Raw genomic sequence first — 130,761 nt, 5'->3', positions numbered from 1 at the left:
AGTCCAGTCATTGTGTATATCCCCTGCCTTCAATGGGGTTTCATTTTATCAAGTAAATTACGGTAGACTTCGACTGCGAACGGCAACGGCTTCTGCGTCCTCTGGCACAAGCGCTGCGCCGTCGTGTTTACGGAATCTCTATTGCTTCTTTTCTTAAAGCAAAAGTTGTAAATACCAGACATACGGTAGCTCCGTAGTCACGGACTAGTGCGGGCCTATCGATAATACAATAAAAAAACTGAAAGAAACCAAGTATGCGTCGTTCAGACTACGCTTAATGAATCCGTTGATTGCTCTGGAATGCACAGAACGCTAAAAGAGATAGCCCAATAGTATTGTCGTTTCAATGAGTGGGTACATACTTGAGAACATCTAAAAACGGTGCAGAAACGCGAAGGATCAAAACACGAAGACATATGTGTTGCACCACGTGTCTTTCCGCTTCCACGCTTTGCAATCTTTGCAAAAAAAGGAAGCAAAAAAAGAACAATAAAACTGATTTTATTACACGCAAAAAAATTTCAATATAACGAAGGGAGACAAAAGAGCGTGGTCCAGCGTGCAAAAATTAATTTTTTTGCGCTACGATGTGCAGCACACGGAGGAAACAGAATATTGCCACGTAGCCAAGAACGACGCAAAGCTTTTCTGAACGAAGTTTATTAGAGCGACCTTCTGCTCTACAAAAGACTAGAATGCAACACAAACGTCGAAGAAGCAGTCCGCAGTGTGATGTTCACAGATGAACGCCGATAAAATGAGTTGCGGGGCGTTATGCATGCTTTACTCTCGGAACGTTACTAATTTCAGATCCATTGAAATAGCATCGACAACATTGTCGAAGAAACAAAAAAATCAAGTTAGCGACAAGGTGACACCCTTTCCATATCAAACAATATTGCCTGACGGGACATACGACGAAAAGAGCAAACGGGCCCTCCCGTTGAAACACCAGATAAGAAAACCGGAATCGGCCACGCGCGGTTACAAAACAAACAAAACGAACCTTAAGGGATAATTCGCGGAAATATCAAAAGTAAAAGCACAAGGACGTCCCAAAGCTTTTTTTACATGCGAGCCTGAGCGCAAGGTAATACAAGTTTGCAAACAGGTAATGAAGCACCGCTGCTACCTGAGTGACATGGCAAAAATCTGGCTTTAAGTTAGACTTGTACAATTCTATGTCCAGGATGCTCGCAAAAGGGTACATTGCTTTTTTCATTCTCACACACAGTGCATTCCCACCAGTGTTGCGGAATGGGCATCCCCATTCCATTCCAATTCCATTCCGGGGAATTACAAGTTGTCTAAATTCCATTCCTTTCAATTCCTCGGAATGCCAGAACATCGCCCATTCCCACTCCGGGAATTGCCGGGCAGTTCAATTCCATTCCTCTAATTCCTCAACGTTTTGTCGGGTGATTATCAAGTTACCAATGAACCCACCATTAACTGATGTTATTACACGCGTTAAGAACTGCTAAAATACGCAAAACACGTAACCAAGGTCGAGGGATAGTGGCTTTGTGGAATATCTCGTTCAGTGCAATCACCCTATTAATTCCCACTGGGGCAGTTCTCCAGGTAGTTATAGTATTTGACGAGTTGTGATGCTTTAATATTGTTTAAGTGGGAATGTGTTAATGCTAACGTGATAACATGTTCTATTTTTGGGCTGACAAAAGTATGGTTGAAGAAGACATTATATTCCTTAAGCAGTTAACACGCGTATGGAGCGGTCGTGAGCATGGTTAGAACCATAATTTTGTTAACGAGGAACAGAATCTCCGGATATGGTGGTATCAGATGGAAGAGTTACCGCTCGAGCACCTTGTCCTGCCTTTGAACCAAATACGGATCACGGGCCACACAGGTCGTCAGCACTCGCGCATGTCAAGCGCGCCTCAAAGCACGGATAGGTTCAGAACATCCTGTTTTTGCGTTTGCGCAGGTATGCAATGTTGCCCTTGCCGAAAAGCTTAGTTACGTGCGTCAGGTATTATCCACTGCGCACGAGCAAAAATTCAGGCAGTGCTTAGAGTATGCACAACCTTTGTATGGGTGTCTCGATGAGAACCAATGCGCAGGGGGAATTCTTTTTTCTCTCGTTAGTGTATACTGGGATAGTGCATTGGTTCATATACTAATCTGCGTTTTGTTTTTGTTTTTCTTTTAGAAATTGGGAGATTGTTCACATTTTAGCACCACGCAACCTTTGGCTCTAGCTAACTGAAGAAGGACTTAGAGAATGCGTTGCGGCCTTCGACTCAGCAATACTGAGTCCAAGGCCTGCGTAACTAATTGTATAACTGAGGCCTGTATGACTAATTTGAGGAGTTGCATGCAGTGGAGTAGCAATGAAGGTTCCCCCACGTGTCCTCTGGTCTGGGCAATCAACCGAAAGAAAAGATGTAAAGAAAAATTATAACGATAATAATAGAAGGACACGTTCGGTAGCCGGTCAGTCTAGTGTTGTGGAAATCCCTACGCCAGAAAAAAGTGCGTAGGTGTCCTCGTTGATATATTGTAGGGTTTAACGCGCCGACGCAACGCAGGCAATGAGGCGCGCCGTAGTGGAGGGCTCCAGATTAATTTTGACCACCTTAGGCCGAAATCTCGTAAACACGGGTGTTTTTGCTTTTGGCCTCCATCCGGAAAGCTGCCGCCGCGCCGCGGCTGGGAATCGAACCGCGACCTCGTGCTCAGCAGCGCAATTAGGTCTCCTCGTGAATTTTATATGCTGCAATAGAGGTCTTAAGGTGCCGTGAAAGGTTGAAAAAAAGTTTATTTTGTTTTCGTTCATCAAAATTACGTAACAAAATGGTGTGAGCCAGATGGGCGCTTCGCCGTTGAGTTCTGAAAACACGAAGTGTAAATGACGGCTGCTTCAACGATCAGTTCTAAAAACAAAAAAAAGTAAACTAATACAGTTGCCTTCTGCCTGTGTGTTGCGCTGGACAAAGGAGCTGCTTAAAAGAGGTGTTTGAGAGCCGGTTTCGCTACGCTGTCTGTCACTAAAAGAGATGCCGCGGAAAACACGCGTTCCACGTCAGCTGACGTCACATTTACAACGGAAACTGCCCTTGCGAGTCGGGAAAGCAAGTGAAAGTGGCTAGCGTTCGCTTTCCGTTAGGTCGGAACCGTTTAGAACAAAGCTTGCAGTGTGCAGCTTGCAGGCGCAGGCGTGAGCGCAGTCCTTATCACATGGGCTCTCCTGTTGCGGGTGGATTCGCGAACCAATATTTTAGGCCTTCGTAGACGCTGTTTCCGGCAAAGGCGTCCGAGTGTCTAGACAGGAGGGCCAGTATTGCAAATTGTCCTAGGGGAGGAGGGGGGAGTGCGAAGGGAGATGGGGCGTAAGCTGATATGCGGAATTTCACAGTGAACACAAGCACCGCACCAGCGTCCTGATGACGGCGAGGTCACTGACGGTTCCGGACGCAAAAAACAAAAGTGACGCGTGGGGAGACAGCTCGCAGCCGGGGCGAAGGCGCCGCCAAGGTAAAAAATCACAAGGCGAAGTTAGTGGGAGAGATAGGAGAAGATGCCACCGCGGTAGTTCCCCATGACGGATACCAACGGCTTAGAGCCGCGTTTATTAGGCGGAGAATCGCGACAAACTTCGTAGCAGCGCTGTATTTAAAGACATAATTGTAGTAGAATCACTGCTTATAAATATACCGTGCTTGTAATCAGCCAATCGATTTTAACAGTACTGAGTTATTGTTAAATTCAAGGCTCCGGCTTACTAATGTTTGAACTTGGGCTGGTGGGATCTTTTGCGTATTTTTGCATTTTTGACAAAAAACAGCGCGTAGAAGGAAAAGTGCGCTTTATTTAGGGAAAAATACACGTAATTCCATTCCCATTCCATTCATTCAAGTATTGCCGTCATTCCATTCCCATTCGATTCCGGGGTCGCGAAAATGCAGAATAATTCCGGATTCATTCCAATTCCGGACTGGTAACCCCGCAACACTGATTCCCACACACTGTCACGCACTTGTAATCGAAGCTGAAATCTCCCGTTTCTTGCCTTGGATGGGCGCGCCTCCATTTCTCACGCAGCTCGCTGTCGCTTGGTAAACAGAACAAGGAAACATTTTCTGTTGTATCGTTGTTCAAGGAAGGACATCCCGGGACGCAACACGTGTTCGGCATCGTTGTTGCACTACTTAAGTCGCTTCACAACAGCGCGAGGAGCACGTTACATTTTTTCCCCGCACAAAACAAACACAACTCGCCGCGTCTCCGCCGTTCGAGCCAGCACAACGCCGCCCGAGGAGTGACCTCAATGAGATGGTGGCGCCACCGCGCGGCGGCCAAACGCAGCATATGAAGCTTTCCCATTGAGTTATGGAGCAGTTTCGTGACCAGTAAAGCATTGAAGGACTCTGCATATAGTCATACCACGATAAACGACAAAGCATCTTCTTCTTACAAGTTTTACATAAGGGCACTGACTCAAGGGTTGTTTAAGCATTTTTTTTACCAGTGAATTCCCTTCACAGCTAACTACTCTACATTAAGTTCGCCTTGATGACATCCTTTCGAGGACTCTCCTAGTATCACTCGTATGAAAACTGGAAATTTATTGCACCCAAAAATGTGATAAACAAACATAATAAAGTTGTGGTTTGCCTCTGCTGGTTATTCCTAGTAATCCCACAGAACCGTAACCTCATAGGTAACACGAATGTTCGGAACACGGTACCCCTTCGTTGCATGAACATACTAATGCTGGCAAGCGAAACCTTAATAACACCAAACTCATGGAGTATTCTCTTGATAACCCTTTCCTCTGAGCTGACAGCAACAGTGAAGCCTTTTCTGACAGTCATGACCCTGCCAACCAGAAATCTTGATCGAAAGGGTTCCCAGTTTCTCGGGCCGCCACCTTAGCTGTTTCCATAACACACGTTGTCATTATTTTTTAGAGACCGTGGAAACATTCCGATTCGCTGTCATTCTCAGCTTTGAAGTTGCCTTTAGGCTTGACAAACACACCGAAAAAAAAAAAAAAAGTTTTGAGCCGATTTTGTACTTTGTGAAGTTGGATGACCAGCGAAGCTTTTTAGCACATGACATAGGTGACCCAGAATTTAGGTGAAAGGTAATTTTAATAAAATGTGCTATAATAAAATTACTGTACGTAATAAAATGAGCAAATTGTATTTCTCTTGAGCTTCCCAGGTCATTCCCAGGGAAGACACATACAATTACAGCCGCTTTCTGCTATATAAGCATGATTGGCAGCGGCCTCGGCAGCCGGTAGCGGCAGGTGCGACGCAAACACAGGTTAGTTCGTTCATAAGCAAGCAGCGGGCGTCTATTCATGAAGCGGCGAAAAGGCTTAACTTGTCACCAAAGGGGCTGTTTGACATGTTCGCTAATTTGCGTGTGTTTTAAAAGGAGAGTCCATATACAACGAACCACTGATATAAGACCACTTTTCGCGGCACTTTCGAGTTTGTTATAAATGGGTTTGTCTGTATAGCAAATTATCAGCTATAGCGAACTATAATACAAGCTTTGGCTAGTCGCACTTCATTTGAGCACTCATTCTTTGTATGGCCAAGCCGAAAGCACGGGAGTCGCGCGCGATATCGGCCATAACAAAGAAATGTTTGGTTCGCATAAGGCTCAAAACTCGAAAGCTAGAAAAAAAAAGAAAAAAAAAAAGAAAGTAACACAACTGTTTTTCACATCCCATCTTTCTTCAAAATAATAAGAGGGCAGGTCTGACTTGCTAAATGAAATTTGTTTCGATGTAATTTCACGTTCTCATGTTCGGGCTTATTTAGTTTGAAATGCCACAAGGAGACAGGTAAGGATTACCTCAATCGTATGTAGTGGCTTCAAAGCCTAGCATAATGAATTTTTGCATCTACAATTTTTGTGCGAGCTAGGTTGCCGATTTGTTAAAGTTGATTTTTACCCCTACTGTTAAAACGAGTATCGGATATAACGAATTCATTTACTGCTCCGATACTACGTTATAACTATGTTTGACTGCAGTGCTGCCGTTATGACGTGCTCGTAACAAGTGGTGAGGTCCTCTGATTCTAAAAGGTTTGCACAACTCAGTGACGCGTAATTATATGTAACAATTCTATAAATCATTTATAGCAAGGAACGCACTGACGATCAACTATGAAGAAACGCAGAGCAAACAAAGCCCTGACTGTGACTCTCGGCAACGCTGGCTCACTGCTGCTGCTATGATACTTGTTGGTGCCTCCTCCGACGGCGGAGTTTTCAAACTGACCTAATCTAAAAACGTTGGGTGTGCTCTAGCGTTGAAAAATAAAACCACCCGTTCTACATGGTGCGAATTTCCCTGCAAATCCGCTTTTGCAGCGCCCCTCGTGTGGCAAAACGACATATTTTTGGTGCTGCCGAGGCTACTTTCTTGACGTGAACGAGGACAAGAAAATGAGTGTGAAGGATTCCAAATTTCAAGTTTTGGAGTTTACTGTGCCGAAGCTACACCAGGGCCATGACCCGGCCCGAAAAGCACCGTAGTGAAAGGCTTCAGATTAGTTTTGACCACGTGGGGATCTTTAAAGAGCGCCTAAATCTCGACACACAGGCATTTTTTGTTGTTGTTGGCTTTTCTTGTGGTGGGGATCGAACCCGCGATCTTAGGCTAAGCAGCACAAGCCTTTTATCACAGCCTTTCAAAGGGTTCCAGCCTTTCTCCGGTGTTGTTTAACGTGCTTCGAACTTGAATTCCTAGTGGTGTTTGCTTCTTTGCGTGACAGCATCCCCTACTGTGGAGGAAAGTTTGACATCCACCTCAATGCAGCCGTACGGCTACAAAGGAAAGCTGTACAGCTTTCTCAGAAACTTCGAAGTTGAAGGAAAACCATCCTGGATCAGGACGAATTTTTCTTCAGCTCCCGAGTTTCTGAGAAAGCTGTACAGCTTTCCTTTGTATCCGTATGGCTGCATTAAGGTGGATGTCAAACTTTCCTTTGGAGAAACTTACTCCACCTAGGGGATTTCCCCTAAATCTGGTCGATTATTACCGTTCCCTACTGTTTGGATATGCTGGAGACGATTGTAGCGTAGCCTGCTGGCGTGGCTGGACAGCAGGCAGTCATCAATGCGTAATATTCAGTTCAAATAGCACCAAGACAATGGATGAAAAGGGGTGCACAGATGCACGCTGTACCCTTTCTGTTCGTGTGTACACCCCCCCCCCCACACACACATTTTTTTTTTTTTGCCCGTCGTTTTGGCGTTGTTTGAATAGAACGAACTGTACCAACTTGTCACAACTGAGTTTTTTTTTTCGACGAAGCTGTTAGCCTCTCGTTGGTCAGAAACTTTAGTGTCGATGTAAGCAAAATACCCACGCAGGACCCAGCAGTTCTCGCCCAAGACGCCGAGCGCATGCATCAGGCTAGAGGACTCAGCAAAGCCCAGCGCAATGGTTTTGGTGAAATCAGGCATACAGCAAAGGTTCAGTATTCGTTAAAAAATTCAGAAAACAAGCATCGAAACCGCATGCTGGATGATAAAGTGCCTGTGAACAACGGGATCACCCCCCCCCCCAACCACCCCATGTGGGTTGACGCCATTCGAGGGTGAGCGCATGCACTAGGCTTTGCCGCCAGAGAAGCCAAGGGCAAGCGATAAGCCCACCGAGACGACGACAAACATCCCCTTCTCCACCAGCATTTTGCAGTGGTTTACAACTTCACTGGACATCCACTTTCGCAAGGAGGGATGGTGCCCAACTTTTTTTTTTACTACCAACATGTTTTTCAACGTTCTCAGACTTTCTGATATGCTTCTAACATTATCAACTCTGCTTTATCTACGCTGTCGCCCCGAGAAAATCAGAACTTTTGGGTATGCAATACAGCCATATGGCGGCAGCAGCATCATGCCAGCTGCTCCCGCAAGAACAAAAATGGTTTGTTTAGAAAACTTCTAGGAATCGAGTAGCTTTTAAATTTTTATAAAATAAAAAATAATATAAAAAATGTGCATTTTATAATATACTACACTAAAAAACTACTATTAATATGACGTTAGTGGGGCTCTTCGATTTACAGTCTCGGACTCACCGCGGACTCCCCGAGAAGCAGTCCGGCATTCGATTTTCCCATGTATCCCTATGGCTTTGGGGAATCCTCGGACTACCCGCGGACTATCCGCGGTGAGTCCGAGACTGTAAATCGAAGAGCCCCACTATGACGTTTTCATGACGTCACGCGGGGCAGGAGATACTGCAAGGGGGCTGTCTCTCGTGCCCCGCACGAGGTACAAGATGCTGCCGTTTTGGCTTTATCCTCAGCTTTTGTCAATTTGGGATGTGGTTTTCTTGTTTCTTCTTTTCTCTATTAAACGCCGCTTTCCGCCAATTTCTCTTCTGCTTGTCACAACCGTTGATATTTATTTTACCAAAAGTAATTTTAAAACTACTTTTATTTTCATTCTTTCATCATTTTTAGTGACCCCCTTAGGTTTACCTGAGTAAATATCAATCTCGTGTGGTAAGTGCAACTGATGCTTTAAAAGGTGCTGACAGGGATTTTCTCCCCTGCGTCGAACTAGTTATTGTCTAGGGATTGCATCTATCCTCCGTTGTCTTTCTCTTGCATGCATTCAATCATGCACGCAATCGGTCCTGCAAAAATCTTGTCACCATCAATTTGTGGAAGTTTCCTACAATAAAGGTATGGGGCGGCACTTTAGCCCACGGCTGGTCATCCAGGGACTAAATAAATAAAATTGGCAAAACATAATGAGGAAGCAGTAGAGTGTTCAGGAAAGAAAAATTCACCGTAATCCCTTATGCGAACCAGTTATCTCATGGCTTAATGAATGTAGCGGGCCAGCATGGCTTCTTTTTCAGCCCTACATAAGCTTGCACCCGTCTGCCTCGCCATTGAGAAGAAAGCTTACGGAGACCACTGACACGTCAGCGGAGTGCGTGCCAGCACCACGTTTCGTCTGTTAGTGCAGGCTGGGGTGTTTTTTCTTTTATTGCATGCCTTTACTATGTGGATTTGTGTACAGGGACCGGACTCGTCAGTGCCTTAATACATGCCTGGGTGAACAAACAACCTCAGGAGTGACACACATGTACATTTTTCCACCCACTGTGGTGCATATGGGTTGGTCCCGTGCTTCGATCAGTGACCTGGAGGTAATTTTAAACGTAAAAATAAGTAAGCTTAATTATGTGTGAGATAGTGGAAGCATATCACATCTCAGAGAACCGTCTTTGTGTCAGCCAGGTCTTAATCAGGTTAGGCAGAGAGTGATTTATTTGGTTTCTGTAAGCAGCCGATCGGTACAGCACACCTGGTCTCGTAGAACACTGGTATAAAATACGATAAAAAAGCACAGGGAAGAAATACAATAAAAAAAGGAGCACTCATTCACCGAGGGATCCAGAAGGCGATGCTATGAGAGAATGGAAAACAAGAGTACATGGAGCAGTAAACTGCAACATGTCAGCAAAAGATGTCATTTGCAACAAACATGGAATTGTACCTTTGCTGTAGACACGTCTTTCAACAATGTAAATGAATGTCAGAATAGAGGGTGTACAAACACTTCGAGGCTTTCCCAAATGGGACTCGGAATTCTGTGATAGGTTGAGATAGGGACGTTAACTTTCCAGTTACTGCCATATAATTACCTCTGCACGAATGCAACATTTTTTTCTCATTTATTTGCTTGCTGTTATATGCAAAGAACTGTACTCTGTGTGAATTGCCATTCTTCATGTTTCTGCAGTATATATGTTATTCCAGTGTAATAAATTTTCAGTTGTTAGCCCACATCTTGGATACCCATATTTCTACGTCTGGCGCCTCGGTGCTGTTTGAACAGAATTAATGAAGGCGATAGCAAAAGAGCTCATGAAAAAAAGTGGAGGAAGGTGCAACGAAAGCTTGAGGATAAAGGCAAGAAACGTACAGTTGTTGGTACCTTCCTTCTTGCTCGTTTTATCCAGGAGCTAAAAACTTAACCAAGACCATAACTATGGTTGTGAGGTGAGAACGCACTGCTGAGGGAGGCTAGGAGGGCTCGCTGTTATGGTAACACAGAGTTTGAAAGCAGCCCAGTACACCATTAACGAACTGTTGGTGGCACGCTGGCACATGAATGCCATAGCATCGCAATTGCCTGGCGGGGAGGCGTACAGGAAATCTTTGGCTCAATAGGGTGTTTTATGAGGTTACTCAGCAGTCCGTTCCAATTTTTGTTGTGGTTTCCATTAGATTTTGGTTGATTTGAAGCCATATATCATAGCACTAAAAGTATCTCAACAGCTGCGTGAAAATTTGCATGACGAAGATGTGTAATCGTCAACCTTTTTTTTTGTTTATTCTTGCCCCGCAGAAATTAGTGTTTCTCAGCTTCTGATTTCTGTGCATGGAGGAGACTGGCCTTTATTGGGACTTGTGCTGTAAAACGGCTGCACATGTATAAGGTAACTGCGTAAAATATAGCGTGACTGATGTGCCGCAACTTCTACACATAGTGAACCACTTTACGCAAGGGATGAACCACAAGCTAGATAGAGGGAGGCATTCAAATTGATTTTTCAGACCATACAATTCCCCTCAGATGAATAAAACGCTTCCTGGCTGGCCAGAAGCCTGCTCCAAGAAATTGCGCATGTTTTCTCTGTTGTTACTATTCTATGTCCATAACTATTAATCCTAGCTGACGCCAGACACCCATGCATCAATTCTTTGTGCAGCTGCAAACGCTGAAGCGCAGACTCTTGGCAAAGTCTGTATTTAAAGCAGGCACACTGGAACAACACTGTACACAAACAGCACAATGTTTCAGCAGGAAAGCGAAATGTTTACTGCGTTGGTCGATGCCTGCTGCTGCAAGAAAAACCATCTGACAGGGGCACCTGAAGGCGGTCATATCATGGCACCTCCGTTAACATCAATAGTGCTTCCATTCACGTAAGAGCTGCGAGGTCCGCAGAGAAAAGCTACGACGTGAGCGACCTCGTCGGGGCGTGCGGCGCGGCGCATGGCCGACTTGGCCGCGTCGCGCGCCTTGTCCTGGGCGCTGTTGGTGGCCGTCATGGGCGTGTCCGTGTAGCTGGGCAGCACGCAGTTGCACCGGATGCCCTGCTGCGCCAGCTCAAGAGCCAGCGACTTGGTGAAGGCCACAGTGGCCGCCTTCGATGCTGCGTACGCGCTGTACTGGGGCGACCCGCTGTGCGCCCAGTTGCTGGCGATGGTCACCAGCGCGCCGTCTGCAACAAACGCCGCCTGCATAGCCTTCACGGCGCCTCGGCAGAACAGGAATGTACCCTGCACAGCAAACACTTCTGCTATGCTCACGTCCCCTAAGGAGAACACCACTTGTTCAGGTCTGCGCGCAGCATGCAGATGAAGTCTTCCTGCACTCCATTTACATATACTTGGAATGATACAACTAGTAAGCTGCATCTTGCCTGCTTTGCTTAACAAACCTGAACCAAAACTACTTAAAAAATCGTTTGTCATCAGACCAGACAATGGAAATCACTGCACCTCCTGCATGAACCGCTTACATATAGGAATTAGAGAAAACTGCAAAGCATAACATATAAGATTAAACATTTATTGGCTAGTTTTCTTCTATTTATATATTGAAAAGCAATAGCAAGTCAGCACTCTGGTTTGTCTTGCCTCCTTGCTAGTTAACAATGTCATTTAGCTAACTTAGGCTTAAGCATTTGTCATGATTTTTTTCCTTTCTTGGGAGGGAGGGGTCTAGTATAGTTTTGACACGCTTTTAAAAAAGTTTTTATGAAAACTCATTTCACAACTGACTCTGTTAAATGTAATCTTTCTTGTTTGTTCGGCACCAGTGCTGTTTCTTTTGTAGATTTCTGGCCACTGTGTGTCTGTAGCTGTCTCCTGGCGATGGTGCCTCGTCATGCTGTGCATTAGTCAACCCTACCGCCTTCGCCCTTCTAAAAAAATAAATTTCTTTTTTTTCTTCTTCAAGTCTCCACTAGTGGGCCCGTTGCTGTCATTTGCTCGGAAAAAGATCTGCTGGCTGTAGAGTATGTGCCAACATGGCAAGCTGGGCGAGTTGGTGCGTGCTCACACTAGAAGGAAACCAGCTAGGCACAGAAGCAGAGGACAGAGGTAAGCCAAACGCGGGGCTGCAGGGTTGGTTACGTATCAAAAGCTGCACAGTTGCAATGCGTAATGCAGGTGACTCATAAGCAAAACATGTACCATTGTTGTAAAGCTCCCATGCAGCGCACCTTAAAGTTGACGCCCATGATTTCGTCGAAGAACTCTTCTGACATATCAACCAGGGCGGCTGGTTTGAGAATGCCTGCACAGCTGACTGCCACGCTAAGTGGCAGTGGACACGTTCGTTGGATAGCCGTGAAGAAATCCGCCACACTCGCTCCGCTCGAGACGTCCACATGGAGCGCTTCGTGAGGGCACCCCACTGCTGCAAGTGACGGGCATGGTTGATGCCAAAGCCCCCACAAACACTTCCTGCACTTTCACCATGTGCTACCAACATCTTCACGAGAGTCGCTAAAACACAAATCGCGTCATCCACAGTGTTCCATGTCCTGACAGATTTAGCTTCCGTTAGATATTTTTGAGCTCTGTCCATTACATGTCTTAAAGTGAAGCGTTTTACCTCTACCCCCCAAGGGTTTTGTCGCGACCATTGGTGTCAACGGAAAACTCTCGCGAAAAAATTTAAAAAGTTACTGGCACTGCCAGGAATCGAACCTGGAATGAATAGAGAAGCATAGCGAGAGCCTGTTGTCTTACCTATGGACCTACGAGCCCACGTGGAGACAGGGCAGACAGACGGTGAACTTACCCAGCACGTCTGCGGGTTTGCCCCTTACATTCTCGCTGAATGCCACAAGATAGCGTCACGCGACCTCTCGCGCCGCTGTTCACTCTGCCCACGGCTCATGTCGCAGCCATGTGCGCGCCTTGCGTATACACTCGAAGTTATAAAAATTAAAGGACGCTCACATGAACGCATGGCGTCTCACGTCTCCTCCGCCTCTGCTGCCAAACTCGTCGCCTCCGTCGGCAGCGGCAGAGACAGAGAAGCGAGTTCATCTAACACCGGGTTTAAGCTTCCTTTAATTTTATAAAAAATAGTTTCCACTCATGTGTTCCACAAATACAACTCAACCAACTACCATTCATAAATAATGCATTGATTTAACCTTAGCAAAGAATGTCTCTTTGATGTAATAAAGGGTGTGGTTAAGTGCATTTCACTTGTCTCTGGTTTCACTCTTAGCAGAGCCACGTGTGTGAATTCAAGTGACATCGCGTGGGTAATCGTTGTGGGTGTCGTTTACAGCTTCCCTTTCCAATCACCTTCACAGGCTGAATTGGCATGCATTTTTTTTTTTGTAAAGAAGTATCCACAACACAAGTGCTACAGCTCTGGTATTTGCTTGGAAGCTCAAAAATAGTTGAAAAATAGGCTGACTGCACAGTGCCAGTTTAAATATACTATACACACAACACTGCCATATCCAGAATTTTATTGCAATATACGTCCTTTCCCAGGCGAAAAGTTTAACCATTTTTTTTATAGGCTTGTCAGCCAGATGCAAAGAGAGAAGTTCAATCCGTCTTGGCTATTATTACACCATCACAACGGTGGGTGCCGTAAATGTGGTTATCGGCTCTTCTGGAGTGCCCTTTCTCGACTCATGAAGGACCATGTTACAGACCTGTTTACTGCTGCTGTTATAAAGCAAAGCTTATGGCTAAGGTTCCTTGCATTTTTCCCAAGTGCAAGCGACCTTGCGGCAAAGCCAACTTTATTGCAAATTTTCAGCAGAAATCAGCTGTCTATTGTTTTATTAACCCCCCCCCCAAATATGACATTTACTTGACCGCTAAGACGACTTTGCTATTTCTCAGTTTCATTTACACTTGTAACTATAGTTATATTAGTGCACAATGAAGTTGTAAATGTTTTAAGCTCTTGTTTTACTGAAACAAAAATTATATGACAACTGGCCACTAAGACTTTAGGTTTCGTTTACTTGCCATAATAAGGAGTTCGTACCTTTGGTCGAAAGTTTTGTGCCACATGCTATTTTTTTGTTTATTTTTAATCTAGAAGTCCCCTCGGACATTACACTCATTACAATTTAGGCTTCGTATCTGTGTACTAGTCACTATAACTAATAGCATCTTCGATAAACCGCACCGGTGCGCCTTTTCATCCTCGATAAACCGCACTGGTGTGCACCATCTGCCCTCGATAAACCGGGGCACACCGTCGTGGGGCAGTTTTTGATTGCACCAAGAGAGTCGATGGGGCGATGTGGTGCAATCCCAAGATACATCGCAAATGACACCAGGAAAGCGGCTTCCTCCACCGTAGGCTGCAGCGACGACACATCGACGCGCTCGTGTAAAGGTGGAAGGAGCTGTATATTGTTGCTGACAAGGATGACTTGCTTGCGAATTCATCAGGCAACGATGCGACAGGCTTCGAACAGGCGGTAACAATGGCCAGAGATTGTAAATGAAGACACGAACTTCATGTACTGCAAAAATGGTTGCATGCATTGCCAGCCAATTGGGGATTGGCATTCGATTCATTCGATTATTAATCATGAACAGTCACTGGAGTGCCTAGACCTAGATACTATTTCAAACACACGCACCTCGATAATGCCAAATACACTGGAATCACCTAGGGAACCCATATGCGCGGAAGTATAGAGTCATAGCCACAGGAGGCTATTATTAGAATCTTCGATAAACCGCACTGGTGCACACTGGGGTGCACCAGTGCGCCTTTTCATTCTCGATAAACCCCACCTGTGTGCACTCTTTGTCCTCAATAAACCTGTCCTCGATTTCGGCTGGCCCGTCGTGCACTGAGATAGTCGACGGAGTGCCGGGGTGCAATCCCGAGATTCATCGTGAACGGCGCTGGCGAAGTGGCTTCTTCCGCCATCCGCTGCAGCAACGGTGCATGGACGCAGTCGTGTGAAAGCGAAAATGGCTGTAAATTGTTGCGGACAAGGGTGAGTTGCTTGCGTATTCATCAGACAGCGATGCAACGGGCTCAGAACAGGCGTTAATAACAGCCAGAGATTGCTGATGAGCACAGAAACATTATGTGCTGCCGCGTATGAATTTCGCTTACTGCAAACAAGGCTGCATGGCCAGCCAGTAAGGAGTAAATATTGGAGCTTTGCATTCGTTTTGGTTGTATGAGGTACCACACGGCACAGTCACTGGAGTGCCTCGACTATGAAGGGCCTACATATTTTGCCGTAGCTGAGCGAAAGGCCGTGACTGCAGGCACTCGTGCGCGCTGTTACGGTTCTCAGAAGACGAGAAGGAGCTTCTAGGTGGCTGTTTAGTAGGAGTATGTCTTCGCACATTTGCAAGGGATATAGGTTGTGTGGTGGATTTTAATAAATATAAGCTTTTAGCAGCACTGTGTCATATTGAGCCGCTTTATCGGAACTTGTCCATGTTTCATAAGTTTATCTTATAGCCCGAGCGATGGCGCTAGTGTAGAACTGCTCAAGACTTGGAGGAGCCTCCCGTACACCCAGAGTGGTGTTGGGCGGGCACGAACAGGGACAGCAGTAGCCGAAAAGGCGGAGGCGTCAGAGTCCTGAGGAGGCGATCTCTGCTCTGGCAACGTGACATGAGAAACCGCACCGGACATGTGGATAACCAGAGACCTGCTTGGTGTGCCTACAGCTATAGGCGCAGTGTAGTTATCAGCACACAAAGCACGCAGGGAAGCGAACAGCCACTTGGTTGACTGCCTATGTGGGGACGCATGGCAAATGACAAGGAGCTCCTTATAGTAGGTGACTTCAAAGGCCACCTCTCCGAGTTGGATGGGTATACAGACACAAATGGCAATCATCTCAGAAGTCTTGCCGAACGCCTGGATGTCCAAATTGCCAACCTGGGCCCATGCTGTCATGGCCAGTACATATGGTGCGCCCGCGGCAGTACTTCATGCATTGACTATGGCTTAGTTTCCCCCCGTCTCGCTGAGCTATTGAAATGCTTGGATATTGACAAGGAGGGCAAACATAGCTTGGGAAGTGACCACAACCGCCTATGCATGGACTTCAGCCAGGCTCAGTGCAAAGTAGAACAGCCGGGGCTCCCCAAGCATGGCAAGTTCCTCCCAAACAGGTCGGTTGATCTTGTAGCCAGGGAGTTTGAGCAGTGGAGAGCGGCGCAAGGCAGAGTCATATGAGGAATATATGTCAGTGCTCAGTGGGATCATGCAACGACACATGGTACATGGCCGGGAAGCATGAAGAAGAAACGGATGGCGGCAGAGAAGTTGCAGAGGCGCTGCGTGCGAGACGCATGGCAAACCAATCACTCGACGAGCACTCAAAACCGGGGAGGCAGAGTCCCCTGAAATTACCTGGAAGCTCTACCTACAGTGCAAGCGGACAATGCAGGTGATGGCACAGGCTAAACTGACTGAAGCGAGCAGGGGCCAAATGCAGAGCCTCTGGGAAGACGGCAAATCAACTGCACAGAGTTTCTGGTGTTATGTCCGGTCCTTGGACAGGCAGACCATTCCTCGGTGCAGATAACAGATGCAACAGGCCAGCCTGTCGCTGACCTCAAGGAATGTGTAACCCACCACCTTGAGGAGCTGTACCAGTTTAATGCAGCGGAGCATCTACGTACGACAGTGCAACCAGAACTGGTTAAGTGAGAAGAAAACAGCGGGGAAGTAAAATGGGAGTTTGCGCTGTGGACCATTGATCGTGTAATAGCGCGCATCCGCAAACAGCGTCTGGACAGGACGGCATCTTGGCGAGCCTCGTGAAAAGTCTCGGTCCCAACTCGAGGGAACAGCTCGCCAATCTCTTCACGGGTATCCTCTCCGTAAAAGGGATACCCAGAGACTGGTGCCACGGCAGAGTGTCCCTCATTCTTAAGAACGGAGGGAAAGCAGATAAGGTCAGAGACTACCGATCCATAACAGCTACAAGCGTCCTCCATAGGGTCTTCATACAGGCGTAGAAGGGATGGATTGAAGGCTGGGCAGAATCTGAGCGTCACCTCACAGAGCTACAGCATGGTTTCAGACGAGGCCGGCGCCTAGAATACGGCATCTTTGTCATCACCCAGTGTGCAGAAATAGCGAGAAAGGAAGACCGGCCCCTGGTTTGCCGTCACTGGATGTGGAGAAGGCTTATGATAGTGTGCCTCACTCTGACCTCTTCAAATGCCTAGCGGTGCTGGGTCTCCCCGCGAAACTGCTGTGCACGGTACAACATTTATACTCAGATTCGGCACAATAGAAACTGGGAGGATCAGGGTGAATAGAGGACTGCGTCAAGGTTTCCCTCTGTCATTGCTTCTGTACCTACTGTACGCGTCGGGCGTTGAGAGAGCCCTCCTGCAATCTGGCCTGGGCTTTGGTCAGAGATACACAACAAGCGGTATCGATAATAACCGCCGGATCCCAGGCCTGGCATACGCAGACGACCTGCTGTTGACCGCAGAGACTCCTCGTGACCAGCAGATGAAAGGGCTCGGCATTCGATTCGATTCCCAGAAAACCACAGTTGTCCAGTTGGCTGGGAAGATGGCAGAAGGCATGATACTAATATTGGAGGAGGAGGTCCTGTTATGCAGTGGAGTGGACTTGTTCGGCCTTCATGAAGATAGAGTAGGGAAAACTTCTTAGAGCCCAATGCATATTGCGACGCAGGTGCCTATGGGGGTGTAACTGCTTTGTAATGACCAGGGACTTGTGGAAGCTGGTCCATGTGCCTGCTCTGACATTTGCAAACGCAGTGGTGGGCCTGTCGGCGAGAGGCCACGATGTACTTGAGAGGAGACAGCGAGAAGTCCGCCGAATGGCCGTCGGATGCCACGGTAGGGTAGCTAACGAAGCCGTCCAAGGTGACTTAGGGTGGTCCAGTTTTACTGCTCGCGAGGACTCAAGCAAGCTGGCTTTCTACAACCACCTGCTAAATATGCACCGGGAAAGATGGGCGAGGAGAGTCTTTGATTACTTGTCAGCAACCTGTCTTTGCACGCAGTGGACTCTGCAGGTATACCACCTGGAGAAAAAGTTTGGCCTCACACAAGACCCCATTTGGGTGCATTCAGTCGGAGCATACGCCCAGGCAGAACAACAAAGAGTCCGAGAAATGGAAGACACAGCATAGCAGCAAGAACTGACCGATAAAGAGTCTCTGTCTTTCTACCGCCAACACAAGAACTCCATCAAAGTGGTCTGCCTGTACGATAACAGCGTCGAGAGCACCCTGGTCTTCGAAACTAGAGCAAGGGCGCTGCGCACTCTGACACGGCAACAGGTGTTCGATGCGACAGTGACATGTGCGTTCTGCCGCGCTTGTGGGAACTCCAATGAAACAATCGGACATCTGGTGCTTCAGTGTGGCGCGATTGGAGAGCCTGTGCCTAAGACAGCACTGGCAGTAGCACTGGGCTTCGAGGACTCGGAGGTTGAAGTGCAAACTGCGGCAGTATCCCGAACTAAGCGACGCTCTGAACAGTGGAGGGTAGCATACAGCACTGCAAAGCAGGCGGCCACTGGCAGCATCAGTGAGAGATCAAGGAAGACGTGTCTGTGACAATGTGGGGGTGGCGTTGAGGGCGCAATATGCCGGCCCCTCTTCCTGGAACACAGCTGTGTAGTTTCCCTCTGTGTAGTTGTGAATTTTAGTTTGTTTTGTTTTGTTTTGCCAGGCCGTCACTGTAACGGCCAGCCGTTTCAAAGGGAAAGGCAACACTGCATCATCATCATCATCATCGTGTTTTTTTAACTCGATCGACGCCCCGTGCGGCGTGCCGGTGCGCACCGTCGTAGGGCACTGTACCTGTTCTGTGACTGTACACCGCACCGGTTTTTGGGGCAACCCCGGTGCGTGATTATCGAGGATAGAGTCCGCTCTAGCGGAGGTGCACGACATGCATGCAAGCCGCTGACCCTCGGTCACCGCGGCCCGATTCGGCTCGGCTGTCACCCCGATTCTCACATTGAGTATCCGACCAGCAACTGGCTTACCTGGAAGTGCAGCAGCTGTATTTTTCGCACCATCCAGATTGATATCGCCTACCACCACAGTCGCACCTTCTTCCGCTAACGCGAAACATATCGCCTTCCCAATGCCACTAGCACCTCCCGTGACTGCTGCTAAACGGCCGGAAAGGGACATCCCAAAGTGCACCGTTGGCTGCTAGTGGACTGAGTAAACGCGTAAACGTGCGGAGGCAGCAACTGCAATTAAGGCAAGGCGCCGAAAAGATTTAGGCAGATTTAGGCGTCAATAAGGGTGCTTCTTCGACTTGGCTGGCACGCTGGCTTGGCCTTGGCTTGCGCGCTTGCGTCTTGTTTTATAACTGTAACCAAATTTAGTTCCGTATTTCCCCGCCGCGCCCATGAAGAAAAGGCGGCCTGCTGCTACTCTCGCCACCGAGGCGTTGCGGTTGCGAGTTGCTCTAGGGGAGTGAGCGTCGTCTGCTAGCGGGGAGCGTTCCGCTCCGAATTTCGGGGTCTCACCACTCCTGGCTGCGTACTGCACAAGAAATATAAGTATTCTCGGAAGTTTCTCATCATTTTGTTGCGGCCGTTCCAGTGCGAGATTTATTTGATACGGGCATCAGGATTTGAAACGGGCAGCAGTGGCTGTCAAGTCTGCCCACAAATTCGCTTGCCATGCCAGTCGCGCAAATTTATTGCATCACGAATGATATTTCCTCACAGCCGTGCGCAACAATTGCTTTTTTTTTTATGATGGGCATCCAGTAGCTCAGTTTCTAAGCCTAAGTAGCTGCATGCATGGCTCCCCGCGTTGAGTTCAGTGACTGCACAACTTGGAATCATCGAGTGCTAGGTTGTGTTCTGCCATGCGAAATTCTCCACGCTCATTGTTTATTTTGAAGGAATATTCGACATGGGCTTGCTTAATATATGGGTGTCGCGATGCACACGGAGTACATATGGTGTGGCACAGCGCAAATGACAAGACACGAAAGAATTAAGGCACGAAAGCAATCCACACCATGAACTTGTACCAACTTGCCCAACTAGCCACTTTACTGCACTCAGAGTGATGTGCGCACACAAGGCGAAAAAAAGCATAGAGTTTCATACTAATATTAGTGGGAAACTCTATGGAAAAAATCTAGCCCGTGGGTTCAAACCTTACCTTAAAATCCGTGCAGTTACTTGTATAATGTTTCCAAAATGGGAAAAAGAAAACCTTTAGTGTGCAGTCAGTCTTCAAAATGGGAAAAAGAGGAACTTTATTAACCCTAGCTAGTGTTCACAAACTATACATTGCCTTGGTGAAGCTTTTGCATGCACTGCAGCATGGAGGAAAGAATTAATACTCAGGAGAGGCCCCTAGCATCCCAACGCATTGCAAAAAGGCAAAGGCTGCTGCACCCCGGGGATCCTTTGAAATTCGTGATGACCTCAACATACTTTCTGAAAGAAAGAGGCCGTAAAATGAAAGTTCGGACCTGAAGCAGAAAGGAAAGCTTGAATACAATTATAGATGTCCCTTTTTGCATACCCCGAAATTTAGGCCTCCTGCGCTGCCCAGGGGGCGCTGCGCAAGCGGCTTCCGGGCAGTACTTCCGGGTAGTACAAAGCTGCGCGGGTCCCATAGGATCCCGTGTTGACAGAAGCAAAATGAGCTCGATGCTTCCGATTATTTTGCGACGCGTCCGATCTATTTCAGCGATCACCTTGGCATTAGGGGAAAAAGCTTTGCAGCGCTAAACACGTTTCCAGCGCCGACGAAAGTGCCGGGACCGTGACGGCGTCTGCTACGCCTTCTCAAAGGCACTGTCATGCTGTATCCCTCGTTTTAATCGCATTGTACAGTCCTCATTGAGCTGCCAATTTGGCTTCCTGGCCCCGCAGGTTCACCGATCGATGGTCGTACGAAGTGAAATTTCTAGTTTAAACTAATACTCTAGGTGACAAAGACTTCTCAAAAACAGCCGCTCAAAAAAGAAGAGTGACGCAATCGGCGATGATCGCGCTTTAAAAAGCCAGCGAGTCCGGCGGACCGCAGGCTCGCCTGCTGCGGTGCGCTGCTCTTTTGCGTACCTGCACACTATGCGTGCACTTTCATTAAACAGTGCTCGTTTGCGTCGCGCCGTTACGAATACATGGTGCAGCGTTAGCTTGCCGTTTTGTTGCGTGTCTCAGTGACAAAATGCCGCGACCGTCAGAAGCGTGAAATCTGTTTTGCGATTCCGAAATTAGTGGCCGTAAAACAAAGTGGGCGGGTGAACTAAGAGGCCGCTCGCTTTCCTTGTTTGCTCTCACTTTACTTAATTACCCTCTTGCAGCATACATTCCCAGTTCGCACTTAATAGCCTAGAATGAGGGTCAGCAACGGCCGAGTTCCATGCAGCCGACACGGCGGAGGGCTGGACCAACGTTTATGGCTGGACGGCAAATCGGGGGGGAGGAGGAGGGGGGGGGGGGCTTTGAATGCAAAATTCAGCGAATTTATAATAACATTTGACAATAATCTGGCGAAGTGTGAGGATGGGGGGGGGGGCAATTCTTGTCTCGCTGTCTAACTCCATTTGAAGTCAAAACTGGCGTGTCGGCGTTCACATTCGACGACCCCTAGAAAACCAACACAGTCAGTGATGATCGTATATAAATATTCTTGGCCTCGCACCGTGTATGCGGCTGTGTTATGTGATGTTATAGAAGTACACATCTCTGCAGGCAGCGGGTGTGTGATTTTGTGCGTGTTTTGCGAATAGCGCTTAATTTGTTTATTTAATTGGCGCTATTGCCCCACCTATTCGCTAGTATACATGTACCCTGCCGTTCGTAAATCGTGCGGCGTAAAACTTCGCGCAAGAATCATTTAGTTAGCGAAAATACGAAACAAAATTTCCACTCGTTTCAAAGGCGGTGCTAGGCCAGCAGTGTCAGCTGAGTCGGCTGCGCAATTCTTGCGTTCGCTTAAGCTATCAATGCATGCTCCCGATGAAGCAACCATACCTCAGGATGTAAGATGAGCAGCGTTCCGTGTTTATGCTACTCGTGAACTTTCCTTTGTCGACCGCACGCCAGAAGAAAAAACTGTAGCTGTCGTCAAACAGTTAAACCATCCGACCTGGCGATACTGTCCCACGCTCCCAGCTCGCTCAAAAGAAAGCCGAAAAATCGGCTTCTTTTAGCAGATATTATTTTGTTTAGCCTCTGCAGCTACTTTAAGGGCTATTTCATACAGTATGCAGTCATTTAAACCCGCCACAAAGCGCCACAACCAACTTTCACTCTGGCTTGTAATTGAAAACACATGGAGGGCGGCGAGGGTCGTCTGCTTTTGTCATGGAGGAAAGCCCTTCGCCAGACAGTTTCGGGCCTTTTCCTCCTACCTCCCCCCCCCCCCCCCCCCCCCCCCCCCCCCTCAAAGCCTCATCGCATCGCATAGGAGGGAGCGTCACGTGACAATCGTGAAGCCTAGTCATAAAAAATAAAAAGGAAAGACTGATGGGAGGTGTTCTATTCACGTGACAGGCAAGCGGTAGTTCTTTGCGCCTCATGTGGCCCTGCGCCGACGCGTATTCCGGTTTCGGCGATGCATCACCCACGAAAGGGAGAAAAGGAGGAGTGCGAGAGGGAAAGGCGAAGGGTTGCGGGCTGTTCTGCCGGCGCACACACTCCCCGCTCTTGGCCCGGCGGACGGCCGGCAGTGAATACTGAAGCGTACGCCCTTTTCGCTTGCGCCAACCGGCAAGTGTTTCAATTGCGCGTTGGATTTCGCCTTCTGGGACGGCTGCGCTGTGATTCAACCACACTCCTAGATCTGGATATTTTAACGAAGTTAAAAGTGCTTCGATCAACTGTGTCTGTGTTGGATTTCGCGTCCGCTTGTGATACCCACCGCTGTGCATTTCGAAGTGCTTCAACCGGGTCGTTTGATTAAGTTTTACGCTGCAACAGTGTTCTAGGTAATATTACCTAAATACTTTGTAATCCGTGCTGTTTTGCAATCGCAGTGTCGCATTCGCAAATCGTCGCGTGAACGGTTGCTACGCAAGCGTGCATCCACAGTTCACCCTGTGATCGGCCGCCGCTGTGAAAGTCAACCTTTATTATGAATGAATTCCTGGAGTGTGACAAATAGAAATTTAGCCTAATGCCCCATAAAGTTGGGCCTAAGTCACGCTGGGAATACGCGATAAGTACAATCACTTGTAGCCCACCTTGAACATGTTGGTACTCAGACTTTCTGACGATTGCTTTCAACCTTGTCACGATGGTTGCACTTTGTGCCCTGCTGCTTTTTATGCGATCGCACAAACAACCGGGTTGCTTGTTTTGTTTTTTTCTTTATCGTATCTAGCGCTCCGCCCAGACGAAACGGCAGTTGGCACTAAAGTTTTGCCCAGGCAGAATTAGAACTGTAAAATACTCCTGCTCTGATCTTCGCCTCTTAGATTTAGACACGCAGGACTACCTTTGCACCGGCTCCTCTTCGCGATCGTGTGTTCACGGGTCTTTTTCTTTTTTCCTTGCAAGCCCCAATAGCACCCACATTTATTTGCGAGTTGGACTATGAAGCCTCTACTGATGACTTACGTTTGTCCACACACACTGACCAAAACAAGCTACAAGGGGCTTTGGTATCCAGTATTCTTACGCTGGAGCATGCTTCAAGGCATGTGATCACAAAAGCACTTAAGTTTACAGCAAATACAGGTTCTCAAATTGACTGAAAAACTGAAACATAACATTAAGCCTTATAAATATTTACCTAGTATGTGTGCTAGTTCTGCATCAATTGCTAAAAAAAAAAAAACCCGCAACACATGCTAATGAACTGATCATGAAAAAGTGACGTAGTGAATAGTAAATCTGTCTGCTGAAAACAATTTTTTAATAAAACTACAGATCTGAATATAGGTTACATGTTGCAATGTATGGGCATATGAAACAGCAGAAACCAAGTCCCAAAACTCGAAAATTCTTTATTAAATGCTTTATAACCTCAAATATACATACAACATTTTACGTGCCCATCACGGTTTAGGCCAGGAACATCTTGGCTCAAAACTTTCCACAATTTCTCAGTCAGCACCTGCAACACCAAAAGAAACAAATAAACGCTTCCTTTTACAACCACACCGCAAACGTCAAGTGAATCTAAATTCACAATTGATGGTGTATTTTGTCCCACATATGGCTACATTAATATGTACACAAAAGTTAGTTTAGCCTGCTTTTGAACTATTCTAACTGCTTATTCTGAATTTTTTTTCTACGTGACACCAGAGATACTTTGCTGATGCAGTCTTGTGTCTAAAACCTGCTTTAGTCCCTTCACACCAAACGGTATTTTTTACTTTTTTGAGAATTTGTACAAGGCCAAATAATGGCTTACACTAGTAGGATTAAAGTTCTGAGCTAGACTGCTTTGATATCTGATCTCGTTAACAAACTGCACTGCCTTTCCCAGTAGCTAAGCAGGTGCTTACAGTGTATCCGACAGAACAGCTGTCACGCAATGGCCATCAGGACAACTGGGTCGGTTTATCAGTCAGGAATTATATGAGGGGGCACTAGGCTGAGCCCCGCTCATCGCACCACTGCTGCAAAAACAAAGTTGAAAAAGATTCTATTTCGGGGGTTGTAGGTGCCGAGGCCACTCTTGGGCTATGAAGCGTGACACAGTGCTAGGTTCGATTCACGTTAATCCTGACATTTGGCTATCTTAACTCGCACTGAAATCTCCACACACGGGCGTTTTCGATTATTTTTGCCTTCACTAAAAAAAAAAAGGCAAAGAAAACAGTCCTTGGGCTCAGCTGCACAATGCTTTAGGAACTGCGGCTGCTGCTCAGGCACAAGTTGGAGCCATTACTTGACTAGGCACAAATCCTCAAGAGTTGAAAACTGATTTCAGCGCAAAGCGGCAAAACAGCACTTTATTAAAAACAAGAGAAGTGGGAAAGACCTTATAACAACACTCGATAAAGAACGACCGCTTTGAATAAACACAGTGTCACTTTGTAAATCGTCAATGCCTGGATAGCATATCCTCCATGCACAAGTATACTTAGTTGCTCCTTTATACCAACAACGATGGCCAGAAGAAGTCAGGCTGCTGCCTTGCACGCCTTGTACTTGCTGCTTCGCCTTAATATTACCATAAGTTAGGAGCCATGTACCTTAAATACCCATCTGTTTGATGCTTTGAACGTGCCATGTAGGTGTTGCCGTGCAGTAATGCTCATTGGACGACCAGAACGAATGCAAATTAAATGACTCGCGAGCGAAAAATGACGTTACCCAAGTTGATCAGTTCGCTACTCTGGCACCGCTTTACCATTGAGCCAATGCTGTGGACTTGTTTGTAAACAACCTGTAATTTCTCCGCGCCACATAACATCATTGATAGTGGTTGCGGACTGAAGTAGCATAGAAAACCGGGCTAGTTGGTGCAGATTCATCTTCGCAGCGCACAAATAACGGGACAAAAAGGAGGATAACACTGGACAACCACTGACGGTCAAAACCGAATTTTTATTGAAGAGACAAATATAAAGCCATCGAAGGTATAAAAAAAAGATAAAAACATGACACATGAACCCACTATAAGCAACTGTACAGACAAACGCTCTCAAGTACTGCTCTCTTCAAGATACGCCAATTCTGCATCTAAAAGTGCTAAAGACGAGCGCTAACACACGAGTCAGACATTTTTCGAATTTTATGTGCTTCCACTATACTTCCCTCACCTTTTGTTCATCGTGCGAGAACAATACCGTTGTATCATGAAGGTAAAGCGTACAACCACAATCTTTGCAATGGGTGGGAAGAGGGCCAGAAGGCACTCAGTGAACTAGCCAACATCAAAGCGACCACAATTGAAAGGAATGCAATAAACCACATTTAATCTACAAGGAACAAACTGTTTCTCATGTTTCACACCACAGCTGTTTGCTCGGCCCTTATTACTAATATTCTTTTCGATGGCGGGACAGCTGCAGTTTAACTTAATTTTGACTGAAAACACCACTTTGATGTTATATCTGCTCCCCACTACTTTCAAGCGGTGAGATACATCGTGCAGGTACGAGATTACAACTATCTTTTCCTTCACAACATCACAAGCAGGAGACAAGTTTTCTTCACCAAATCCAACAACTGAAGATGGGCCGACCCAAAGACTTCGTCACCGTAGCCAGCATTTTTGGGTTCAACAAACTGTTTACCAAAGCTAGACTCAATTAGGTGAAAACAAGACTGAAAACAAAACCAGATGGCTGACCTGAGGCAGTTGACAACAATCCCATATTTTACAATCCTAGAACATGCTGATGAAGAGTTCAGTAAAGGCTTCTTCTTGAAGATCGTGGGCTATAGAGCCAACATACATGATTCTGCTCGAATTTTAACAACAGGTCCAAAAACTGGATTGTTCTTTGGTTTAGCGCCTTGGACATAAAGGTCAGCCTAAATGCGTGACGTTTGAATGCTTTTAAAATGTCCACCATTTTTCTTGTACGGTCATAGTTTCCACAAAGTACTAGGTAATCGTCAACATACCCGAAAGTTTTAATTGCCAAACCCTCCAAGTCACGTTCCAATACACGGTCAACATGAGCCAAGAAATTTCACTAACAAGGTGAGGAACTTTAGAACGTCTACAGATTCCAGATCTCTGCACATAGACACTGTCACACCATCCTACAATAGTTGATGCTAAGTAGAAACGCAGAAGCTCCAAAAAGGATTCCCCGGAAATCCCGCAACTTTGCATAAACTTAACCTCGCCGTTCTAGACGGTGACACATTCTTTCACAGAGACCAAAACTTGTTCATGCGGAAGGGAGTAGAAAAGGATTTCAGCGTCAATGCTGAAAGCAGAGCACCAGCCTGGATTACTGCGCGCACAGTAACCTCATTTGCGCGCTGTGAAGATGAAGAGGCTTGCGCAGCGTGCCCTATCCTGGTCCTCTTGCATTGCAACATTTGCTACCTCAAACACGGAGCTGCGCAGTGGACGCCAGGTCGGCACAGAAATTTTGGCACTCGATGGAGCCCTCTGGCCGACTATGCCACTTATGGTCGTCTCCCATCCCTGCGACCGCAGCACCTTCTGCGGCACTGACGTTGATGACTGGATAAGCACCTACGAGAGTGCGAGCGCTCATAACAGATGGGATGCAACCTTGGGGCTGGCCAACGTAATATTTTACCTAAAGGACCCAGCCAGACTATTGTTAGTTTGAGACACACGAAGCAGACCTGACAAGCTGGGAAACCTGCAAATTGACATTACGTGAGCTGTTCGGAAAGCTTGTTGGCCACCAACTAGCCGCGAAGGAACTTTCTTCCCATGCCAAAACCTCGATGGAGTCATCCGTCGCCTATATTCAGGATGGTGTTGCTCTGTGTCACGAGATAGATGCCGACACGTCAGAAACTGGCAAAGTAGGCCATGTGCAGAAAGGAATTGCTGATGGCGCTTTCAACCTGCTTGTTTATAAGGACTGCACCAGCACAGACGACATCATTACAGAGTGCAGACCGTTTAAACATCTTGAAAAGGGCCTCGCATTCTCTGGAAAATGTTTCTTTGGTTATCAACGTAACTAGTTGATGCATTTCTTTTTGTCATTCCCCCCCACTGTAATGCCAAAAGGCGCTGTGGGTACCAAATAAAGAAAGAAAGAAACAAGCGAAAGCTCACTGTATTGCCCCACAGTTCACTCGACTGCCTAACACGGCTCCCACATCCTATTACGAGTATACCACTCCACTGGAATGTGCCCTTCTTTGTTCGACAACTTAATTAAAATAGTACGGCGTGAGCTGGAGGCTACGGCTACGGCTGCCCTACTAGCCCCGACCCGTGAATGAACGTCACCTTCTATCTCCCTAATCCATGCGATATACAGCAAGAGCTCGCAAGCCACACCATTCCACGCATTTGCTCTGTAGTTCACCCGAAAAACGCTTTCACTGTTCCTCGTGTCTTAACTGGTCCCCACCAATATGCCCCACGCCATTTTCAGACACAAAATTCCGAAGAGTGGAGTACTCCTGAAAACAAGCCAATATGCTTCCACTGCTGTCACAGTGGGCATGTAGCCCGCTACAGCTTTCGACATTGCCAGGCTAAGCCTTCGCGTCATCAGACGACTAATCAATGCAGCTCAAGGAGGTAATACTGCACCTGTGACCTGGACGACAGATCTTGTATTAACCAAGGAGTCTAAGCCCAATTTACTAGATGTTACTGTTGATGGTGTTGCAGCCCAGGCTCTCACTGACACAAATGCTCACATCTCTGTAATCAGTTTAACCCTTCGCTGGCATCTTCGCAAAGTTCTGACGCCACCCATGCAAACATTTGTTCGAGTTGCCAATGAGAGCACACCTTCAATTGCCGGAATGCGTACCGCCTGAATATGGATTGCCGACCACGATAGTGTCGTTCTCTTCACCGTCCTTGAAAAATGCCCCCATGACATTATCTTCGGCGTCGATTTTTTCTCGAACCGCTCTCATGGACTGTTCTGCGGGACTTCTCTCTTTTGAATTTCCTCCTGCCAAAAATGCTCAAAAGCACCGTTCTCGTTCCACAGATTATGTCCATTTGCTGTCAAATGCTGTAACATACATGCCCCTTTGATCAAGCCCACCTGTTTCTCACAGTTATTTCTCACCAGATTGTTCGACAAGCCGAGCGGAAGCTACTACAAGCACGTATCCTTGAGTGCCGCCAGAAGCTACGAGCTTTGGAGAAGCAAACCTTCTTTGCACGCCGGCAACTTGAGAATCTTATTCCTGAGGACTTCCCAGATGTGCAGCTGCACGCAAACTTCACAGCTAGCATGGGAGAAGGCCGTCATAAAACGTCGCAAGAGAGGAAACTGCAAGCGCTCCACCCGGACGTGCCACAATGCACCCAAGAGGTCATCAACGTATCTCCGTACACACCGAACGAAGAGGAGGCTAAGGTTCTGTCCTGTGGTTTGAATTTTAACACGGAAGCACCCCCGGAGCCAGGAAAGGTGATTTGTGCGGTCGAACGCACGGTCGGTCAGCTTCCGTCTGAAGTACGGCAAGAAGCCAGCACCCGTGCTATTGGTGTGCTCTCTGGTTTGCGAAGACATTGTGCAAGACTGCATTTATTGGTAGCGGAGAGGAAAGCCATCAGGAGCCTGCGGAATAACAGCAGTATCGCAATCCTTCCTGCTGACAAAGGCAATGCCACGGTCTTGCTAGATAGCAGTGACTACCACAAGAAGATGTTGGCCCTTCTCGAAGACCAGCAGACATACGCTCCTCTAGCCCGTGACCCAACTAGCAGGTTACAGTCCAAGCTTCAAGAACTGCTAACCAGGCTTTTCTTCAAGCTAGTCCCTCCGCACCACAAGGGCCTCTACTACAGGTTACTGTGCACGAACGGTTCAGCCCCGGCAATCTACGGTCTGCCTAAAATCCACAAGCCTGCCGTTCCTCTTCGGCCTATCATCGACTTCTCGAGGTCACCGCTCTACCGACTATCAGGCTACCTTCACCAAGTGTTGAGCCCTCTAGCCGGTAAGACGCCCACGCATGTTGGAAACTCGTCCTCTTTTGTTTCGAAGCTGAAGGACGTAACTCTCACTGAAGACGACGTCATGGTTTCGTTCGACGTCAAGTCTCTTTTCACTAGTGTCCCAGTGGATCTGGCAGTAGCCATGTGCGAAGAAGCACTAAACGCGGACATTAGTCTTCCCGATCGCACTCCCTTTGACGTCCCCGAGCTCTGTGAGTTGCTTATGTTTTGTCTGAGCAACACCTATTTTTCTTACGGGGGAAGCCCTTATCAGCAGACCCATGGCACGGCGATGGGTGCGTCCATATCAGTTACTACGGCCAATCTAGTTATGGAGGCTTTAGAGGGGAAGGTAGTGGCAACCTTCACACCGGCACCGAGGTTTTTTTGCCGCTATGTCGACGACTCTTTTTGTATTTTAAAAAAGATGATGTCCCATGTCCTCTGGACAGCCTCAACGCCCAGAATGTGCATATACAGTTCACCGTGGAGTTCGAGCAAGGCAACATGCTTCCCTTTTTTGGATGTTCTTGTTCGCCGCAATGCGGGCGCTCTCTCCTTCTCAGTGTACAGGAAGCCCACACACATGGGTCGTTACCTCAGCTTTGAATCTTGCCACCCTCGCGGCCACAAGACATCCGTTGTGTCGTCCTTGATAAAGCGCACCGTATGCATCTGCTCAGATGACAGTGCACTGAAACGTGAATTAGGAACGATCCGCCGCGAACTAATCGCCAATGGCTACCCTAAGCGACTCATTTGCCAAACCAAGAATAAGATACTACAGCCAAGAATGGCCAACAACAGGACATTACGAGCACGCGCAGCCATCCCCTACATCCCAGGAATAGGCGAAGCATTGTCGCACGTCTTTTCAAAATACGACATGCGCATTGCCCATGTACCGACCAGCGAGCTCCGCGACGACTGAAAGAGCACCAACGTGATGTAAGAAATCATAATCACATGACGAATGCCATTGCCATTGCGGAGCACGCACACAAACATTCCCACAAGATTGACTGGGAGAACACCGCAATTTTAGCTAAGGAAAAGAACACATCATCTTGGCGTCTGCTAGAGTCACTGTTTATCCAATCAACGCCAGCCACAATGAACCGGACGGATGGGACTTTGCCTCCCATCTACGCATGCTCTCTACGTCATGTGCTGCCTATATAATTGACGACGACGGCTTCTCTTACGTAGTGAACAAGGAACCCGTATGTGGTTCCGAAACGTCAATATATTTTTGTTCTTGGTCAGTGTTCGCTTTTCTTTTGCAAGTTATTATATGGTCTTCCCTATTACAGACGCGCTGCTTCTGTGAAACGTCACTCTGCCACACATCATCATTACTGTGGTAGAGAACCAAACCTGCCTTCCCTTTCAGTTTTTCAACTTCAGTTTCACACCTCAAGTCCTCCCCAAGGGGATTTCGCTTGCAATGCTGTGCCCTTTCTGCCATGAATGCTAGCACCCCTGCAGATTTACCTCCTGCAGTGCAGCCGTCCCATCAAGCACCATCAATCAAGGCAGTGGCTGCTTCAGACCTCCCACCGGATCATACCGCCGATCTCCCTCGTCTTCTGGATTCCTGCAAGGACATCTTCGACTTAGACAACCATCCACCAACCCAAACTTCTGCAGTCACCCATCATATCAACACCAACGATGCTTCACTAGTGTATAGGTGGCCCTATTGCGTATCACTTGCTGAACAACTCGTCATCCAAAAGGTAAAAAAAAAAAAAATTGCTCAGTAAGGATACAGTCGAACCATCTTCCAGTCTGTGGGTGTCTCCAGTCGTGTTGGTCAGAGAAAAAGATGGGACGTAGTGCTTCTAGATGGATTATGCAAACTTAACTATTATGAAGGAAGGCCTTATACAGTGGGATCTCCTTGATACAATTCTGCATAATACGTTTTTCTTTTCATTCCAAGCCAAAATCCCTTAGAAATAATGCATTTTCGTGCATTTGATACGATCACATTTTTGCTAAAAATTGGATGGCACGACCACGAAAGTGAACCTTGACCATTTTTAGAAACCTTACATTTATTGTTCGGTATACTAGCTCAAACCCCATGTCAACAACCCATGACCTGCATGGCAGCGCCGGTTCTGCGACAAAAACACTGCTGCCGGCGTGGGCGCTCTGTTCAATGAGGATGATATGTGAGGCGAGGCACTGTGCCATCTAGTGAAACATATCATAATCACAGAGTTTCTCAGTTTGATCATAATCGAGGAAGAAGGTTCCAATGCTCTTGGCAGGCGGCAACTTCCCTCCCCACCTTCTCGCCATGCTCTGTGCTTCCCACTCCGTTCTTTGTTCTTTTTCTGCGCTGTTCCTGTGTTCGGTGGTGTTGCTTATGAGGCTATTTTTGTTCTTGTTCTATTTGACTAATCTTGTTCTCCTTAGGCTGCCTTGTTGCTGTGCGGGGTGTGCTCCCAGGCTTGTGGCAATGTCGAGGAAACGGAAGGCACTCAGTATAAAAAGAAAAAGTGGAAATTGTACAGAAATTGGAAGAAAACCCGAAGAGGAAATGCGTGGATTTGGCACACAAGCTCGGTTTGCCAGTGTCAGCGCTCAACACTATTCCCGGTCAGCAAGAGGAACTTCAAAAGAATCTGCAAGTTTCCGGCCCTGATGCGAAACAAGCACAGGGTGCGAAGCATGACCAAATGGAAGACATCCTGCTCACATGGTGGGAGGAAGTTAGAGCGGCAGGATGAACGCCGATAGGTCAGTACTACGCGAAAAAGTTGACAACACTGCGCTCTCCTTGGGCATTGAGGACTCCAAAGCGTCTGGTGGCTGGCTTCACTAATTCAAGGCACAACGTGAAGTGTCATACAGAACAGCATCCGCCCAAGTGAAAAATACCAGCAGCTTTTTTTTTTATTTTTACATTTCCGGAGAATTTTCTCCCAGACTTCGAAAAGAAAGTGCAGCACAAATTTACCAGCTACTCCACTGTTGCTCAATAAAATTGAGTTGCTGACGGAGAATGCAGATTTTTCTCCTTTTTTTTAACAAACTCTTTGGCTAATACGATTTTCACATAATGCTTTTAATTTCCCGGTTCCCCTGAAAAACGTATCAACGAGATTTCACTGTACATGATACAGACAAGATGTGGCTGGCAACTTGTAAAGGGAGGTAACTTCGTGCAACCAAAGCCTGATTAGTCATGCTAATTCCTCCTATATTTCAATATGGTCTAACAACAGCTACACCACTTCGGCAGAGCCAGTGGGGAACATTTCAACACTACTGTCACTGTGTACTGCAGAACGAACATCTATCCCGTATTTAAAAACCCTGCATACGAAGCGGCATCGCGCAAAGTTGTTCTATGACCACTGAATGTCCTCGCTGAATGTCAAGGAAGCGTCCTCACCGACGCGCTTTGGCGTCGTCTATCAGCGGATTCGTATGTATACAAGCTTTTACAGCAAGAACGGTAAATATATTACTACGCCCTTCAAGCATATGTCGGCAAAATGCGATTACTTCGCCGCGTTCGCACTATTGATCCGCACAGTAGAGAACACAGTCGTAGCATACTAGCAGGAATGAACGCATCGTACGGCTTCTTCCGCGTTTCGTCACCCCGTGACTACAGTTTACATCAACACCAATTTATAACGCACGCCCTTAAAGAGCTTACACTCTAAAAAGCGCTACAACCTTTCTGGTAACCTTGAGTGAATGTAGAAGCGTAGCCACCGCGCACATCACGTCGTAGCTAGCGCCGACTTCAATGCGAACGCGGTCGTCGACGCGGCTACGTGAACGTAACGCTGACAGCCTCAAGGAAAGTGTATTTGGGGGCTCTAGAACAACGTATTTAAATTTAGCCCATGTTTGCGAATAACAAATGATTCCTTGAGTGCTTTACTTACATTGTCATTCAGAATGTGCCTAGCCAGTTATGTCCAACATACGGAGAGCGCACGGCGTTTGCAGTACACGGACAGGTATATAATTACCCGTCCCTCTTGATACCAGCCCTTAAAAAATATCTTACCTTTCGTTTATGACGCAAAATGATGCCGAGGAGAAAGCAGCAGGTTTCGTTATCTACAAAAAATCGATGCTGGCTTGCGCTTTGAAACTCGTACACAACAGGCAAGTGGCTTCGGCTTGACGTGGCTTGGCCAGTGTTGCTTTTGCCTTGTGCAAACTTATTTCAACTAACAAACTCTGTCACACAACCGGCTAAATACAGCCGCTCGTGATCTGTTATTTGCGGAGGTAACAGAGTATAAAAGTTGTGTAACAGAGGAGTTTAGTTGATTTAATTTTGCGGAAGGCAAAAGCAACACTGGCCAAGCCACGTCAAGCCGAAGCCACTTGCCTGTTGTGTACGAGTTTCAAAGCGCAAGCCAGCATCGATTTCTTGTAGATAACGAAACCTGCTGCTTCCTCCTCTGCATCTTTTTGCGTCATAAACGAAAGGTAAGATATTTTTTAAGGGCTGGTATCAAGAGGGACGGGTAATTATATACCTGTTCGTGTACTGCAAACGCCGTGCGCTCTCCGTATGTTGGACATAACTGGCTAGGCACATTCTGAATGACAATGTAAGTAAAGCACTCAAGGAATCATTTGTTATTCGCAAACATGGGCTAAATTTAAATACGTTGTTCTAGAGCCCCCAAATACACTTTCCTTGAGGCTGTCAGCGGTACGTTCACGTAGCCGCGTCGACGACCGCGTTCGCATTGAAGTCGGCTCTAGCTACGACGTGATGTGCGCGGTGGCTACGCTTTTACATTCACTCAAGGTTACCAGAAAGGTTGTAGCGCTTTTTAGAGTGTAAGCTCTTTAAGGGCGTGCGTTATAAATTGGTGTTGATGTAAACTGTAGTCACGGGGTGACGAAACGCGGAAGAAGCCGTACGATGCGTTCATTCCTGCTAGTATGCTACGACTGTGTTCTCTACTGTGCGGATCAATAGTGCGAACGCGGCGAAGTAATCGCATTTTGCCGACTTGTGCTTGAAGGGCGTAGTAATATATTTACCGTTCTTGCTGTAAAAGCTTGTATACATACGAATCCGCTCATAGACGACGCCAAAGCGCGTCGGTGAGGACGCTTCCTTGACATTCAGCGAGGACATTCAGTGGCCATAGAACAACTTTGCGCGATGCCGCTTCGTATGCAGGGTTTTTAAATGCGGGATGGATGTTCGTTCTGCAGTACACAGTGACAGTAGTGTTGAAATGTTCCCCACTGGCTCTGCCGAAGTGGTGTAGCTGTTGTTAGACCATATTGAAATATAGGAGGAATTAGCATGACTAATCAGGCTTTGGTTGCACGAAGTTACCAACCTTTACAAGTTGCCAGCCACATCTTGTCTGTATCATGTACAGTGAAATCTCGTTGAAACGTTTTTCAGGGGAACCGGGAAATAAAAAGCATTATGTGAAAATCGTATTATCCAAAGAGTTTGTTAAAAAAAAAGAGAAAAAATCTGCATTCTCCGTCAGCAACTCAATTTTATTGAGCAACAGTGGAGTAGCGGGTAAATTTGTGCTGCACTTTCTTTTCGAAGTCTGGGAGAAAATTCTCTGGAAATGTAAAAATAAAAAAAAAAGCTGCTGGTATTTTTCACTTGGGCGGATGCTGTTCTGTATGACACTTCACGTTGTGCCTTGAATTGGTGAAGCCAGCCACCAGACGCTTTGGAGTCCTCAATGCCCAAGGAGAGCGCAGTGTTGTCAACTTTCTCGCGTAGTACTGACCTATCGGCGTTCATCCTGCCGCTCTAACTTCCTCCCACCATGTGAGCAGGATGTCTTCCATATGGTCATGCTTCGCACCTTGTGCTTGTTTCGCATCAGGGCGGGAAACTTGCAGATTCTTTTGAAGTTCCTCTTGCTGACAAGGAATAGTGTTGAGCGTTGACACTGGCAAACCGAGCTTGTGTGCCAAATCCACGCATTTCCTCTTCGGGTCTTCTTCTAATTTCTGTGCAATTTCCACTTTTTCTTTTTATACTGAGTGCCTTCCGTTTCCTCGACATTGCCACAAGCCTGGCAGCACACCCCGCACAGCAACAAGGCAGCCTAAGGAGAACAAGACTAGTCAAATAGAACAAGAACAAAAATAGCCTCATAAGCAACACCACTGAACACAGGAACAGCGCAGAAAGAGAACAAAGAACGGAGCGGCAAGCACAGAGCATGGCGAGAAGGTGGGGAGGGAAGTCGCCGCCTGCCAAGAGCATTGGAACCTTCTTCCTCGATTGTGATCAAACTGAGAAACTCTGTGATTATGATATGTTTCACTAGATGGCACAGTGCCTCGCCTCACATATCATCCTCATTTAACAGAGCGCGCACGCCGGCAGCAGTGTTTTCGTCGCAGAACCGGTGCTGCCATGCAGGTCATGGGTTGTTGACATGGGGTTTGAGCTAGTATACCGAAGAATAAATGTAAGGTTTCTAAAAATGGTCAAGGTTCACTTTCGTGGTCGTGCCATCCAATTTTTAGCAAAAATGTGATCGTATCAAATGCACGAAAATGCATTATTTCTAAGGGATTTTGGCTTGGAATGAAAAGAAAAACGTATTATGCAGAATTTTATCAATGAAATCCCACTGTATAAGGCCTTCCTTCATAATAATTAAGTTTGCATAATCCATCTAGAAGCACTACGTCCCATCTTTTTCTCTGACCAACACGACTGAAGACACCCACAGACTGGAAGATGGTTCGACTGTATCCTTACTGAGCATTTTTTTTTTACCTTTTGGATGACGAGTCGTTCAGCAAGTGATACGCAATAGGGCCACCTGTACACTAGTGAAGCATTGTTGGTGTTGATATGATGGGTGACTGCAGAAGTTTGGGTTGGTGGATGGTTGTCTAAGTCGAAGATGTCCTTGCAGGAATCCAGAAGATGAGGGAGATCGGCGGTATGATCCGGTGGGAGGTCTGAAGCAGCCACTGCCTTCATTGATGGTGCTTGATGGGACGCCTGCACTGCAGGAGGTAAATGTGCAGGGGTGCTAGCATTCATGGCAGAAAGGGCACAGCATTGCAAGCGAAATCCCCTTGGGAAGGACTTGAGGTGTGAAACTGAAGTTGAAAAACTGAAAGGGAAGGCAGGTTTGGTTCTCTACCACAGTAATGATGATGTGTGGCAGAGTGACGTTTCACAGAAGCAGTGTGTCTGTAATAGGGCAGACCATATAATAAGTTTCGGAACCACATACGGGTCCCTTGTTCACTACGTAAGACAAGCCGTCGTCGTCAATTATATAGGCAGCACATGACGTAGAGAGCATGCGTAGATAGGAGGCAAAGTCCCATCCGTCCGGTTCATTGCGACTGGCGTTGATTGGATAAAAAGTGACTCTAGCAGACGCCAAGATGATGTGTTCTTTTCCTTAGCTAAAATTGCGGTGTTCTCCCAGTCAATCTTGTGGGAATGTTTGTGCGCGTGCTCCGCAATGGCAATGGCATTCGTCATGTGATTATGATTTCTTACATCACGTTGGTGCTCTTTCAGTCGTCGCGGAGCTCGCTGGTCGGTACATGGGCAATGCGCATGTCGTATTTTGAAAAGACGTGCGACAATGCTTCGCTTATTCCTGGGATGTAGGGGATGGCTGCGCGTGCTCGTAATGTCCTGTTGTTGGCCATTCTTGGCTGTAGTACCTTATTCTTGGTTCGGCAATTAAGTCGCTTAGGATAGCCATTGGCGGTTAGTTCGCGGCGAATCGTTCCTAATTCACGTTTCAGTGCACTGTCATCTGAGCAGATGCGTACGGCGCGCTTTATCAAGGACGACACAACGGATGTCTTGTGGCCGAGAGGGTGGCAAGATTCATAACTGGGGTAACGACCCGTGTGTGTGGGCTTCCTGTACACTGAGAAGGAGAGAGCGCCCGCATTGCGGCGAACAAGAACATCCAAAAAAGGGAAGCATGTTGTCTTGCTCGAACTCCACGGTGAACTGTATATGCACATTCTGGGCGTTGAGGCTGTCCAGAAGACATGGGACATCTTGCTTTTTTAAAATACAAACACAGTCGTCAACGTAGCGGCAGAAAAACCTCGGTGTGAAGGTTGCCAATACGTTCCCCTCTAAAGCCTCCATAACTAGATTGGCCGTAGTAACTGATATGGACGCACCCATCGCCGTGCCATGGGTCTGCTGATAAGGGCTTCCCCCGTAAGAAAAATAGGTGTTGCTCAGACAAAACATAAGCAACTCACAGAGCTCGGGGACGTCAAAGGGAGTGCGATCGGGAAGACTAATGTCCGCGTTTAGTGCTTCTTCGCACATGGCTACTGCCAGATCCACTGGGACACTAGTGAAAAGAGACTTGACGTCGAACGAAACCATGACGTCGTCTTCAGTGAGAGTTACGTCCTTCAGCTTCGAAACAAAAGAGGACGAGTTTCCAACATGCGTGGGCATCTTACCGGCTAGAGGGCTCAACACTTGGTGAAGGTAGCCTGATAGTCGGTAGAGCGGTGACCTCGAGAAGTCGATGATAGGCCGTAGAGGAACGGCAGGCTTGTGGATTTTAGGCAGACCGTAGATTGCCGTGGCTGAACCGTTCGTGCACAGTAACCTGTAGTAGAGGCCCTTGTGGTGGGGAGGGACTAGCTTGAAAAGCCTGGTTAGCAGTTCTTGAAGCTTGGACTGTAACCTGCTAGTTGGGTCACGGGCTAGAGGAGCGTATGTCTGCTGGTCTTCGAGAAGGGCCAACATCTTCTTGTGGTAGTCACTGCTATCTAGCAAGACCGTGGCATTGCCTTTGTCAGCAGGAAGGATTGCGATACTGCTGTTATTCCGCAGGCTCCTGATGGCTTGCCTCTCCGCTACCAATAAATGCAGTCTTGCACGCCGTACTTCAGAGGGAAGCTGGCCGACCGCGCGTTCGACCGCACAAATCACCTTTCCTGGCTCCGGGGGTGCTTCCGTGTTAAAATTCACACCACGGGACAAAACCTTAGCCTCCTCTTCGTCCGGTGTGTACGGAGATAGGTTGATGACCTCTTGGGTGCATTGTGGCACATCTGGCTGGAGTGCTTGCAGTTTCCTCTCTTGCGACGTTCTATGACGACCTTCTCCCATGCGTGCAGCTGCACATCTGGGAAGTCCTCAGGAATAAGATTCTCAAATTGCCGGCGTGCAAAGAAGGTTTGCTTCTCCAAAGCTCGTAGCTTCTGGCGGCACTCAAGGATACGTGCTTGTAGTAGCTTCCGCTCGGCTTGTCGAACAATCTGGTGAGAAATAACTGTGAGAAACGGGTGGGCTTGATCAAAGGGGCATGTATGTTACAGCATTTGACAGCAAATGGACATAATCTGTGGAACGAGAACGGTGCTTTTGAGCATTTTTGGCAGAAGGAAATTCAAAAGAGAGAAGTCCCGCAGAACAGTCACTGAGAGCGGTTCGAGAAAAAATCGACGCCGAGGATAATGTCATGGGGGCATTTTTCAAGGACGGTGAAGAGAGCAACACTATCGTGGTCGGCAATCCATATTCAGGCGGTACGCATTCCGGCAATTGAAGGTGCGCTCTTAATGGCAACTCGAACAAATGTTTGCATGGGTGGCGTCAGAACTATGCGAAGATGCCAGCGAAGGGTTAAGCTGATTACAGAGATGTGAGCATTTGTGTCAGTGAGAGCCTGGGCTGCAACACCATCAACAGTAACGTCTAGTAAACTGGGCTTGGACTCCTTGGTTAATAGAGGATCTGTCGTCCAGGTCACAGGTGCAGTATTACCTCCTTGAGCTGCATTGATTAGTCGTCTGATGAGGCGAAGGCTTAGCCTGGCAATGTCGAAAGCTGTAGCGGGCCACATGCCCACTGTGACACCAGTGGAAGCATATTGGCATGTTTTCAGGAGTACTCCACTCTTCGGAATTTTGTGTCTGAAAATGGCGTGGGGCATATTGGTGGGGACCAGTTAAGACACGAGGAACAGTGAAAGCGTTTTTCGGGTGAGCTACAGAGCAAATGCGTGGAATGGTGTGGCTTGCGAGCTCTTGCTGTATATCGCATGGATTAGGGAGATAGAAGGTGACGTTCATTCACGGGTCGGGGCTAGTAGGGCAGCCGTAGCCTCCAGCTCACGGCGTACTATTTTCATTAAGTCGTCGAACAAAGAAGGGCACATTCAAGTGGAGTGGTATACTCGTAATAGGATGTGGGACCCGCGTTAGGCAGTCGAGTGAACTGTGGGGCAATACAGTGAGCTTTCGCTTGTTTCTTTCTTACTTTATTTGGTACCCACAGCGCCTGTTGGCATTACAGTGGGGGGGAATGACAAAAAGAAATGCATGAACTAGTTACGTTGATAACCAAAGAAACATTTTCCAGAGAATGCAAGGCCCTTTTCAAGATGTTTAAACGGTCTGCACTCTGTAATGATGTCGTCTGTGCTGGTGCAGTCCTTATAAACGAGCAGGTTGAAGCGCCATCAGCAATTCCTTTCTGCACATGGCCTACTTTGCCAGTTTCTGACGTGTCGGCATCTATCTTGTGACACAGAGCAACACCATCCTGAATATAGGCGACGGATGACTCCATCGAGGTTTTGGCATGGAAAGAAAGTTCCTTCGCGGCTAGTTGGTGGCCAACAAGCTTTCCGAACAGCTCACGTAATGTCAATTTGCAGGTTTCCCAGCTTGTTAGGTCTGCTTCGTGTCTCTCAAACCAACAATAGTTTGGCTGGGTCCTTTAGGTAAAATATTACGTTGGCCAGCCCCAAGGTTGCATCCCATCTGTTATGAGCGCTCGCACTCTCGTAGGTGCTTATCCAGTCATCAACGTCAGTGCCGCAGAAGGTGCTGCGGTCGCAGGGATGGGAGACGACCATAGGTGGAATAGTCGGCCAGAGGGCTCCATCGAGTGCCAAAATTTCTGTGCCGACCTGGCGTCCACTGCGCAGCTCCGTGTTTGAGGTAGCAGATGTTGCAATGCAAGAGGACCAGGATAGGGCACGCTGCGCAAGCCTCTTCATCTTCACAGCACACAAATGAGGTTACTGTGCGTGCAGTAATCCAGGCTGGTGCTCTGCTTTCAGCATTGACGCTGGAAACCTTTTCTACTCCCTTCCGCATGAACAAGTTTTGGTCTCTGTGAAAGAGTGTATCACCGTCTACAACGGCGAGGTTAAGTTTATGCAAAGTTGCGGGATTTCTGTGGAATCCTTTTTGGAGCTTCTGCGTTTCTACTTAGCATCAACTATTGTAGGATGGTGTGACAGTGTCTTTGTGCAGAGATCTGTAATCTGTAGACGTTCTAAAGTTCCTCACCTTGTTAGTGACATTTTCTTGGCTCATGCTGACCGTGTATTGGAACGTGACTTGGAGGGTTTGGCAATTAGAATTTTCATGTATGTTGACGATTACCTAGTACTTTGTGGAAACTATGATCCTACAAGAAAAATGGTAGACATTTTAAAAGCATTCAAACGTCACGCATTTAGGCTGACCTTTATGTCCAAGGCGCTGAACGAAAGAACAATCCAGTTTTTGAACCTGTTGTTAAAATTCAAAGAGAATCATGTATGTTGGCTCTATAGTCGCGATCGAAGAAGCCTTTACTGAACTCTTCATCAGCACGCTCTAGGATTGCAAAATATGGGATTGTTGTCAACTGCCTCAGGTCAGCCATCTGGTTTTGTTTTCAGTCTTGTTTTCACCTAATTGAGTCTAGCTTTGGTGAACAGTTAGTTGGACCCAAAAATGCTGGCTACGGTGACGGAGTCATTGGGTCGGCCCATCTTCAGTTGTTGGATTTGGTGAAGAAAACTTGTCTCCTGCTTGTGATGTTGTGAAGGAAAAGATAGTTGTAATCTCGTACCTGCACGATGTATCTCACCGCTTGAAAGTAGTGGGGAGCAGATATAACATCAATGTGGTGTTTTCAGCCAAAATTAAGTTAAATTGCAGCTGTCCCGCCATCGAAAAGAATGTTAGTTATAAGGGCCGAGCAAACAGCTGTGGTGTGAAACATGAGAAACAGTTTGTTCCTTGTAGATTAAATGTGGTTTATTGCATTCCTTTCAATTGTGGTCGCTTTGATGTTGGCTAGTTCACTGAGTGCCTTCTGGCCCTCTTCCCACCCATTGCAAAGATTGTGGTTGTACGCTTTACCTTCATGATACAACGGTATTGTTCTCGCACGATGAACAAAAGGTGAGGGAAGTATAGTGGAAGCACATAAAATTCGAAAAATGTCTGACTCGTGTGTTAGTGCTCGTCTTTAGCACTTTTAGATGCAGAATTGGCGTATCTTGAAGAGAGCAGTACTTGAGAGCGTTTGTCTGTACAGTTGCTTATAGTGGGTTCATGTGTCATGTTTTTATCTTTTTTTTTATACCTTCGATGGCTTTATATTTGTCTCTTCAATAAAAATTCGGTTTTGACCGTCAGTGGTTGTCCAGTGTTATCCTCCTTTTTGTCCCGTTATTTGTGCGCTGCGACGATGAATCTACACCAACTACCCCGTTTTCTACGCTACTTCAGTCCGCAACCACTATCAATGATGTTACGGTTGTTTACAATTTACAATGTTGTTACAAATTATCAATGATGTTACGGTTGTTTACAAAATTACAGGTTGTTTATAAATAAGTCCACAGCATTGGCTCAATGGTAAAGCGGTGCCAGAGTAGCGAACTGATCAACTTGGGTAACGTCATTTTTCGCTCGCGAGTCATTTAATTTGCATTCGTTCTCGTCGTCCAATGAGTATTACTGCACGGCAACACCTACATGGCACGTTCAAAGCATCAAACAGATGGGTGTTTCAGATACTTGGCTCCTAACTTATGGTAATATTAAGGCGAAGCAGCAAGTGCAAGGCGTGCAAGGCAGCAGGCTGACTTCTTCTGGCCATCGTTGTCGGTCTAAAGGAGCAACTAAGTATACTTGTGCATGGAGGATATGCTATCCAGGCATTGACGATTTACAAAGTGACACTGTGTTTATTCAAACACGTCGTTCTTTAGCGCGTGTTGTTATAAGGTCTTTCCCACTTCTCTTGTTTTTAATAAAGTGCTGTTTTGCCGCGTTGCGCTGAAATCAGTTTTCAACTCTTGAGGATTTGTGCCTAGTCAAGTAATGGCTCCAACTTGTGCCTGAGCAGCAGCCGCAGTTCCTAAAGCATTGTGCAGCTGAGCCCAAGGACTGTTTTCTTTGCCTTTTTTTTTTTAGTGAAGGCAAAAATAATCGAAAACGCCCGTGTGTGGAGATTTCAGTGCGAGTTAAGATAGCCAAATGTCAGGATTAACGTGAATCGAACCTAGCACTGTGTCACGCTTCATAGCCCAAGAGTGGCCTCGGCACCTACAACCCCCGAAATAGAATCTTTTTCAACTTTGTTTTTGCAGCAGTGGTGCGATGAGCGGGGCTCAGCCTAGTGCCCCCTCATATAATTCCTGACTGATAAACCGACCCAGTTGTCCTGATGGCCATTGCGTGACAGCTGTTCTGTCGGATACACTGCAAGCACCTGCTTAGCTATTGGGAAAGGCAGTGCAGTTTGTTAACGAGATCAGATATCAAAGCAGTCTAGCTCAGAACTTTAATCCTACTAGTGTAAGCCATTATTTGGCCTTGTACAAATTCTCAAAAAAGTCAAAAATACCGTTTGGTGTGAAGGGACTAAAGCAGGTTTTAGACACAAGACTGCATCAGCAAAGGATCTCTGGTGTCACGTAGAAAAAAAATTCAGAATAAGCAGTTAGAATAGTTCAAAAGCAGGCTAAACTAACTTTTGTGTACATATTAATGTAGCCATATATGGGACAAAATACACCATCAATTGTGAATTTAGATTCACTTGACGTTTGCGGTGTGGTTGTAAAAGGAAGCGTTTATTTGTTTCTTTTGGTGTTGCAGGTGCTGACTGAGAAATTGTGGAAAGTTTTGAGCCAAGATGTTCCTGGCCTAAACTGTGATGGGCACGTAAAATGTTGTATGTATATTTGAGGATATAAAGCATTTAATAAAGAATTTTCGAGCTTTCCGACTTGGTTTCTGCTGTTTCATATGCCCATACATTGCAACATGTAAATCTATATTCAAATCTGTAGTTTTATTAAAAAATTGTTTTCAGCAAACAGATTTACTATTCACTACGCCATCATGATCAGTTCATTAGCATGTGTTGCGGGTTTTTTTGTTTTTTTTTTAGCAATTGATGCAGAACTAGCACACATACTAGGTAAATATTTATAAGGCTTAATGTTATGTTTCAGTTTTTCAGTCAATTTGAGAACCTGTATTTGCTGTAAACTTAAGTGCTTTTGTGATCACATGCCTTGAAGCATGCTCCAGCGTAAGAATACTGGATAGCAAAGCCCCTTGTAGCTTGTTTTGGTCAGTGTGTGTGGACAAACGTAAGTCATCAGTAGAGGCTTCATAGTCCAACTCGCAAATAAATGTGGGTGCTAGCACCATTGGGGCTTGCAAGGAAAAAAGAAAAAGACCCGTGAACACACGATCGCGAAGAGGAGCCGGTGCAAAGGTAGTCCTGCGTGTCTAAATCTAACAGGCGAAGATCAGAGCAGGAGTATTTTAGTTTTAATTCTGTCTGGGCAAAACTTTAGTGCCAACTGCCGTTTCGTATGGGCGGAGCGCTAGATACGATGAAGAAAAAAACAAAACAAGCAACCCGGTTGTTTGTGCGATCGCATAAAAAGCAGCAGGGCACAACGTGCAACCATCGTGATAAGGTTGAAAGCAATCGTCAGAAAATCTGAGTACCAACATGTTCAAGGTGGGCTACAAGTGGTTATACTTATCGCGTATTCCCAGCGTGACTTAGGCCCAACTTTATGGGGCATTAGGCTAAATTTCTATTTGTCACACTCCAGGAATTCATTCATAATTAAGGTTGACTTTCACAGCGGCGGCCGATCACAGGGTGAACTGTGGATGCACGCTTGCGTAGCAACCGTTCACGCGACGATTAGCGAACGCTACACTGCGATTGCAAAACAGCACGGATTACAAAGTATTTAGGTAATATTACCTAGAACACTGTTGCAGCGTAAAACTTAATCAAACGACCCGGTTGAAGCACTTCGAAATGCACAGCGGTGGGTATCACAAGCGGACGCGAAATCCAACACAGACACAGTTGAAGCACTTTTAACTTCGTTAAAATATACAGATCTAGGAGTGTGGTTGAATAACAGCGCAGCCGTCCCAGAAGGCGAAATCCAACGCGCGAATGAAACACTTGCCACTTCACATGGAGGAAAGAAATGGGTATTCACTGCCGGCCGGCCGGCGGGCGAAGAGCGGGGAGTGTGTGCGCTGGCAGAACAGCCCCGCAACCCTTCGCCTTTCCCTCTCGCACTCCTCCTTTTCTCCCTTTCGTGGGTGATGCATCGCCGAAACCGGAATACGCTGCGCCGACGCTGCGTGCGTGCGTCTATCCGTTTGGTTGCCGGGCCGACCGCGTATTCGAGTTTCGGCGACGAGTCGTTGCGCGCAGCTCTGCCTGCAACCCGAAACGCGCAGCGGCCTCATCGCGCGGGCAAAGTGGTCAGACGGGAGAGGCAGAAAACATCTTTGTTTACTGAGCTTTCGGACCCGTCGAAGTTCACGCCGCAGTCGGAGAGTTTCGTGCCGCCGCCGCGTGCAGAAGTGGAGATGATCTTTTCAACTTTGCCGTTCAGGCAAAGTTTAAAATAAGATCAACCATTTCAACCCTTTCTTTAACCATTTATTGCCAAGGCGCAGTCAGTCCACAATTCAGCAATTAAGGTCCCTCCCAGGCGTAATCTAGGTTCGTTTTTTTTTCTTTTTTTTTTCATATACGCATCGCACCGATCGAGCGGTTCTCAGCGAAAAAACAGCCGGCGTACTGCTTGCGACGCGAGGTGGTCACACCCAACATAAGGCATCTGAACCCTTTGTTTTCCAGTGCACTGAAGTAACGTACCACCACGCCGGAGCACCGAAAAGGCGAACGTATGCAAAAGCGCTAGCAAAAGCAAAAGCAAGTACATGTCTAGCTGCCGAGAAGCGGCGACAGGCGAGAAAAAAATGTTCGATTTTTTCCGGAACCTGGCAGCCCTGTTCTAAACAGATAGAAATTTGGCCTTGGAATCCTGCAGCGCAGCTCGGCGAAGGTCACGAATTCACATTGCCGCACGAATTCACATTGCCGCGAACTACAAATATGCATAGTCCACCCGAACTTTAAATGTTGTAATCTTCAAAGGATATGAGCTAGTGCATCTGAACGAGTACGTAGCATCTAAATGCATGCCAATATCGTCTTAATCTTAGATGAAAAAAGAGCCAAATTAGGTAGTATGCCGAATTGAACAGGAGCTGTGACAGTGGGATTAGCTAAATGGTCCGCTAGCTCGTTGCCCCTGATGTCCGTATAGCCAGGGACCCAAGCCAAACGTACCTCGATCCTTCACGTGCATGCCTTAGAACAAAAAAAAATTCCCGCGCCTTCCCGCGAGGGGAACACGAGTAAATGCAGAGCATTGGGGGTCGTTAACGCCGCGTAAAGTCGCGTTAGGGTGGGTAGTTGGGTCGTAGTTGCGTTGGTGTTGGTTTGGGGTAGAGAGAGGAGAGTAAAGTCGCGTTAGGGTGGCGTCAACCAAGGAAGGAAGGAGCAACGCAGTGACTGAAGCGCGAGCGACCGCTAGCCGCTTTATATTTGCAGCGCGCGCAGTAGAGGGAGAGCAGTACTGGGGGGAGAGCGCGCATGCGCAAGCAGCGCGCGCCTTTCCACGCCCCACCGCGCTGCTATCACGCACCTATTACGCGGAGACCGCCACGGAGCGAACGGGCTGACTACGACGCATGGGCGCGCCAGCTGCTGTTGAGAGAGAGGAGGGAAGGAGGAGAGGCGCACCTGCTGCGGACGCGGAGCTGTGGACGCCGTCCGACGCAGGAAGAGGCGAGGCTAAGAAATGCTCTGCATTTAAAACAATAATGTGCGGTACAATGCGCTTCGTTTGTGATCACTGCGTAGATGCTGCCTTGCTCTTTTTCGGGGGTCACCGCCCAGTCCAGTCTCCTTCCTCGGCAAGCTGGGAAGGTTGGGAAAGTCAACGGGAACTGCACCTTTCTTCAATGCCCAGTGACTCTATAAGTCTTCGCAATGCCCTGTGCACACAATTCTAATCATCATCATCATCATCATGTTTATTGCTATTGTGATTCAAATTTGTTATTTTAATCAAACCCAATGAAATATTCATTCAGCATCACAGAAGGAGAGCACAGTAAAAAAAATCAGTCAAGAGCATGATGGTTATTTATGCAAAGCTTTCTCCTTAGATACATGAACTCGGGAAGCGTTTTTTTCTTGAAGTGCTCGATGTGCCTTCGCTTATCATCATCGTTTTGTGAAACCTACTGATCAAAGTTTGCTCTCCTGCAATGCGTTTGGCATGACGAATGACACTATCGGTGAGGCATAGAAAGTTTCGCTTTAAAATGCCGATTAGTGACTTTATGGTGACTGCATACCCTCTACACGAGGCAATGTTAGCACGCATGATTTTATGCCTTTTGATTTATCATTGCAGAAAAGCAGTTTACGTAAAAATATATAGAAAAATAAAAATTAGCAAAAGAATACACACTCTCTGCACATTAATATACATGCCTCCTAGCCTCGAACATACCGTATTTACTCGCGTAATCCTCGCACTCGCGTAATCCTCGCACCCCTATGTGAGCCACCAAAACTTGGATTTTTTGGTTCCTCGCATAATCCTCGCACCCCCAACTTTGCAGCGGCGAAAGTTGCCTGCTCGCGAAACCCGCATGGTGCACGCGCTCTCCAACGCGCGCCCTCCCCCGCCGCCTCTCCGTTCGGCGGAAAGCGCTGTGTATCCAAGGTACAGTGACTCCACTCACTGTATCCAAGGCCATCCAGGCGCCCTAATAACCTGCATGGCTACTCCTAGTGTCACTAAATAAGGTAAAAAAACCTTATTTAGTGACACTAGCTACTCCCTAACAGGCGCCCTAACACGCTGCTCACTGTTCTTGAGCCGGTTTCGCGTGCGCGCAACTAGACGGCGTTCGCACAGCCCGCTGTCGTGTCGTCGTCGTGGTCCCGTCGTTGAGCAGCAACAGTCAGTGAGTCACTCGCGTCAACGGTGGATAGCTCGCTGCCCTTTTGAGAACTTTTTGATCTTTTTGTTTTGTGCTTGGTGCCGCTTTCAAATTGAAAGCGATAGAGTACGCGATCGAACACGGCAACCGCGCCGCAGGCAGGCACTTCGGCGTCACCGACTTCAACCTGCGTTACTGGGGTAGGGCACGCACATGACGACGACGAGATAGGGCGCGCGCCAGGAAGCAAAGGCGGCAATTTCATGATCGCTGATCGACGGGAGACTGTTTACGTTGCAAATAATAAAATAAAAAGAAATAGCTGCTGTTGGCAACACTGAGCTTACATGTACAAAAAACGACCGCTACATTTAGCGGGATTGGCAGTAGGCAGATTGGCAACACTGTGCACCGGATTTTTTTTTCCCCGCATAATTCTCGCACCCCTAACTTAGCATTGACTTTTCCGAAAAAAAAAAGTGCGAGGATTATGCGAGTAAATACGGTACTACCAGACATGCACGTTCATGCTACCTAATGAAGGCTTACAATACTGACAAATCATACTGACCATGTGTGCTTTTTTTATTTAGTTTTGTACCGATTATTTCTGGTTTTCTGCTGTGCAGTATAATAGGAAAATTCCAGTGGTATGATACAGATGCATTCATATTTTGCTATATATAGCCACACTGCTAGACCTCTGCTGACTTGTTAGAGCGTGTGTAATAATTGGTGGATCCACTCAGGGAACGGGGTTTCCGAAGAAATCTGAGCTGGTTAGTGTGGAGAGATATTGCTCATATTGTCCGGTAAAGCGCTGTAAAGCCATGGCTAGTATCATTATAGTGTGAGCCTGATACAAAGGCCAAAGCCAATATCCCATTCATCCTTCGATTGATACTGCAGGAATTGAATATTCCAAATGGAAGATTAGCTTGTCAAATACTTAAGTAGGCCTTTCACCTATACACATTTGCTGAAGACGGGAAACGTTGATATCATTTTTTTTTAGAATTGGGGCATTCATAAAGGCAAAAAATTTTCAGTGACCAGTGCCACTGGGATTTCAACTGATCTGATCCTTAAAGGGGCTATGCAGACAAAACACAAGTTTGGTTCATTCGAAAGATTGTCTCATTAGAATCATACTGACAGCACTTTTAACGTAAACTTCTCTCAAATAAGCTATATAATTAGGATAAAAGGGAATGACCATGCGACGTACTAGCTCATTTCCCGCACTAACCTATGATATAATATGCACAGCTCTGCGATAGGTCGGCAAAAGCAAACACAAGTTAGGAAGGGCTTATAAGCTTGCAAAACACGCTTAAATGTAATGCATATTCATTTTATTACAGTAAGAATGGTGGGGTAAACAATAGAAGTTAGAAAAGTACACGTAAACATAGAAGTACTGGCGTGTACTGCTGTTGGTACTGCGCGCACTATGCTTGTTATAGCTGCACACCAGTCCGGCACCTTGGATTTGTCTCACACGACACCGGCCGATTGGTGTAAGCGACATTGTCTCACGTTACCTTGTTTATCAGGCAAAAATACCCCATGTTTCATGAAATCATCAAAAACAAGCCAAGTGCAAACACGGTCAAAAACAAGGTCAGAAACAAAGCAATGACAGACAGGACAGACAGTGGCAGTGATGCCAACCTGAGGCAACGCTTTATCCCTAGAATGACCCCTCAAAAATCCCTAGATAGCAGACAAAATCCCCAGATTGCATTTTTTTTTTATTTTCGCAAGTTGGCATTCACCTTTATTAGTCTAAACGCAGCTTGCTCTTCGCTTCGTTTGCTCTGAATCTTATTAGAGTTAAGATACAGCTTACTAGCAGCAACTGCAGCTCTTTTTTTCTACATTTTCTGTGGAGTGATGTGAATTCGCTTCTTCGAGCAGACAGTGAAGGTGCGCGGCGGAGATGAATTTCGCGCGTTTTCCGTGCACTGTAAGTCACAATCCGCCTCTTTCACAACCCCACTGCGCATGCGCAATCCCCTAGCGGCCAAGTCTCTAAGCAGTCCAGTAGGGGCAGCAGACGACATTCCCCACAGCTCCCGCACAAACGGGAAGGGGTCGTGGTTGTATTTACATCGTTTGATTTTTTGTGCGTGCTCGTTGTGCGCGGAACAATGCCCACAACTTGTGCTACGTCCCGCTGTAACTCGGAGTGCCGAAAAGGGAACGGTGTCGGCTTCTATCGCTTCCCGTCGGCCGCACGCGATCGGCTACGGCGGCTTGCGTCGCTCGCGTCGGCTCGGCATCCTGGCGGATATTTGATCGCTGCTATCTGTGCAACTGCGAATGACAATCCGCAACACAACTTTTCACTACACTATCATCCCCTTTCTCGCATGTGGAACTCTATTTAAGTTATAACTGCCGTTTGAGCGATCGGTGACCGAAACATCTGCGTAGCCTGTTTCGATGCTTCCGCGCAGGTATCGCCATCTCTCGGCCGCTCGGCGCACCGCGCGCCGCGGCGACCGGTCAGCGTATAGGCTTGCATCGCGGCAGATATATCTGATCGCCGCTTTTAAAATAAGCCCTGTCAACAATCCCTAGCACAATTTTTCACCACACTAACACCTACTTTCTCGCATGTAGAACTTTTTAGCGATCAGATTGATTCAGAAGAGCAGCGACAAGCGCGGTTGCTACCGTGGTCTGCGCCGGTTCGAGCCGCTGAGTGTGCCGAGCTGGCAGGCGCGGCCGGCGTGTGCGCGGACTGTTTCCGAAGGCAGAAAACGCTTCACGATTGCTTGCTTTATCCATTTCTTGCGAACAAACGCGCAGAATCTACAAATTCAGCTCAGCGATCATCGTAGTTGACCATGGAGCAAAAACAGTGGGCGGAGCGACGCCGACGACGCATCTCATGCGCGCATCGGGCCGTCTCAAATTCACGCGTACGACTAGTCGTGGCGACAGTCGTAACGATCAGTCGCATGCGAATCGCGTGTACCAATCGTACATGTGTCCAGCGAACTGCCGGCCTTTGTTGAGCTGGCGATCGCACTTCATGCCAGACGACTCCAAGTACTGCTCGCTCTGCTACTCGGACGGCACACGGATCTGTCCGAGATTTCTCTGCCAGCCCTCATTCAGTGATAAGAAGCCGCCTGGTATTATGTGATGACCAGGGGCTGTCGTCTTAAGGCGTTATAACACCAACACAGAAGAAAAACTTCGGCTGCTCCTCGCCGTAATGTGGGATTGCCGTGCATACAACGAGAACGCAGCCGGAGGAAACGCCGGCAAACCCTACAGCTTCAACTTCCGCTAGGCACGCTAGGTGGCAGCACACCGCAATGAAAGAGGCGGATTGCACTTTCACTCGCGAAGCCAAGTAGTCACTCGTGAAGACAAGTTCGGAAAAGTTCCTTCGAGTGTACAGCACACCTCAGAGTTTCCACAGTTGCACTTCACTTGCGAAGACAAGTTCGGACAAGTTTCTTCGACAGCACACCTCAGAGGTTGTTATTGCGAGAACCTCGCGTTACAGAACCACAGTCGCCCTCTCTCGGCTTGCACAACACCAATGCTGTTTTAAATGAAAAAAATAGAAATAGCGAAGGAAAGTTAGAAATGAAAAATAGAAATTAGCAAAAAATTACATTCTTTGCAGTCACTTATTGTTGAAAACGCGTGGTTACTCAGCAACACCAGTCACTAAGCTGCATAGCGTTTCATTTCAACAGACTCTAAAAAAATCCCTAGATTTCACAAAAAGACGCCAAATCTTTAAAAGAGACAAAAAACCCCTAGATCTAGGGATAAATCCCTAGGGTTGGCATCACTGGACAGTGGTGCCATCTAGGAGGGCTGATGGTAAATAAGGCATTCGGCAGTCCGCTGCAGACTAAACAGCAAAATAACGTTCACTTGAAGACCTGTCCATGTCATTGCAGACGTCACAAAAAACGCGATTTGGCAGGATAACCAAAATTTTAACTTAACTCGATTAATTTCTCGGTGAATAAAGCATTGTTTGGTGCCAGACAAGTGCAGGGGCATATAAAACAGCAAATCTTTCGAATTAAGCAAACTTGTATTTTGTCTGTGCGTGGCCCCTTTATAAGCATTTTGCCTTCTGCAAATAACCCTAATCTTTACGGAGCCGTCTGGGGCTGAGCAGTGCCCCTTGAGTGGGGGAGCCGTGCTACCCCTTCTGTAAAACCGCTCCCCCAGCTCAAAGGCTCCCCCCCCCCCTGTTCCGACGCCCCTGCCTTCAGAAGCGTACACTCCTGAAATTGTTGACCACAACGTGACCTAATTCCAGCAGATCGGCTGATACCAGATAAAGGAATTTCAAGGCCCTGAGCATGCAGGGAATGTGTTATATTTGCAATTCATAAGGGTTGGTCATGCGTAGACACCTTCTCCAAGTGAACACAAACATGCCTGCATGCAGATAAGGCAGAATGGTACAGGCCAATTTTGCGGCCTATTAACTACCAAGCAACACTGGCCTGGAACAACTTGATGCTATTAAAGGAGCCATGAAGAGAAAACACAAGTTTGGTTCATTCGAAAGATTGCCTCGTTAGAACCATAACGACACCACTTATAACGCAAACTTCGCTCAAATAAGCTACATAATTAGGAAAAACGGGAATGGTCATGCGACCCACCAGCTCATTTCCCGCAACAAAACCTATGCCGTCACATGGGCTAAGCTCTGCGATTGGCGGAGGCCGGCAAAAGCAAACGCATGTTAGGCAGGGCTTACAGCTTGCATAGCGAGCTAAATGCCCGTGAAACATACTGCACATTCTTTTTATGACGAAGAACGGTGGAGTAAACGGTTGAAGGTCCGAACGAACTCGCAAGCGTGTGCGCCAATGCGTACGAAACTAGCGCGCTGGCCGAGCTCGACATCTCGCCGTCGCGCAGACGAATTTTCGGGTTCGAGGCTCTTCGGGGCCAACGAACCGTTCCAGCACGCACAGCCGCGACCTTGCTTCGTATCGTAATCCCTTCACAGGAGGTTGGCCGTCATATCGCCAACCAGCAAAGGTAAAAATAGAAACGAGGGGAGTAAGGAACAGCAAGAAGCGACGAGATAGTGCCAGTCGTCGCGTAAGTTTCGAATGGTGTTGGTTTGCTGCTGTCGTTACGAGCTCGTTTCCAGTTTACAACCACTGAAAACTTCAGTTTGTTCAGTTACGGCAGGGACCCTTACGTTAGCTCACTCCTGGAACATGCTGGCGCTCGTTGCCGACTTCGTCAAATCGCTCTGACCTTGGGGAAAAAAATGCCGTAAACACCGCGCATTGACGCTCGTATCTTTCTGGTCGAAGCAGAGAGCTCGCGCGAACGGCTTTCCATACACGACACCGGCCAACTGGCATAAGTGATACTGCTACTGAAATTGAACTATTATTAACCGTAATCAAAATACGGCACATACGTACCAGTCTATATTCGTCCGTCGCGACGGGGCTGACGAGGCAGCGGTGCCGACGGCTGGGCGTTCGTCTGTTGTGGCTATCGCGGAATGGTCGCTTTCCCGTCCACCGCGTATCCCACAACTCTTGCCGCTCGTGCACTTAGAAGCATTGAGCGTTATTGTGGTGTGAGGTTGTTAAATGCAAGCCCGAGCTCCTCGGCGAGAGTTTTGTTCTCCGGATCAGGCGATTCCATGACTAGGGCTGCGGGTGCACTAGGTTTTACTAGTATTTTTAAAATGGCCGCCGTCTCGATCGACTCCCGCGTGTGGGTGCTATATGGAGTCGACATACTAAGTATCTGTTTCATGGACCGGCTCTATGACGCCATTGTACACGTCACGGAATGTTCAATTTTAGCGGGAGATTTAAAATTTTGGCTTAAATTGCCTTATTTATCAGTGAATAAAGCATCATTTGCTTCCGGGAAAGCGCTTGGGGTACTATGAAACACCTAATCTTTCGAATAAAACAAACTTTTGTTTTCTCTTCATGGCTCCTTTAATGAAACTTGGATGCATCACTTTGATCCAGAGACCAAGCAACAGTTAATGTAATAGCGGCACTTGGGCTTTTAGAGGCCAAAGAAGTTCAGTGCCCAGCTGGGAAGGTCATTGGGCAGTTCAGGTCGGTTCAGGTAGTAGTAGTAAGGTGGCTAGTAGTGCCTCTTTATTCTGACCACAAACTACCACTAGAAGGGTCAGACAGTTGGTGCTTTATGAAGGTGACCTTAAAAAAAAAAAAAGTTTTTTTTTTTTTTTTTGCGGGACAACGCATCTGCTCCCTATGCCTGCAGAACAACTCAGTTTTGGACCAATACGGGCTTTCAATGTATTGGTCATTCACTGTACTCGCCAGATCGTGCTCCTTCAGACGATGTTTTATTTCAAAGCATATAAAAAAAGGAAGGAAGAAAGTGTTCAGACTTGGATATTCTTCCTTTCTTGAGAGGTCAAAAAAACTGCGGGACCAAAGTGCCAAGTCAACTGAACTTTAAAATGAATATGTGGAGTAGTCATAACTTTACACTATGTCGTCGTCGTTCAGGCCAAGAACATTTTAGCAACCCCTATAAATAAGAATATTGCTTATGGCAGTCACAGACATCATCTGGCTGAAGTGCATGCTTTTAAGATGGCAGGAGTGATTTAGTGCGCTCACAAGACTTTTATAGTTTTCAAGGTCTCACCACTTGCATCGATACAGAGATCTTTTTTCTGGTCTTGACAATTTCGGTACAATGACAGTTTACTATGTCTCATCTTCACCACAGCATTAAAGGGGCCCTGAAAGGCATTTTGAGCACACTAAATGAACTAGCGCAATCGTTAGATAGGGTCGTCAACATCATCTGTGCCAAGTATTACTCTTTTACGCGCAGCGGAAAGCTCACACTTTTGTTGCAAAGTTTGTCGCTTTTTTCTCACCCTTCCCTTCGTGTTTTTGGACGCCGCCATCTTCACATGTCTACATCATCGATTCCCATATGTTCGTCATGAGCTAGACATCCTGCTATTGGGCGGCTTTTTCACGCACTTCCGGCAAAGAGATGAGTCGTCTGCTCCGCATCGGCTCGCCCGCTGATCTGCCAGCGGAGTGCCGGAGTGTTGGACATTTTACGACAAACGAAACAAGTGTAAACAAACGCTTAACCGTTTGTATTGAATGCAACACGGCCATAGCACGACATGGATTTTATGTTACATGAGTACGCACCATAAAGAAAGCCCCGTGACACTTATTTGGTGCAATCGCAGAGAACGCCCTGAGCCGAATGCCAGGGTTTGACGCGTACATTTTATTCAACTTCAAAACAATCCAGAGATGTGTTTCGAACGAACGCAATGTCACAACATGCGTTGCAAGTCTGAACCGCGATTGACAGACGATGGGTTGCCTCCTCCTGCCCGTCGTAAATTCGGCACTCACCTCACACCCGGTTTGCGTGGACGAACAGCAAGTCACAACTCTGGCGCGCAAGCGAGAAGGCTTTTAGCCAGGCACACTACACATACCCCATGCGAGGTTGAGTCGTACGTCGTTCGAGAAAGATAATCCAGACCATGGAAAGCACTATCCACCCGCAGAAGTACAATGTCGCATTTCATCGCGAAACGAACGCGTCCACAACACACAGGAGGCGATGCACACACACACACAGCTTCGGTCACTGCATTGGTTTAGCTGCAAGCTTCGTTCGGACAATCAGCGATGCTACGACGATACAGAGCTGCGTGAGGACGACGTGCTAACCACTTCACGTATGTAAAAACACAGGGGCAAAGAACTACGTTAATCGGAAGCAAAAAATATGTCCTCCATTATAGTGCCTGAAATATACTGGCTAGTGTGCCGAGGGCGGGCTCCAGGCGGGCGCCGGGAGCGATGTACGCGGCCGGCTGCAGCTTGGGGCGCTGCCGTGCGGGAGTGTGTCGCGTTCGTTCGGCCCGAGCAGATCGCGCGGTTACCTCCGAGCTGCGGCGCAGACGGCAGCGGCAGAACTTTCCATTCCCGCTTGCGACGAAAGCGAGCGAATGCGACGGAAATTCTGTCGCGCGACGAAAATTTGTCCCGACCATTCGACAAAAACGATCGTCGCGCGACAAAGCGACGGAATTCCTGCCGCTTTCACTCGCTTTCGTCGCAAGTGCGAACGGGCCTTTATGCGCAATCACATAAAACAAGCTCTTGCTTATCGCCTGAGCATACGGTTTATATCTGACTACGTTACACTGTGCTTGCCAGTGTATTTAAACGATGTCACTAGGTTTGAAACGTACGCGCTCGGCGTGCAGCTTTGTAAACGCAAGCGGCCTCACATACGCACGCTATTTTGCTGCTAATAGAGTTTTAGTACAGCGTTTGTGGCCTTTGCATACGCTAAACGCTAAATTTTTGCATCCCGCTACGTAAACACTGCGAGGGGAGTTTTAGTAGAGCGGTAGAGCGTCTAATCAGTTTTGCGTAGCGACACACTAATGCATACGGCGCCATCTGTCAAATGTTTTCCGAAATGTCTCGCCGGCTCATCTGCTATCGGAGTGCCGGAGTGTTTGGTCATTTTACGACTATCCAAACAAGTGCAAACATACGCTTTCCCGTCAGTGTTGAATGCAACACATGGGTGCAGCTTGTCAGAACACGGGTTCTCGCTGATCGAGTGCGGCGTTGGTTTGCTCTGCGCCTTCCCGTTCATCGCCGCTGATAAAGCGATCCAATCCGGCGCGTTTTGTGCACGGGTTTTGTGTCGGTTTAAAATGTCCTTTTTCACATGCCGCCGGTAGTAGGAATTACAACCGCCGCAAAATAACACCCGGCACCAGCGGGGTCACATCTGAGACCGCGCTTTTTGGATAAACAGTGCGCGGTGCACCAAAGGGAACGAGCGCACGATTCTCCCCGCGCGGCTGCGAATTCGCCGCCGATACCAACGGCAGCTACGTACACCGCGAAAGGGCAAGGCCAGGCCGCACACATGCGGCCAGGTCCTTCGTTCACTTTTCCAGCCTTTAGAGGAGTGTCCATGGGGTCAACAAAGATGAAAAAGCCGAAAGAGCTGGCCCGTAGCAGACGGCAGTCTGTGGGAGCGCAATAGCGGAAGTTCGTCACCGCTGAGGAGCGGAGCATCATGGGAGGGGAGGCCAACAGCGAAGAAACAGTTGAAAGGAGGAGGAAATACGGCGCGACGATAATGCGCGGTTTTTGATTTACGATTTCTCAGCTAATACTCATCGCTTTAACAAAATTCTTGCAGGAGGAGATTGCTAATACATTGCTTTATTTGGTTACATGTACATCCATGCATCGGCGGAAGGCATTTCAGGACCCCTTTAAAGAAAGTACTTTACTGGGCCTGATCACAAATGATGCACGCACACACGCAAAGTTTGTAACAAATGCTTCTCTGTTTATTATAAAATATAGGAAGGTCGCCCAGGGCGCGTACATACATATGGGATTTGACATAATGGTTTCTCAGCCACACATTGTGGCCTTACATTTACACAGTTACCCTCGTAACAAAGCTGCTGGCAAAATACCATACGGTGCTCATCACTCTTCTCAGAACAGAGGGCAGGAAAATGTAAACGTCCAGTGATTCTAGAAAACTGTGTCGCTCGTCCCCACATCCTCACAGCAGGGCACAAGAGGACCCGACAGCAGCGCATGTGCTCAGCAAGGTCACGTGTAGTGCATAATAACGGGAAGCAGAGGGGGGTGGAGAGAGAGGACCTTCCTGCAAACACAGACTCGGTGAAAAGCTTTCAGCAGTGCTGGCCCACATAACATGAACCAAAAATAGGGGTTTTGAACCAAACACAAGTTTTTGAATGAAACAGTCTTCTTTCAGTCACAGACTTTTGGTGGACATAGTGCAGATGATTTTATCAGTGGTGAATTGTTTGTCCGTTTACAATGCTACAGAGTGCCAAAGAAGATACCTAATTGGGTGATTCTCATCACAGTTTATAAGAGGAAAAATTTTTTTTTTTTTTTTCACTGCCAACAAAACATGCTGGGTGACCCGCAAATGAACGCTCAGTCAGAACATTGCACTCTGGAAGAGGTGGGCATCAACCTTGTTAAAGAAGCAATACAGACTAGACAAAGAGCCACAGTTATAAAATGAAGACAAATGGTTAGGCAGTACTAGCCAAGAAGAAAAAAAAAGGTCGGCCTACTGTAGCTAAAAATGTGAATCATTTGAAAAGAATAAGATGGTGCACTGCCCGTCTTACGGGCTGCTCATGCACAGCCCACATTACTAGGTGCAGCCTCCACAATCGTTAACAATGTGCTTAAAACCTCAATTCTAGGCTTTTCCCAGTCTCGTCGGACTTCCTTACAGTAGACACAATTTCGTGCATTGAAATCCTTCATAAAACTGCAGCGTTGGGTTTTGTTTCGATGACCCACAACTGCACAGGTGGAAAAAGAATTCAGTTGCCTCCCCCAGTTCAAAATATCCAGTTAACTAGAACAATTCCATTGATCACGGGGAAAAAATATTGCTCTGTGTGAGCAAGCATCACGGACACAAAACTGCTGTTGTTGATGTAGGCAAAATAAATTGTGCTAGCTTAAGGATTGGTGCAACTTATAGGCAGGACCCTGCATACACAAGGAACAAATAAATTTACATCGCCCCATCATTAGCCAGTGAACAGACATCATTTTAGGGGAGTTGGCAGCCACAAGGACAGTGTCATTGGTCAAGGTTGAGCTACTTTGAGGCTGGCAGCCACTTGACTGCATTTTAGTGTTAATATTGCCATTTCTAGAATATTCCATCCATGACAGCTGCAGTATTCTAAGCAATGCTGGAAGCACGAAGTAGACACTAGACACATTTAACGCCAGACAAAGAGTGAAATCAACTGAAGCTATGGTGGTGGCTTTAAAAGGACCTTGAAGACAACGTACAACCTCATCCCAATCAAAAGAGTGCCTTGCCGGAATAACACTCATGTCGATATTAATGCAAACTGTCACACGAGAAAAACAGGAGAAACGGTGGCAACTCACCATCTGCTTTCCCACACCAAACTGGTGATGCTACAAGCCTAATTTGCGTGACTGGCTGCTGCTGACCAAACAAACCGAATATTGACACAGCTCGGTTGACTTGCAAATGAATTCACTGCTCAAAAAAAAAAAAAAAAAAAAAAGTAATGACAACAAACGGTTACAGTGCAGCAACATTGAAGAAACGGACATGAATCAGAGGCTAACGCTATGAGTGGCTTATCAAGTGGCAGTGGTGCCACACCACCTCTTCAGTGGCTCCCACAGTAGTGTGGCACTTTTTGAATAACCACAAAATTGCGCCTGCTACCTTCTCAGAAGGCACCGATGGTTCAGGTGAGCTCATATTGTCCAACTGTAGTCACTTCCACCTCCCAAAGCAAGAACAACAGCAAACACATTACGTGGCATAGGGTTATTACCTCAGAATGCTGGGCCAGTTGCAAATGGTTTTTATTTATGGCTATGCACAAAAACAGGGACTAGAGGCACACACACACAATGCAGTTTCGTGGGTATGCCTCTTCATTCCCTGTTTTTGTGCCCAATTCCATCCATGACAGTGTCAAGTCAGTCTACTGACTGCCTTTTTTTGGCTGCTCCCCGAAGTAGGCCACGGGCCTTTGCCACGGTATTACAGCAAAGTAAGTGGATCGTTTGAAATCCAACCCTTCAAACACTAATTTCTTAGTAATGGCAGCGATGCTTCCCATTGAATAAAAATGTCATGAAGTATGTGGCTGCCAAATCTTTCAAATAAAGCAAAGTCGTACGTTGTCTTCATGGTCCTCAATTGAACCAAACAATGTTTAGAGTCCAACCTGTCTTGTTTCAAACCAGTTCAGAATTTGCTGGACCATCCATTTTAAATGCCTGCATGCATTATGTACACATAAATGCAAGACAGGACAGACGAAATCATCGCACACATTTTCACGGTGCCTATGCACCCTCTGAAGCCCTGTAGCTGGCTCACAGTTGCCACAAAGTGTGCAGCTGGTGCTCACAATGATCGCAACATGTGCTAACTAGCTAACGTTTTCAGCTTCACGAGACACACGTAACCTTGAGAGGTCCCAACCATGCGCGTGCATAACTTGCACCTCACTCGGCGACACAAGCAAGCAAAAGTGCATTTACTGCTAGATTGCTCGTTTCAGCAATGTGGTAAATCGGTGCATTTTTACACTAAGCATGTACATTTTACTAGTACATAGACAATAGGGAGGCAAAAGATAACTTAAACAGCATCCAGAGCATGAGTCAAAAAGTGATGGCATGTTCATTGTTCTTAAGTCGAAACTACCAAGGGTAGATTAGAGGGAAAAAAAAAAAAAACACACCTAAAAATCATCATTGAGCTTTACAGTTTTCTAATATACCACTCTTTTGATATTTTGGCAACAGATGAAGCATCTTGGAAATTTGGGGGCAGACACACCACTGCTCCCCAATGCTAGTCTGATCAAGCATCAGTCTCCTCAAAAAGTTTCTTGCACACACATGGCTGGCCCTGCACATAAGCACAAGGTGTTTAGGGACAATTGTTCCACGAGTAGGGAAAATCATAGCGAATTGGCCTCAAACTGAGAACTGATGCAGCATATGTCAGCAGCACGAACGCCAGTGATGCATGTGGAACATTCGTCTCGGAGAATATTCTGGATGTCATGCTCATTTTCTACACAGGAATAGAAGAAGTTTGTATTTTGAAATAGCATACCAGCTTCTTATCCATCCCCTCACCTTCTCTCTTGGTATTATTCATCCATACAAAACCTGCTGCCTCTTAAAGGGACCCAGAAAAGCCTTCTGTAAAAGTTACAAAATGCCTGTATTGTCACGTAGCACCAATATAGCGATTCAATGCCGTTGGAATTATTGATCTACATTCAGTATTAGCTGCGCCAGAAGCAATTAAAGTCACCTCTCTCCACTTGCCGATCGACTCCTCCTCCCTCTCTGCCTCCTTCAAAGCAGCTAGCTACATTCCTGCGCCTAGGCTCGCGTCAATCACTGCGGACCCGCCTTTGCCGCCTTTGCCTCGGGATCGCGCAGGAAGGAGGAAGAGCAGCCGGAAGCCAATGGCAGTGACGCCGCCGGCGGCCGACCTTGCCGGCGATTGGGCGAATCAGGGGGCGCCTTCGCCGTTGCGTCAGCAGCGATCACCGTTGCGTCACCCGCGGTCGCCGTTGCGTCAGCCGCGGTCGGCTCGCTGCGGCGTCGCGCTCATCGGCTGAGAAAGGCGATCTTCAAAAATTGTTTACAAATTATCTGTATACAACGTATGGGGCTCACACTTGGCTCAAAAATCCCCCGTTATGTGTTCTACCACCTCAATGCATTTGATTGCCACCTTCACAAAGCTTTTCGGGGTCCCTTTAACAAAGAGCTTTCTATCGTCTGATTTTATTGCTGGCAAATTCCTCTCTTATACCAAACCAGGGCATGCACAACAAATTGGAAGTGATTTGCTACAGGCAGCACTGAAAAAACACAGAACCTTGCGTTATCAAATGTTTCCAAGCCTTTCTCCTTACATTTTAAAAGCAAAATAAGTGGTAGTAGTTCACCGAGCACAGCCTTTAGGTGTGTCACTACAGATGCAAGCTGCCAAGTGCTCGTAAAGGGGCAGGCTCAGCGCTCTGGGCACAAATGCCCACACTTTTTTTAGGGAGGTCACACAGCACATTACAATAGTCCTAAAACACACTATTTTACCTTTGCTTTTTTTTTTTTTTTTCACTTTGACATGGAAACAGAAGGCCACGTTTTTCGTGCCCACGACCAAACACATTTTGCATAAAGTACACTTCACAATATCAATGTAGCCGTGGCGTAAACAGGCATCAAGTGAACAAGAAATCCTAAACATGCGTATCAGTCTGTGTTGTGATAAGCTCTTCCCCCAGTGAAGCATTGGCGGACAACACGTGGCCGGCCGGTGAGGCAACCACAAAAGAGCTGCCCTTCCGTCTCAGGCAGGCTGCCCGTCACTGAGCCACTTCTAGCCACACACAACCACCAGCATGCATAGGTCGTGCATGCTCTCCAGTGGAACCCACAGGGCAAGCCACTTATCCCCTCAGTACGAGGAGAGCACAAATAAAGTACAGTGTTACCGCAGGGGTACATAAGCGGCCGAGTGGCCAGCTTCTGTTTTACTTGGGCACTGAGGGACCATCTCTGGCTAAAGCAATCACCACTACTCTTCTCTTCCTCCCTCCCTCAACCATACCGGAGAAAGCTACCAACTTGAATACAATTTCAAGACATACACACAACTCCGTCTCGGTGCACTTGCCGGTATCATCACCAATACGTTCATAGACGTTTCGCAGAAGACAAATGGCACTCAACTAAAGGTCAGTAACAAAGATACCCCTCTAAAATCCTCTGAAAAGCACTGTGGCTGTTTCTTCCAATAAATCCTGCAGAGCGGTTATGTGTCATTTCACAAGACATACTGCCTTTTTAACGTTCGAAGGAAAGATCATGGCAGCAACATCACATTGCAAACAATTCTTTGTGTGTGCAGCATTCGCAATCACAAATTGTCTTCTCCGTCCCCTCCAGCCCCTACAAGCTTTTTTGAAGAGGCGCAATGAAATGTCATGGCTTGGCAGCAGTCTTTATGGCCATGTACGCAAGATCGATCCCAACAGTACTTTAGCGTGCCATTCCAATGTAGTTTGTCCTGCTCGAGTTGCTAGAGGGGAACGGTGAGCGCTGAAAATTCATGCACAGGTTGAAAAATTGACCCTACCAGATACCCCCCACATAGGTTTACCGGCATCATGCAAAAGAACTCGAATAATAAGTGCCCTTTTGAGACGTTGTAAAGGCATTTGAGCCAGATCAGCCAAGCTATAGCTGCTGTGTAGTCAGAGCTAACCATCATCTTTTTGTGCATCCATTAGAGCAATTAATTTGTCAAGCTTATGGAAGAAGGGGTAAGTGCATGCATGATCCACACTCACATCTTTGAATGCGTACAATTATAGCAATGTATTTTGCCCATTCGCAACATATTTGGACACTTTTGTAGGGAGGGACACATCTTTTTTAGCACTTAGTAAAGCTGAACTAAGCTGAAAACGTTCCTTCTTGGTTTCATTGCACTGCAGAAATGAATTGGAGTGCACCGCAAAGTACCAGCAAGGTAGACAGTAACCAAATTTGAACAGTGCTGGTCAAGGCATAGTCTGTTCTGGCATCAGCAATGGCTTCTTGTATTTCAGTTTACCATGATGGCACAGTCAGTGCCAGTGCCAAGGACACAGCCACAGAAGATATGGGCACATTGCTGATGTCTTGCCGCTTGCATGCTTCTTGCTCACGTTTGATGTAGCGGGCTACACAAATATTCTGCCAGTCTACTGGTCCACTCTAATTAAAGTATGTGGACTAATCTAAGCTGCTGTTTTTATTCAATAAGTCTTGCATCGCTCAGAAACAGATGCACTGACAATTGCAAGAACCCATAATTAGGGGCCCATTTCAAGAAACAGAACAGGGCTTCAATGACAAGACCGGCAAAGTGAGACAAACAAAGCACTGTCTTGTTCCCTGAAATGATGCACCATCTAGGCCAAGTTGCAACCACAGTGGAGGGGCAATTGTTGCCCCAGCACAAGACACTTCCTTCTGAGAAGCTTTTTATGGCACCACTCTGATATTATTCCGGTGCATGCGAGGCAGGCATTTTTTGTAATCTTTCCGACACTCCTCAAGAACAGGAGATGGCACGTCGAAGCAGCATGGAAGCACTGACAACTGGCAACTGACGGATGCGTCAATGATGCCTGCAGCTGGGGCAGAATTCTGAGTTGTGTCCATTACAAAATGTCCATTTCAAGTCCATCCCAATTGTGATATAGTTGAATCTGTGAGGGCTCTGACCAATGACATGCACAAATTGATACCCTGCCTTGAAATGGACATGAAAAGGACAAAACTCAAAATTCTGCCCCTGGTGTCCGGGGCTACTCCAGTGACTCAATGTGAAAAACCTGACTGCCAATGGAAACAAAAAACATTGCACAAATAGGCCAACATACAGGTATCAAACAAATTAAAACTACTAAACAGCTTTAATAGTTACATGCTTCATTACATACTGCAGGCATGCATAATACAATGCAGATTGCCAGAATTTATTCCGCTGCATTGTTGACCCCAAAGCAACTGACACCATTGCATTCAAATGCTAATACAGGTGGGCAGATGACAATGTCGCCACACAACAAATCAGGCCGAACAAGGGGCAGCTAGAGTGCACCAAGGGGTCAGAAAGCTTACACAAAGCAAAGGTGTCTTCAATAGGCAGCTCAAATGAATGGCACCACGTGCAGATTTCCTTGCATTGCTTCCGTGCACAAGTGCCGCACTGGTAGCACTGAGCTGTTGCCTCACACAGGTGCTTCACAGTGCCTGTGCAAGCCCGCGACTGGTCATGGCCAGCCAGTATCCTGCTTGTTCCCATCACCAGCAACTTTGAATGCAGAGACCTACAGCAAGGGACTAGTGCAGCTCACTTGAGAAGCAAATGGCAGAGTTACTTGGAAGTGTCCCATAGTTCAAAGGTGGAGCAGAATGTCTTCATATATAGAAAGCAAAAACATGTCGAAAGTTGCATAATATTTGACATACGTAGACGGCAGTATTGAGCACTTAAAAACAGACGATGTGCATGGGCTTGTGTCTAACATATTTTGCCCCATTGGATTGCTTCCTTCTTCAGAAGAATGCTCCCTGCCAACTAATCTGCCGTAACTATTTCTTTGTGGCTGCACTAGTCACCATAAACCTGCAGAGCATTCGCCTAAAATATTCGCATCCAGGCTTTCATTCATAGCACTTCAGCCAATCAGCTACCATTGGAATAGAAAAAAATACCTACGGGAAGGTCAGACAATCAGCTACCATTTAAATAGAAAGAAATTCGTACGTATTACCATCCTGCAGAACATTTAATGCTTACACTGGGATGAATGTTTCATTGATAATGTTGGTGAAGTAGTAAACACAGTTGAAACAACGAAATTGTGCGCCTTTGTCAGAAGATCAGGGCAGCAATGCTTTGTCGACTAAACACACTCGAAAATGGCTGGCGTGGCACCCAGCAGTTATCTGTACCCAGGCTGAGAACGAATCAGTCAATGTTTTCTAGCACCAGTGCTTGCAGTAACTGTCGGGTCACAATGCAAAATTTTTCTTTTTTTCCAAAAGCCCCTCAAAAACTGTGCATTCATTTACCTAAGGCACCCAAGATTTTTAACTTTACCCATTTCAAATATAGAATGAAACTACCACACAAAAAACAAAACGCATAATGTTTGCCTACAGCCCTTCGACGCAACAGTTTGACAATGACACTGATAGGCCACCCCGCAATATTTTGATTAAGTTCCACTCGGGCCCAGCCTGCTATAGCTGGGCATGCACATGACACTGAACACACTTTGCATGATAGGGAAATCACGTGCGTAATTAGTAACAGCACTTTACTGAATATTGCATACACATCACAACTTCAATCCTATGCGAGTAAATTACACAAACATCTAGCAATTACGTGAATTTCTAGGCTGATGACGTACCCAATTGAGAATTTACCCTTTTTAAGGCAACACTTGTCTAAGTATCTACACACAGTTATCTGCACGCCTTTGTAGCTTCCATGAAAGTGATATTAGTAACAAAAGGGTCACATGTTACAGGGTGACAGTTTACACAATATTCTTTTTATGTACCATTTTAATAAACAGAGAATGACAATCAAATAAGATATTGCAGTGACATTTCTTTTTTTCTTGAGGCACGAGTCAATTCAGTGCAGTAACAATTGATATGTTAAGCTCAGCTCATCTTAAAAGGAACAAAGCCCACACAAAAAATACAATTAGCCTTTCAATAGGCTAGCTCTTTACAATTTCAGCCCAGAAACAGTACTACAAGCATGATGCATGCACAAACGAGTTACTTATAGTAAACCATCAAGAAGGGCTTAGCTCACCTTGATGGAAAGATTAACGAGCAACTGGTGTTTCATAAAAATAATTGACATCAATAACAAAGCTAGTCACTCCCTCACAATATGCACAAAGCTGGAGGCAACTGTATTATGAAGTAAAACCGCTCTGGTCCAATCAGATAAAGGGGCCCTGAAATATATTTTCAAGCCATGCAACCTGTTATTCCATCCCTTGAACTCGGCGTCATTGGTCTACCCACCGAATACTAGTAAACGCCTTTGCACTTTAGAAGGACCAGGTGGCAAAACTATACCGCAGCAGTAATTTTGGAGTTCCCACTGTAAAGTATAATCATATGAAGTATTAAGTATGGGAACACTAAAATTTTGGTTAAAAAAGCTATACAATATTTCATACTTGCAAAAATAATTACAACTGCCTGGCTTGAATGCTCGAAGCAGCTATATATGCATTCAAATACAGCAAATATTCAGAACTGACTGGCAATGTTTTGGATTGAAGATTAGAGTCTTCCCTTAGGGGACAGTGAAGACAGCATAAAAATTTGGTTTATTCGAAAGACTGCTTTGTCTCAACACCAATGCCACCTTCATTGCAAACTTTAGAAAATTAAGCTAGATAATAAGGAAAACAGACGAAGCAGTGGCAATGCACCAGCCACTTTCTTGGCCGCTGCTCATGATGCCATGTTTATGCAATGGGGGCCTGCTGACCTACGCCAACACCAAAAACCATGCTTCTAGTTTCATTTGACCATACCACTTGAACAGTAACATACTTGAATTTTAAAGCCAACACACTGGTAATTGCGTTTTCACTACTTCCCCCATTGCTTCACTGGTGATGTCAAGTAGCAAGAAATTGAAAGTTTTTCTATCGTTCTTCTCTTTTTTGGTGAAAACATCTTTAAGGCTGAACAGTGAGTAACCAAAGGCTGGTTCTATCAATAAAACGGTCATATTTTGCATTCATGTTTCCAAAAAACAAATGTCAGCAACATCACTAGCCTGGTTATTTTGCAACAGAATGAAAACCAGTTCTTGTCAACTTGGACTGTTTTATTCGGTTCTGTTTTATTCGTACTCTGTTTTATTCGGAATGGCTGTTTTATTCGGCCTGGTCTGGTGGCTGTACCCTCCATAAGCTCAAAAACAAAATGCCAATCACAGTGCCATTTGTGCGCTATGTGTTCTATGGATATTTGGCAACTGGTTTAATCTGGAGTATGATGACTGACTATCAGCCATGGCATTTCTGTGCATATAATTGGCTCCCTTCCCGCATGTGGCCCTCCACGTGTGTCAACTGGCACATCCTGGTGAGTGCTGAGAATCAACAGTGACACTGCTTGTGAGACCGTTGGCCACTTGCTGTGCATAGGCCATTCAAGTGCCATGCGCAGCAAGTCACCACGTCTAGTAAACAGTTTTCAGGAATTTAAAATTGCAGACTACGCAACCTGCCTCAGGAATTAAAAAATTTATGAGCTGAGACAACTAGCCATGGCCTCTGGCGTCCGACTCCTCTCAAAAATGGAATGAATGCCAGAAGATGATATGTTCTGCCTAGCTTTGGGGCATAACAGGCCTCATAGCACTCTTCTGATATTTAGTCACTCCATTATTACTTCACGCTTTGGCAAAATCCTTGCAGGAGATCACTCCGAAAATTGCCTGTTGGACCCAATGTGCTCTGTTGATTTGTCACACGGTGTTTCAGGGCCCCTTTAAGGGTTCCCAATTTTGAATACAAAAAGCCACCACAAGTTTATTGAAGACTCTAATGAAAAGTTGTTTGTTCCTTTTCAAAGGCAAGTTTTACAACAAATTGTCAGTATTAGTTAAAAAAAACTTTGGTCAAAAATAAAGCAGTCCAGCTGTGCTTCCAGCAAAGCAGCTCCTCTCACACAGTGTCAGACACAATTCAATAACAGCTTACAGTCAAGGAACCACTGAGAGTAAGCAAATAAGGGCACTTAGCACTTATTGTCTAACTCTGCCTCTGTGCTGATGCACATAGAATGACAGACGTAGGATACACCTGCAGTAGCTGCTTCCAGCGGGTAAAATACCGTTTCAGTCTCTATGTGCAATCTGCATGGGAAACAACCGCAATGAAACATTTATAAACAATGCACACAGCCATGCAAGCTTTTTCAGCTTGCACACAATGGAACACAGTGCCCCAATTTGTTGCCACTCGTGTAGTGTGTATACAAATGGAAAACTTGCATACAGAGGTACAGCGAGTACAATGAATTGCTAAGCCTATTTCACGTTCGCTGTGTACAAACATTCACATCATAGCTGTGTAAACAACAGTGACAACAGTTCGCATTTCTTTTAGTTACAGAGGTCTCATGATCCAGGCAAGACCAGTCAGGATAATACATGCAGGTGTACCAAAGGTGAGTTTACTTCACTTCAGAGGGTTGCTCCTTTGGCATTGACTGCTAACCACCCAACCGTTTTCGTTGTACAAATGCAGTAGCAACTTGACATGAAAGCGAGAAGTGCTGCAATAATAGTGTAAAAAAGAAAACGCGGTGATCTCTGTACAGGGTATAGACAAGCCTGCCGGCATGCTCTCTGCCCAGGCGCCGCCTCGATGCCGGCAAAGGAGACTTGGAAGCAACAGGAGGGTGCCACAATAAACAAGACTCCTCCCTTGGGTTCAAAAGCGCAAAGCCAACAAGTGCTCCAAGCAGTGTGTCCTCTTATTGCTCAACCCCATGATAAATAAACGCTTTCAAGGTGACCACTTCCACATGTTATAGCTGCAAAGCACTGTCAGCGAGAGAAGGCTAAACAAACACCACTTCCTTTTGGAGGCACCAACAAAGCCTCCGTGAAAAGCAGCAGCAGTGCTGCTCCTCAGTGCAGTAGCTATCCTTTTTTTTCTTCTCAGTATTAGAAAAACTTCACAACCAGTAGTGATGCTGCAGCCTGTGGCATGCTCGCACCTGTGAGCCTGTGAGAACCCTGGAAGCACACGCTGCCGCCAGCACTATTCTCGAAAGTCCAGCGAACTGCCCGCACTTCCCCCAGTGACCGACATGCCAGTGAAACTGAGTTATTAACACGCCAGAGAACAACAAGGACACATCTGTACGATAGCGCCACCTTGTAAGGAGTGCATTTCTGTAACAGTATCAAAACATTTAGCTATTTCTGCTTCACACCGTAGAAGAAATGGGCAGAGTTTATAGCCATGACCGTAAAAACGGTGGTTTCAGTTATAGCTCTTATCTGTAGGTAAAAATAAATCCTATATCCAGAGTACCTAGCTCAAGCTGCCCACACGAAATGAGTAGACAAATCATCATGCCTGCCAATAGGTGTGCGAGGATGACTAGAGCCTAAGTCATGCAGCCGTTATCCAAGCTGTGCTGTTGCCTTGTAAACACAATACATTCCAGTGCTACGTCTGCACCTATTTGAATGGGACACTCAGTGAACGCAGTGCACAAAGCGGCACAAACTGTAAAAATTCTGAAATTAATATATTACACAGTGCCTCTGCCTGAGGGCCTACCCATACAGGTGGGCCTACCTTTCCGTCGGGCTGCCTAACTGCTGGGAACCACTTTGTTGTGCTCATTTATTCCTGTGGGACAAACGCGTTGCTACAAGACGCACACTTTGTTCAACTTTCTTGACAATCAAGAAGCAACATTTGCAAAGAGTAAAACAATCATGAAACTAGGAACCTAGCAACTATTTCCTGTGCCTACTTGTTTGCCCTTTGCCATAGACGTAACATATCTTTTCTGCTGCACACAACTGCATGCTGATGTGACAAGCTGTGTGCGCTCGATGTCAATGAGCAGGCACCCAAAAAAGAGCCAGTGTCATAAAAATGCCATATACATTGAAAACAAGAATAAATGCTATTTAACTGTACTTTCACTGAAATTATAGGTTATGTAGTTGCACCCTTGATGGAGCAATTACCTCTTTGCTGGCAGGTATTTTAACCTAATGCATTCAGCTCAGGATTTTCCTACAGAACAACAACACAGACAAAGAACAAACATAAATGTTGGTGCAGCTCTGTTAGAATGTCTTGTATAAATACAGGTGACAAAAAAGTGTAGTTTCTTATTCTGTGATAACCTATAACAAATCCAGGCTATAGGTTGAAGTAACTTTGCATAGACAAGTATGGGTCTTGCACCTCCTTGTGAGCATTTCATAAATTTAACGTTCCTAAAACCAAATGGATACCACATAACGTATGCTGAAGCACCAATAAAGGCTACCAGCATAAAACCAGTCAACTTGTGGCATGAGCAGAGATTAGTTGGTTTTCCCAAAGTAAAGGTAACAGGGGTCGAACAATACCATGACTGGATACTTTCTGAAGACATAAGGTATTACATAAAACATACTACTGAGGAAGAAGTGGTCACAAATTTTTTTGCAAGTACCTAATATGAAAATAAAAAGTAACTTTCTATTTCTATAGCATTCTGACACAGCTGCACTTGAACTAGTGATAACAACAGGGTAAAAAAAAAGAACATTCAAGTCGATGGAAATGCAACGTGTGTACCTAAAAGCAGCACAATGCTAGGGCTCAAGAACCATACAATGCAATGCAACAGCTCATGTGCTGTCAGTGCATCAACCAGAAGACTCGCTTGTGGAATGCGGCAACAGTAAAGTGGAAGTCGACCAGCAAGTCTCAAGCATTTTGAAACATCGTACCTCCCTACCAACAAGAGAATCTCTTAGTGGTAGCTACAGGCAAATCAGTAGAAAGAACAAGCCAAAAGAGCGGCCATTTTGCCTCTTAGACATTCTTCACAGTATTTACGCGTGAGCTGCACAAAGCTCCTATCCGACTGGGTGTGAAGTGTTTCACTTTTGTCCCCCGAAGGAATGCTGCCATGAGATATTAGACAGTTGCACAACAAACACTCACCTTTGCCTCAAACAGCAACCTTGCCCTGTTCCCACCTCCAGTGCCTCATCAAGGACAGCCCGGTAGAAACTTGACAAACGATGTAAATGCTGGCCCCCAAGGGTCGTTTGCAGCGTTTTCTGCAGGCATCCCCAGGTGGGGAGCCCGTGGGACGACCCCACCACAGCAGTGAAATTACCCTACAAGTGTTGTTAGTGCAGGCACCCGTTACTGGGGGCGTCTGTGAGTAGAAGTTGCATGAACACGAAAGGCGGCTCTGACAGTGGTGGCCTCCTTGCACGCAAGGCAGCGTCCACAGGAGCCCACCCACCCGGTCGTATATCATTTCCCGATTCTAAGCCCCAGCCATGGTGCTGCAGCCTGCTGCGGCGGCGGTGGCAGGGGGGTGCCTCAGCATCCCAGGATGGGCCACTGCTGCGCCAGGTGCGCAGCTGCTTCGACGTGGTGGTCCTTTAGTTGTCACGCCACCAGACCCATGCGAGTCACCTTGGCGGACAGGAATGTGTGCAGCGTGAACACAAATGGCTTGGGGCACTGCATCAGGTCCAGCTCCTGCGGAGGAACAACACCCACTGACCAATGCTGCCACTTGCCCTCACCCTGGGCTCGGCCAGGTTAATACACTAGTCGCCTTCATAATAAACCCCATCAATGCAACAAGCAAGAGCCACTTCAATTGTTTTAGCGGCAAGATGTTTGCCAACAACAACTGCCACCAGCAGCCTTCTTGCAGTCATGGTAGCACGTTTTTGCATTACACCCTGCGCATCGCCTTCCATGGCATCCACGCAGCATACAATGTAGTCCTAAGTTTACAATGTGTGTGCCCGACCCACCCTCCACACTTTTTTCGTCCCCATGTGGATGATTTAGTATAAGAGCCCCACATTCATTTCGCAATTTTTATGGCATTGTGAACCTGTCTGATGGGTCACAGCCTTATCGCTGTTTTCAATGACTCTCTTTGTTCCAGAGATACGTGGCTTGCAGTGCTGGTGTGAAGCATACTTACTATGGCTTTCACTGTTCCTGCTCCCACCATTGCTCCCACCCCGTTGTTTGGGCATGCGAGCTTAGTGTCAAAAAAAAAGTAAATTTGCAGACAAGTGCTGCCTGCCTCAGAAGTGGCAGAGCTACTAAGGTTGCACCCAGAAGTTGCCTGCATTCTGTGGGAGAACATAATGGTAACTCCCTGCCTGACGCACAATTCCTTTCCATTTCTGTTACATGGAATGTAGCCCTTATACAGTGAAGTTTAAGCGAAAGGTTGAAAGCAGGGCAGGAAAACTCAAATTTGTTGAGCATATGCTCCTATGGCAAATGAAGGCACGTTATTCATAACCCCTTACACTGAAGCAGTTTTTGGAGAGAATGCAGCTCACAGTTTTGAACAGAATTTTTAAAAGTGTTACATAAACTGCCGAGATGAATGCTGGAGACCATAACTCAGGATGAAGATAGAATTCTATGTTTGGGCAAAAGAATTGTCTTTCAAAGTAGATTTTGAGCATTTGAGCAGAAAAACCACGTTTGACACAGCCTTGCCCACACATTCAATGTTTCAATTAATATACGTACCACTTTTTCTTGACAAGATCATGTCCCATTTTGTAGTTTGCTTATAAACTGAGAACAAAAGTCTGCTGCCCATTTGTAAAGATTGCACCTTCGCAAGCATAGGCTTGCTGCAGAAAGCATAAAAATGGAAGTCTGGGGCAGCCCTTACCATGGGAATGCATCAGTAGGATCTAGGATCTGCAGAAGCAGTACTCATCTGCGGTGGCACATTCGCCATGATAATGGCTCCCCGCACCAGCAGAAATTGGCCCCTCATCAACAATGGGCAGCTGTTGCTACAAGGCCTGATGTCATGCACATACCTGATACCTGTCACAAGATAGCGAGCGTTGTGGCTCCATGCACGAGCTCGCAAAACAGTTGGCCCTATCCCGCCATGCAGAAAAAATGCACCGATTCCAAAAAAATATTTTTAAGCCCCTTATGCTACACATTGTACTACACATTATGCTAAGGCACTATAGATGTGAACCAGGATTAAACGTGAAGTCCGAGCAGCACGCTACGGCAAAACCAGCAAGGCTGCAGCCGGCAACTCGTGCAACGGTTCTTAAGACGGCTCTACAAGTTATACGTAAACCTGCGCATACGAACCGGACAGGACAGAGAAAAGAAGAGCCAGGACGAGCGCAGACTCACAACTAGTTTATTGAAAAATTGAACATGCTAATATACCCACACCAGCACATGCGCACACATGTCACCATCTTTACGACATGATAGAACGGTTTGAAAATTCATACTCATTTCCATACAAAGATATGGATGGTTCACTCACACACTGTTCACCATGCTTTCGAATAAAGAAGGCCTCGATTAATTCCTTTGCCAGCTCGCATGGCTTGCCTTCACAAGCCCCGCAGTGGTGGGGAAGGTGGGAGCCCGTTTGGTTACGCATATCCAGCTGGTGTTCCCTTAACTCTTTCGTTACGGCGGAAAAACGGCCGATTTTAAGTGCTTCGACAAAACATTTTTTTTCTCTTGAGCTACTGAACACACGTAGCCTTGCTATGCATGAAATTGTAGCTTATAGATTGCTCTTCCAAACACAAAGCAGCAGTTTTGTTATAAGTACAATAACTTACAGTTTATTTGTCAAGTAATCAGAAAAAAGCCCCCAAGAAAAGTATACGAAAAACACAAATCGGCACTTTTACCGAGACTAAAAATTATTTCAAGTATTTTAAGATATACAAATTGTTCCTACGTTCCTTGGCTATGATTCAATATATAACTCAACAGTGTACACCAAGTTTTGGCTTTTTCAGGGCCCGTCAACCTAGCGCAACTGACGGCTGTGCCACGCCGCGAGGGCACTCAAGGGCGAGTGAGTCTCTGTAAAACGTGCATCCAAGTACCGTACTTACCCGATTCTAACGCGCACTTTTTTTCCGGAAAAATAGGTCGAAAAATCGCATGCATCGGATACGAAACCGAAACCGAAACAGCGGAAATTTCGTCCCACCCATCGCCATCGCCATGTCAAGACGGCACCAAAGCTTTTAGCAACGATTTTTCCGACGCAGGAAGCATAGGCGCCTAGGCTTTTCGATCGGCGTTCACACAAATCGTCAAATCGTTCCACTTGCGCGCTTGATAACAGCAATGGCAGCAGCGGCTCTCACGCGTTCAAAACGATAGGTCGGCTGAAGCGTGCGCCTCTGAAAGAAGCTCGCGGGATGGGCGTGTGAGGTGTGGGCCACGATCCCATCGACCATGGTTGAACGTTCGTTCAGAAGTGTGGCATCGCGAACGTGCTTGGCGGCACCGAGGACGAGATGTTGTGGTCAGTGGAGAGCTACGAGGAGTGAGATGAGTGAGATTACTTCGGGAAATAAATCACCCGTTTCTCTCGCATTCGATTTTCTTGCTCACACAGTTCCGTTCGCGTTACAATCGGAGGTGCAAGTTTTTTAGTTTTTTTGTCAGGAAAATCGGGTGCGCGTTAGAATCGGGTAATTACAGTATACTCTTTTGTGTCCTCGCACAAAATTCTTATCAGTTCGGTGGTAAAAAACAAGAAAAAAAAATCGAGCGCTCTCGACAAGCGTCGCACCTGAACCCTGCAGCGCTAATCTGACACGAGCGCCAGGTTATCTTGAAGGTGATAGCGCGATATAGCGCTGTGCATTTGGCAAAATATCCCGGCCGTACTTTCTCGAGACCCTAAACACAAAATCAAAACCGCAGTCGTCAGATAAGAAGCACGTTTTGTTTATAAATACAGCGCGGAGTCACAACGAAATTACCTGCCAGCGCTTGTTGAAGTGCGAGGCACCTGAACCGGAGCTTCGTCGTCCTAACTGAAATATGAAGATCCCACATCATTGCTTGACCCCTCAATGCTGCTGAAATCAGAAAAATCGACAGCAGGAGCTGCCGAAGTGCTTGCTACAGCAGTCCGACTGTGCAGAGCGCGGCGTGAACCCGACGCCATTTTTCCTCCTCCTCCCCTCCCCCTTCGGTTCAAATTTCTCTTGCTACGCCGCCACCACACGAGACACATAAACAAACTAAACCGAAATTGAAAGAGAAGTTGCCAAAGAACACACCAGATGGGGATAGTTGTCTGTGGAGCGCGGGTTTCAGATTTTGCGGGAGATTTAAAATCATCGGACGCCGGCTTCCGATTTCCTATGGCGCCGTCGTGAAAGAGTTAAACAGTCGTTTAGACAGCAGCCAATTTGACCGATGTACACCCGCCCACATGTGAGCGGGATCGTGTACACCACCCCAGTTGCACACTTCACGTATGGCATCGGGCTCCCACCTTCCGCACCACTGCGTGGCTTGTGAAAGCAAGCCATGCGAGCAAAATCCAAGAACAGGTGGTAATTGAGACCTCCTTTATTCGAAAGCATGGTGAACAGTGTGCGAGTGAACCATCCATATTCTTGTATGGAAATGAGCATGAATTTTTAAACCGTTCTATCATGTGATAAAAATGGTGACGTGTGCGCATGTGCTGGTGTGGGTATATTAGCATGTTCAATTTTTCAATAAACTAGTTGTGAGTCTGCGCTCATCCTGTCTCTTCTTTTCCCTGTCCCATCCATATGCGCAGTTTTACGTACAAGTATGATGAACCAACTAGTCCAACATGTTTTACTGGGCTTCACAACAGTTGTGATCACATTCACTGCCCCCCACCCCCCCGCCAAATGTAGCACATGCAGCATCAAGTCTAGTTTTGTCAAATCAACACGAAATTGGGATCATGTAGTACCTTGTCTCCATCTTCCCCACCAAAGTCGAGCCAGGCAAGACGCATGCCATCATCCCCGGAGTTTCTCAGCCTCTCAAATGGAAATTGCCAGAGGTTTAGCTGCCTGCGGTTGTCTTGCAGAAGGAAGCCATCTTCGTAATGTAATGTCAAGGTGCATTCTTGGCCTTGGAACAGGCACGCTGCATAGCAACAGTGGGAAAAGAAAAAGGGAAAAAGGGAACAGAAAAAGGGAGCGTCAAAACAGCTTAAAAAAAAAAGACCTTGATGAGAACTCCTCAACATGTAAAAACTCAATCCTGTTGCAGACCAACACCAGAGTGGTAGGCATAACATAAAACAAAAAGTCCTGCTCACTGTACATGTACAATTTCTCATAAATACCCAGTGAAACTGTGAACAGCTGATACAGACAGCACTACGACACTTCACAAAAGACAACAAGTTAGAGCTTAGGTTAGATCTCGCTTGGCTTCTCACAGTATCAGCATTATCACGATGATAACAAATATATTAACTGTATCCAACTTATCAAAAAAATTTCGTGAAGGGCAGAGCTATCAGACTTTGCAAATGCCTTTCTTGTTATAGGATTTGTTTTGTCATCTGCTGACTCACAGCTCCCCCGTGTCATTTCACAGAAATTAAATAAACAAAAGCTGCGTTAAACAAACTTTTATTCGTAAATGTCTTATTACAAGGAACAGTGAAGCAGGAAAAAGCAAGTGCTGATCAGGTTACGCAAAGGAGAAGTCCTAATGTCAGCTGAATGATGCCAGGTGGACTTCTATACATTCAGGGGAAGTGCTTTGTTGACTACAGACAACAGGCCTTCGAAAAAGTAAGATTGGCAAGCCCATTGAGTCTTAACAATTGGCTTTACCAGTCTTACTAATCCAAGCGAAGAACGGTGTCTGCTAACTGATCTACAGAACTTCCTTGAAGCATCCGGACACCACCACTTCTTTTAGCTTCCTACCTCATTAGAGCCATTATTTTATTTTTCCCCATTCCCATAACATACCCCCTTTCCCCTGGACACTAAAATTCACCAAGGCATAGCATGACATCTTTGTAACCTCTGTAAATAAAAATGTATGTTACCATTACTTAAGGTGATAATATTCTTAATCATGACAATTAGCATCCACATGAAGGTATGTGATTAAAAGTTTTCAGATGCAATTTGAGGAAAAGAGAGGTGTTAACTACCTAAAGGGAGTACCAAACGTCAAGCCCACCTAGAAGTGGAGTCCACTAGGTGGCTACTTGCCAATAAATGATAGTTAACTTCCTTTCAGTCCCTTACTGAACCAGAATATAATCTGACAGGGTTTATTATTTGACTCACGATAGTTATTAAGTTACAAAATGAACTGCCGTAGTAAATATGACGCCAATTGTTTTGCAAAACAAGGTAAACATTCAGAGCCTTTACTCTGAAGCTTTTGTACGTTGAAGTAATATTAAGTGTAAGCAATGTGCTTGGTGTCTGAAACTGGTGTACAAACACAGGAGTGACTACTTTTCCCAGAAACCACCTTTTCCTTGCAGGGAAACTATAGCATGGCATCAAAGCATACAAACAGGAAGTACACTAGGCAAAAATTGCTTTTGAACATGAACTCTTCCCGCATAAACAGTCAAATTTTCCAATACAAACTCAACTTGTATGAAGAGTCAAAGCAATTTATTCATGCACGATGGACTAATAAAGCTAGCATAAAAAACAACTAAAAGCTAAGGTGTCATGCAACAGATGCGAAGACTCTGTTGCTATGAGAAAAAGATGACCATGCAACCAACTGGCTACTATTTGAAAACTGAAAAATATCGCCCAAGAGTTTGGACAAGAATGGTTTCAGACCAGAGAAAGATATTTTTACATGCCTTTATGGGAAAATGGTTAGCCAAGTACTGTGTTATTGCATGCATAAGCCACATGAATTCACAAAGTCCTGGTGCAAATACTGTTGTATGTGTGCTTCTTATATGCTGACATTAAAAACAGCACAACTTCCCTGCGTGGCATGCCGCTGCCATGGTACCCTAAACCTTAATTTGTCCCTACCTAGGCTTTTTTTCCTTATATTTTTGGCTTTAACATAGCATTTTTCCTTCTGATTTCTTTTTTTTCAAAGCTAAAGAATATCAGCTGCTACTGAGAGTTTTCCATAGGTACCGTGAATAGGTCTTTTTGTCATTAATGGACCACAGGGGTCCTTCTGCTCCATATTAAAGGTGCTACTATTTTTTTGAAGGTTCGTTAGCAATTTCCAATGGGCATCCTGCCGTGACTACCTCCAACAGTGCCGCGTCAGCAGGGTGAGAGCCAGCTGCTTCAGGGGTGCAAGAGGCATTGAAAGCACATCAAAAATGCAGTTGGGACGTACCTTGCTACATAATTGAAGATAACAATAGCTCTTGTTTTGGCACGATGACCAGTCCTTTGATAAATAGTAGCACCAGTAGTTGCCAAGTACAGAAAAGAAACAAAGTTATCATGCTGCAAGATTTGTCTGAAACCTGTCATTAGCGACCATGTGTTCAAGATTGCTTTACTATGCTCGGTTACAACTCAAGAACGGCACCACCTCATGTAGTGTGTCACTCCGCCAAAGCGCCGGACCCGTGATGTCAGTGCACGCACATTTTGAAAGGGGTTTGCTATGAATGCGTTATCGTCTGCCTTGTCTCACGCAGTTTGTTTATCGTCGCTGGAGTCATTTATAAGCATATTAAGTCCAAAAAATAACGGGAACGGCTCACGCCATGTTCAAAATATTCCCAGTAACGCCCTACTTGCGCCGCGCGGAGAAACATCTGGCTACGGTGATAAGGCACAGCGGCAACTTCCGGTGCCGTTCTTAAGTTGTCACCGAGTATAGCAATAATTTGCAATGGCCTCGGACCAGTAATTGTGCCGTTAATACTATTTTTGTTTTTAGCGGAAAGAGGGCGGAAGTGGGGAGGGTGCGGGGTCATGTGCTTGCAAGTAGGAAAGTGTGGGGCTTAAAGGGACACTGAAGTGAATTTGTCAAGCTCCCGTTTTTGCTTGCACTGCGTAGACTGGCTCAAATTAGCACACTTTTCATCGTTTATCCGGTTGACAAATCGGTAATTACTTTACAAAGCGCGAAAGAAGAAAAACTACCATGCGCGGTTTGCGGAGGCCGCACCAACTAAGCTGTGACGTTGAGAGGAGGGGGCACCGTGATTGGACGATGCCCAAGGTTAGCAATAAAACAAGTTTTGGTTTCGGTTTCGGTTCTGTAAAACAACATGTTTGACATCCGGTGGCGTCGTTGGATGGGCATTCTCAATATCCCAGTGATCGTAGTACCGCGCTTCTGCCATGTTGTCGGCTGTAAAATGCATAAGATAAGCCTCCCAGGACGGCTTGGAATCATAGCATTCACTAGCCAAGGCCTACGCGTGCATGAAACGCCCTCCGCGTCCCCGCAGACGCACAAATGCATGCGCTTTTCCCCCATATTTGGAGCTTGCCTCACTCATGCCTGTATCGTAAAAAGCGTGTTCGCACCAGGCCAAGGGTCTGTTGATTCTGGCCTGTGCCCACTGCCCGCAAGCAGTCGGTGCTTATCATATGGCAACAGCATGCCAACGAGAACTCGCTAGTGCGCCAGTGCCAGGCTGCGCGAGTTCTGCGGACTATTTCGTGGAGCAGTGAACAATGCGGCCCAAAAAAAGGCGAACTCAGTATAGAAAACATCGGCGAAAAACGAAAAAGTTACCTTATATAAAAAAAAAAAAAAAAGCTTGTGCCCGCGGGGATTCGAACTTGTGACGGGCAAAACAGTTGCAATGATATACCTAGCGCACCAAACCACACGGCCACGGGCGAGAGCGCTGCGGAAGGTGGAAATATAAGGTATATAATGTATAACCAGTTTACACTTTCATTTAGTTTTAGTATTTCAAGCAGCTTAGGTGACTATTTGTTGTATTGCGCTCGTGCAGTAAGCGTCCCCCGAGTTTCCACAATAGCTCACGTCTAGCAATTGCATTTCTTAGACGGAAAAGCGTTCGCAGATGCGTAATCGTGCTGCTGACCGCTGTGCTTGTTCGCCCAGCGCAAAAAAGTGCTTCCCGCACCCTAGTTTACGCTGTACGGTAAAAATATCAGTTGATTTTATTTCCTTAGTACCTATATTGACTTCGCTGACTCTTCTACCCCTTCAAGAGGCCTTATATTTTCCTACTGGCGTACCAGTCAGCGAAGCGTCGCTTGTGCAGCGCTTCTGTGAAGCGACCTTGACTTGGAGCTAGATACAGAGTACAAACTAACGAAGTAAAGAAAGGCACATTCTTCCATTCACAAACGTGTTGTGGCTTCAACTGATCGAGCGTATTGCCATGACCCGTTGGCGGCCGGCGGACTAAACGTTGGGCCGACTGACTCGGTCGCGGAAGGTCGGCGAGCCGTGCAGTAGCGCAGCCAATTGCCAGCTCCTCTCCTGCTGACGTCATACGAAAACGCCAAAGAAAATGGGTGAGAGTGCAGAGAGGAGGACAGCATTTTCGAATTGATTTTTCTACTAAATAAATTCGCGTAAACGCGCTCAGAGTGGTCGAAACAGGGCCTAGGGTCTCCGGACTACAATTTGCGCTAGTAATCCTGCATTGTTTGCAAATCACTTCAGTGTCCCTTTAAAAGGTGGCTCACCGAAGCGGACTTCTTTGGCAGCAGCCACGGCCAAGTGTGCCCCGTGCACCAGGTGCCGTGCCCAGAGCGCCAGGTCCCGGTGCGTCTCGACGCGCATGAGCCGCGACTGTACCCCCTGGCGTGTGCCCAGCCGCAGCGTCAGCGTGGTTGCCTCGCCAGCCGATGGTCCCACCGAGGCCCTGCCAGAACTCGTCGTCACCAGCCTGCGGGGCCGCAAACGCTTTCCCGTCAAGGGAACGGCGCAAACGCTACCTGCCCGGCCGCGTACTCGCTGTAAGCAGTCTTTTCTGTGGGGCACCCTAGCACACCAACAAGACCGTCGACGTGCCTGAGGCTACGCTTTTATACCATTTGTTGCTCACTGCACCAGCCCTTGGGAAACAAGCCTTTGGCATGGCTAAGAAAGCAATATGGTAGCAATGCTAGCAATGGTGAAATTAGAGCCACTCATGGCTCTAGGAGAAATTTCTCCACCGCCTCCCCCTCACTCTTGGCAGTGCCAGCCCATTACTAGTCCTTAACGCAAACTTGACCTTAAGTGCCCGCGTGCAAAGGAAAAGGCCGACTTCCACCCATCACGGTGCGCCACGCAGTGATGTTCCAGGAGAAAAATTCCCATTTCTAGGTTCAGAAATTCCCTATTTTTAGCAATTTTCCCCGCAGGTCTCTTAAAAATTCCCAGCAAATTTCCCTGCATTCTCTTTTTTCATCTGTGCTTTTTTCAGCAGATACATCTTTACGTGGATTCCTGTTCGGTTTTGGGCCTTAGTCAGCGCCACCTATGTCTACTTTAAGTAACCTTACGGGCGAACACGCCATTCAGAAAATCAGATTTACAGTGCGAACTAAATTTTACTACATCTGCCACACAGCAGCATTTGACTATGCATTTCCCATTTTGTACTTAACAGCATGCTTACTTTGCATGCTCAAGCTTTAAGTTAAAACTGCCCGTATGAAAAAAGGGACATTGCTGGGACTGCTGGCACCATCTATTGTTGATAACACACGGACTAAGGTGCACCTAAAATACTTTTTCATATATTGCACAGCATAGAGTTTCTTAGTAAGTATACTAGAGAGGAAACTGCACCTGGAAATCCATGTCGTCGTAGGGGGTTATGGGAAGACCCCCAATTCTGACTTGGGCTTGGCATGAAAATGGACTCTTAAGCTGTTTTGGGGATTTGCTCTCTTCACTATGCATTAACACGTCTATGAGCTACGAAAGACCAAGAGCCGTGGCAATTGCGTGTTCGGTGAAAGAGCAGGCAGTGCATGAGTGTACCTAACGTTTGTCATGCTGGAGTCGAAGGAACGTATGACTGAATGTGTAATATGGGTAACATGCCGCCACGAAAGTTGTAGCTGACTGGAAAAAAAAAAAAAAAAAAAACGTACTTTGACGAAGACAAGATATGAGAGATACAAGCGCCTGTATCCGTCCTGTCTTGTCTTCGTCTGCGACTGTTCAATGCCATGTTCTCTGTTTTCTTTCAAGTATGAACCAACTGGCTCAGCAACAAATTTTGTTAAACTGTAGCTGACAGTCGGCACGTGCAACGGTTCATCATGAAGGCGACATTTTCATAGGCACACTCAAAAACACTTCCAAGCTCTTCAAACCTTCAAACAACTTATTATTTAAAATAATGGTAAAATCAATAAAATAAGAGTCTCTAATGAGCTTCCCCCAACATATTAACATTGTTGCTAACTACCAACCTGGCCTGCAGAATAGTAGGTACAACCATTCCGGCAAAAATACGCTTTACTTCCTTTGTCCTTAGATTAAAAATAGCCTGTTTTATTTTCCACTTATATAATACCACCCCATTCTTTGCATTTTTGTGGCACGGTGTTCGAATATAGGGCCACTAAAACGTTTCAATCCAAGCCAATGACGTAACTAAGGCGAGCGCGTGGTATAATGGCGGCCAATGGCGACACCGACTGCCTTGATATGAGCCGCATAGACGCTAGCGCCAGATTCCTCTCTAGTCCATATAGTAAGAAATTATGCTGCACAGGATTACATGCGCACAGGCTTCAGCCCTTCAGCCGCGGTCGCTTCATGCTTTTCTACCTCTCTCTCATGCTCTTTGCCCAATGCTCCCTCCTGTTTTATGAACTAGATTGGAAGTGGTATTGGATACTTGTGGCTGGGAACACGGCTGTGGATGTTTGAACATAAATCTGACGAAGTGTTAGGGGAACTTTTAAAAGAAAGATAAAAGTGATAAATGATGCGAGGGCCGGTTTACTGACATTTTTCCTTTTTGCTTCAGGACTCCTAAAATTCCTTGAATCTATTAACCCTTTGAGGTCCGTTGTCAGGCCCTGCCTGACACGGCCATACACGGCAACACAGCCGTAGCAGCTTGCTGTCAGGGTACACCCGACTTGGGTGTTCAAGGTTAAGTGTCACAATTTTTCTCACTTTTTTCCCATAGGTGGGTAAACGACCAGACTGGAAAGGGTTAAAGATTCCTTTTTTCCCCTTTGGCCAAAATTACAGCTGCAAATTGCCTGAAAAAGGGAAAATTCCCCGAACCGAACATCACTGGTGCCCAGTGCAGCCCCGCCAGAGCTCAGCAACACAGCTTCTTATAAAAACTGATGAAATGAGAGTTATGGGAAGAGTAATGATCCGGCCTGCTTTAAACGCTATAGCAACAGTGCAAATACGCAGCAAAATGCCAAAGAAAGTGTTTCATATTGGCACCAAATAAAAATGTGTAGCAGAATTTGAAAAATAAAATAATGTGCGTTTTCCAGATTTCTATCTTTTTTTTTCCCCAAATAAGTATGCACGAGAAAACACCTGCATTCATGGTCAAACCAAGTGAACCAATGCGCAATTCGCCAGCTACTGCTGTTGAATGGACAATAAACACCTTAACAACTTTGCCTACCACAATAAATTATTTTTCTGAAAAAACCTGAAATGGTTGAAAATCTAGGTTTTCGCGAAGTCAAAGTTTCTAGCAACGGCAGGATTGTTTCGGTGGAATCGCTGACAAGAATGACGGAAGCTCTCAGGTAGCGAAGCTGTACGCAACCTTCATGACTAATACGAAAGTTTAAACTTGCTTCTTCTTCACTGCCGCAACGACCTTTACTCCATCATTGTTGCTCTAGGTGTCTAGTGATAATCATTAAACTTCATCTTGAATGGACGTATGCTATGGCATATCTTTCTCGTTCCGAGAAAGTGTTGCCACGAATGCGACGAACGTTGGAGATTTTTTTTTGTTTGTTTGTTTGTTTGTTTGCCATCTTGGCCAATTCCCCTCAGTATGTATGCTTGGCTTGAACTTCCGGGAAGTTGCCGCGAGGCCCACGCTCATGTGCGGGCGCTCAGCAATTTCTTGGTATTTTTAACTGCAGACACGAAAAATTACGATTTGCAAAACAGCTTTGCTGCTAAAAAATGTGCACCCAGTTTGCCTGCTTCAAAAAAAAAAAAAAAGCATTACTTTTTTGTAAAAGAATGGACAACTGGGCAAGTTTGCAATTTCATGACTACAGAAAGAAATAAAACAGGACGAACGCAAACTCACAACTAAATTTTCATTGAAGGAACACATTGATTATACATACTAAGACCAGCCGACGTGCACGTGGCATACCGTTCACAAGCAGCCATGACGATGCACTGTTTATGAGCACTACGCATGCCATGAAAGCATATCAAACGATAAAGACAAACTTTATCACAGTGCGCTTGGAGCCAGACCTTTTATGTTATCTAGGAATGCAATTTCTTTTTTACTCAGCGTAACTGAAGGGTGGGATACACACCTATCTCCCAGCTTTGCAATATTGAATGCCTCTATCACTTCTCGTGTCGTCCTGTCTCTGTGCGAAAAAAAAAAACACTTTTGTTTCGTTAAACATGTGTTTACAGCCACAGTCCTGGCAATGCACGGGAAGGTGCCCCTGTGGGTCATTCTCGAGAGTGCCCCTGCATTCCATGAGGCGCACATTCAAACAACGGTCCGTCTGGCCCACGCACTGACAGCCGCATCTCAGAGGCACACTGTACACAACACCCGTTTTACACTGCACCAATGGTGCTTTGTGGTTTACCCTGCAGCCTTTGCATTTGCTTCCTGGAGGCACGTCTTCTCTTTCCACAGCCGGACAGACAGCACTTAGCTTGATAGGCGCTGAAAGAACAACATCCATGCCGTATCGCTTTCCAACATTCTTGAGTCCATGCAACGCCGCCTGTATAAACAATGCCTAACGCGTGAGCGAAAAATGGCCAAACAGCCACTCTCCTGTTGCTCTCTCCTACCCTTCCCCGCTCCGTAGCCTTCCAGCATGCTTTCGTGTCCGCCAGCCAGCGCCGCTTCTCGGAAACTATGCAAAATAGTGAAAAGTTTGTTTAGCGTTCCCGAGGCGGCGCTCCTACGCCTTCTTGTTTTTCACCATCCCTGTCTGTCTTGGCGTGTCACTGATAAAACTTCCTTTGTCACGAAGCAAAATCCCTTGCGCTGCCGCAGGCTGATGCCGGCTTTGCGCGCTTATCTACTCGGATCACAGGCCCTGAAATTTTCTGAGTGGGGCATCCCACCTCTATCCCCTCCGCATTTAGGTATTGTTTTGACCCCGCTGTTCGCACTCCGCATCGGTACACACTTCTAAAATTGAGGACGTACTGTAGAAGAGCCAGGACAGCGTAGCGGGATCCCAGCTGCTTATCCTTTTGTTTCCTATAATTTTCTGAAGTTTACAAGCACGTGATATTATTGGAAAGTAATCGTAGAAGTGAGCGCCTGAACAAAAAACGTGCACGCAATTTTTTCTTATCTAAATACTCCAGAAAGAAAAATATCAGTAAAATAATGGCTGCCCCATCCGAAAATATCCTTTTTCTGTTAGCTATATGTCTACCCGACAATCAGTATGTTCCTACACTATTTCAGTCCGCCTCCGTCTTTATCTTTGGAAAAATGCAGCAAGTATGAAGCGAGCGACACGTTGAACGAGATCCCCAGTGCGCCACAGAACTAGCGCCCCGTCGTGGCTAAGATGTAAGCGAAACGGCCCTTGAAGCCCAACAGGCAATCTGACAGACACACGTCGTAGAAGTGGGTGCAGCGTTCGCGACTCGCGAGCAGTGACGTAAGGCGAAATGTCCGCCGACACGCGCCACATAGCGGATCAGTGCCTGAACTAAGCGTTCCTACCCTTCCCATTGAAAAGCGCGCGACGTGTCAGGCAATGTTAATACAGGCGGCGTTGGTCCATGCGACATTCGGTGCACATAGGAAAGCACTGCAAGCTTTTTTCTTGCTCTAGTGGATTCCGTGAGGGCCGGCGAGGTGGGTTGCTTCACCCATGCCACAAAACTTTCACAGGTGCGTGCTAGCAGGTGTTATGGATACCCGGCTTTCCTAAGCCTCTCCTCCTGTCTTCATCGTTTGATATACTCTCGTGGCATGCGTAGTGCTCATAAACAGTGTATCGTAATGGCTCCTTGTGAACGGTCATATGCCACGTGCACGTCGGCTGGCTTTAGTATATAATCAATGTATTGCTTCAATAAAAACTTAGTTGTGAGTCAACGCTCATCCTGTCCTATTTCTTTGTCTTTCATCTGTGCGCGCTGTTACTTCAGTCCTGAACCACTATTTTGTCACTGCTCCAGGGTTCTTATTTTCTACCGATACACTTCTCTCGGCACTTTACATATTTTCACAACCGTAGAGCATTCTAAACCAATCCCATAATAAAATGAACGCCAAGCATTACTCTTCCCATAGTTTGGCACCAGCGGGGCTCGAGAGACTCTCACCTAGTCTGTAGGAGAGGCACGCTGTGCACAGGCACAGCCCAGGCCTCCTTTGTCCAGGGAACGAGGTCGTAGAAGAGCAGATCCCGGTCGGTGATTGCCACGAACACGGTGCGCCACTGTGCCGTCACAGAGTCCTCCCGCGTCTGCACCCACAATTAACCAGCCAGATGTAACCGAACGTGCGAAGCTCACAACAAGGCTACTTAGCCATCAATTTCTATTTCAGGTCACAACCAGGCAAGTGACCGTGCAAGATTTAAATATCATCAAATGCTAAACGGTCCATATCACTTCCGCTTGGGTTTCTATATAGCCGAAACACATTGCAAAATGCTCCATTACTAGCTGGTGCACGAAAGACTCGCGGTGAATTCCAGTAGTCAATCTATCGTGGGAGCCGAATCTGCCATATACACAAGATTCGGCACAGAGAGGGGGAATCGACTAACCAGAGGAACTCATTCTGGTACGTTTAGAAATCCCATGCTCCTCACTGCAACAAGATGGAGTGCTCCACAGCAAAGTACGCTGATCTGATATGACCAGTGACACATCCCACTGCGGAGATTTAAAAAATTCTCCCCACATCAACCATTGGAATTTGCACTACATTCTGGGAAGCTGCAAATGGGGCATTTTAACAGCGGAGCTGCTGTAGGATCAGCCTTTTGCTGTAGGTCGTGCATCACACAGGCGGCTTTGCACGTGGCCTCCGCGATTTGCTGCCGGCGGCACGCCGTTGCTCCGGCCGTCCCATTCGGCGCGGAAGCAAGGGGAGCGGTGTAATTTTGCTAACTCTGACACACGCCGCGAGGCGCCGCCGCCGTTAGCCTAAGGTTGAAGTGAGGCTCGTCTGGCCGACGCTGCCTGCACTTTGAGTTGTAAATCAGCCTTCGTTGTCACGTCTTTGTGCTAGAAAACTCTCAATATGTGGTCTATTATTTTGACTCAATCCTACAAGTACAAAGTTGTTTAACGTACGTTGTTTAACACCCACGATTGCCTTTGCACGCAACTTTAGTGGTCGTTTTCTTGAAAGTCGAATGCCATAGCCCAGGGCTCTGTCATCTCGGGCAGAGTGAATGCCAGCGTGCTGAATTATTTTTTCGCTGTTACAGCATTTTCGCGTGATATTGCTGCACAAAAATATGCTTTTTTGCCTTTTAAGTTGTTTCTAGCGCTCTGGGTCTCTCTCTCTCTCTCCCTGTGTGTGTGTGTGTGTGTGTGTGTGTGTGTGTGTGTGTGTGTGTGTGTGTGTGTGTGTGTGTGTGTGTGTGTGTGTGTGTGTGTGTGTGTGTGTGTGTGTGTGTGTGTGTGTGTGTGTGTGTGTGTGTGTGTGTGTGTGTGTGTGTGTGTGTGTGTGTGTGTGTGTGTGTGTGTGTGTGTGTGTGTGTGTGTGTGTGTGTGTGTGTGTGTGTGTGTGTGTGTGTGTGTGTGTGTGTGTGTGTGTGTGTGTGTGTGTGTGTGTGTGTGTGTGTGTGTGTGTGTGTGTGTGTGTGTGTGTGTGTGTGTGTGTGTGTGTGTGTGTGTGTGTGTGTGTGTGTGTGTGTGTGTGTGTGTGTGTGTGTGTGTGTGTGTGTGTGTGTGTGTGTGTGTGTGTGTGTGTGTGTGTGTGTGTGTGTGTGTGTGTGTGTGTGTGTGTGTGTGTGTGTGTGTGTGTGTGTGTGTGTGTGTGTGTGTGTGTGTGTGTGTGTGTGTGTGTGTGTGTGTGTGTGTGTGTGTGTGTGTGTGTGTGTGTGTGTGTGTGTGTGTGTGTGTGTGTGTGTGTGTGTGTGTGTGTGTGTGTGTGTGTGTGTGTGTGTGTGTGTGTGTGTGTGTGTGTGTGTGTGTGTGTGTGTGTGTGTGTGTGTGTGTGTGTGTGTGTGTGTGTGTGTGTGTGTGTGTGTGTGTGTGTGTGTGTGTGTGTGTGTGTGTGTGTGTGTGTGTGTGTGTGTGTGTGTGTGTGTGTGTGTGTGTGTGTGTGTGTGTGTGTGTGTGTGTGTGTGTGTGTGTGTGTGTGTGTGTGTGTGTGTGTGTGTGTGTGTGTGTGTGTGTGTGTGTGTGTGTGTGTGTGTGTGTGTGTGTGTGTGTGTGTGTGTGTGTGTGTGTGTGTGTGTGTGTGTGTGTGTGTGCGCGCGTGCGCGCGCGCGCGCGCGCGCGCACGAAAACAGCGTAATACCGTATTGTTTATAGGCAGGCGACTACGATAGTCAAATAATCTGTTAGGCTTCCACGGGTACGAATCAATCTTTTTTTTGTGTTTTATTTAATATGCTCAGGGGATTCAAGTACCTACTGCAATCTCGCTAACAAATTATTTGCCGTGAGTGAAAAAGTCATGGTATTCCACGATGCCTTTCATGTCGCTATCGACTCTACATGGGTATTTTTTCGAAAGACTGTTTCTGAATTTCTAGATTTGCTTTGGAAATATATTCTGCACATAATTTGTTGGCATGACATATTGAGGGCATTATTTTTTTCAGTGAGCAGTAAAGCTGATCACTAATATCTGTATGCACAACATCGGCTCTAAGTAAGTTGTTCGGGATATTAGTGAATAAACACATCAAGTGGAGAACTACCTATACCAAATCGTAACTCGGATAACGATTTTTATTACATAACTTAGACCACGTCCATTTATGGTAGACTGAAAGTCTCTCTGTACGTTTGTATAAGCAAGCATGCATGCCAATAAACGGCACCAGCACGTTTACCCTGCCTATTGCGGAAGAAATACCGATAGCCATTTGGACAGTAGACACTTCAGATGCTGAAGTATACAACGTCTCTGTTAATAGTATCGCGGTAAAAGTTGCGCCAAACGTTTAAAGTAATGTTGCCATGTCATCTACTTTATCTGTCAAAGACCGCACGTTTAAAGAGAAAAAAGGAAACGACATAGGGGGTATTTCCGTGTTTACTAATGGTTGGATTTCGGTCGATTGAATTCCCATAATTTGGTTCTTGCTCGGAACGCACGGAATATGCGTTCCGTGCGTTCCAAACAACATGTACGAGATTTTCAGAAATAAAACCGGAAAACGTGTTGTGTTTTGGAACCATGCGTGACTACAAAAAAGAATACTGCTGTGCAATGAATTCACTTATGCATCACCCTGGGCATAGTCTACGTTGAAAATTCAAAGGCACCAGTAACTACCCTAATGACACCAGCAACTACTTCTACCTTTCTCCTGCATTAGTGTGCGGTAACTTTTTTTATTATTAAACGCCGCACACAAGCTGCGAAGGCCGAGTTTTCGTCCTCTGCGCCCGCCCGCGCCAGGGAAAGCGACCTTAGGCTACGCGCGCCGCGGTGCGGCGAAAAACGTGGCCACGCCCCCTTTTCAACTTACGCTCTCTCCGGGCGATTGGGACGGCCGAAGCAACGGCGCGTCGCCGGTAGCCGATCGCGGAGGCCACGCCTTGCAGAAACCAGTTCCCAGACCCACCGATAGAGGGCACAGTGGTCTAAAAGGGGCGGGTTCCTCTCCCTCCCGCTAGGGGGAGAGAAGAGGGAGCCTCTCGCTGCTGACATTTAGCTGCCCATTCCTTTTCGCGAAACGTAAAATTTGCCCGACAATGGCACTGCCGTTCTCGGGCGAGCACCCGTTCACGTTCAAGTCGACACAATAAAATCACAGCTCTGCTGTTTAAGTGGATTTCACATTGGGTGGAACTGGGCGTAACTTTTTGGGGCAGATTTTTTTGTTCTCTCGCCATCACAAAATGTTTCGCTACTGGGACCACTTAGGTTCATTTGAAGTAGTTTCCTTGTACATCGGTCAGTCTGCACGCATATACAAAGAAAGCTCTCGTGGAACCCGATCTGCCAGAGCTCCTCAGATGCCTCAGACGCGTGAACTGCGGCAGCAGCAGCAACAGGCCGCTGGGCATTTGAGTACGGAGTAGAGAAGCGGCCTCGCCTTCTCGGAGAGCCACCCCATGTGCTGCAGCTGCGCCTGGTCGAGCACGTCTCGCAGCAGGTGTCCGGCCTCGACCACGGCCTGCGCCATGACGCGCGCCAGGGCCGCGTGCAGCGCGTTGAACCAGGCGGCGCACTGTGCGGCGTCGGCGCAGCGCAGCAGGCACACGCTGCGCCGGTCGGGCGAGTGCAGCTCGAGCACGCGCGGCTCCGGCACCGTGAGTGCGCGCGCCAGCTGGCACAGCAGCAGCGGCACGCGCCGGCAGTCCGGCCGGCCACCCGGGGCCGCCTGCGGGCCGCCGCGCGACGACAGCAGGCCGCCCGGGGCGAAGTCCCAGCCCATCTCGGCCAGCACGGACGCCTTGCGGAAGTACGGCGTCACCTCGCGGAGGTACTTCACTGCGCCCAGGGAGCCACACGGAGACCATCAGTTCGCGGCAACTCGGTCCAACGCACGCAAAAGGACTCGGCATGCTTGCACATTTTCCCTCCCGAAACGGTGCCCTTACGCAGAGAATAAAAGTACTTTCTTTTTACTCTGCGTCACACAATGTATCGTCTTATCATATGACTAGCTGTCCCGTACTGCTGCGTTGTAGTACAATCGCCTCCCCAGAGTTTATGGGAGTACCATACACACAGAAACGAATCAAGGCGCCAAAAACTCCCTCGCGCTCAGCCGTCTCGTCGGGGCGTAAAAACAAAGGCGGCGCGTGGTGGAACTGGTGGAACTAGTGGGGTGGTGATCGAATCAAAAGTTCACGCGTGCGCAGGCGGCGCAAGAAGCGGCCTTCTTTGGCAACGTATTATGACACTTCAATAACCATGCAGGTATTTTCCTAGCTCCGACGGATGGCGGTTTTATTCTGTACGCACGCAGTGTTACGGTACGGCGCACATCTCCGAGACTCCGAACGCATCAATCCTATTCAAGGCGTCAAACAAACGTCGGGTGGCCGTCGGATCGCAGCTGCACCGGCAGCTGGCCGATCATATGTCGGGAGGCAGCACGCCACCAGCGCTCCACATTTAGACCGATCCATAACGGCCGCCCCCGCTTGCGGGGGCAGGACGGAACCCTTGATCACCAGTCAAACTCGAAGCATCGGTAAAGAAAAAAATAAAAGTAAAGCCTAAATCGCTGTTGATTATTGGGTGCTTTCATGGAAAACAAAAAGAATGTCAGAAAACGGGGCAAAGCTTCTGCCAAGCGGTACCAATCGGAACTTCGACGAAAATTACTCGCCGCGCTGGCCGTTTTTCTGATGGCGGCGAAGAACGCACACGGCGTTGTCCAAATGTCGGCGCACATTAAAGATACTCAGGCGGTCGAAATTAATGCGGAGACACTATACGGCGCGCCTCATAGCCCGTGTGCTGCCTCGGCGCGTAAACACCAAAATAAAGGAAAAAAGCGATGAACATCAGTAGAGTCAGCGAGCGGGCGACCAACCGGGATCAAACTACATGTACACAACGCACGCCATGACACCGCGGCACCCGGGCGAGCTAACGCACGGAGCCGGGAACTGCCCTATATATTGCTGTCATATGGGCGCTAAAGCAACTTGCTCCTCCAGCCAGCTGTCCATGATAACATAACACTCGAGCAGCCCGAAAACAGACGGAATTAACTCTCGTCGAAGACTTTGTAAAGGCCGACAAATTCAGACCGCTCCACCCTGTCGAAGCCTGAAATTCCTCGGACCACACCAGCAGTGTATGAGGGACTTTGCGCAGAACCTCTGCAGAGCTGTAAATGAGAGAGCCTCAGCTTTCTGGCAGTGAAGAGGCCCCTCGTAAGCGGCGGTCCTGGTACGGGGCCGACAGCTGTCAAGCTTGGCCGGGCTCTTCGGCTCGATTGCCACGTTCGCACGTGTATGGCCCTATCACGTTGCAGCGTACAGCATTCATGGTTCGTTGCCGCTTCCCGTTTTCCGTTTACTGTAGTAGTATATACGAAAATATACGAAACTTGGCCTTAACGAGGGTGCTCCTCTGAGTCCACAGCCTTATGCGCTCCCCTGGAAATTGGAATACACCACCTGAAATCACAAGTGCGCGCGATAGCAGCCTCCTCAAACGCTAAATCTCGTGAGCTTAGTTTAATATTCATAACCTAAACCACGAGAAAGAAACCAGGCGTATACAACTATAGTCTGCGCGACGCATTCGTCAAGCTCACTCGAGTAATGATACACCAAGGCTCAAATCACGACGAAGTGCGCTTGGGCTGCGCATGCACTGCGACGAGACGAAGACCGGTGGAGCAGCAGGGTGGCCACCGAGAGAAGCAGAGGACCGACGACTCGATGCAGGTGTGAGGAAATTCGGTGGCGGCAGGTAATCAAGTCGGACAGCGCCGGAGTCTTCGTCCTGTAGCGGACATTTATGTGGCCGCGGACAGCCGATGGGCCTTTGTACTCGCACATAAAAAAACGCTAAATTTTTCAGCATGGACAACAATTTTTACACTACATAAAACAACAGCATAATAATAATAATAATAATAATTAGTGCCCTCCACGGGGAGCACGAAACAAAATACGTTTGTTTATTTACGACTGAGCATACTTCCTAGCCAATTACACGAATGAAATTTGGAAAGACCCGAGATTTATCCTAGCGGACAAACGTAGAGCCGTCTCTTTCCCTATTGCGTCGTACATATCTTACTGTTTGTGTGACACGCCAAGCCAACCCAATCCACTCTACCACTGAGGACACCGGACCAGTCGCAATGGGCTGTTTGACGTCCACGTTTAAACCTCACGCCAACACAATTCGGACATATGTCATCAGTAAGGGCATGGAACCTTAAGCTGCGCGTGTCCCCCCTCCACACCCAACCCGTGCACGCATAAACCGGCAACCGGTCATGAGCGAGTGCTTGGAAGTTTAAGACACTCTCGAACATGTTGCTCTGAAAGCCCTTTATAGGCTGAACAGCCTGTCGGCGTTCCAAGCGGGCTGTTCATCTGGGGGGGATTCGCAGCTACACGACTAGCTGCAACTTGCGGCGGCAACGGCTTTCCGTTGTTTTCGCGCCCATTCACCCTTCTGTTCGGGCTGACGCTCCTTCAGTTTCCACTCTTCTTCCTCCAAGCGAACGGCATGCTTCCGTCCCACAGCGGGTTATGACCTCAAAGGCCTCGACCATTATTCTAGCGGACACATACGTGGGTGTCCCTTTCGTTGCCCAGTCGTAGGCATCATATTGTCATGTGCAACACACCAAGCCAGACCCAAACCGCTCGACTGCGGAGGACAACTGACAGGGCGCGTTGAGCCATGAGACTCCGACGTTTAAATCTCCCACCACCACAACGGGTATGTCATCGGTAGCGGCATTTAGCCCTACTGTGCGTGCATGCCCCCTCCCTCCACCCCGAACCCGTGCACGCCTAAACCTGCAATCGGAGATGGGCGCATAATTAGGCGTGAAATACACAGGCCAAGGGACAAAGGTAAAGGGCTATAGAATAAAATAAAAGCCCAACCCGCACCACATACGCGGCCAGACTAAGATCTGTTATTATTATTCCGCCAGAATAACTGAGCGGCTGGTCTGTTCAACGAGGGCCGCCGACGCGACAATGTCGCTCGGAATGGCTATCAAGCTAAAGTGCCGGCGTTCCAACGGGGCAGGTTGCTTTCAACTAGCAGGGACCCGCAGCTAGTGGGCGAGGTGGAATTTCAGGCGGACACGGCCGCGGCTACATTCTCGGCGGCGATGGCGGCGGCTTTCGGGCGCTTTTACAACCCATTCGCGCTGCTGTTGATTTTCCTCAATCATCTGGTAACGGCGGTACGGCCGCTGTCAGCCGACTGCGTAACTTGTGAAAGAGGCGTCGGAGGTGGCGAGGGGAATAACCGTTGTGGTAACAGGGGTGAGACATACTGCTTCGCAGTAATAATAATAATAATAATAATAATAATAATAATAATAATAATAATAATAATAATAATAATAATAATATTAACAATCAATCAATCAATCAATCAATCAATCAACCTTTATTTTCGGTGCCCAGGAACAACCCTAAGGTCTTGGTGCTGGCACACCATATACAAAACATTACTAAAAGAAACGTATAACAGCACGGCACAACACACAAAATCCTCGATATGACAGAAAAAATAAAGTAAAAATACTTACAGAAATTCAGAAAAAAAGCAAAAAAAAAACAGTGTTGCAAGCTATGGCCCCCGGCCAGCGAAACGTTCAAGGCACTTGAGAAAAGGAAATATACAACAAAATACACAGTGCATTTGATAGAGACAGAGTGTACATATAAAACGAGAGTTTAGATTTCTGAAAAGTTACACTGCAATAAAGTATCAGCGTAAAACAAGCGATGCCTTTGCAATGTCCCATCTTGTCGAGACACACAGCAAAAAGAGCAACAAGTTTGACAGAACAATAGCGAAAAAAAAACAATGGCAGGAGTATAGACATAAATGATCAGACCAACAAATCGCAGAGATAATAAAAATGATGAATGAAACAACCAATTAATTGTTTATTAGTGTGTCAAGGAACGATGTGCTGGTGCGGAAAGAAAGAAAAGTGCATATCTCAGAAAAAAAAAATAGAAAATAGCATCCATCCACTCTACAAACGCTTCTGTTCTGGGCAAGCACCCTACGGGCCTACGTTTGCTTTATCCCTTTTTAGAGTGCGTCATGCATTCCAATTCCCCCCTCCCCCTTACTTTCCCGGGAACTTCAACGCGACCGTGTTTATCAACTACTAGACAAGTACACCGTAACAGATATTACGAGCGATCTCGGAAGAGTAGAGGGAGTTTTGGGCCGTGCGCGCCAGCCTGTTTGTACGACAGTGCATACGATTGCACAAAACAATTAAACCACCCTCGCTTTTTCTCCTAATGGCCCGGAGCCCCTTTTCCCTCTATAAAGGCTGTTCGTTCATTTTTTATGTGTTCAGTGCTGCCAGTTGCGATATGTGGAGAGTTTGGTGGCCGGCCGCGGCCCTATTGGCGGTGAGATCTTTGAGTGGCGCCCCCTGGCTCTGACGTCGCGGCTTAGGGATTCGCGCAGCTGTCGTCTGCTACACTCCGCTTGTGAGGGGCAACAGTGCCTGGGCTAGACATCGCCCGCTTCGTTGCTGTAGTGCGTTAAAAAGCGTATTTCTAGCGGCTCAGTTATTTTGCCAGCTTCTGACGCATCTGAATAATTTGAAGCTGTATCCCCCACAAGTTTGTAACACACGAAGAGATAGAGAACAACTTTCTTCAGAGTATCGGTCAGAAGATCAAGTGTAACTCGTCCTTTCTTGCTTATTCGCGAGGATCAGCGATCAGAGCTTCTCGATAAGTATTCAAAATGCGTAGGCTTCCCTGCAGTATTTTTGAGATGCTCCTATGTAGACTCAACAGTCTAATACTACGTACCAAGCAGCGGCCTCTACACGCTCATCGCACAGCACGAAATAAAGCGGCTTTCTTCTGTTTCTTTCGTTCTTGTCTTGTATCGGGTTAATGTTTCTTGCTTTTTTTCTCTGCCCAACGCATTAATTTTTCTGCGCCGTCACCAACTTCTTATTAGCAGGTTTCGGGATGTTTGGGAGCCTCACAAAGGTCGTGTGGATATTTCCTTCATTTTGTATGGCATACATTCCCTTCTTCACAAATTGGCTTTCATTCCGGCTGCGTGCAAGAAGGTGCATATCCGCAGCGTGCTTTGTTTATTCACATGCAAATACAATGAGAAGGTTTGTGCTACGCCACCGCGATCGCGCCCTAAACAACGTGGTCCACAGTACTCGAAGGCGGCTTTTGTGCTCCGAATTTCTATCGTAATTATATCGTTATCATAACGAACTGACTCTCAACTCGAACAATGATGACATGGTTACGGTCTTGAAGGCATGATATACTCGCTAACTAGCGTAATAAATAGTATACCTGCATATATTACAAGACTCGAAACCGAAGAAGAATTCCAAGTAGCTCTTTATTGCTTTTCAACCCTTCCAGGCGCGAAGAACAAATCCTATTCTACTCGGGATGGCGTTCTATGATTTGAAATAAATTACTTTTACTCTCTTGTCCTAGACTGAGGACCCGGCCCACTAACCAGATCGATTTAATTGTTAAACAAAGTTTTCCCCTCCTCCCCTTGCTCCTCCTCCTCCTCTTGAGTGCAGTTTTCCTATAACGCATATCCGAATATCGGGAAGATATGGCTGTGCAAAATGTTCCGAAATATCCCTCCAGGTCTTAAAAAACATATATGTGTTACTATAAATTTAACGAAGACGTGACTCGTTTTGCTCAATAAACCTCCATACTGGTTAGATGCCTGGTATAGAATCAGCACGCGCGTATATACACACTGGGTTATTTGGAACTCAACCTACAGTTTTTGCGGTCTATAGTGCATGTCAGCAAACTTTTATGCCTTTACAACGTAAAGTGATGTGACAAAACGCGTTCGAGCGTTCGGCAAGGTTGCAAAAACTGTTTTACCTTACGTATGATTACCCGGAATCGTGATACCTTCTGCCAAACCCGACAGCTCTGAAGGCCTAGAATTTGTTTTGGTCTTCCATTTTCGCTGTTGTCGGTTATTAGCAGCTGACTGTTCCTTTTGTTCGAATGCTTACATGAGAAGCTGACGCCTAGCTCCGACTCCTCGCGCTACGCATAGGACCGGCTTCGCAAGGACTCGGGGTGGCGCCGGCAATGTTTCTCCCGTAGCGGTATCCAAAACTATACTTTAATTGATACCATGAGCTAGTGTATGCGATTTTAAAACTATTATTATGATAAAAAGTTACCCACATGCCAATTCTGGTGCGGGCAAGCATCAGACGTTGACCGAGCGCAAAGAAACAGCAGGGAGAGCGATCCTGAGTGAAGCAGACGACAAATGCGGGAATCCCTAAGCTGACGTCACGGAGGCGCGCTTCGCAGCGCCACCTGTGTTCGCGCTCACCGCCAATAGGCACCCTGCCACGGCCGGACTGGAGCAGCGGCGAGCGCGCACTTTGATACGGCCTGCGCACCCAAGAAGGAACCAATACAGCAGATTCTTTACAGTGGGGGCGCTTCGAACCAACCCTCTGCCCTTCCAACCCGCCTTTCTGTCAGTCGACGCATCGCCTCTGGCAGAGCAGCTGTGTGTTTTTGACAGTGCGCTTCGCTGCCGGCGGGCCGCTCAGCCCGACCGGAGCGTGAATAGCAGAATCACGTTTAGCTAAGCGATAACCCTATCTCCCTCGACGGGAAATCATTTGCGTCACTGGTCGTGCCCTGTGCGTGTGCAAACCAAGACATCATCCGAAAGGAAAAATAAAAAAATAAGAAATGATATTTCAGTCACGGAAAGTGCCGTGTTTATTTGCCTGTCTCACTATTTTCATATAATACAGTCGCTGATAAGATATGAAGGCCTCGCACATTTTTCTTCATGTGCCCCGAGTTAAAATGTTTCTTTCAATTTTTTGATTAGCCGCTTCCGAGTGATAATGTTAGGCTGTTTGACCCTATTAGACCGAAAATTCAGAAGGGGGAGGAGTCGCCTATTTTAATGACGCACATGTAAATTTACACGGACAGGTATCGCGTGTAGCCACGGCAGGGCTAGAGCAGTGGCAAGTGCGCGCGCGCCGCCGCTCTACCTACCCCGCGCGTGCTGTAGGTCAACCGGCGAGGGTTGGTCCGCAGCGACACGAACTAGCGGCGGTCAAAGGTGGGAACTATACCCGAAGCGCAGGCCGTATGAAAGTGCGCGCCCGCCGCTCCTCCAGCCCGGCCGTGACCCTGCAATGCAGTTGGAGGAGCAGGTGGCGCCTTCTGGCGGCTGAATTTACAAGCTTGAAGGCGTTCGCTCGCGCATGCCCGCGTTCGCTGCTGCTGCGTGAGCGTGGACTATTTGGGAATTTGATCCGGGTTTTTTATTTCGCGGTGAAGTTTCTGCAGCTGACGGTTCGATGGCGTCATCGCAATCATGCTGCGACCCCGCAGTCGCAAAGAAAAAATCTGGGCTCAGATATTGCTGCCTCAAATGCCACAGTCGGGAGGGCACGCCAGGCCCGAAGCTTTTTACGGCTTCCCGTCGCAGCCGTGGGAGAAAACGTGAAGACAAGTGTATTGTCGGCGTGCGGCGACTAAAGTAAGTGAACTCTGTTAGTTCGGGAAATCGCGGCACACCCGCCGCGGTGGCTCAGTGGCTAAGGCGTTGCGCTGCTGAGCACGAGGTCGCGGGTTCGACTCCCGGCCGCGGCGGCCGCTTTTCCGATGGAGGCGAAAAGCAAGAACGCCCGTGTGCACGAGATTTCGGCGCACGCTAAGGATCCCCAGGTGGTCAAAATTAATCCGGAGCCCTCCACTACGGCGCGCCTCATCGCCTGCGTTGCGTCGGCGCGTTAAACCCTACAATCAATCAATCAAAATCGCGGCACGTTACGAAAGCCACTAAGGAAGCGTCAGTCTGCATTTGCTACAAGGCGGTCGCCTCGACGTCGTAGCTTATCGTTTGTTTAACGTCTGGTGGTTTGTAGTTTAATACCTTCTAATCTAATTGACAAATGTCATACTTTACCATTCTTTTCGACTCCGTGTGTATGTACTTGTGGCTTGTATATGTATTCGAGAACAATGACCCAACCACTCGTGACGTGCTTAGCAAATGTGCGTGTTCGTCGGGAGCCATCCTCTGTTTCTACATTGTGCACGGTTGGCGTCTGCAGTCGAGATATGGACAGGGCCCGGCGCTGTCGCTCGCGTTTCTTATTCGTGGACAACTTCGCTGTTCATTCATGCTGTTTGAAAATAATTGCAATATTAGTGAATAGCGCGTGGTACATTATACAAGATAACGAAAACATCTGCAACGTTCAAACAAAGAAGAAAAATGTATATGCGCAGTGTGTTTTGTTTGTATGACACAGCTTGATATTACTGCACTTTGACGTCATTCCTCATTCTTTAATCGTTTCAGTTTGCAGGATTCTTCAACCTGGCAGCCCAGTCGGGGATCAAGTGTGTACTCCAGTCATCTTGTAAATGTCATTCAAATAAAACGCATGCAACTGCGGCCAAGCGCTTGCTGTGCTGTATCGACTCACGCTGCCGTATCAACAAGTGCACTTGCGGGAAGTTCAATTTTTTGGGGCCTCACCGTCAGCTGCGAAATGAATTCTAGCGAAAAGATAGCTGAGGCACACTAGCGTCACTAAATAAGCTACGCCTTTATTTAGTGACGCTAAGGCACACGCTCCCCTCCCGAAATGTCAGCCGTTGGGTGCCCCGCTGTAGTGGCGTGGGCCGCATACCACCACCTCCCGTGCCGTAGGCGGACGCTCTAGCCACTGGGCCACAGTGAAACGAAATAAAAAAGCGCGTGAAGTTTATACAAACGTTTAACGCCAGCAATACGCTAGTAATGTTTTTCTCGAGCTTTGAACTGCAAGCTGGGAACTCATGTTGTTTTGGTGACTTATTTTCAGACCAATGTAGTACACGCGTTTGCTCTGCTGGGAACGACATGTTTCGGTGGATTCAGAGTTTCCAGATCCCGTAAACATGCTTCCTTTCGAACAAGCGGCGTTCTTCCTACTGTATTTATCCCTTACTTGAACCGGCAATGCAAGCCTCGCGACGTGGCGGCTCGCAGTTTTTCATATGCTGCTGGGCTAAGCCGGTAAATCCAAGTGTAACGTTTGCTGCACACGTAGCAGAAAGATGCCGCGGCAAAATCTATCGCCGCGCACCGTTAAAAACGCTAAAATCACGGATCCCCGCATCACGGAAAGCAATGCTAACACGGCCGCAGTCCCGCACGGAGCACCATGGCCACCATGGAGGCCATGGGAGCACCTGCGTGTTTGGCGCCCCCGCCGTTGGGTCGCGCGCATGTCAGCTCGATGGTAATTTACTCGATGGAGGCGCCGCCCGACGACTGCAGGGTGCCTATACCCCCCCACCCACGTTTCCCTTGTGTAAGTGGACGCAAGGAAAATATGTTTGCTCTATATAAAGACACACCAATTTTGGAAAATGCAGTCATCAGTATTTCGCCCTCTGAAAGTACAAGTGCTTTAAAAAAAAATACAAAGCTCGAGTTTAAAACTGAAGGAAACGTGCTGTAATGATGACAGCGCCGATAGACCTCTTGGGGACGACGACCCCCTTCCCTTCTTGTGGCTTTATCGTGTCCCCTTCCTTCGGCGGAAGTGTTGCGGCCGCCCCTTCGAGGCGCAGCTGTGGGGAAGGTTTTCTTTTTCTCCCGACCTTCGGGAGCGGACAAGGGGAGACCAAGGGGAAGGGGGGGGGGGGTCAAAACCCTAATTAGCAGGTGCGCTGCGGTGGGGAGGCGGCTTCGCTTGCAACCGCTCGCGCATCCTGCAATGAGTTTGGAGCTGCGACTGCGAGCGGTCGCACGAAGACTCACTCCCGTGGCGGCTTCTGGGCGCCAGAACCCCACGCACCTTTCAGCCAACCATGCGGCGGTTTGGCACCTTTTTGGCCTGCAGGCCCCTACCAGGGATCGTGCCGCGATACCCCCCCCCCCCCCCCCCCCCCCCCCCCCCTTGTGCGCTGCGGCGCCGCTTAATTCTAATAAAGTTTTCATTTTGTCTTATGCTATATTTCGTCGTCTGCTATAAATATCGTTGTAAATAGACTTTTTCTTCATCATCTACTTGCCTCGTTTCGTAATCGGGTCCTTCACCACCCTCCACGACGACACCAACCACCTTCAACAACGAACCAAACTTTGCTCGTGCCTATGGGTGCGTTCCAATTTCCCCTTTAGACGGCTTCGTTGCCGTCTTCGCGGACAGCCCGCCATGTTAAGCGCAGTTCCAATTCAAACGAAGCAGTCAACGAAGACTGCTTCGAGGAGACGGCATCAAAATCAGCAACGATGCAGGCTACCTTCCTGTCTAAACTGACAAGTGCCGCCAGCGCCACCTTTTGCGTATTAATGTTGGAAGAAAAGCACTTGTTCCTTTATTAAGTATTTAGTATAATTTACTAGTGGTGAAGATGACTGTCTATTTTTTAATTACGTAATGTTTGTAATAATAACGGTAATATTACTTGAGGCTTGCGTGACTCAACATGTCTGCTACGAGGCTGTCGTCTGCATTGTTGTTGCGTTTAGGTCCGCGGCGCCGTTCCAATTTTATTCCTTTAGACGTCTAGTTAGACTGCTTCGTAGGCTGTCTACGAAGATGTTAGCGAATTGGAATGCAGCCTATGACTTAAAGGAGCCATAAAGACAAAATACAAGTTTGTGTTATTCGAAAGATTTCGTGTTTTATAGTTCCCCCAGCGCTTGTCCGAATGCAAACGATGCTTTAGTCACTGAGAAATTAATTAATTTAAGTTAAAATTCTTATTTTCCCGCCAAATCGTGCGTTTTCGTGGTCTGCAATGACATCACAGGAACCGACCACTCTGCAGCCAGCCGATTGGGAAGAATTGTTTACCGTTAGTGAACCTAGATGGTGCCACCATACCACGGCAAGCCGTTTTCTGCCTTTGGTTTGTTTTTGACCGTATTTGAACCTGGCTTGTTTTTGTTCAGGGAGAAAATAACCGCTTCGTGAAACATAGTGCTCGCTCGACAAGTATGGCCACGTAAGACACCGTTGATTACGTCAATCGGCAAGTGTCGTCTGAGACAACCCCAAAGCCCCGCAGTCCTGTGCAGCTAAACCAAGCATAGTGCGAACAGTGCCAACAGCAGTACGCATCGGTACTTCTATGTTTGGGTGTACTTTCGTAACTTCCACTGCTTTTCCCACCATTCTTACTGATATAAGAATAATGTGTGCTAAATTTAAGCGCAAATAGCTCGTTCGGTAAGCGTATAAGCTCTGCCTAATTTGCATCTGCTTCTGCCGGCCTCCGCCAATCACAGAGCTGTCTCGTGTGACATCATAGGTTCTGTTGCGGGAAATGAGCTAGTGGGTCGCATGGCCATTCCATTTTTTCCTAATTATGTAGCTTATTTGAGCGAGGCATACGTTAAAAGTGGTGTCAGTATGATTCTAACGAGGCAATCTTTTGAATGAACCAAACTTGTGTTTTCTCTTCATGGCTCCTTTAAACGATGCATTTATGTTTGATATGGCAGTTCCACAGTTCAACCAAAAAGTTTTGTATTGGATTAGTGATTACGATTCGCAAATCATGCCACTTAGAAGGCAGAAAAAAAAATACCTTGCCGGGATCTGAACCCACGGCTTTGATTGAGTAGGCGCGAAGCTTCAGTCTACTGCGCCACAAAATAACTGGAAATTGCGCTGAAATAACAACACCCAGAAATTAGTCGTCCAGTGCGTCCGGGAGGCCCTGGAGAGGCAGCGGGTAGGCGGCGCGAGCCCCTTGGGGCCGAGCGCCGGACGCCTGACCTGAAGCTCCTAGGGCTGGCCCGGATGATGCCATCGGCGCCACCGGACCGTTACTAGTCAATAAAATCTTTTCTCTCTTTCTCTCTCACCTTTGAAACCCCCACCTTCTGTCACATCAATGTTTTCTATCGGATTTCAAGGATTCGTGGCTGGTTAACTGAACATTTCTTGAATAACAGTTGCGCAGTAAAGGTTCCATAAAGCTGCCACCATAGTTGACCTTCCGTTTCGGCTGCGACTGCATGCGATTTCGCCCTGCGGGAATATAGTGCTCGCCGTGGTCTTGTTTTACGCTTTACGCTAAAAACTTTGGTCGATATTGATACATTATCACCAAATACGCCTTCGGTAACTCCTCTTTTGCTCTTAACTGAGCTTATATTCTCTACAAGCGTTGCTGGTCGCACATGAACATGCAGTTTGCAACTTCGGGAAACGAATTGTCGCCAAAGCTTACGGCCGAAGCGTTGTAATCTGAAAAAAAAATCCCGGGCCATCTCCACTAATGCGAAACCTGGGGAGGGGCGAAGCATGCAGTGTATAAGTGTATTCTTGGCGCCATGGCGTTTTTGCCAACGGAAATGAAACCATTGGGAGGTAAAGGTAAACATCTTTGCTGTAAAAGTCTCTTGTCTTTGAAGCACGAAGCTCTTTAGCACGAGACGTAAACCAGTGTCCCGTTTTTTTTTTTTTTAGTACGCCTTACGAAGAGCTCTAGCGCGAGGCGTAAACGAGTTTCCCGGTGTTTTGGTGCTGTGACTACATGAGACGACGATTACGACGACAACAGGAGACGCCAACAGCCCCAGCCCCTAGAAGGCTTCGCCCCTAAAAATACGGATCGCATTAGCGCTAGTGTTGGATTGTATGAACTTCATGTACCTTACTATGTTTATTACACTCCAGGAACTAACAAAACAGAGCCGCATTCATTGCGGCACGAATGTTGTCAAGGAGCAGTTTTCGCTTCTAGATCACTTTCCAACGACCGTTCGGCCGACTGGTATTGTCGGCGTCTTAATTCTGTCAGCGAGCAAGTCACACCACACGGACTTTCGATCGGCCTACGTGTTCGTGTCGGCGTCGTGTGACAAGAGGCGGTCCGCCAACTCGGAATTCACCGTCGTGTCATCGTTCTGTCGGCCTAGCCAACGAGCCTTGACCAGAACCGCGTTAAAGGGTCCCTGAAAGGCGTTTTGTGCACACTAAATTGACTAGCGCAATCGTTAGATTGGGTCGTCAACATCATCTGTGCCAAGTATTACTCTTTTACGCGCAGCGGAAAGCTCACACTTTTGTTGCAAAGTTTGTCGCTTTTTTCTCACCCTTCCCTTCGTGTTTTTGGACGCCGCCATCTTCACATGTCTCCGTCATCGATTCCCATATGTTCGTCATGAGCTAGACATCCTGCTATTGGGCGGCTTTTTCACGCACTTCCGGCAAAGAGATTAGTCGTCTGCTCAGCGTCGGCTCGCCGGCTGATCTGCCAGCGGAGTGCCGGAGTGCTTGGACATTTTACGACAAATGAAACAAGTGTAAACAAACGCTTAACCGTTTGTATTGAATGCAACAGGGCCATAACACGACATGGATATTCTCTTACTTGAGTACGTTCCATAAAGAAAGCGTTGAAGCCCCGTGGCACTCCTTTCTTGCAATCGCAGAGAACGCCCTGAGCCGAATGCCCGGGTTTGACGCATACATTTTATTCAACTTCCAAACAATCCAGAGATGTGTTTCGAACGAACACAACGTCACAACATGCGTTGCAAGTCCGAACCGCGATTGACAGACGATGGGTTGCCTCCTCCTGCCCGTCGTAAATTCGGCACTCTCCTCGCGCGCGGTTTGCGGGGACGAACAGCAAGTCACTTAACTCTGGCGCACAAGTCGAGATGGCTTTTAGCCACGCACACTGCACGTATACCCCATGCGAGGTTGAGTCGTACGCCGCTCGAGAAAGATAATCCAGACCATGGGAAGCACTATCCACCCGCAGAAGCACAACGTCGCATTTCATCGCGAAACAAAGGCGTCCACAACACACACACCATCGCCTCCTGTAATGCCAAACGCATCTCGCACTTCCAAATGGGAGTGAGTAGTATGCCTGCAAAGCCCATACGCCGCGAGGTGGGGCCCCAAGCTGAACCGGGATCACGCAACCGTAACTGACTTCTAGAGCGGTTTGTGTCTTGTTGCCAGGGCAACCGATGTTTGATATTGTCAAAGAAATGGCGCTCGCTCCAGCGCTAGAAAGCTCAGAGCCGCGGCGGAGCATGTTTTGCCAACGTTGCCGCTGTCCACCACGCGTCGCCCCAAGCTGAACTGGCGTTTTGTGCACGGGTTCTGTATCGGTTTAAAATGTCTTTTTCACATGCCGCCGGCAGGAATTACCACCGCCACAAAATAAGACCCGGCACCAGCGGGGCCACATCTGATACGGCGCTTTTTGGATAAACAGTGCGCTGTGCATCCAAGGGAGCGAGCGCACGATCTTCCCCGAGCGGCTGCGAGTTCGCCGCCGATAACACGTCACGTGCCGCCGATAACAACTCCATCAACGTACACCGCGAAAAGGCAAAGGCCAGGCCGCCGCACACATGCGGCCAGATTTTTCGTTCGCTTTTCCAGCATTGAGCGGAGTGCAGGATTCATGGTGTCAACAAAGCTGGCCCATAGCAGACGACAGTCTGAGCAGCGCAATAACGGAAGTACGTCCGGTACGTCACCGCTGCGGAGAGCAGCATCATGGGAGGGAAGGCTCGCCGCCGTCAACAGCGGAGAGCAAGTAGAAAGGAGGAGGAAACGCGGCGCGGCGATAATGCGCTGTTTTTGATTTACGATTTCTCAGCTAATACTCATCACTTTAACAAAATTCTTGCGGGAGGAGATTGCTAATGCATTGCTTTATTTGGTTACATGTACATCCATGCATCGGTGGAAGGTATTTCAGGACCCCTTTATTAGAGTAAAAAAGGTAAATACGTACGAACACGTTAGCGTTAAAGGAGCCATGAAGAGAAAATGCAAGTTGGTTTTATTCGAAAGATTTCGTGTTTTATAGTGCCCCCAGCGCTTGTCCGGATACAAACGGTGCTTTATTCACTGAGAAATTAAACAATTTAGGTTAAAATTTTGATTTTCCCGCTCAATCGTGCGTTTTCGTGGTCCCAAGTGACATCACTGAAACCGACCGCTCTGCAGCCTAGAGTACCTTCATTCACGCATCCGCCGTACAGGGTAGAGACACGTATACGCTGGCGCCGCCATTTTCGGTTGCTCGCTCGCCGCCGAAGCAAGTCATTGTGTCAAAACCGCGCTAAAGTTATCGCCGCAACGCGGTTTACTGAAGAAGTTTGAATCATATTGGCTGTTTCGCGTTGCTAGGTCTCGCGGGAAACGAAAAGAATAACGTGTTGAGCCCGTTGGCCCAATTGCGGCGGCACGGGACCGTTCAAAGGTTGTCTCCACCCTGTACAGCGGTGTTGGTTTGTTCCCGCGTTTCTTTACGTTCCGTAACCTAGATGGCGCCACCATACCGTGGCAAGCGTTTGGTTTGTTTTTGCCCGCATTTAAACCTGGCTTGTTTTTGTTCTGGGAGAAAATATTCGTTCCCTGAAACAGTGCTCGCTCGACAAATGGGGTCACGTAAGACACCGTTGCTTGCGTCAATCGGCCAGTGTCGTCTGAGACAACCACAAGCCCCGTAGTGCTGTGCAGCGAAACCAAGCATGCTGTGCGCAGTACGAACAGCAGAACGCATCAGTACTTCTATGTTTACATGTGCTTTCGTAACTTCCACTGTTTGTCCCATCATTCTTATTGCTTTGTAAAGAATGTGCCCTAAATTTAAGCGCAAATCGCTCGTTCGTCTAGTTCGTAAGTTCTACCTAATTTGCGTCTGCTTCTGCCAGCCTCCGCCAATCGCAGAGCCTATAGCTCATGTGACGACATAGGTTCTGTTGCGGGAAATGAGCTGGTGGGTCGCATGACCATTCCCGTTTTTCCTAATTATGTAGCTTATTTGAGCGAAGTTTACGTTAAAAGTGGTGTCAGCATGATTCTAACGAGACAATCTTTTGAATGAACCAAACTTGCGTTTTCTCTTCATGGGAACCCAAGTCGCCGCCGCAAACCCGTCGACGCTGAGCAGACAACGCTTCTCTTCGCCGGAAGTGAGAGAAAAAGCCGTCCAATTGCAAGATTTCTGCTTTGTGAAAGCACATGGGAGAATCGACGGCGTACATGGGGGAAGATGGCGGCGCAAAAAAATACGCAGGAAAGAGTGGGAACGCGACAACAAACTTTGCAACGAAAGTGTGAGCCTTCCGCTGCACGTAAAATTGCTATTCTTGGTACAGATGACGCTGACCACCCAACCTAACGATTGCGCTAGTTCATTTAGTGTCTTAAAGGGGCCCTTTCAGGGCCCCTCTAAGAATCAGCCCGTTGTCCGGAACAATAAATGCCTCTGACGGAAGCATAGGCGTGCGCCGAGTTCTCGATTAGGGGGGGCAAAGTCTTCCCGCTGCGCCCCCCCACCCCCCTTGCAGCAACCCCCGACCTCCACTGAAGGCCTAGCGGTCTGAACGCAGTGCCAAGAGGGATGGTTATAAAATTTTTATTTCAATACGATGAAATTGCAACACATACAAAATATTTCTGAGCAGAAATTTTTACTTTAATGTGTTACATTGGCAAAATATGGGCCAATTTGGCGCCCCCCTTCAGATGATTAGGGGGGGCGGCCCCCCCCCCCCCCCCCTGCCCCCCCTGTGCGCACGCCTATGGACGGAAGTGAACAAATCGAGCTTTCCCGCTTTCAGTGCGCGGACCGAGTTATGCGGTACAATCTGCATGATAGAAGCCACAAGAGAGCCGTAGGCCGAGCGGGCCCCGCCGGCGGCTGCGCCTAAAGCGAATAATTTCACACGGGGAAGCAGCCTGACGCACACTGGAGCCGTCGTACGACGGGGGAACCAACCGGCCCGCAGAAAAAAACAAGCCCCAAAGCACCAGAATGAAAGAGAATAAAACGGGCAAATCACAGCGCGAAAGAAGAAAAAAACACCCAGAAAATCAAAGGAAGTTCAGGAAGGAACCATGAAGCTTAATAGCGCGCCAACACGCCGACCCACGTGAATAAAAAAAAAAAATCGGAGAGAGCGGCGGCCGAGTGGTGACGGCGCATATATCTCCCAAGGCGCAGCAGGTATGAGGAAATGCCAGCGTGCGCGTAATATATTGCCGCGGCTTCCCCCCTCCTTCAGCTCTATGTAAGCCGCCATTTTACCACCATCTACTCCGCGATCGCCGCGCGAGGAGTCGCAATGCTTTTCGTGCCTACTTTGCGCGTAACACGCCTCTGCTTTCTGCGATGCCTCCACAGATCACTGCGGCCGAAAAGACACGCACCGCGCTGCAGCGGATGGATGCGCTGCGGGTCTGAAACTCGCGGTGACGTCCCGTTGTGTGGACAAACATTCGAAGCCGCAAAAAGCAGCGGCTATTCTCGAATTACGATATTTTCCGTGAACACGCCTCTTCCTTATTTCTTTTTTTACGTAGTACGAAAAAAAAAAAATCCCGGCGATGTATGCATGCAGAGCTCGACGAAACGTCGCGCAGCGTCCGGAAATTACCAGGAAGCTGCACAACATCGATTACAAATGGAACGCACACAGCTGCTACATCTTCTAAACATAAACTATGATCATGTGACCCCTGAGAATAATATTGATGCAGTTCGTTGGCCCACGGAAAGACACGTACAGCCATGGACAATTGAAATACCGCGGAACGCTCTGCCGAAGATACCGGTTCCACCGGTAGGGTGCCTAGAGGGACCACCGGTGCCGTCCCTTGGAAGCGGCCGTGGAAAAAACACGGACATGCGCAGTTGAGATGTCGGGATCGCGAGGGTGCGTGCCCCACTACGATATGTTGCCCTCTCCTCGCTCGCATGCTTGCCTTGTCGCCATGCCGCAAGAGCGCTGTAAGCACTGCAAGTACTACCGCTGCCGCAGCTGAGGGTGTTGGTCGTGCTGAGAGCAATGCGGCGCGTAATTGCTTGCAGCTGCGGCCAGTGCTTGCGTGGGAAACGCGAGCACGCTTGGGAAATGAGTGCATGCATTGTGTGGCTGGGATAACTACTGGCATAATTCTAATCTCGCGCCGCCTTGCTATTGGCGGTGAGATGTTTGAGTGGCGCCCCCTGGCTCTGACGTCGGCTTAGGGACTCGCTACGCTGTCGTCTGCTACACTCCGCTTGTGAGGGGCAGCAATGCCTGTGGTAGAAATCGCCCGCTTTGTTGCTGTAGTGCTTTAAAAAAGCGTATTTCTAGTGACAGTTATTTTGCCAGCTTCTGACGCATCTGAATAATTTGAAGCTGTATCCCCCACAAGTTTACAACACACGAGGAGATGGAGAACAACTTTCTTCAGAGAATCGGTCAGACGATCGTGTGCAACTCGTCCTTTCTAGCTTATTCGCGAGGATCAAGGATCAGAGCTTCTCGGTAAGTATTCGAAATGCGTAGGCTTCCCTGCAGTATTTTTTAGATGATCTTATGAAGACTCAACAGTCTAATGCTACGTACCAAGCAGCGGGCCCTACACGCACATCGCACAGCAGGAAATAAAGCGGCTTTCTTCTATTTCTTCCGTTGTTGTTGTCTTGTATCAGATTAATGTTTCTTGTTTTTTTTTTCTGCTCAACGCATTAATTTTTCTGCGCTGTCACAAACGTTTTATTAGGAGGTTTTTGGATGTTTGGGAGGCTCACAAAGATCGTGTGGATATTTCCTTCATGTTGTATGGCATGCATTCCCTTCTTCACAAATTGGCTTTCATTAAGGCTGCGTGCAAGAAGGTGCATATCCACTGCGTGCTCTGTTTATTAAGATGCAAATACAATGAGAAGGTTTGTGCTACGCCACCGCGATCACGCCCTAAACAACGTTGTCCACAGTACTCGAAGGCGGCTTTTGTGCTCCGAATTTCTATCGCACTCACATTGTTATAACGAACTGACTCTCAACCCGAACCATGATGACATGATTACGGTGTTGAAGGCATTATATACTCGCTAACTCACGCAATAAATAGTATACCTGCATATATTACAAGAATCGAAACCGAAAAATAATTCTAAGTAGGTCTTTATTACTTTCCAACCCTTCCAGGCGCAAAGAACAAATCCTATTCTACTCGGGATGGCGTTCTATGAATTGAAGAAAATTACTTTTACTCTATTGTCCTGGACTGAGGACCCGGCCAACTAACCAGCTCGATTTAATTGTTAAATAAAGTTATCTCCTCCTCCTCTTGAGTGCAGTTTTCCTATAACCCTTATCCGAATATCGGGAAGATATGGCTGTGGAAAATGTACCGAAATATCCCTCCAGGTCTGAACAAACATAGTGTTACTGTATATTTAACGTAGACGTGACTCGTTTTGCTCCATACTGGTTAGGTGCCTGGTATAAAATCAGCACGCGCCTATATACACAGTGGGTTATTTGGAACTCAACCTACAGTTTTTGCAGTCTATAGTGCATGTCGGCAAACTTTCATGCCTTGACAACGTAAAGTGATGTGACACAACACGTTCGAGCGTTCGGCAAGGTTGCAAAAACTGTTTTACCTTACATATGATTACCGGGAATCGTAATGCCTTCTGCCAAAGCCAACAGCCCTGAAGGCCTAGAATTTGTTTTGGTCTTCCATTTTCGCTGTTGTCGGTTATTAGCAGCTGACTGTTCCCTTTGGTCGAAAGATTGCTTAATTGAGAAGCTGAAGCCGAACTCCGACTCTTCGTGCTCCGCACAGGACCGGCTTCGCAAGGAATAGGGCGACGCCGGAAATGTTTCTTCCGCAGCGGTATCCAAAACTATACTTTAACTGACACCATGAGCTAGTGTATGCGATTTTAAGCCTATTATTATGATAAAAAATTACCCACACGCCAATTCTGGCCAGAACAAGCATCAGACGTTGACCGAGCGCAAAGAAACAGCAGGGAGAGCGAGCATGAGTGAAGCAGACGACAAATGCGAGAATCCGTAAGCTGACGTCACGGAGGCGCGCTTCGCAACGCCGCCCGTGTTCGCGCTCACCGCCAATACTCGGTGACAACTTACGAACGGCACCGGAAGTTGCCGCTGTGCCTTATCACCGTAGCCGGATGTTTCTCCGCGCGGCGCAAGTAGGGCGTTACTGGGAATATGTTGAACATGGCGTGAGCCGTTCCCGGGATTTTTCGGACTTAATAGATTTAGTTGAGCGCGCGCTCCGGACGAGCGTACGCCCCGGCGGGGCGGCTCGCGACTGCGCATGCGCAGTACGCTACGTAAAACGCCCCGGCGATGCGGTGCTACGCACGCAACGGCTGGGAGCGTATACGCTCCGGGGCGCTTGCGGGGCGCTGCGGACCTGCTGGGAGGCCCCTTGCTTTCAAAATGGCTGCTGCCTCGGCGATGTCGGCGGCCGGTCGTGGCAGGAGGTTCCCCGACTGAAAACGTGGACCGTCGCGTGTTTTTCTCGTTAAGCGACAACGTTTCAGTTCCAACAGGCATGCAGACCAGAAATGAGCGACCAAGGACAACCTGGATGGCTCCCGAAGCGGGCGGCGGTGTTTGTGTGCGTGTCGCGGCGGTGGAATGCGCGCAGTGTTGGTGCAGATCGGCGGCCTCCATTTAGGGAATTCAAGAGTTTTCGCCTGCGCCGTCGTCGCGCCCTCGGGTGCGAGCTGAGGACGTTGCGCTACCGTGTGAAACGTGAAGGATTTGTAGTTGGACTCCACGAATAAGAACGCATCGTGTATCTTATTGAGTTGCTACACCCGGGTGAAGTGTATCACTAAACCGCCGTGTCAGCCTACCCGCTGTTTCATTTTGCGCGTCGCATTAGCGTCGCATGCCATGCTCAGTTGTATTTGTCGCATGGTCCTGCCATATTTCAGAGCTGAATAAAGTGAGTATCCCGAGCACTGCGTGTTGCTTCAAAACTTCGGCGTCGCGCGGTTGAGCAAAACAATCGCGACGGGTGTATCATATTTTTCCCTAATACTGAATCAAGGTAAGAGGGTCTTTTTTATCGTACTTGCAAGATTTTTACAATCGAAACCAGCGTTAACGCATTGAAAAAAAAAAAAAAGAAACGCCGTCCAGCTACAGTTTGCCTTGGTTAGCCACGTAAAAAAGTTAAATTTGGGTACTTCGCGTTGGGTTCAAAAGGTGGCGCCGCAAGGTTAAATTTGGGTACTTCGCGTTGGGTTCAACAGGTGGCGCCACAAGCGTTAGCGCACGCTACGAAAAACGCTGTACTAAAACTATCCATGGGCGCGTCGCGACGAGCGTACGCTCCGCTTTACGCCCAGCAATACGCTAACGCCCGGAACGCCCAACTAAATCTGTCTAATATGCGTATAAACGAATCCAGTGACGACAAACAAACTGCGTGAGACAAGGCAGACGATATCACGCATTCATAGCAAACCCCTTTCAAAACGCGCCCGCACTGACGTCACGGGTCCGGCGCTTTGGCGGAGCGATACACTACATGAGGTGGTGCCGTTCTTGAGTTGTAACCGAGTATAGTTGCTTTAGGCGCACTCGCGGCATGGCGAGAAGGCAAGCATGCGTACGAGGAGAGGGCAACATATCGCAGTGGGAAACGCACCCTCGCTCCCGACACCTCAACTGCGCATGTCCGTGTCTTTTCCACGGCCGCTGCCAGGTGACGGCACCGGTATCTTCAACCGTGCGTTCCGCGGTTCGTATTTCAATTGTACATGACTGTGCGTACTATTTGACCCTTGTAACTGTACTGTACCCGATAACTGCTATTTGATTACTACTCGTAAAAACAAACATACAGCTCTATTTTGTTATGCGCACACACTTTCGGATAAGGACGATCAAAATTACAAGGCAATAACTTCGTGCCGCAGTTGCCGCGTCACGGCTATAGCGTTAATGGCACTTGCTAACGGTCCTAAAGAGACCACGAAGACAAAATACGTTTTTTTTATTAGAAATATTTGGTGTTTTATAGTGTGCTTGTCCGGCTGCAAACGATGGTTTATTCCAGGGTGTCGAACCGGAACCGAACCGAACCGAAAACCGGAGCTGAACCGGTATTTTTGCCGGAACTGAACCCGAACCCGAACCGTTATTTTTTGAGCACGCTGAACCCGAACCGGAACTGAACCGAAAAAAGCAATAACGGTTACCGGTTCATGCCGAAACGGTTCGACCCTCTGTTGTTGACATTGCATAGTCAATGCAATTCAGGCCTTTTTTTCTTTCACGTACCATCAACTTCGTACCTGCTCGCGCACTTTCCCCTCCAGACAATTGAACACTATCACGCTTTATGTAACAACAAGGGAAATGAATGAGCACCAATGTAGCAATGGTCTGTTGCTGCTGGAAGCGCGAGCGTAGTGGAAGCTGACCAAACGAAATGTCATTCTCCGCAGCTTGCAGGGGATATAAAACGACTTTGCCCTTCCCTAGCTGCAACTTTAGTGGAGCAATCAGGCTGCAGGAGTGCTCCAGTGCGCAGCAGCGAAAGCCCGATGTGTGCAAACTTTTTCCATTTCATAATTTGTTTAAAAGGTCCGACACCTGCAAATTGTAATATTTGACAAGTGTGACCGCAGGAGCTGCTCAGTGGCTAAACCGCTTGCTGCTGACCACAAGTGGCTTCGATGTCCCTTACTCACGACCGTTTTTGAGGGCAGTACAGTGGACAAGCTCCGTTTTTTACAAGTACAAATAACAACAGATATGTCAGGGAAAACTGTTAAGGTGCGCACTTAATCTCTTGGCAAGAAACTGCAGTCCTCGACCTTGTCTTGGAAGCAGAAACAGTAATAAAGCAGATGACACGTGCAGAAAGGAAGGCCGGTACCTCACACTGTCCCATTCGCCGAGCAATAATCTTTTCTGCTTGTTCTGCAGTTTTGTCTCTTTCAGATCTGCTTTTTTTTCGAAGGTGCACTTGTACTGACTGCCCAACTCGCTACATTACTTCTACTGCTACTCGTTCCGGAGGGGAGTACTGATTTCATTTGATTGTGGGGTTTAACGCGCCGACCCAGCACAGGCGATGAGGCGCGCCGTAGTGGAGGGCTTCGGATTAATTTTGACCGCCTGGGGCTCTTTAACGTGCGCCGAAATTTCGTACACACGGGCGTTTTTGCTTTTCGCCTCCATCAGAAAAGCGGCCGCCTCGGCCGGGAATCGAACCCGCGACCTCGCGCTCAGCAGCGCCTTAGCCACTGAGCCACCGCGGCGGGTCACAAGGGGAGTACTGCTGTGGACGAATTAAAGAGCGTCTAGCCAAAAAAGTTCTTCTCATGCTCCGCGCGTCAAATTTCCCTTTCATTTTGTAACAGCATAATCTGTTATAAGATTACGCAATGTAGCACACGGAACGATGGCCGGGGGTCAGGCGGTACGATGACATACTGATTGTAATGCACACACCCAGTATAGCTTTCGCAAAAGGAATTGCAGTGGTCAGAGCAATAATGCAGTGACTGAGCGTTAACTAAAGTACTTTTAACAAAAGTGTGGCTAACACATTCGATAAGGTGACAGCTAACAAATTATTCAGGGTGACCAAATGATCTAATTCGTTGGTAGTATTTATGTGCCTGTAGTAGGATTTTTCTGTTTTGTTACAAATATAAAAAAAATGTGCGCCATTGGTATGAAGCGCTGATATTTGAACACGCCAGTACGCAGACCTAAATTTAAGGCTTCAAGGTTAGCGTGATGTGCGATTCCATAGCGACGATTGCGATTTTAACAAAAAATGAAAGGGCAGAAAATATATCCCACCGTCATATCTCTTGGCGGTGGCTTTATGAATAGTCGCTAGGACAACATAAAGTCTGGACGAGAAAGTAGGTGGTAAAGCGTCACCACTTCATCTGTTTTTCTAACATCTCGTGATTAGTTAAAGTTTGCTTTGTAATTGCGCCACTGCCCTTGGGGAACAGCAGCATTTTGAATTTTTGTTTGTGTTTTGATTTTACTGTCGCTTTAAACTACTAAATGTTTTTTTTTTCTAATTTCAGTGACAATTCAACTAATCGAACCGGTTCGCGAACCGGTTCAAGCTCCCGAACCGGTTCGCGAACCGGTTCGGCACGTGATTTTGTCGAACCGGAACTGAACCGGAACGAAATTATTTCACCCGAACCCGAACCGTAACCGAACCGGTATTTTTTTCGGTTCGACACCCTGGTTTATTCACTGAGAAATTCAACAATATAGCTAAATTTTAATTATCCTGCAAAACCATGTTTCGTGATGATTTAAGCCAAATTTTAATTATCCTGCTAAACCGTGTTTCGTGATGTATCCAGGGCAAGTACTTGAAAGGACGGTTAGTGCGGTGACTGGGGCTGCCGTGAGCGGCCAAACGTTTTCACATGGCCTCCGCGATCCGGCAGCCGATCGCGGAGGCCATGGTTTTAAGTGCGAATGCACTTTATAAGCGACCCCAAACCATCCACCGCCGGCGGCGTCGGCGGCGGCGGCGTCCGCAGTGCTCCTCTATATTTAAAAAAGAAACAGCATCCGGCGCCAGGTTTCGATCCGAGGACTTTGCGGCCGCAGCGCGACGCTCTACCGACTAAGCCACCGACGCCACGCTGATATCAGTGTGAGTAACGCGCCTTATATCTTTAACGCATTCAAACTACGTCGTCAGCGGCGTGCGTTGGCGACTCAGCGGCGTTATAGCGGCTTGATAACTGCGTGGTGTACACGTGATACTACAAACAAGAATGGAAGAGAAGGCGGCGAGGCGGTGGGCTGCGGGGGCCGAGCGCAAGCGCCGCAAGCGGGCCGACAACCGTGCATTCGCACTTTCACATTCTCCCCCTCGGGGAAATGCGGGGGAATTTTTTTGTTGCCTCGTTTACCGTTCGTCCCTCCAGATGGCGCCACGATACTGGTCAGGACCGCTGTCCGCACTCGCTTTCGTTTTTGAGCGGATTTGTACCTAATTATTGTTACGGTTGTTAGTAATCGTTTCGTGAAACATTGGATCTGCCCGACAAACAGAGTCACAGAAGACAGTTTCGCTTATGCCAGTTGGCCAGTGTACGCTGAACGCGCCGGACCACAGAGTTTCACGAGTTTCATACTAAGGGAAATCTGTCGCTGCAGTCGTGGGCCACCGTGGGCGGCGCCATTGCCGCTAGCGACGTTCCTCCCTCGCCTACTTGGCTTAGCTGGCCATACGGCTTCTTTTTTGTCTCGAAGCCAAAATCAACAAAAAAGGTCACATTTTTTTTTCTTGTTCATCGTGCATGTAGCTTCGAAATTATTACTGACAAAAAAATCTTTTTGAAAGTTCAATTTTATAATAACGAAACAAATTTCATGGCCTTCTACAGTAGTCGTGTAAGTAAGCGCAAAATGGACAAGGACCGTGTCGCGTTCACTTCGTTCGTCCTTGTCCATTTTGCGCTTACTTACACGATGAATGACCAACTCGCCCAAGAAACCACTCTGATGAAGTATACTTCTACAGTAATATTGTTGCTTTTCAGCAGTCAGAGCCAACTTTTCAGCCTGTTTATGAGCCATACCAAGGACAAGTGGAACGTGCCTGCCGGGTACATGACGGAACGCTCGCTGAAGCGCGGCTCCCATAGACAGTGGCGCCGGATTTCCTTCTAGTATTTATTAGTATGAAACTATATGTGCCGGACGGCTGTGCAGCTATAACCGGCAGAGTGCGCGCACTACGCACTGGTGCTGCTATGAGTCCCTTCGATTCAGCCTGCACCTCACCGGTGCAAAGCCGGTTCCGCCATCCTGAATAATCGGCGGAACCAGCCCTGCACTTTTTCCGTCTGCTGCTGCACCTCCTCGGCCGGGAGTGCAGGCAAAGCCAACGTTATAGCTACGGAATCTAGTAACGTTGAGGTAAAGGCATGAACTCGCCCTGTACCTGTCGGCACCACCTGCGAATCGAACGGCGCAGTTCAGGTGCCGCGAGCTGCCCCATTGAAACGCACGGCGAAGTGCTGCACCGCCTGAACTGGTTCTCGTGGTGCAGGTGAATCGAACGGACCCCATGTTTACGCGTGCGTTCGTAACTTCCGTTGTTTACCGCACCCTTCTTACGGCTAGAAAAAGAATGTGCACTAAATTTAGGCGCAAATAACTCGTTCTGTAAGCTCGTAAGCCCTGCATGACTTGCGTGTCCTCTTTTGACGGCATCAGCCAATCGCACAGCTGCAGATAATACATTATAGGTTCTAGTGCAGAAATGAGCTAGTGGGTAGCATGGCCACTATTTATTCCTTATTTGAGCCTTCGCTCAAATAAGCTCTGTAATTAGGAACCGCGTTAAAAGTGGTGTCAGTGTTATTCTAACGAGGCAATCTTTCGGATAAAGCAAACTTGCATTTTGTCTTCATGGACCCTTTAACTACATCTTTAAAAAAAATCAAAGCCAGCTTGCACAACGGTGCAAGCCTGGTGTCACAGCACAGCTTTTCTCGTCTCACTAAGCTAAACTGGACGAGCGCCATACAAGTCACTGAGAACCATTTACCCTGTGTACATATATGGCGCTCGTCAGCAGAAGACCAAATCAAACACAAAGTAAAGTATATAAGTGCTTCATTTGTACAGTGACCACTTCAGTCTTCGTATACTTCATCGTCCGCCGCCGCAGTCTTTGTCACGCGCTCCCTCGCCGCTGAAGACCTGCCCTACAACTTGTTCTGGGCGATTACATTCTCGCCTGGCAGCGCAGCGCGCTTCCTGATAAACCACCACTTCCGGCTTCCGGATCTTCCTTGGTAGCCCAATCCCCCATGTGCGCAGCACAGAGTCGGAGAGAGTTCTCCCGTCGCCGCAGCGGCGACCCCGAGTTTTACGAGCGCAGGTGGTTGCCCCTAGCAACGCCGAGCGAGTGGCGCGTCAGGAGCAAACGACAGTCGTCTCCTGGCCAACCCCCCCACGCGGGTATCCTTCTCTTTTTGCGAGACCCTCACGTGGCGCAAGCACACGCGCAAGCCTGAATACGTATATGAAACTAGGTGACTGCCCTATTAGCGTTTATTCTTTTCCTGTTCAAAAAGCTAATTCTTTTGTTCCGACCTCTTACTCCGAATTATTAACAAATTCTCCCTTGTGATTATATGCTCTTTCTTCATTCAAATGCTGAAGTTTCTAATTTACAGTTTTGAGTAGCGAGCGCATTATATTCCCGGCCAATCCCCCACGTGGGTACGTGCGCTCGGAATTTTCTTGATATTTTTTCAGCCTATGGACGGCGAAACGAAGGTCTTAAACAGGTCTGCTGTTAAAATAAATCTGCCATCATTTGTGCGTGCAGCTCTCCTACAAGCGAGTGCAATGCCCAACTTGGCCATCCTTGTTTCCCCGCGTGCAGAAATGTAAGCAGCTCTGCTCATGCTGGCTCCGTCCACTGTCCTTTCACAGATCGCACTACCCCTGGAAGCCAAGCCGAAACCTCGTCCTAACGAAGACTCCTCCAAGAAAATACACACAGTGCCGAGTTTGATGTACGCACGGTCCAGCACATCACTTGTGCGAGCGAGGATCATATGCATACGCCTGCATTGTGATTATCTCGTCCGGAGCGCGCATTCTGGCGAATTACATTGGGCGAACAGGAGCAAGTGGAGCGAGCAGCCAGAGCAGCACACGGGAGTAACGGGGACGTGTGCTTTCGTTCCGCGAATGAAACATTCGCGCTGCTCCGGGAGCAGTGAAAAGAGGGGGCGGGCGAGATGTCGAGTCATGTGACCAAACGTTTCCCGCGCTAGCTTCCCGGAGCATTTCGCGCGCTCGTTATGCCCGCACGCAGTTATTCTTCGCCAGTTTTGCAAGATACGTGCCGGTGGTTTTGTGTCTGCCTTCCGCATGGCGACGAATGAAGAAGCCGAGCGGATGTTCATTTTCATGATAAAGGGGTCACCATCGTGTCCCCCAAAAATGAGCTGCGAACGATAACAGCGTCCGCCGTCTTTTCCAGATACGACTCTACCTTCGGGCGCTGCTCCGGCGGGGTGAACAGGTGCTCGAACATAAACTCATGCAATGTCAAATCGTCGTTGTCGTCGCTGCTGCTGCTGTCCGATGATGAGCTTGCGCTTGAATCTGTGGTGCTTTCATCATCTAAAAGTAGCAGCAATACCTCGACCAGACGGCCGCGCTTAGCGCTGCCGTACGCACTGAGCGACTACCGCGGCTGCTGGATTCCGCCATTTTTCCTCCGCCACCCGGGGACAGCGTTGCCTGATTGAAGAGGCTTCGACACCAGCTTTCTTCCAAAATTTCACCAGATTTCACCAGCAATAAAAAAATGTCAGATATGACGTATCTCCGGCTACTTTATTTATTTTTAATCATCGGCAGCAAATCGCGTCTTCTTACTGTTTTCTTTTTTCATTTTTACTGGCCTCTTACAGCCTAAATTAAACCATTTTCTCGATAAAACAATAAAAGCATAAGAAATGAGTCCAAACACACGTACTACAATACAGTCCTTAACATTGAAAGTTTCGACACTTTAACGACACCTATACCATAAATTATACACACATTTTTTGTTCAGAATTAAGCAAAACAAACGCTTGACTACTACCACATGTGATAGAGCGCCAGCTTCTCATTGACCGCCACGCACAAATACAATGCCCGAAACGGGGAAACAGCGGAGAGGAACAAAACAATAACAAACCTCACGTCGCACAAAACCACACAAAACTTATCCTCCCAGGACACGTGGTTCTGTTTCTCTCGCGCGCGCTCCTTATGCAAAAAAAAAAAAAATGGCATCATGCATCACGCTTCCTTACAGGTCACGTTATGTAGTTTTTTTCTCTCCCACTCCTTTAAAGGAGCCATGAAGAGAAAACACAAGTTTGGTTCATTCAAAAGATTGTCTCGTTAGAATCATGCTGACACCACTTTTAACGTAAACTTCGCTCAAATAAGCTACATAATTAGGAAAAACGGGAATGGTCATGCGACCCACCGGCTCATTTCCCGCAACTGAACCTATGATGTCACATGAGCTAGGCTCTGCGATTGGCGGAGGCTGGCTGAAGCAGACGAAAATTAGGTAGAGCTTACAAACTAGACGAACGAGCGATTTGCGCTTAAATTTAGGGCACATTCTTTACAAAGCAATAAGAATGATGGGACAAACAGTGGAAGTTACGAAAGCACATGTAAACATAGAAGTACTGATGCGTTCTGCTGTTCGTACTGCGCACAGCATGCTTGGTTTAGCCAGCTGCACAGCACTACGGGGCTTGGAGTTGTCTCAGACGACACTGGCCGATTGACGCAAGCAACGGTGTCTTACGTGACCCCATTTGTCGAGCGAGCACTGTTTCAGGGAACGAATATTTTCTCCCAGAACAAAAACAAGTCAGGTTTAAATGCGGGCAAAAACAAACCAAACGCTTGCCACGGTATGGTGGCGCCATCTAGGTTACGGAACGTAAAGAAACGCGGGAACAAACCAACACCGCTGTACAGGGTGGAGACAACCTTTGAACGGTCCCGTGCCGCCGCAATTGGGCCAACGGGCTCAACGCGTTATTCTTTTCGTTTCCCACGAGACCTAGCAACGCGAAACAGACAATATGATTCAAACTTCTTCAGTAAACCGCGTTGCGGCGATAATTTTAGCGCGGTTTTGACACAATGACTTGCTTCGGCGGCGAGCGAGCAACTGAAAATGGTGGCGCCAGCGTATACGTGTCTCTACCCTGTACGGCGGATACGTGAATGAAGGTACTCTAGGCTGCAGAGCGGTCGGTTCCCGTGATGTCACTTGGGACCACGAAAACGCAGGATTTAGCGGGAAAATCAAAATTTTAACCTAAATTGTCTAATTTCTCAGTGAATAAAGCACCGTTTGTATCCGGACAAGCGCTGGGGGCACTATAAAACACGAAATCTTTCGAATAAAACCAACTTGCATTTTCTCTTCATGGCTCCTTTAACTCACGTATGCGCGCATAGCATGCGAGAGAAAGAGAGAGAGTCTCCCTCCTTGAAATGCGCGCTGGAAATTGTCCCCCCGATGGTCGCTTCCTAGTGCGACCGAGTTTGGATGTGGGCAAGAATGTAGCGGCAGCTACGGGATGCAAATCAAAACGGCGTAAATTTGAATAGTTTAGGTGACAAGCCATGTCACAAAATGTTTCACCAGTTTTCACCAGATATCATCTGGTGTGCCATTCCGGGACATCAACACCAGGCGCCCCCAAATTTCACCAGATTTCCAAAATCTGGTGCCGAACTTCCCCATCTGGCAACGCTGCCCGGGGATAAAACCAGAAGTGACGCAAAAGAAGTCATATGACTTCCTCGGCGTTCCCTGTTACTCCGCCGCTGGCGACGGAGCACCGAGAACTGCTCTCGGCGCCAAAAAAGTGCTCCTCATCGACCAATGAAACACAACGCCCCTGCTCCTGCCCGACCACTGGAAGACGCCAGAACTCGTGAGAGCACTTTGGGTGCAGTTAGAAGTGCTCCTGTTCGCCCAATGGAAAGCGCTATAACTCTCACTCGCTTTTGCAATCGTTGACTGGGTACTCATCTCAGCAGAGTTGACGCTTTTTTCGCCGCAACAAATAACGGTCGCTGCGATACGGAGATCGACGACGTGCCCCCGTGTTTCCTTGCCCGCCGTGCTGACACGGAAGACACGTGACGTCACACGTTCCTGGCGCCTCTTTGTCGGCAAGATTGTAGTCTAGATGGTGTTGGCCGTTACGGAAAGGTGGGCACCACGCGTGAACAAAATGCCAAAACTAATTTGAGATATGCTCGGTGCGTCTGAAGATAACGCGGAAGAAAGGAACCCAATGAAAGTGTATGTATCCCTAATTTAGTTTTACCTCTGGTTTTACCATCTTTTTTAACCCCCCCCCCCCGGCCTTACTCCCCCAAAGGAAGATAAAATTATAGCTCGCATCATACAACAACGGCGCTCAAGACAGGACACAAAGAAGGAGGCTACCACACTATAGCCATGTGTGTGTAGCCTCCTTTGTGTTTAGTCTTGAGCGTTGTTTTTGTATGAAGTATGAACCAACGAACCCGAACACTTCCATTGCTTCAGTTAACTCCTCGCAAAAATCTCTAGTTTCACCGCAAAACGTCCTTCGTTAATACAGCGCGGTATACGTAGCTCGTTCATGGAAGCGAAAACCACATCCGAATGTTCAGTCACACACAAAAAAATTAAAGCCGTTCCAATCAATGTGAAAGCTGTTGGAAGTGAACAGCAGTGATTCACCGGCCATAATGGGCTGCAGCGCCGTTAAATCCGCTCACTGCTGCCACCCAATGCATTTCAATGCATTTCAAATTTCCCGCCTTCGCAGTAACCGCGCGCCCCCTGCCTGGAACTGCGCCAGCGGGAGTTCTGTTCTTTTTGCGCTTGCTTTAATTTCGTATGCTGGAGCCTTTCGGCGGCATTTCGAACGCGCCACTTTTTTTTTCTTGCACGGCTAGAGCCTTTCTGCGTCATTTCGAATGCGACAGTTTCTTGTTGCGCGGCTGGAGCCTTTCTGCGTCATTTCGAACGCGCCATTTCTTTCTTGCGCCGCCGCTTTTTTCGCATACGATCGTAAAAACCAACCCGACCGGCGTTCCTAACTAAGTCAAACCCGATCATAACGAACCAGGATAGAGAGAATTATGCTATATATCGAACAAAAAAGACCAGTTACGAAAATACACGCGAAACATATTTCTTGTAACGAAGTTCACATCTGATATAACGAACTCTGTGCGCCTAGAATTGCCGCCAAAATGCATGGTCTCGGAGCGGCGATCGAGATGTTGATTGGCTGCGATGGAGATTTTGAGCCCCAAATGGAGCGACGTGACTCCCGGCACTTTCCGTAACTGTTAAAGGAAACATGAAGACAAAATACAAGTTTGGTTTATTAGAAAGGCTGCTTTGTTCTGCTAAAAATGATACCGATTTCATCGCAAACTTCCAAAAAATAACGGATATATTAAAGAAAACGTGTGGAGCTGTGGCGACCCGATAGCCAGTTTCCAGCAACTTTTCTATGACGTCCCAGAATCTTGTTTGGGCGATTGACGGCGGCCGAACGAATCAATCGCCCGGACACATGACTGGACGATTGTAGTGGGGCCGCTAGTTCCGTTTGATCGAATCACTCAAATGCTAACGTGCACCTAACCCACTGAAAATTATGTTTTTAGTGCTCGCCCATATGACGTCACTCGCGCCGATAACACGTCACTGGGGCGCGAAATTTGAAAGTTCTTAAAGGGACAGACAACCGATATTTGTCGCGTATATGTTCTCTAGCTCATATGAAAGCCACCGTCTTATATAGCCCGGTAACCACAAGCAATTTTTAAACAAACTGGCGGAAATAATTTTAATGTGGCAGCAAACTTCCTGAAATCGGAAGGGTGGCGGTTCGTAGTGTCGAAACTTGACACTACAATATGTGTCCCTGTCACGTGACCTGCAAACCTAGCAGCTACTGTAACTGCTGAAACGTTTATTTACGTATTGAAAACCTTTTAACACAAGTATTCATACGAGGTTAAATTGCGTATGTATTTCTAAACATTATTCTGAAATGTTTAAAGACACGCCGCCCGCCGTCGCTGGGTGCCTCTCAGCATGCCTCTCAGTGTGGCTAACTGAGCCTCCATGCCCAGAATCAACGGCAGCGTTCAGTAAACAGATCCAGTGAAGGAGCTTTGACGATTCTGCCTGAGTCAGGGGCGTTTGTTCTGCCAAAATATTTGATTTCAGTTTCCAAATACGCCAACGGCAGCTTAAAAAAAAGAAAAAAAAAAAGAAACGTCGCGCCCGGGGAGAATCGAACTTCCCGCCTCCACAACGTGAAGCCAGATTCTACCTATCGTCTATCCCAACAGATGGCGCATTCGTGCAAAATAGACCGTTGCATTAAAAAAACACATAAAGGAACAGGAAAGCCTGCGATTCAAACTTTTTTAGCTGGGAACAAGTTCTTAAATATCGTTTTTTATTTCGCATACAGACAAAAGTATGTTGCTGAGCTACTCTATGTCATGGTTGCCAGCATTAGTTTTGGGAGGGACACATACGGCTCGTAGATCAAAAATTTCGATTTAAAAAGTTCTAGGGCGTTATCAGCAAAACCGTTTCTCGTCAAGGTGCTTTAAGATGATGCCCTTTCATTTGGGATAGAGAATATATACTCGACAAAAATCGGTTGTCTGTCCCTTTAAGTATTTGTTGCGTTTTTATCGATTAAAAAACGTCTCTCGTGGCCGGAACGGAGCTGAGTGAGGTACTGAAGCCTAACTCTTTAAAGTTAAACAAAGTTGTGTTTTCTCTTCATGGACCCTTTAACGACGCGACTGAATCACGATTAAACCCTCCCAGTCAGCGAGTTCGGACCAAGATGGAAGCATCGGCGAACGGTGGGAAGAGCCCACCAACGTTCCCGATGTTGTGTTGAAAGGAGTGCCCTTCGAGGATTGCTTGAGTGTCGACGACGACGTTGCCCTCACTGTGAGCCCCTCGGACGCCGACACCGTCGCCGATGTCATGGCTACTGGCGCTGCTGGAAGCACCGAAGAGGCGGGGGATGTCGCGAGCGGAAGCAGTCCGATGCTCAATGAAGCGCTTTCGGCAGTCAATGTGCTCCATCAATATTGCTTCGATATTGAAGGACGCGGACTGCAACTGATGCAAATGATGTCTCATGTAGAGAATGCTGTGCTAGTTGACGCCGCCAAAACGAAAGTGAAAAGAATCACCGCTTTTTGGGAAAGCATACGTAGTTACAGTAGAAAGTAGCTTTATTGCTTGCAATAAAGATAGTTTTCTGTATGGTAATGGGATATGGTAATGGGATACGGAGATGACAGGAGGAAGAGGGGGGGGGGGGGCAAGAGGGGTCCCGCGTACTGCGAACTCGTAACAAAAAAACTCGTTATTGGCGGGTTCGGCTATTTCGAACTATTGGATATATCGAACTAATCGTGACGCATATTGCAGTTCGCTATAACAGGGTTTGACTAAATGAACGCGGGGCTGCCGGTTATATACCTACACAGATTTTGCCTCGAATGTAAATGCAGTTTTCTTTGCATCAAATAACGGGGAGATGTATGACAAGCGCCAGCGGTTCACGAGGTTTGAACGGTTATGACTAATTAAACCACGTGGTTTTCAAAGCCTCAGCGTGACTCCCTGACGGCGGGACAGAAGGCTCTACTTGGGTCCGTTATCTTGCTGCGCCGCCTGATTCCGGCAGTCGCATCGACCGTTAGCGAGCTAAGAAAGTGCTCTGCACTTAAAAAATGAAGGAAGCTCACACTAACGCATAAGACTTGAAGGTAGCCTTAAGCTGTACGCAACCTTCACGACCATCACAACTAAGTCCACAATTGCAGCCGATTTACTTCTTCGCTGCCGCAACGACCTTAACTACATCATTGTTGCTATAAGTGTGCGCTTCCTTCATTTTTTTGAAAGAGATAATCATTGGACATCACCTTGAAGGGGTGTACGCTACGACGTGTCTTTCTCGTTCCGAGCGATGTTGCCACGATTGCGGCGAACGCTGGAGTTTTTTTTTTTTTTTTGCCAATCTTGACCAATCTCCTTAGGTGGGTATGCTTGGCTTGACAAACGTGCGCCGGGCACAAAGGGGCGCTCGGAATTTTCTTGGTTTCTTTAAACTGCAGGGCCGTCGCGGCAGTCTCCAAGTGTGTATGCTTGGCTTGACAGACGTGCGGAGGGGATGCTGAGCGGTCGTCGCGGGGCGCCCACACACGAGCGCTAGGTAATTTCTTTGTTTTGTTAACTGCCGGGCGGTCGCCGCAATCTTGGCCAATCTCCCTACGTGGGTACGGTTGGCTTTACAAACGTGCGCCGGGGACGCTGAGCGGCCTTTTTTAACTGTCGGGCGGTCACCGCGAGGCACGCGCTCACGTGCGCTCGGCACTTTCTTGGCACTTTTAACTGCGGACACGCAAAATAACGATGTGCCAAACAGCTTCGCTGTCAAAACACGGAGGTAACAAAGTCCAGCCACACTGAAGAGAGAGGTGGCACAGAAAAGCTACAGCTCTGGGAGTGCACCTTTCTTGGGAGGACCGCGATCGACTTGCGCAGTGCGGACGGCCAAGCAGCCAGCGAGGAAGCGTGGTCCTTCATGAGGCGGGTGAGAAGCGCGGCAAACGTCCAGAAACAAAAGACGACAGCGACCCGATAAGGCACGCCCCCGCCACTTCAGCCGTTGTCGAGAGCACTCTGCAAGCGACGCCCGAGTGCAGCGTGCTCGCATGCAGACCCTCTGTACCTCACTTCCTTCACGTACGTTGTGCTGCGTGGATTTTTTTCAACTCGCGAACAAAACGCTGGCACCCGGCAGGAAGGGGTGGGGCCCAGGGGTGGGTGGGGGGGGGGGGGGGGGGGGGGCATACTCTCCCTGTCGGCTCTATACATCACATAGTTCATAAACGGCAAGCAACGTCAAATTTCGGATTCGATCCCAGCTACACCGCGATTAAAGGGGCCGCGAGGACAAAATACGTCTGGTTCAATAAAAAGCCTGCTCTGTCCCGATCACAACGACACCAATATTATCGCAGAGTTCAAAAAAATAAATAAATAAGGAGTATATTAAAGAAAACAGATGAAGCAGTGACGACTACCCAGCCACTTTCCGGCAACTTATCTATGACGTCACGTCACAGTAGTGGGGCCTCTGCTTCCGTTTGACCACGTCACTTGAACACCCGTGTGCAGTTAACACATTGATAAAATTTTGTTTAGTGCTGACCCCTGTGAAGTCACTCCTTAATAGAATGCTTTGTTGGGCGAGTTGGTTCATGGCTTCAAAAAATTAAGAGCACAGTGGACGAGGACAGAGAAACACAGTAGACTGGACGAGCGCTCACTGCCAACTACAGGTTTTCCCGCTCAATTTAATCAAATCGCCATACAATTTAATCCAAGCGCCAGCCAATTTAATCCAAGTGCCATCTAATTTAATCCAAACGCCAGTGAATTTAATCTGGGTGCCAGCGAATTTAATCCAAGTGCCAACCAATTTAATCCAGCTGTCGGAAGATTGTTCAGGGGTGTTTTGTGCGGAATTAGGCGCAGCTTTACGGGCTTTGATGAGCTTGGCGTGATGAAAACGTGGTGTTCCTTCATGCCGATGTTCAAAGTATATGCGCGCAGCTTAATGGACATTTACTAACACGCGCAGGCCGGGCGGGATAGCGGTCTCGTTCGATCCGTTGGTGGCGTGTGGTGATCGTCTGCGATATCGTCAGAAGTATCGTCTGCTTGCGGCGTATTGTTACGCCACCGGACTTGCCAGCGTAGTGTATCGTCTACTTCTCACGTAACAATGATTTAAGACGTTTCGTTGGTAAAAACTCAATGCTTTTGTGCAGCGTTAAGCATTATTACTGAATTATAATAGCGTCGGCTAAATCGTCAGAAATATCACCTGGTGACAGAAGTGTCGTCTGCTCGCGTAAAACGCTGGCCAATCGGCGGGTTAACAATAGAGACTTTTAGCATAGCGGCCAGCGGAGGCTCATGCTACGGTGGCGGGTTACCAGGACCCGATCACGCATGCGCGTGCGGGGAGGGCGAGGAGGTTGCCCCTCAGTGGAGAGAATTCGCGGGCATGGCGAAGGCTGGCATCGCGGAAGTAATCCCCCCACCGGAACGCATTTTCACCTTCCCAGTGGAGCCGCGCTACGCGCCGCCGTGCGTTGGCGGACGGTACCCGCTATGCTAAAACTATTACCGGAGCAGGCGATACTTCTGACGATCTCGCAGACGATCACCACACGCCACCAACGAATCAAACGAGATCGCTCTCCTGGCCTGCGGGTGTTGGTAAATGTCCATTAAGCTGCGCGCATATGATATTTCGCACTTAAGGAACACCATGTTTTCATCACACCACGCGCATTAAAGCTCGTAAAGCTGTCCCTAATTCCGCACAAAACACCCCTGAACAACCTTCCGACAGCTGGATTAAATTGGTTGGCACTTGGATTAAATTGGTTGGCGCTTGGATTAAATTCACTGGCCCCTAGATTAAATTCAATGGCGTTTGGATTAAATTAGATGGCACTTGGATTAAATTGGCTGGCGCTTGGATTAAATTGTGTGGCGATTGGTTTAAATTGAGCGGGAAAACCTGTAGTTAATTTCGAAATCCGTCCCAGCATATAAACGTCAGTACATCAGAGGCGCGCCTGCACCCACACCACCCGAACAGCAAGACACATGCGCTGCTACCGATTACGGCATAATAGGCGAAACTCGCTCGCCCGCAAACACACCGACGTCTGACTGACACAATATGTACCCCTCTTTTGCGGCGAAGCAGTATAATACTTTTTAAGCTGAAAGGGCTTTTAGAGCGACATTTTCGACGGTTTCTTTCACTTGTAAGCCCGCGCACACAACCGGTTGCCGGCCTGCAGAGGTTGGGGTGGGGAGGGAATGCACCCGGAATTATAGGTTTCATGCCCTTACCGATGACATGTGGAGATTTAAACGTGGACGTCAAACGGCCCAATGCGACTTGTCCGGTGTCCCCTCAGTGGTCTAGCGGATTGGGTTGGTGTGTTGCACAAACAGTAAGGTGATTAAGAAGCGGGAGTAAAACAAGCAGCTCCTAGTTTGTTCGCGAGACTGAACCTCGGGTCCTTCCAAGTTGCATTCGGCTAATTGACAAGGAAGTATGCTCAATCGCAAACTACGAACAAACGTCTTTTCTTTCGTGCACTCCATGGACTGCGTCCAGCTTCGCAGGTGGAAGGGTACTATTTTTTGATACAATATGCCTCCAAAAATTCGCGTGCCACCGTGTCTCTGCTGCGGCCCAGCACGTCGAGCGCAGAAAACAAAGGCACACATTTAAACACTGCGCAATGCGCAAGAAGGTGCGCACGTCGATCACTTGTGAGCGGTAGCTCATGCTCGCGGGACCGGTCGCTGACACACCGGCCGGTTTGTTCAACGTAGGACTTTCCGCAGTCCAGTGGCAACTCGTAAGCAACAGATACCGCACAATCCACACAGCGCCCATGGCGTGCTTCTGACCACAAGCCACGCCCTTTTTTGCATCGCCAGGGACGACTTCGACAACTTGCGCGGTGCTGAGATTCTTTCCTGCGGAGACCCATAAAGATGGGGCACTCTTTAGGTCCACTACGAACGAGAAGGGACCGGCAGCTGCACGTTACCTGCTGAAACATTTAGATGGTTTGACCATCCAGGACCCCTTTACAACAAGAAATTCCCTTGAAATGATTGACGTTTTCCGTGACAATGTTTCTATAGGGTATTTATTTTCGGTGGATGTGGAAAACCATTTTTACTCCATTCCGCACTATGAATTGTTTGTTGCTGTTAGAGAGTGCATTGAAGAGAATGGAGACATACCTTTTCAAAATAGTGCTGTAACAGGTGTTGACGACTTCACGTCCCTCTAGGAGTTTTATTTAGGTGCTACCGTCGTGTCCTTTGACAGCAAGTTATATGTCCAGAAACGAGGTATCTGCATTGGGTCATGTGTGGCGCCGGTACTCTGCAATATTTTTGAAGTCCGCTGTGAACAGACGTCTGGACAGTGCTTTTAATGGAAGCAAAGTGCTTAAGGTGTTTATATATGTAGACAATTTTTAGTTGTTTTTAGGAAGCTGGATTTTACTGATTTTAGTGATGGTTTTAATGACGTGTTGGACACTTTTAATGAGTAGGGACAAGGCTTGTCTTTCACACACGAGCTGCCTGCCGAGGGGCACTTTAGATCTTACACTTTCTTTGCTGCTAACTCATCAAACCCACGCTACCGCAAACCATTGCTGCCGCTCAATTCGGCCCAATCAAAGACGGTAAAGCGAGCAATCGCAACGCTCTGTATATAATCCGCCCTCCAAAAATCTTGGGACCATGCCACCCCACCAGTTTTTATCAACAGATTAAAAGATTGCGGTCGTCAGGTTACCGGAATACCATTCTGGTGGCGACTGTGGAGTCCTTGCTGCAGAAAGTAAAAGGCAGGGGGAGGGACAAATAAAGGCAAAAGAGCGCCACGAGGCCCGAAATGATACCGTTCATCCACAAAGTGACACAACCTTAAGGTGGCGAGCAGGCACAATGTGCCTATCGTTTTTTCAGCGCCGCGCAAGCTGTCGAAGTTGAGTGCGCGCATCCCTGGAGATGCAAAAAAAGGGTGCGGCTTGTGGTAAGAATTAAGCACACCAGCGCTACGTGGATTGTGCGGTATCTGGTGCGTCAGCGACCGGGACCGCGAGCATGAGTTATCGCTCACAAGCGATCGACGTGCGCACCTTCCTGCGCAATGTGTAAATGTGTGCCTTTATTTTCTGAGTTGAAGGTGCAAGGCCGCAGCAGAGGTACGGTGGCGCGCGAACTTTTGGAGGCATATTATATCAAAAAGAAGCACAGATTGTGTCAGTCAGACGTCGGTGTGTTTGCGGGAGAGCGAGTTCCGCCTATTATGCCATAAACAGTAGAAGCGCATGTGGCTTGCTCTTCGGGTGGTGTGTGCGCAGGCGCGCCTATACTGACCTTCATATACTGACACGAGTTTCGAAATGAACTAGTTGGCTATGAGCGCTCGTCCAGTCTACTGTGTTTCTCTGTCCTCGTCCACAGCGCTCCTTTTAATTTTTGGAAGTCACTCCTGCCCATTTCACGTCACTGTAGCCCGAAATTTAAAAATTTTACAGCGAAGCTGTTAGCCTCTCGTTGGTCGGAAAAGTGTGTCGTAAACAAAAAAAACCCACGCAGGACCCAGCACTTCTCGTCCAAGACCCCGGGGCATGCGTCAGGCTAACCAGGCGTGCAGCATAGACCTCAGTTTTCGTGTAAAGAAAAAAAAAAAACAAGAAATCAAGCATCGAAACAGCATGATGGGTGACAAGGCGCCGGTGAACAATGGAACCCCCGCCCCCCTTGGTTCTCGTAAATGATTAGGTAGGTTTGCAGCTGCTCTCGAAAGGGGAGGGGGGTTGACATCATTCGAGTGAGCGCATGCGTCAGGCTAGGCAAGGCCCAGTAGTTCTCGCCCAAGACAACGAGCGCATGCGTCAAAAGCCACCATATGTCGCCAGAGAAGACTAGTGCAAGCAAGCCCGCCGAGACAACGGGGAACATTTCATACCTTCCTCGATCGGCATGTGTAGTGGTTTAAGACGGCTGTGCTGGACATCCACTTTCGCAGGGCGGGATGGCGCCCATTTTTTTCTTTGTAGCGAAAGCTACACTACGCTACCTCGGCCGCTCTTCGCGGGGTGACCAGCTTTGACCTTGAGAGCTAGAGGTCAAACGACACCCCCTTCTGCAAGCGCCCGGCTTGGAGCAACGGCCCGATGGCGGGGAGAGATAGCGGGCAGGGGAGATAGGCTTATTCTTCGATGAGACCAGCGCGAACTTAAACAAAGACAAAGGGCAGTTGCTGGTCTAAAAACTAAAGTTTAATATCAAGA

The 130,761-nt window shown here is 47.6% G+C and overlaps 2 protein-coding genes and 2 long non-coding RNA genes across 7 annotated transcripts; 1 reads left to right on the top strand and 3 right to left on the bottom strand.

Moving 5' to 3' along the window:
• Positions 1–9,261: 9,261 nt before the first annotated feature.
• On the bottom strand, positions 9,262–19,458 carry LOC144155138 ((3R)-3-hydroxyacyl-CoA dehydrogenase-like). Of its 3 annotated transcripts, none has more exons than XM_077686405.1 (3): positions 19,045–19,458; positions 12,225–12,450; positions 9,262–11,248 (listed from the first exon to the last, which is right to left on the bottom strand). In XM_077686405.1, the coding sequence occupies exons 1-3, from the start codon at positions 19,075–19,077 to the stop codon at positions 10,905–10,907; spliced, it is 603 nt and encodes a 200-aa protein (XP_077542531.1). In that variant the 5' UTR covers positions 19,078–19,458; the 3' UTR covers positions 9,262–10,904. The 3 variants fall into 3 exon arrangements, with proteins under 3 accessions (XP_077542531.1, XP_077542530.1, XP_077542529.1); XM_077686404.1 differs by having other exon boundaries at positions 9,262–11,306; positions 12,254–12,447; positions 19,045–19,454; XM_077686403.1 differs by having other exon boundaries at positions 9,262–11,306; positions 12,254–12,450; positions 19,045–19,444.
• A 4,515-nt stretch (positions 19,459–23,973) lies between these two features.
• LOC144171721 (uncharacterized) lies at positions 23,974–33,727 on the bottom strand. Its single transcript, XR_013322965.1, has 3 exons — positions 33,618–33,727; positions 31,073–31,175; positions 23,974–24,103 (listed from the first exon to the last, which is right to left on the bottom strand). It is a non-coding gene; the product is annotated as an uncharacterized LOC144171721 (long non-coding RNA).
• Positions 33,728–33,946: 219 nt separating this feature from the next.
• On the top strand, positions 33,947–43,587 carry LOC144171710 (uncharacterized). Its single transcript, XR_013322964.1, has 3 exons — positions 33,947–34,048; positions 36,487–36,589; positions 43,472–43,587. It is a non-coding gene; the product is annotated as an uncharacterized LOC144171710 (long non-coding RNA).
• Positions 43,588–57,028: 13,441 nt separating this feature from the next.
• LOC144155136 (beta-2-syntrophin-like) lies at positions 57,029–90,551 on the bottom strand. 2 transcript variants are annotated; one of them, XM_077686402.1, is made up of 5 exons: positions 89,798–90,551; positions 85,887–86,029; positions 80,081–80,259; positions 75,397–75,575; positions 57,029–71,144 (listed from the first exon to the last, which is right to left on the bottom strand). In XM_077686402.1, the coding sequence occupies exons 1-5, from the start codon at positions 90,137–90,139 to the stop codon at positions 71,052–71,054; spliced, it is 936 nt and encodes a 311-aa protein (XP_077542528.1). In that variant the 5' UTR covers positions 90,140–90,551; the 3' UTR covers positions 57,029–71,051. The 2 variants fall into 2 exon arrangements, with proteins under 2 accessions (XP_077542528.1, XP_077542527.1); XM_077686401.1 differs by having other exon boundaries at positions 80,081–80,283; positions 89,798–90,542.
• Positions 90,552–130,761: the final 40,210 nt, after the last annotated feature.

Source organism: Haemaphysalis longicornis, unplaced genomic scaffold, assembly GCF_048455015.1.
Source record: "Haemaphysalis longicornis isolate Haplotype H1 unplaced genomic scaffold, Haemaphysalis longicornis Haplotype H1 scaffold_1, whole genome shotgun sequence".
In the NCBI taxonomy this organism is placed as follows: domain Eukaryota; kingdom Metazoa; phylum Arthropoda; class Arachnida; order Ixodida; family Ixodidae; genus Haemaphysalis; species Haemaphysalis longicornis.
Note: the sequence above shows the minus strand (reverse complement) of the source record. Positions and strands in the feature narration are given on the sequence as shown.

What these genes read in the sequence shown, in the direction of transcription:
- LOC144155138 (XM_077686403.1), bottom strand. Translation starts at nt 19,195, where the DNA reads ATGTCCCTTTCCGGCCGTTTAGCAGCAGTCACGGGAGGTGCTAGTGGC. An exon ending in TACAGCTGCTGCACTTCCAG is followed by an intron (nt 12,451 to 19,044) that starts GTAAGCCAGTTG and finishes CGTCACTTGCAG; the next exon opens with CAGTGGGGTGCCCTCACGAA. An exon ending in TCATGGGCGTCAACTTTAAG is followed by an intron (nt 11,307 to 12,253) that starts GTGCGCTGCATG and finishes TTTGCTGTGCAG; the next exon opens with GGTACATTCCTGTTCTGCCG.
- LOC144155136 (XM_077686401.1), bottom strand. Translation starts at nt 90,139, where the DNA reads ATGGGCTGGGACTTCGCCCCGGGCGGCCTGCTGTCGTCGCGCGGCGGC. An exon ending in GTGCCTCTCCTACAGACTAG is followed by an intron (nt 80,284 to 85,886) that starts GTGAGAGTCTCT and finishes GCGGCCCCGCAG; the next exon opens with GCTGGTGACGACGAGTTCTG. An exon ending in GTGGGGAAGATGGAGACAAG is followed by an intron (nt 71,145 to 75,396) that starts GTACTACATGAT and finishes GTTCCTCCGCAG; the next exon opens with GAGCTGGACCTGATGCAGTG.